Source organism: Acipenser ruthenus, chromosome 8 (assembly GCF_902713425.1).
Source record: "Acipenser ruthenus chromosome 8, fAciRut3.2 maternal haplotype, whole genome shotgun sequence".
Classification (NCBI taxonomy): domain Eukaryota; kingdom Metazoa; phylum Chordata; class Actinopteri; order Acipenseriformes; family Acipenseridae; genus Acipenser; species Acipenser ruthenus.
Genome location: NC_081196.1, coordinates 40,000,401 through 40,121,837, shown reverse-complemented (window position 1 = coordinate 40,121,837; position 121,437 = coordinate 40,000,401). Strand labels below are relative to the sequence as shown.

Below are 121,437 nucleotides of genomic sequence, written 5' to 3'. Positions count from 1 at the left end.
GCCTGTGCAAATCGATGTCAGGCCATCTGCCTAGAATGTACAGTAGCTCAAGAAAACCAACCATGTTGGAAACATTTCAGCAATGGCCAGAATTGGTCAGAGCTGGCTATTATACGTGGTAATTATTATTATTAATTTCTTAGCAAACGACCCTATCCAAGTCGACTTACAATTATTACAAGATATCACATTATTTTTTAGATACAAGTACCCATTTATATAGTTGGGTTTTTACTGGAGCAATCTAGGTAAAGTACCTTGCTCAAGGGTACAGCAGCAGTGTCCCCCACCTGGGACTGAACCCACGACCCCCTGGTCAAGAGCCCAGAGCCCTAACCACTACTCCACACTGCTGCCTAGTTTCAATTGATGTTGTTGTTCAAGAAACTGTAGCCTAAGAAATAACTGGATAGGCTGATTCTAGTGGGAGAGAGTAATACAAATTTAAACAATAACACTAATTTAAACTAATTTTTAAAACAAAAAGGGAAACTGCTAAAAAGGGTTCAATACGGCCGCAGTGTAAAGGAATAACCACTAGAAAGTGTCCTGAGGGCATCACATGATTCTAGGGCATTTGCCAAGCACTCCCACCTTTCACTTCCTGAGCTCGGCACCTCTCAGACATCAACCAACCCTGACACTGACCCTAACCAGCTGTCCTTACAAAGGTACCACCAAATGTTCCTGTCAAGACACTGCACTCTGATTGGTTATCACATTATTGTTAATAAAACAACAAATAATCCTCTCCCAACACCGAAACCCTAAACCCAAGGTCAGTATCCTATACTGCAGCCATTACACATCTAAAGTAGTTCATGTTTGGCAGTGAATAAGCGTTTTTGTTACTTAAAAAAAAAAAAGTGACCGGGCGGAGGTATTGACTTCCTGTTGTCCTGACAGGCACATTTCGTGGTACCTTTGTAGGCACTACCCCTAACCCAACCCCTGCCCTAAAACCTAACCCTAAACCTAACTATTAAAAATAATCTGATGTCCTCAGGACACTTTAGTGGATATTCCTTTGTGCTGCAATACGGACAGAGAGAAGGGACAAACCGCCTCGAGACTGACTTTTAACAAACGCGGAAGTGAATGTAAGAGGTCATACATCTGGTGACGTTTCATGGTTGGAGCTGGCTGTAATCAACAAAAACCTCTCTGTTCTTCAACAAATAAATCCCTGATTTTAAAGACGAAAATGTTTCGGGGTTGGGGAAACTGGCTTAGCTTGGATTCGGAACGTCCAAGCACCAAGGAAGCGGTGAAAGCGCAGAAAGAGGCAGGCGAAGGGAAAGACGTGGAAGAAACCAAAGTAAACAAACAACCAGAGAGTGTAAATGAAGAGATGGCCGACACGGCTCAAGAACTTCTTGAGCAGGCCAAGGGATTGAGCGGTAAGTGTGACATAACGCTGGCCGCAAAATACCAAGCTTCTTCGTAAAAGAACAGCAGTGATACATTACCGTCCTTACGAAATGCATACATTCCTAAAGAACGACAGTATGTGTGTTCTAGAGGCTCGGTCCCAACCTGCCCTCCGCACAAATAATATCCATAACAACGACAACGCTGAAGTTGTTTTGATATTGGACATTCGCACTGCAAGGCACTAGGGAATAACACAATTATTGCGCCATCTTCAACCCTTCTGTAGTGGATTTACTCTCCTCTATCCAAAGAGACTCAGCATTCAGGTTGATTATCCAGATATTTTAATCAATGTATTCAAGGGAAGAGTCTACAAGAGACTGTTAACCTACACAAGGGTTACAGTAGATTTTATACAGTGTTTAACAGGGTAGGGTGTGTCTCTGGGTAGGATGTTACAGAAGTTTGTGATAAGGCCTTTTGTTCATTACATGTCGTTCCAGCTGTGCTGTAGCCTCCCAGAACCAATTGTCCTGGGCAGCTCTTTCCTGGGGCCAGGGTGTAAATCCTTTGATCTGATGGGGTGTCGACTGTGGTGTAACTTCTCTCCTGTCTCAGGCAATCCTTTGTTATCACAGCACAAGATAGAATCAGAACAGAGACAGTCTCAGAGTTATCAAAGTTGGTGTCCTGGGGATGGGGGAACACTGTTGTTCATAAGCCCGAGGACCAACTGCAGCTGATGCAATCACTGCTTGCTACAGTCTCAAAGGCACCTCGCATTCAATTAAATGTATATAGAAATACAAGATACACACATAGCACATAAGATATAAAGTTAGTTAGAATTCAATAATTTTCCTCTTCAAGGTGGTGTAAAATTTTGTGCATATTTGTCTATCAGCTTTTTAAAAAGCTGACTGCAGAACAGGGAAATGAGAAAGTTTCTTTTTTTTTACTAGGGAGTTTATGTTGTTTCTCAGTCAGTATGATTCAAATGGCGTATAGTGTATCAAGAAAGACGCTGACAATAGTTTGGACAATTTTTTCTCCTCACAGGTTATCTCTTCAATTTTGCCAGTAGTGCTACAAAGATGATTTCCGAGTCTGTTGTTGAGACGGCACAGACCTTAAAGAAATCCGTAGAAGATGGAAAGATTGATGGCCTTATTGATAAGGTACGCAAAACATTTCCCTCCACCTAAAAAATATGATAATGATATTATGCTGCTGCATCATGGTATATTCCTATTCACACTAACACAAGAAGACCATTAGTTCAGATTACGCTGACATCTCCCACCCATACCTTCCATGGCTCATCTCTTATAAACCATTTTAGTATTGACTTCCTATTTGCAGGTCTATATAAGCACTGCATGCTGAATTGGTCAGTCACTGTTTATGCTGGCTAGAGACGGGGCACTTTTAGAGTGTGACTTTTATTTTGTACACAGCTGTATTCTAAGATTCTATCGGTCACAGTCCATTACAGATATAGTCCAATACAAAATAACACATTGTTTTAAACTCATATCAATAAAACAGAACACATGCTTTGAAATGTGTCTCAATTGATACAGTTATATTTTGTGATTCTCTTGCACAATAATGTCATCATTGTCCAATTAAAGTGAACCATTTTGCATTTCTCAACCATATCTCAGAAACTGTTGATACATAGACACTACATATTTTTTTCACATACAGTATCAATTCAAAAAACCTTTTTATTCATTTATAATTTTTGTTGTGATGTGTTAATTTTTTGCTGGGTATGTTTTGGGACGTTTCACGACTTGAAAGGCAATGTGTGAGTTGGTTTTGTTGTTCCCCTTTCAATTCTGATGCATAAATGCATGTGTATCGTAAAGGTGAAGAAAGTATTGTGATCAAATGTTAAAGTAATATAATAATTTTAAAGTAATTTAATTTGATAATTTAAGTTTGTTCCTAAAAGGTTTTAAATAATATTTGTTATTTCTTTTACAGACAATATTGGGAGATTTTCAAAAGGAACAAGAGAAATTTGTGTTTGAAAAGAATGCAAAAAAGACAGGTAGGTGAGGCTGCTGTCCAGAGCAAGTGCACAAATAAGGCACCCTGTATGTTTCACAAAATGGTATCTACTTAAATGCAATTAGGACATTTCAGACTACTTCAACTGGATGGAAAATGCAGTGCATAAACAAAGCTTATTCTTCACAATTTTTGTGTACCTACATTACTTTTCTTTTTGATATTATATATATATATATATATATATATATATATATATATATATATATATATATATATATAAACATTTATATATATATATATATATATATATATATATATATATATAAACATTTATTTATTTGAGCTCAAAGAGCCAGCTGCCCAACGTTTCGATATGTTGTACATATCTTTCTCAAGGGAGCATGTGTTTGAATCAAAACATTGGAGGTATTTATAGGTTTTTGACGGCATGACAACTACTTGTTATTGTTTATATTGAAATCCATGATATATAATGTAATATTAATTATTGATAGCTTATCTGTAAGGTTAACTCAGCTTCCCAGACCAAATACAATCCAGATACAATAAACACAGAACACAGAGCATCGCCTTCTCAACTGCTAGCATAATATCTCATAAACCATTTGAAATGCTAACCTTATATTTTCAATGTTATGGAAACTCCTCTGGCTAGACTGGTACCCTTCACTTTGTCCAGTCATCTAATATGGATGCCACATTGTGGCTATTTGATTCCTGGAATATAAAGACCTAACATTTTGAGATGTTGTCTTCATACTCCGTATACAACTATATTCTATAATTCTCTAGGGCAGTGGTTCTCAACCTGTGGTCCGCAAGCAACTCCCAAAATTCAGTTACGGGCATTTAATTTTTAAAGGGCGGAGACATTTTTTTCCTTATTATTGATAATAATGGAATGAATGATCTATTATTTTATTTCTAAATATTTTGACTGTGCACCACCAATCCCATTTAATTTACACATCACAGCTCACCAAAAGTGGTATGTAACATCCTGTACACCCTCCAATCGTTTTTTTTTTTTTTTTTTTTTTTTTAAATTGCTTCCCACCCACCTTGTCGTGTTTTATATATGTACATCAAGCAAAGTTTGGCAACCCAGTGAGTGCAATAAGTTGTGTTGGATTTATACATGCACACATACAAATTAGTTTCAAAATGCTGTTGTGAAAAAATGCGTGGCAAGTGGTCCGAGGGAAAAATCAGGTTGGTCCCTACATTGGAAAAGGTTGGGAACCACTGCTCTGGGGCAATTCCGATTGTGGTTATAGTACAAGAAAATGTAACTCTTTTCTTGCAGCGATTTTATAAAACCACTGCTTTGAGCTGTTACCTGAATTTTTGGTAAAACAGCTGTGTTATATGATTTTTTTCGTTTAATTTCTAACAACTGGTGATGCCCACTGGAAATGAACCTTTTCACTGCCATATCAATTATGCAGACTTTGAAATAGTGTCTTCCCATTTTTTACACAGTTGTATTCTAGTATATGATTCTCTCAGTCAAGCTGCAATGTAGTTGTTGTCCAGTAAAAAATAACCGTGTTACTGCAACGTTGTTTTAAGCTCTGGCCATATCAATACTACAGATCACACGGTTTTTCACACATTAGTTTTTTTCTTCATGCTTAAAACCCATTTGATCAGAGATGCAATTGCTCATACATTATGCCCCGGGGCATGCTTTGTTTTTTTGGTTTTTTTTTTACAAAAAACACAGCATTTCTAGATTGTGGTTTCTAGTCCACTTTAATTATCTCCACAGATGCTGCAGTGCCTCCGTGGGTTGGCTACAGTGAGGAAGAAACAATTCAACAGCAAATTTTGGCTTTATCAGCTGTAAGTAATTAAAACAGCTGTTCCGTCAGCATTTTGCTGATACCATCAGCCTGGATTATGCACTTGACACATGCTCACATTTTCTTGTAATTAATTTACTGGCAGATTTTTAGTCGTCTTTTATGGAATACAAGGTAACAGCAATGCCCAATGCCTACCAAAGACCTCAAAATCCATGGACATCTCTAGCTGGGTTACTCAGCTGGGTTATAGATGTGTTATTATCTAAACCAATCTGTGTTGTAGGTTATGGAGCTTGTCCCTTCCCTGTTTATATTGTTTTATACTGTGTGTTCCAAAGTTTGCTCCTAATTTTTTTTAATGTAATTAAAAACAGCTAACATTTCAATACAATGTTAAGCTTGGAATTCGCAGGGAAATATATTTCAGAAAACATGGCTTCTACTTTGAGATCAGGAGAGATTCTTTGAGCACCTGAGCAAGAATAATATAAAAAGGTTGTGGATTGGCAAAGCCTTTACACTTTTTGAAATTGTACCCTATGCATAACCTTAAAAGAACTGTAATTTGTTTTCCTGTTGAAAAATATGTCCTTGTGTACACTGGACTTAACCTTTTATAGCTACTTCTGAAACCTTAATTCAAGTTACAAAAGAGTGAAGTTGCAGCTGTTGCAAAGACTGGCAAAAAACTTTTCATATCTCTTTCAGACTGAAGCCACTAGCCCTTAGCGGTCCATTTATTCAGTGCGTATCAGGCGTGTCAGGTCCAATTTATTTTCACACGCGCAGTTAATTTTAGACGCGCTGTTTAAAAGTATTTTTTTCACAGTAAAACAGGTTTAAAAGGCACTGCATATCAACAGGACACTCAGTACTATATCTCCAGCCCCGCCCCACCCCTTGTTCGCTGTATTTTTAACATACTTCATCATTGTCGTGCATACCGATAAATCATCCCCTGATCACTCGTTTTATTACCAAACTCCTCAATAATGCGATCCAAGTCATTATTTTATTACTATAACATCTAAAAAAAGCTCTGCAAATGTCTGTGATATTCTTTGAGCACTGGATGCAGAAGCAGCTATCTTGTTTGTTTATGTCCATGTTACCTATGTGGAGCCGGGGCTATGTGTATTCATGAGATAGGCCCCTTTCTTTTTTTTTTTCCCCGGCTTCTCTCGGCTCCTATTGGTCTCACTCGGCCATTGAATGTTTTTTTCAGCTTTTTCTGGTGAAAAAACGACTAGAGACCTGTTTTTTACGTCTTTTTGGAAAGGGAAAATTGCAATGTCGGACCGCAAAGGGCTAGGATAATGGGTACCCTAAACAAATCCCATGTATATGAGAAACATTTACAGATTTTTCCAATATACTGAAGCAAAATCATTACTGCATGTTTTGTTCCAAAGCATAATTATTTTTCATAAATCAGTGATCAGTGAGAATCAAATCTGAAACACAACATTATCTCAGTGCATTAGCTAGCTTTGGTAAATGTCTTCAGTATCCAATATCCAACTTATCTTGCTGTAAATTTAACTGGCAGTATTAAACTGAAGATCATCATGTTAAAACCCCAAACCATTAAAATATGGAAGAGATCATCAAACCTCAAATCAGATTATTAGATTGTCTTGTTTCTATATAGGGATTTTATACCAATTTAATATTTGATTCAAAACTGGTTTATTTTACTGCTTCATTTTACAGCAGTGTTAAAGTAATTGTAGCTAAGAAAATAGTTACACGGATTTTCTCCACCATGCACATCCATTCATTATATAGGTTTCAAATTTGCAGTTTTGAAAGAAACACTTTTTTTTATCAAACATGTATTTTCATTCTAAAACACGGTATCTACACTTGGTTAAAGAAATCTCTGCTTGCAAGCCATGCTTTTAGACTGTTCTGCACTTCCTGGGTCATTCCACCTGGAGGGTGGAATTGTCCCCACCCCTTAATTGGCTTCTTTTCTGTCAATAACCAATCAGCTGTTTCCCCTATTGATTGACATGCTTTCAGCCAGTAACATTCTTTGACCCAGAAGTCACTGCTGGGGTGAAATAACCAAGAAAGTAAAGCAGTAACAGACTTCATGAAAGACAAGGAAAAGAAACGTCCTTTTAACCTAAATGAAAATACATATTTGCAATAACGTCTTTTTTTTTTTTTTTAAACTGCACATTTAACACCTGTGTAGTTAATGGAAGTGCAAAATGGGTACAGTATATACTGTATGCATTTTATCCTATAGTGACCAAATCTCGTGTTTTAGGACAGGAGAAATTTCCTACGAGACCCCCCTGCTGGAGTGCACTTTCACTTTGACTCTGAACAGATGTATCCCATCGCCATGGTGATGCTGCAGGAGGACGAGCTGCTCAACAGAATGCGATTTGACTTGGTCCCAAAGCTGTGAGCTCCTCCTTTTTTATTCCTATAAAGCCCATAGAGCTATTGGGCAGCAGTGTGGAGTAGTGGTTAGGGCTCTGGACTCTTGACCGGAGAGTTGTGGGTTCAATCCCTGGTAGGGGACACTGCTGCTGAACCCTTGAGCAAGGTACTTTACCTAGATTGCTCCAGTAAAAAAAAAAAAAAACCAACTGTATAAATGGGTAATTGTATCTGAAAAACAATGTGATATCTTGTAACAATTGTAAGTCGCCCTGGATAAGGGCGTCTGCTAAGAAATAAATAATAATAATAATAATAATAATAATATTGAAATATGTGTAAGGTATTTCCTTTGCTATGTAGGCACCTGTTAATGACAACTGGTAAAGAGACCATCATAAGGTGTTATATATCTGGAGGTGGCCAGCTGGAATACAGTCCGTTTTGCAGAAAGCGTCCTAGTTGTTTTAGGAAATTAAGGGGTATACTTTATATTCTCTACATTTTCCTAATATTTAATTTCTGTTGTTGTTTCACGTTAGATCATTATTTTCCATGCTTACTTATTATTCAAGTAAAAGATTCTAAAAAAAAAAAAAAAATCATCTGGGCTGATAGTGGGGTAGTGATGTGGATAAACATATTAGTGTTGCACAGGCCTCAGGGCACAATGCTTCGCCTGTGAGCTTCAGAACACACTTAGCCACGAGGAGGCTTTTTGAAGCATATTTCGTTACAATCGTCCGCACAGGAAAAAAACAAGTTTATTAAACGAGTAGGAAATTAACATTTAGGAAAATGTATATAGAAGTATCCCTTCAGGATAATGTGGTATGCAAATATTAATTTTGTAAGGAAAACAGACAACACTGTTTTTAAAATACAAATGTCATACATTTTTAAGGGTGAAGGAGGAGGTGTTCTGGAGGAATTACTTCTACCGTGTGTCTCTGATTAAGCAGTCTGCACAACTCACTGCATTAGCAGCTCAGCAGCAGGCAGCAGAGAAGGAGGAGGAAAAAAACAGTTCCCATACAGATGACAATCACTTAACAGGTACCTGCAAAGGCTGTATCCCACACTATCACAAACTCCTGACTGATGTCTTCCGACCAATCTTTTGTCCCATTTCAATTGACACATTTTAGGTATGTTCACTACTTTCATTTGCTCCAAATCCAGTAGGCTTTCCCTCTTTACTCAATTCCTACTATTTATTACCATCAGCATTGTCACAACACAATCGTAGTGTTCACAATGAAGTGCACTGAAGGTCAATCAAGGTATGAAATGGTCAGCTGAAGGTTTTATTAATCCAGATATTTCTGTTGTATTTTAGAAAACATAAGACCCAAAACTCCACCTACTGCAATCAACGCCAAGCATGAGGTAATGGTTTATCATATATATATTTTTATAATATTTTTGTCATGCAATATGATTTATAAAAGTTATGATAGTCTCTGTTTAGCATGACTAACTCTTATCCTTAAAGTATTTCGAGAATTTTGTGTGTCCACCATGAACACACAAAGCTGGGCACTATATGAGTGTGCGTGAAATGGTTTATTCACAAGGCACACTATTGATATTACACAGTGACCTTGTCAGAGATTTTCATTATATGCTGTTTTTCCATTTAATGCATTTTCCTTCTTTGACTTTTGTGGGTGAAACTAAATATCTGCTTACAAATGAAGCTGATGGTGCCTGATCAAACAGACCATTAAGTGCTGATGGTTTGCTTGTGTACGTTTCCCTGGTAGGATGAAGAGGAGATTTCAACCAGTCCAGGTGTCTCGGAGTTTGTAAGTGATGCTTTTGACTCCTGTAATATCAACCAGGAGGACCTGAGGAAGGAAATGGAGCAGTTGGTGTTGGATAAGAAGGAAGAGGCCATTGAAGGTATGTACAGAACTGAAGTCACCAGCTACTGACTTTACATCTTTAAGGCGCTATTTCTTAGGGGAAGGATGACATAAATATGCAGTCACAGACACAAGTATTGACACCCTATGCTTAGAAATTCAAGATAAGAGATTAAGGACAAGCATTTAGTAGACTTTTAGTCACTTTTTAATTAAACAAAAAGCAAAATACACAATTTCTTGTATTTTATTTTATTTTTACAAATAATGTTTATCAAAAAACAAACAAACTTATTTCATTCATTACAAAAGTATTGGCACCCTGCTTTAGTATTTCATGTGTCCTCCTTTTGCTTTTTTTACATCTCTCAGATGTTTGACAGTTCTTGACCAGTATGTTACATCTTGTTGATGAAATGCTGGGCTTTGCCTGATTAAAAAGACAGTGACACTTTAAAACCTGGGTTATTTCCCTGTTTAATGACTCAGTTCAGTCAAACTTCCAGATATAGAAGGACATCGCCCAAGCACACCACTACATCATGAAGTGTCAAACTGTATTTTTTCATTGAATATACTGCTAGGTGGTAATCCCAGGATAACTAGGGATACATATTGATACAGTCTAGAGGAATTATCTATCTAGTGCATATCCCTGTGTGGTAAAGACTGGTCCAATCAACCCATAAGTTCAGTTACTGATTTTGTCTTATGTTTCCTTAAGAATCTGCAGACTGGGAGAAGGAGCTACAGCAGGAACTTCAGGACTATGAAGTTGTTGCAGAATCAGAAAACAGAGAGGGCAATTGGGATAAAGAGATAGAGGAGATGTTGCAGGCTGATGGTTAGTCCTGGTGGACTGAATGTACTTTCCAAATGGACTTCATGAACTTAATCACTTTCAATGCACAATGTCAAACATGAAAGACCAGCTAACATCAAAACATCATCATCGCCATCAAATTCAGCTTTCATCACAACATGGAGAATTACTCTCCCACCACAGTACTGAACATTCAGTAGATTAAATCCTTGTGCTTCTCTTTTGGAAATACCTTGAGGATAAATTGTACAACTTCAGTTGTTTAAACAACACCAGCATTCAAAAAAACAAACACCCGAGTATCTGTTCTATAAATCTAGGTCCATGAATCTTGTAAGTAGTACTTCATTACAGTTGTTACTACATCAAAAGCAATGTAATTGTAGACCACTGCAGTACAGCTTTTAAGTTTAATATAAAGCTATTACACACACATACAGTATATATATATATATATATATATATATATATATATATATATATATATATATATATATATTATAAAGAACGGTACAGGGTATTTATAATTCTGTGCCAAACGATTACAAACTGACAGACTTCACTACATTTGACTAATAAACCTGTTTTATTACATTTGGAATTTTTTTTTTTTAATGGCATAGTTTTTCATAATTTATAGTTTGGCAATAGTGGTTGTGTATTTGAGTTTTTTGTTGTTTTGCTTAAAACCTTTGGCTAAATTTGAAGTCAAGCTGTAAATACACCACATTTCCAAAATCTTTTTGATTTAAATAGATATGCCTTGACACATGGTTTTGCTTCTTTTGTTGTACCTGAATTGTCTGTATAATGATGTGTTAATGGATGGTTTTATCCCCAAAGGTTGCTGTGCTTCACGCTTGCTCCTTGCAACAACATTTTCTCTTTGTATTTGTCAAGGAGCTAGCATTCATTACCTGTTTTGGTAACATGAAGGAACACTTAAACTGTAAATATTGTATTACTTTTTATTTGTTGAAATGTATAGCTGAGTCATTTCTGTAGATGCCCTATTTCTGGTTTTATGTTATTACCAGATATACTACAGCTAAGATTAAAAAAAAATAAACCTAAATAATTGTACTTCTAGTAGAAAATATTTGATTAGTGCACTTCTGTTATACCGTAAATGTTAGTTTTGACGAGTTTGGTTTAACACAATGCTCCATGCTCATAAAAACAAAACAATTTGGGCTTGGATACCAAAACTGAACCCGTTTTTAAATAAATCAAACATAACAAACCTAGTGGTACTGGTATACAAATGATGTATTGTTGTCACTGCTCTTCAGCTGTTCTGTTCATACAGTTTTATCAAAGTAAAGTTTAGAGGTAGCTTGCTATTTTCTTTTCTTTAAGAGCGTCACACATTGTAAACCAAAACAAAAAGAACCAAGTTAGATCCGTTACAAAATGTTTTATAAGCCATTCCTATTTAGATTAACTAACTTCAGGGGACAAACATAATGGGAGGAAATCTAAAGATGATTTTGTAGAAATACCCAAAAATGGAAACATTGGTTCAAGGCTCAGGACAGTTCATTGAATGGCAGCTAGCTAGACTACAAAACTATTACGGGTGATTTATCATTTACAAAAAAACTAACATAATCTGTTTATGTGTGGATACAAGACTAAAGCATACAAGCATTCATTATTAGATTACTCAATAACAAACAAAAGAAAATATAAAAGTGTTATAACCATAAAGATAATATTTTGATCACAGAATGTTAGACTTAAGGTACTAACTTACTGTTACCATTATCTAGCATTCAATTATGCCATTACTAGCTGTGGCAGGCTTGTTTCTCAATAATGTTTCTGATGGGGAATGTCAACACCATTAAGATGTATATAGAATTTGTACATCAGGTTAAGCTGGGAAGTGTTTATCATGGATTTACCAATATGAAAAGAAAATGTGCCTACATTACTGAATATAAAACTAAACTACCTTATGCATTACTTTGCATTGAAAAATATTAGTTAAAAAAAGCTAACAATATAAATTAAATACATGTTTTTATGTAAAAACAAGCAACAGTATGGCACATAATTGGGCCCTCATTTAAACTATATCATATATATCTTTTTAAATATTAAAGTTTACTTTTTTTTTCTTTAATTTTAATTGAATTTAATTTGTTGAAACAGGCACAACAGTTTTGAAAATGCTTTTATAATGTATAACTTTATGCGGTAGCATTATAGCCATATGAAGGCATAATTTTGAAAAATAATCTGACCAGAAGCAGGATTAGTTTAATATAAAGATGCTGGGGCTCATATGGTTTTCAGTGTCAAGGGTAAAGCACACTGTATTGGAAGAAACACATAGTACTGTCGCACTATTTAAAGAATTTGCCATCAATTAAGGTGTCACACACCGGTCAAACACTGGGTAAATACTAGTGAGGCAATATGCATGATTTACAGCAGACTAGAGCTGTGTAAATAATATGAAACAAGCCCATATATACAGTTGCAGACAAAAGTGTTTGTGCAGTTAAAAAAAAAAAAAAAAAAAAAACATTTAGAAATTCTTTAATTTCTAATTGTTCTATTGAAAGATATAAATGAGAGATTCCGTTTATAATAAAACAACAAAGTATTACATAACATGCATAAAATGAAAAATAACAGGCAAAAACTAATTTCATACTTTGACAAAAGTATTTTAAACACCCTAGGCGTGTGGACATTGGACCATATTTGAACACCCTGTGTGTTACTGAGTTTATAACATAGCACCCCCAACCTACCCCAATCCTACAAAAGTGAACTGTTTGTCAACCGTATCAGTCAGCGTGGTAACCAGCTTGTTTGTGACGTGTAAAGGTTGGAACTCATGAGATCGCTCTCTACGAATAAATATAAAATAGAGCACTTTTTTAGTCCACGTCATGAACCAACCACTTAGCCGTATTTTAATGTAAACGCATAGTTAGACTAATTCTACTTGTCAAACACCCACAGCTTATCTGCTATAAAAAATAACAACCTGGACACAAATGATTGACATGTGACTTAATATTCGTATTCACAATAACATAAGCCAACTAATTAATCCCCTTGTCCTGACGTGCCTATGACGCCCCATTAGCCTCAGTCATAGAAGATCTTGCTGATCATAATCTACTTACTGGAACTGGAAAAAAAAACCACTGTGTTTTTCTTTCTCATTAAGTATAAGCCCCACCCCTATCTGCTCTTGTGTACTTTTTTTTCTCGCTATTTTATTTCGTCACATCATGGCGACGCAGGTTCAGGAATCAGCAACCAGGGTCGATTTAAACACTGAAAACATTCAGGTACTTCTGTTACACCACCACTCTGTATGTTAAATAGTCAGTTGGTATATAAGACGGTATTCAATTAATGGCACATGTATAAAATCCTCACGGTCCTGTTGTTAAACAAGACATTTTAATGTCTTAAAAAAGACATTAAAACCAGGAAATGTGTGTGACTGACCGAAGTACACAGCAGGTTGCTGCTCATGCGTTGGGTTGTGTATTTTTTGGCGTGTTAGGGGTATACTGTCTTTTCAAGGGATGTTAACACTTACATTTAATTTAAAACAAATACTGTTAATACAAGTAGTATAAACAGCATGATGTAATAAGTGTTATGTTTTATTTATTTATTTTTTCCCTGGTGCAGTAGAATGTGTAAACGAAACTGGCGCCTATCACAACGACAGCAGCGAGGCCCGAATTAAATTAAAATGTATTCTGTACTTGTCTGTTATTTTTAGTTCGTATAAAATTTGAATGTTAACGTTATTGTTTAACATTATAGATACAGTATAATTATAATTTTATTTTATTTCCCAAAGTTTCACATTGTGCGTATTTAAAGTTTAACGCATGATTCGGAGACAATCTTAATACAAATGCATTTTTTACGTGATTAATTTATTTAAGGTTGAATCCGGACTGTTTTCAAATCTATGTAGGTTTGTTCTTTGTGTGTAACACGACGTAAATCTTCAGCACGCCATGTTTTCGTTTTATTTGGTTTAATTTAAGAAGTCTGACACCAATGTGGCTGGAAAATGCGCTGCTAGTACTGTTGTTGCTGCTGCAGTGAAACACGTGGTGGTGTGAGTTTAACAAGAAACGTACTGATATTAAAGTCTAGAAAGATAGTTTGCATTTAAGCATCGATTAAAGCTCAGAAAGAAGCAGGGTTTGTTGTCCAAGTAATGCCTTTTTTGTGGTATTTCTGTTCGACCTGGAAACGTCACACCACACAACCAGCGCTCCAGATAGACTTTTGAACCAGTAAGAGTCGGCATTAAAAATAAATAAATAAATAAATAAATAAATAATTATCAGTAACTCAATGACTCAGCGAAACCATCACTCTGCCACAGCTAAGGTTATAAAACCGGTATATCGTGTTTGTAAAAATGTAAGATTCAAACACCCTTAAAAGCTCCTGCCAACCTAGCATCAACTTCTAATTGCTGCTATCAGTCAGTCAGGTCTGCTGTTTTGCCCGTCCCGTCTGAGAGGGATTTGCAACAGATACTCCGTTTTCACGTTATCGAGGATTGCATTTGCAAAACATGTCCTGTGAGGGACAGACAGTTCACACAAAAAACGTGTGCTGCATTTCAGATATTTTGTCCAACCCATGTATAGCTATCATAATTAAGAAACTTTTTATTTTTTAATGAATTTTATTACTTATTTTATTTAAACACATTTTTTCTCCCCCAGTTCACAGACCGATCAATGGCGACCCCAGGAGTGTGTGGGATTGATGTACTGGTAAGCAGCTCCTGTATAGAAGATCTGGGTTCTCCCTGTGATGATGGAGCAGGAAGCCTTCTCCAGCATGAGACAGATTGCTGCACTAAGGAATCCAGAGGAGAAACGCCTGGGAGAGAAGACTCCCGTATAGATCCTCCAGATGGACAGCAAGACCCAGAGGCTGACAAGAGCAAGGAAAAGAAAGGGTTAGGTATGGCTGAAACCCACCTTTCATTATTTCTAACAACTAGTGATGCTGCTCTCGCAGGTGTTTTGGTGCCAGGGAACATAAAATGCATTTAATCAGAAGTCGCAATGTGAATAATCATAAGGCTATGGTGTAGGGACTGAAAAAACATCACAGGTTTCCATATATTAAAGAATGAGTATCATAATTTGGCACTTCTACTCTACTTAAGCATTATGGTACAATATGGTGATATAACACTTGCTGGGAGCATTATCAGCAGTAACACCTTTTCATTATTACTTTTTATCTTTATTTTTCAGTATTCAGTTTTTGTAGCTATCTGACATGGCTCTTTGCAATTGCAGACTGAACAAGGAAAAACTTTTTTCAAAGTTTTATTTCAGCACACATTTTATTAATCTGTCTTTATAAATTGATAACATTGACAAAGGCTTTGGCAGTCTCCCAAAGTAGAGAATGTCTTTCACAGCATAACAAGCTGATGCTTGTTTATTTGTATTTTTTTGTTTGTTTCCCTAATATAGTTCCTGTTTACCAACTTAATCTGTCCTCATAATTGATGTTCTACTCAGTTTAAAGATCCAGTATCATAATTAACCTTTATAATGTTGTGCATTTATTTATTTTTATTATTTTTTTTAAATAAACAGTTACCTGAGAAGGTTTTTGTGCTGTATTTTAGCATTCTGTTGTTTTCCCATTTTGAAGAGACCTGCCTCATATTGGGTTACCTATTTTATATTTAGGCCCTGGAAATAAAATTCCAGCCATCAAAGTACTACAGTAGTTTCTGGCTAAGAGAACACCCCTCAGGAAGCAAGCAAAGTGTTCTCTTAGCCGAATGTTCAGTAAGAATGGTGCCAAGGCCAATCATGATATGTATCAATAAATACAAATGTATTTATTACTAATGTCACAATGCTTGTGTATCAAAATATGAAATTAACAGAATGAGTAAGAGAAAAGCAATAGGCAAGCATATGTTAATAAACTAAGTTAACAAATCACCCCTAAATACTGTAAAAATGCATCAGCAGCTCTAACAGTAATTATGAATACGAGAGCACTATTCAAGACAAGCATGAATTTGAACACAATGATTATTAACACAGCACCCCTACACAAGTTAAAAAATGCAGCAGCAGCTCTAGATTACTCTCGTCATAGTCAGTTTTGAAAACATTCAATAAACCATTTGATGATGAGTTATGTTACAAAACAGTACTGTATCAGTTTTGAATTGGTTAACAGCGAATCGTTATCGGTGTCAAAAAGTTGTTCTTTTATTCAAAGTTACTGTTCCTTTAGGTGGAGCATTTACAATGGGAATATTTTCACCACAAAGTTGTTCCCAAAGCCGAGGTGTTCCCATATAGAGATTGTTCGCGCTAGGCGGCGCCAATGCTCCCGTGAAATAAAAAATGTCCAGCTGAATTTCTGTTAATGTGCCCGTGTGTCCCCCTTCCCAGACCAGACGCAATACCAATACACAGTAAATTTAATGCATTTTGTATTACCATGACATGTCTGACGAGAGGCTAATCTTTTTTACTTGTTTGTTTACACTTGCGTTTTCACAATTAAACTCCCATGCCATTATTCTCCAGTCCAGTAGAATGCGCTCACACCCTCCCTGGTTACAGTCAGTTTCACAGTAAAGACTGGACGACAACATCAGGCTTGTTAACAACATGGCCCGGCGCAAATATAACCTTGTGTCCCTGTTACAACCGACCATTACTTCTGGAACAATAAGTAATCGGCTTCAGCAGTGACTGTTAATGTAGGCTATTATATTTGTGCTTAAAAATAATGTGAAATTCATCCGCTGTAAACTTATCTATTTGCTAGACAAAAAATTGTCTGATGTTTGGAGATATGGAGTGACCTAGCAAGTGAATGGGAGAAATGTGTACTTCTGCGTACTACAGTACAGCTTAGACAAAGTGCAGTAGATTTGTGAAAACGAAAACTGCATCATTGATTTAAAAAAAAAAAAAAAAAAAAGTAGCCTATGGTAATGTTATAAAGTATGTGAAATTTGTCTTTTCTATGACAAAAAATGCTAAAATTCAGGGCCAAAATAATTCAGTATGTGTTAAGCACCAACTGTCTCTTGGCCATTTTGCCAGTAGGCCTATAACAGCATGATAAAAAAAATATATATACAGTGTATGTGATTGTATACAGCACTGTATACAGTGCCTTGCGAAAGTATTCGGCCCCCTTGAACTTTGCGACCTTTTGCCACATTTCAGGCTTCAAACATAAAGATATGAAACTGTAATTTTTTGTGAAGAATCAACAACAAGTGGGACACAATCATGAAGTGGAACGAAATTTATTGGATATTTCAAACTTTTTTAACAAATAAAAAACTGAAAAATTGGGCGTGCAAAATTATTCAGCCCCTTTACTTTCAGTGCAGCAAACTCTCTCCAGAAGTTCAGTGAGGATCTCTGAATGATCCAATGTTGACCTAAATGACTAATGATGATAAATAGAATCCACCTGTGTGTAATCAAGTCTCCGTATAAATGCACCTGCACTGTGATAGTCTCAGAGGTCCGTTTAAAGCGCAGAGAGCATCATGAAGAACAAGGAACACACCAGGCAGGTCCGAGATACTGTTGTGGAGAAGTTTAAAGCCGGATTTGGATACAAAAAGATTTCCCAAGCTTTAAACATCCCAAGGAGCACTGTGCAAGCGATAATATTGAAATGGAAGGAGTATCAGACCACTGCAAATCTACCAAGACCTGGCCGTCCCTCTAAACTTTCAGCTCATACAAGGAGAAGACTGATCAGAGATGCAGCCAAGAGGCCCATGATCACTCTGGATGAACTGCAGAGATCTACAGCTGAGGTGGGAGACTCTGTCCATAGGACAACAATCAGTCGTATACTGCACAAATCTGGCCTTTATGGAAGAGTGGCAAGAAGAAAGCCATTTCTTAAAGATATCCATAAAAAGTGTCATTTACAGTTTGCCACAAGCCACCTGGGAGACACACCAAACATGTGGAAGAAGGTGCTCTGGTCAGATGAAACCAAAATCGAACTTTTTGGCAACAATGCAAAACGTTATGTTTGGCGTAAAAGCAACACAGCTCATCACCCTGAACACACCATCCCCACTGTCAAACATGGTGGTGGCAGCATCATGGTTTGGGCCTGCTTTTCTTCAGCAGGGACAGGGAAGATGGTTAAAATTGATGGGAAGATGGATGGAGCCAAATACAGGACCATTCTGGAAGAAAACCTGATGGAGTCTGCAAAAGACCTGAGACTGGGACGGAGATTTGTCTTCCAACAAGACAATGATCCAAAACATAAAGCAAAATCTACAATGGAATGGTTCACAAATAAACATATCCAGGTGTTAGAATGGCCAAGTCAAAGTCCAGACCTGAATCCAATCGAGAATCTGTGGAAAGAACTGAAAACTGCTGTTCACAAATGCTCTCCATCCAACCTCACTGAGCTCGAGCTGTTTTGCAAGGAGGAATGGGCAAAAATTTCAGTCTCTCGATGTACAAAACTGATAGAGACATACCCCAAGCGACTTACAGCTGTAATCGCAGCAAAAGGTGGCGCTACAAAGTATTAACTTAAGGGGGCTGAATAATTTTGCACGCCCAATCTTTCAGTTTTTTATTTGTTAAAAAAGTTTGAAATATCCAATAAATTTCGTTCCACTTCATGATTGTGTCCCACTTGTTGTTGATTCTTCACAAAAAATTACAGTTTCATATCTTTATGTTTGAAGCCTGAAATGTGGCAAAAGGTCGCAAAGTTCAAGGGGGCCGAATACTTTCGCAAGGCACTGTAACACGGGCCATCATTTAACCTTGAAAAAACCCGATTAAAGTTTATTGTAACTTAAGTACCTTTGGTTCATTTCAAAATACAGAATGTATGGCTAATCAGAAACCGAAAAATGCGATCTAATTTGACAAGCCGTTACGTCTGGTGTGAGTAAGAGTTTTTAGCTTTTAATCCAGTAAAGAAATAGGGAATTTTGGCTCAATTCTAGTACATTAGTAGCAAATGGCGATCAAGACGAAATACCGTCAGAGATTAAGAACGCCAAAAATGTCTTGCGACTGAAGCTCTGTCCAATTTCCCTGCCATTATCAGTGATTTGTGTGGTAACAAACAGGGATGTCCATCACACTGATGCTAGGTAAGTGTTTTATTATTGTTTGTTAATTAGCATCAGTACTGTACGTTTTAGTCACTAAATTTTAAAATGCCAATATGTTTTCGTAAAGCTGTAGAGATGCGTGAACTTTTCTTTGCCGCCTTTTCTGTAATTTTATTATCAATAAAAATACATGATTGCCAATTGCTATCGCGGAATAGTCCTATGTCATTTCTGAGTGATTGAGGCTAGCACAGAGGCTTTGTTGATTTTAATTAATTAGTAATTACAATAAAATGATGTTGATGTTTCCAACAACAAGAAACCTGTTTGAGGGACTTTTTATCCAAAAGTAAATATAATGTATTTTTTTCCGTTATAATACTGTAATGTTTATAACTATCTATCTCACACTCCAAGGCTTGTGCGTTTTGTTGTATCATGTTATTGTACAGACCTTTTTTTCTGTTTTCATTTTATTATGACTCTATCTCAGATGCGGGTACAAGGTGGACAACATTTTTTGGAAAGGGGTGTGCAGCTTAAAAAGATTGAAAACCCCTGAAGTAACCTGTAATTCAAATACTGCCACCTTGTTCAGTGGAGAATTGACACTCGGGTTAGCTTTTTTCTAACATTTCTAAAAATGTCTAAAATTTCAATAATGCCCAAAAAAGTACTGAAAGTTATTGCAGGTAATACAGGAAGATAGGAAACAGCTCAGCAAGGTCCAATACACCTTGCAGATATTGTTGTAACTGGCATGGACGAGATACTAGGTCTTTAAAAAAAAGCTGCTGCTGGTTAACTTATTTTTAATACTTGTTTTATTTATATATATATATATATATATATATATATATATATATATATATATATAATATATATATATATAATATATATATATATATATATATATATAATATATATATATACACATACACATACACATACACTCACTGGTGTTTTATTTTAAGACTCCTTCCGCCTGAGGTTCTAATTTGGATTCAGGCATTCTTGCTGGCCACATATGCCCTTTTCAAAATTGCAGTATTATGGCATTATATCTAGCCATATACAGATTTCCCACGTCATGTTGGAGCTCTCCTAGGTAAAATAACAGATGTGGGCTCCAAACTGACACAACTACGGGGGTCCTTCTCTCCGGAGAAGGATCCTGTACCGCGCTGTCGCGTTATGACACAACAATAGTGGTCCTTCTGGAAAACATTAATTTCATTTTGCCTCTGATTTATTCCATTCCGGACAAGCTTTGACAGTATTTTTTTAGGCTGTACTTTACTTGGCTATAGGAGGTTTTTTTCTCTCTTACATTGAGGCTTTTTTATTTTTTAAACAGTATACCTTACCATTTCTTGTTAACTCATGTAAATGACACATTTTCAGATTTACTTTTTTGTTTCTATGTAAAAAAAAAAAAAAAATTGACAGTTTCCCCTGTGTATTTAAAAAAAAAAAAAAAAAAAAAAAAACAGCTGAAACAACTGTGCAGATCTGTCCATAGAGATGCTTGAAACCTCTATACCCAAATTCTTGGACATTTTTTTTTGCTTTTGAATTCCTTACATTTATCCTTGTAAGAGATACATGGATTGGTCTCTTATGCAGACTTGGTGTGGTAGATGCAGGAATCTTTGTAGATTTATTAAACGTGATTGTTGCTGTCCAATAAAGATTATAATGGGGGTGTTTGACCTCTAAAATTTAGAGACACATGTTGGTTATGTTCTTTTTACTTTACCAACCGCTCTACCTATTTTCTAGCAGAAACTTGCTAAAGTAATGCTCAGAAGAAAGGGGTTACGGCTCTGTGCTGGGCAAAATAACATGTTATGCTTGTTTTTCTTTTGCTTTTTGTACTACAGGTAAAGAAGTACTGTTATTGATGCAGGCACTAAACACACTGGCATCTCCTGAAGAGAAGCTTGCAGCCTTGTGCAAGAAATATGCAGATCTTGTAAGTACTATACTGACTTCGCGGCCCACTCGTAAACTGGAGCAGAAAGGGGGGGGAGTACCAGCAGAAATGGTTTGGTACTCACCTAAATTAGGGGTCATCATCCAAGTTGCTGTCTAGCTCTAGTTTCTCATTGAGTCTGGACTACTCAGATAACCCACCCACATTCATCCACATACACAGGAGGGAAGGTTTGTGTCATGTGAGAAGTTGTAAGAGGGACTTGATTAGGGCGGTATTTAATAATTTAGCACAAGTAGGCGCTCTGGTGCTAAACTTTCAAAACAATTTGGGACCAATTTTCAAAATGATTTGCACCCCTGTCAAGGATGCTGGGTTCAAGATCAAAGGTTTCAGTGGTCATCTTACACATATGAATATGCACCAGAAAGTTGGGATCGAGATTTGTTTTTTTAAATGTTGAGATATGAAAACCCCCTCTCGCAAGCAGCACTGCTTAATGGCAGTGTCAGAGACAACAACAAAAGTTTATGAATGTTTAAAGCCCTGAAGTTAACAAAAGCATGTGACTAACAAAGTAGAAACGCGAAAAGAAAATGAAACTCAAATCCAGAGGATTGCGCTATGGTTGTTGTGTTGTTGTTGTTGCTTAAAAGGACAAAAAAAATCCAGTAAATGGTGTGGTTTTAATCAGACAGTGCGTCAGTAATGCTATCGCAGTATTATGAGGTATGTTTATATTATAATTAAATATACGTTATCCTAACAGACATGATATATGATCATCTCCAAGTGAGGTCAGTATTTTGTAAGGTGTCTCATGTAACATGACTGGCGACACCATGTTACGTGTTGTTTAAGTTGAATTACTGTACCTGCTCTGTCCTCTGGTATTACAGAAAAAAGCATAGATGATTCAAGAATAATTCTTTTTGATAATTATGGGGGGGCAATTATATCTGTGACAGTTTTCCAGCGCCCTACAGAATTAACCAATGTAGCTTCATGAAGTTGAATGAAACCTGCTGAATAATGTTACGTTAACATATTGAATTACATACTGCTTTATAGTTTTCCATATACTTAAACTCACAACTGAAAAATGTGACATCTATCATTAAACACTGTACTGCTATTATGGCTTCCGGTAGACTTTTGAATTTTGTAGATTCTTTGATTAAATTGTGTTAAATTAAATATCAAAATTATGTTTGTAGTTTTGCCTGTTTCCATCGCAGTTGTCAAGCATTTTATATATATATATATATATACACACACGCATGAGTTTTAGCGCATAGAAAAATAAATAAATAAATAAATAAAATAAAGTTGAATGGAAACATAGCTAATGATTGTCAAGTGCAGAGCAGCTGATTGGTCTTAGAGTCCCAGGCGTGCTTTCATCCCTGCGTTACTTCATGTATCCAACTTGCAAATGTCATAAGCCTAAATACCTTTGTAGTACAGCATGCCTGGGCAAAGAATTCATTGTGAAGCCTAATGACATTTTCAAATCCACCCTAATTCATACACAGGCTACACTGCTCCTTTTATTCCCTGATCCTTTGCAATCTTTTTTGTGTTTCTGGCAGAGTTTGCACATCATACCACCCAATGCCTTGCTGTAAAAAAGCCACATAACATCATACCCACTATCACAAAGGAGAATCTCTACATATATATTAGAGAGAGAGGCTATGAGAGATACGGCTGCGCCTGTGTATCATCATTAAATGCAGTGTGTGCTTTGTTACATTGCTTATGTGATCTGATGAGACATTTCCCTTTTATTATCCTTTTAGCTAGAGGCAAGTCGGACTGTACAAAAGGAGATGAAGCTCCTCCAGAAGAAGCAGGCTCAGATTGTGAAAGAGAAGATCCACCTGCAGAGTGAACACAGCAAGTCCATCCTGGCTCGCAGCAAGCTGGAGAGCCTCTGCAGAGAGCTACAGCGACACAACAAGAGCCTGAAGGTGAGTGTGCATGAATGGCAATGACTCTCTTACAGACTGTTTGTTGTGTGTAATCAGAAAATATATAATCCCATATTTGTAAAACCATATCACTAGAAGTCATTTATCAATCTTTTTACTTCAAGACCAGAATTTTCAATGAAGGGAGCTTATAAGTACTATCCACTGCTGCTGTTTCAACAACTAATATATCATAAGCCAAAAATGATTTATGGCAGCAGTTTTAAAAAGGTGCCTCTGACACTCTAGTTACTTCAGATTTGCTGTGTTTAATACACTGTATTGCAAATGTGTTGGTACCTTGACACCGACCTTATGTTTCTAAAATAGTGTTTTTACAGTTTGTACAGAGCTGTTTTGTAAGATGGTATTTTTGATTACTGGTGTTGTAGAGTAAAAACAATACAATTTTACTGCCAATGTTTATACCACAAGCCATATCAATGAGACCGATCTGTATTATATTCTGTCAGAGATTTGATCAGCTTTACATTATGCTCTTGGTTATGCTTAAAAAACCTTGTGATGGAAACATAACCACAGGAGAAAGGCATAAGGCGTATGCGGTGGCATAAATATTCTTCAGGATTTACAAGGTAAAATTAAGAATCACTTGGGTAGTGCAATTCTTCAGATTGAGCTCTTCACAGAAATCAGGAGCTTTGGTGGGTCATTGGTGTTGACTGGGCTAATGTAACTTTTCAAGTGAAGAAATAGCTGCTTGGATTTGCGATGATTGGTTCTTTTCCTAGACTCAGTAGAGAACAGAAATCTGCACAAATCCAAGCAGCAGCAGCTTGTTTCACTTGAAATGGTAAATTAGCTTAAAGTGATCTTCAGCTGTGGAGAGCTTGATCTGAATGTGCAGTTTGTGCAGCTTTAATCTTGCGGTTCAATTCATTTACCTGTATAAGTCTCCTGTGCAGGAGGAAAATATGCAGCGGGCGCGTGAGGATGAGGAAAGGCGCAAAGAGGCAACAGCACACTTCCAGATGACGCTGAACGAAATTCAAGCACAGATGGAACAGCATAACATCCATAACACTAAACTCCGTCAGGAGAACATTGAACTGGCAGAGAAGCTGAAGAAACTCATTGAACAATATGATCTGCGGGAGGAGGTAAGCACTGGCGGATTGGAGATTTCCTTTAACCTGAAATACATAAATACAGTCATGTGTTTTACCTTTTTCTGCTTGATAATAAATCTCTGTTCTAGTATGCGAGGGGTATAGCCATCAAAACAGGAGCTATAAATACAGCAGAGTATAGCTGGAGATACATAGTTATGAATTGTATCAATACCACAGCAAAGTACAATTTGTGGAAAGAGCGTAGATCAGGGGTGGCCAACCAGCATCTCTCCAGCTACATGCAGCTCTTCCATCGTAAATTGTTTTACGTCACGTGTAGCAGCGGTAAATACTGTGCACCAGATGGAGTTGTGAGACAAAAGACTGAATATCCAAATGCCCCCAAAAGTGTCAGTTTGTTTATTTTATTATTTTTTTTTTTTATTTAGTCGTAGCCAATGATTTTTACCCCATTTTTCTCCGCAATTTAGAATTGTTAATTGTGTTATTAATCCTGGTTCACCGCTGCAACCCCCCGGCGACTCTGGGAAATGGCTGTAAACTGTAAATATACAGGCATGTCTGGGCTCACTTTATTGTGAAATACTGTAAATGCACCGGTCAGTCTACATAGTTTTTTTTTGGTGAGCAATTTACTGTAAAAACATTTCTACTTGTGCATGTAATGAAATAAGAAAATAAAACACTAAGGATTTTTTTAACCTTCATAATTAAGACACTAGAACAACATTTCTGCTAATTTATGTAGGGCCTTAATTACTTACAATAAATATTTAGGAACATGTGGATCCCACTTTACATAGACCTTGTCAAGAAACAAATAACATTGAATAATATTCCACTTGTCTTGCTATTATAAGGTCAGCTAGGGCAGGAGAGACAAACTATATATTCTTAGTAGTAGGAACTATGTATCCATACCTTTTTTTAAATACACAATTGTTATTTATTGATTTATTTATTGATGTATCTGTTTATTCTCCTTCCCCCTGCCCTCAGCACATTGACAAGGTGTTCAAGCAAAAGGAGCTCCAGCAGCAGTTGGTCGATGCAAAGCTTCAGAGAACCACTGAACTCATGGTGGAGGCGGAGCAGAAACATCAGCAGGAGAGAGACTTTGTGAGTACCTCAAGGGCAGGGCTGTCACACATATTGACACCACAGTTAGTCCACACTACAACACCCACGATTTCTATCCTCTAAATTAACATCAGGTCATATTACCAAGAATTTAAGTTCTTTTAACCCTTTGCAGTCCATTGTCGGACTGGGTCCGACATTGCAATTATTCCTCACAGGTCCTTTGTCGGACTGGGTCCGACATCATTATAGCAACGCAATAAACGGGTGTTTAGTCGTTTTTTCTCCGGAAAAAGCCGAGAAAACCATTCTATTGCCGAGTGGGAGCGACAGGAGCCGAGACAAGTCGGGAAAAAAAATTTTTAAAAAAAAAAAGTCGTATCTCATGAATAGTCATACATGGTATCAGGTACCAGATAATGGGGCGTTCATAGTAAACAAGCTGGCTGAGTGCGTCAGCGCACAGAGACTATCATGGACATTTGCAGAGCTTTTTTCAGATGTTATAGTAATAAAATAATGACTTGGATCGCATTATTGAGGAGTTTGGTGATAAAACGAGTGATCCAGAGATGATCGATCGGTATGTACGACTATTATTATTATTATTATTATTATTTATTTCTTACATAGCTGAACGCTATAGCAAACGAAAGGGTGGGGCGGGGCTGGAGATGCCTAGTGAGTGCTTTGTTGATATGCAGGGCCATTTAAACCCGTTTGACTGAAAAAAAATACTTTTAAACAGCGCGTATAAAATTAACTGCGCGTGTGAAAATTAATTAGACCTGGCGTGCCTGACGCGCAGTTAATAAATGGACTGCAAAGGGTTAAGTTTCGTTCAGATCCTTTTTTTTTTTTTTTTTTTAAACTAATCCAGTCTCCACCCCTCATTTGCATGTTCTGTTCCCTGTTAAAAATCAAATTCTGTCAAATTACTCCCCTATATGTGCCTATAAAAACTGAACGGCTTTAAATTAGTAATTTGATAATCAATTGTAGCACGCATGCACTTTTAATATCACAATATATGAAATGTGGTGTTATTGAATAAACTATATGCTGTTGTAGTAATAAAAATATAATCAACCATTTGTGGCTTGGCAAATTAACAATTGTAGCAAAACAGGTTAATTTATTTTCTTTTATTTTAATTTTTTTTAGCTTTTAAAAGAAGCAACTGAGTCGAGGCACATGTGTGAGTTGATGAAGGAGCAGGAGTGCCAACTCAAACAGCAGGTAAAAAAACAGCTGGACTGACAGAATTCATTTGTATAAAAACATTGACATTTACAAATGCCTTTTAAAGCTTTCTGGATTTGAGTGATACTGTGACCTTTCAACTTAGTTATTTCAAGGTATAATATTAAGTATTGTATTTTTATTAAAGTACTGTTTTTATGTACTGTAGTAATTTCTTAATTCATTTGCAGCTTTCTCTGTACATGGACAAGTTTGAGGAGTTTCAGACCACTCTTGCAAAGAGCAATGAGGTGTTCACTACCTTCAGGCAAGAAATGGAAAAGGTAAGTTTGGGTAAAAAAGCTAGCAGTCCCAAAAATAGCCAAATATACTTTCTGCTTTCTGTTGCATAGACCAAGAACAGTTAAAAATGATTTGATACATAAAGCAATTACGCTACTTTATAATTCTGCAACAAAACTGTGATAAACAGATTGCATGAGTCTGGTATGAGGTCAAGAAGACCAGCTACAGCTCCTCAATTGAAGTGGCAGGTCCGTCGGTGAACAAAACAAATGCCCAGTGATGAATCAAGGTTTCACCTGTCCACATTACCATTTAGGAGGGGATTGTCTTATGGTATGGGGACGCATCTGCAGTGGAGATTGCATCGGATTTTGCTGTGCTTCCAAGGGGCGGATTTACAGCTCTTTGGTACTTAGACATAGTCTGGGACCCTGTAGTAAGACCATTTGCTGGTGTGTTTGTTCTGATGCAAAATAATGCTCATTGTCATACTGCAAGAAGTCCAGACCTTAATCCCATACACCTTTGGGGCCTTCTAGGACGTTGTTCATCTGTGTTGCAACCCTCCAAGTGACAGCAGAGAGCTTGGTGTTGCACAGACTGACGAATGGGACACGATCCCCAAAGATGTAATCTGACGCCTTATTAGAAGCATGCCCTGTAACTGCAGATTCCATTAACGCCAGAGGAGCCTATACTTGATAGCGAGACATTCATATGGACAAACTGTTGGCATTTTTACTTTCACGTTGCACACATGATACCATTCATTTATCTGTTCATTTAATTTTAAGATTGATGGTCCTTAAATTTGAGCAGTGTACATTGGGAGAATTCAAAATAATGCTGATTGTCTAGTTTTCATATCAAACTGTTTTTAAAAAAAAATAATAAAAAAAATAAATAATAATAATCAAACTGGTATAAACTTTAGTAAGTGATATGCAAATTGATATGATTTATTTTTGTGCACAGATGACAAAGAAAATCAAGAAGCTGGAAAAGGAGACTACTGTTTGGCGTACCAAATGGGAAAACAATAATACCGCTCTCCTGCAGATGGCAGAAGAGGTGAGGCATATGTACATTACGCTTTCCCTTTCCAAACTGTGCTTTTCCCCACCTTGATACCCGTGGGGCATTTGGCACAGACTGGATGTGTCATTTCAGTTATGAGTAGGGGTGTCACGATATTAACTTTAATTATCGCGATATTAATCCAGACATTATCGCGATATATTGAGTATCACGGTATTACCAGTCCAATTTTGAAGTAGTTGCAAACTTTTCCCCCATTTTTTTCTGAAAGAAAAAAATATCAATATTATGAGACTATCAAGAAACACATTTGTTGCAAGTTGGAACAATTAAAGTATTATTTTGAGTTGTTTCTTACTAGTTTTACAATCTTTTAAAATGGTTTTATTCTTTTCAGACAAATGAGGGCAAACTTTGCACTTGCTTCAAAGTGGGTCCCTTGGTGTTCTTAAATGAATATCTCTATAAAAACACCTTTTATGGAAATAAGGCCTGCCTCAAAATAAAAGCAAGCAGTTCTACTGATATTAGGCATACAAAAATAAGAAACAATCATCAGTCTATTTTAATTGTTTAAAAAATATACCCACAATTTTATTTTTAGTTTGTGCTACTGAAATACCCAAACAAATGTTTTATTCAGTTGTTCATACTCAAGCATCATTCTTACAGTAGCTACATAGGACTTAATACCCTTGAAAAATTCACATTTTTCACGAACAATTTGAAAACTTAAAAAGGCATATTTAAAGTTATTGCATTAAAAAAATTAAGATCTTAAAAAAAAAAAAATGTATTAACCTCCCACAAATTAACGAATCAAATATGATATCCAGACGCCTACAGTATTGCTCAGCTGTGCATTATCTGATCCTTGTGCACCTGAATAGTTAAAACATTTATAGCAAAATAAAGTATCCAGTGTTATAAAATCCTAATCCTTTGTAGTACTAGCTATCTGACAGGTTGCTTTGCAAAGCCACATAAAGCTTTAAAATACAAAAAAAAGAAGTTCAATACAAATACAAAAAAGATGCAGTTCCCACTGTCTCTATGTAGAGTGTGGAGTGATGATCACAGAGGTGGACAAACATGTTGGATGTATTTCGATTTTTTGCAGCAATTTTTTTCTTGCAGGTTCAGCACACTGGAAAGCAATCCTCAATTACCACGTCATCTGCATTCTTTTTGTAGCCAAAAAACGTCCACACTGATGATTCTTTTGTTTTTTTTAGTGTAAATAACTGAGTCATCATCTAAATCTCATTGTTTTGCACTGCTTTTCCTGATTGCCGAAGCTACAGGCTGCAATTTTGTTTATTTTTTTTTTTTTTTGCTGCGTTGATTTTAATTATTTTGCAGCACTTCTTTGACTTTGCTTTTTCAGGTGTGCTTTTCCATGTGCATCGCGTTTCATATCTACAGTACGCAGGCGCGCATGCTTCCACAATGTTCACATACTGTAGCTGGTGGCGTGGAGACGCTGCAGACTACTTTAAATAATTATACTGATGCCAGCCATGGCCACGAAGTGAACCGCTAATTTAAAAAAATTACTTTTTTAGTTTAATTTATTTAAACCGTTGTTTGTGTGTGTAAATTACATTAAAGTGATTGTTTCTTTCCCTTATTACTAGTCAAGCCATCTAGCAGTGCAATACGGGTGAATTCTGTGTTAAAATCTGCCTTTCAGACTGACTTATTTACAATATCGTGATCCCACGGTTATCACGATAATATTTTTTGCTACAGTATTACTACTGTGGTGAGTTAATTTCGTGGTTTACCAGCATACCGTGACACCCCTAGTGATGAGCTATGTTTTTCAAACAGTGTGTACAAATATACAAATTGAAATGACTGTTGGATACTGTACAGTATGCAGGGTTGGCTTCAGCAATTTTGGGCGCTGCCCCCCCCCCCCCCAGTGTAGAAGTTCCTCAGGGAAGGGTTGCATCTTTCTAAAAGGGCCAGTGCAGCAATTTTAAACACCAGGTTTTCAATCCGCAATCTAGAACTATACATGATCAGAAAAGCCACATTGCGTAGTTCTGCATATTCAGGGAACATGAATATGGCCACAGACAATGCATATGTGGCACAAATAAGCCTCCCCAATAAACATCTTTTATAAAACAAAAATATTCTGGATTCAAAATAGCTACAAACTGCAAATCCAAAATTGTTTGTGAGCTTTTTATTACACATATTTCACTTCTGGCACTAATATGCTGTTTTCACTCATTGTGTAACATCACACAGTATTAATGTGGGTGTAATATTACCGCTAATATGACTCACAGGACAACTACATTTGCTGTATTTGGTTATAATGTCTTTGTTGTAAATTACTCACAGTCCTGCAGTTTATAAACTGCATTTCATGAAACTAACTCGGGTATATAAGGGGGTTGTGGTCCGAGCTTACCCCCACCCACAATCACATTATTCTCTCAGGAACACGGAGGTCTTTAAAACGCACGAGACAGTGACTTGGCAGTGTACACAGGCATAAATATTTATTGTGGCACTGGATACTGCATACAAATTACAACCCACTAACACAGACTAGTAGGTTATACATTCAATGACTGACATTCACCCAGACAAGATCACGACTGACCTAATAATTCTCTCTCCTAAAGAAAGACACAGCATTGTATAATCCCCAGCCCCACCTACTCCTAACAGGATTAATTATTCAATAAACATTTACACCTGGAATGATTTTATACAAAAATAAACTTATTTAACATTCATACTTTTTATAATAAAACATTCATATATATTTTACGTTAAACGTGTTTCTTCTCATTTATACGTATGTTTAACCTGCATGAATACCGTCGATCTTTGTATCATTGTATTATATTATTTACTCGTAATTACTATCATTGTCATTATTATTCTTTTGTCCTTAACTATTACCAGTAAAGACAGTAGCAGTACCCCTTCTACTAGAAGATTACCAAACATATGGCTATAACAAAACCCTTTGTCCACATGTATAGGGCAGCAGTGTGGAGTAGAGGTTAGGGCTCTGGACTCTTGACTGGAGGGTCGTGGGTTCAAATCCCGATGGGGACACTGCTGCTGTGCCCTTGAGCAAGGTACTTTACCTAGATTGCTCCAGTAAATACCCAGCTGTATAAATGGGTAATTGTATGTTAAAAAAAAAATAAAGTGATATCTTGTAACAATTGTAAGTCGCCCTGGATAAGGGCGTCGGCTAAGAAATAAATAATAATAAATAATAATAAAAACTACGGCAACTTTAAGGGAAGTGTCCTACAGCAATACACTGTCATATCAAACACACTTGATCAACAGCATGCACAATACATAATAAACCACGGCTCTATCACCAGTAGAATAACAATCACAATAACAAGCAATTCAATATTACAGTGAGGGTCTCGCCCCCACAGGGTAGGAAAAAAGAACACATTTCATTGTACTTTCCCACAGACTTTAGATTCTTGATTGCTCATTGTTTTGAAAAATTCTCGAACAAGCACTGTGCATGGGAAGTATTAAAAATACTGCACTGGTGTTTGTTAGTTTTGATTTGGTAAACATATTAAAGTTCAAATCAATAGCTGAAAATAAAATCATTAAAAATGGGTTCATTTGGTATTTCTGTGCTTCAGAGTTCCAGTATACACCCCCTTTTTATTTATACCCCATACTGTTTAGAGTTCCAGTAGCTTGACCTACTGAATCTGCAGTATTTCTAGCAATCCCATACATACAGCAGGGTCTCTAACGAAACTACCGTTTTGAAACTGGGTAATCTTATACACATTTTACAATTCCTTAGACAACAACAACTTAAATTTATCATGCCATGGCACCCAGGCTATAGAGCGCATCCTGCACTCTAGCGAGTGCTTTTACTGGATGCGCCACTCGGGAGCCCAGGTGAGATGCAATTGTAAGTGACTCTGCAGCTGATGCATAGTTCACACACCCTAGTCTCTGTAAGTCGCCTTGGATAAAGGTGTCTGCTAAATAAACAAATAATAATAATAATGTCACAAAATACCAAGAAAATAAATTTGACGGCAGTGGCAGCATCTTTAATTTCTCTTAGCCTGTTCTTATTCTAGTGTCCATAGAGCCATGCCTCCCCATGTGGTTCTATGGAACACCTGTATTCTGAGATGATGTGCTTAGCAGCTAAAATACTGTCCGTACAACAACTATTACTAGAATTAATATATGTATATATTTATTTTAATTGGCCAAATATTTTGGATGTAAATATTTATGGAATTAACCATTTTTACAATTATGTCTTTGAAACAACCCTTCGGTGACACACAACAAGCGAAACTGAAATCTAATTAGTTGATCTCATCGCCATTCATGGCCTATATTTTACACAAAACTCGGTTGTGTTTGCCAGTGTACTGTAAGGTATACATGTACATGTATGAATATGATGTCAGTGCATGAATTGGTTGGCAGGCTGTACTGTACAGCCTTAGCAACAACAATCCTCATCAAGAGAAATATTCTTTGAAATCCTCTGCTTACTTCTACTACTTTTTAATATTTCTTAAATTGGTAACTAATAGAAAAACTTATTTCGCTATTATGTAATTAGAGTCTTTACACTGTCACTGGATAACCTACATAGGCTAGATACTAATCCTACTCTAGCTTTGTGCAATTAACTAATAATGATACACTACTGGCTAGCAAGCAAGAGTAAAAAAATAACTAAAAATAAAACCATGTGTAATTTATTCCTGTAATTAGTCTATTTTAAATATTTATTTTAATACATGAACAACAAAACACATTTCCTACCTCCTACAGGTAAACTCTCCACTGCCGCCTTCGCGCTCTTGAGAGCATAAGACTGAGCCAATCACAGTGGCACCACATTGGTCATGTGACACAACTAGTTGCTGGACTTGCAGGCAGACACCGTGAGCGCTGCCCACATAGATCATGGGGATGATTCATTTTCACTGAACAAATTAAACTTTGATTTCACATCAAGTTTAGGTCCTCCGAGGCCCTCTGCGTGGAGGGGGTTCGCAGGAGCCTTGATCCCTGACAGTATGTGTAGTACATGTTGCTCAGTTTGTGTATTCATATATAATTACATAATGTTCTGTTTGTTTTAAGGACATTTTCACAGTCTTAACACATTTGGTATCAAAGTACTTAAAATAAATGTCCATTTAGCCAGGAAACAATCAGTCAAATTACCACTTTTTTTTTTTGTTTTGTTTTGTTTTACTATTTTTTTTTTTTTATTAAGAAAACGGTACGGGATAAGGATTACAAAGCCCTTCAACTAAAGCTGGAGCGCCTGGAGAAGCTGTGCAGGGCTATGCAGAGGGAGAGGAACGATCTAAACAAGAAGATGGAAGTCCTTCAGGGGCAGCTGTCTGAAGGTACTGGACCAACAGAGCCTGCCATGGAGGCACCTTCCAGCACAGAACAGCCTGGCGAGGAGGAGACTGTGGACTCAGCCAGTGAGGACATGGGCACCCAACTAGACACAGGTGTTGCTGACCAGCCAGGGTGCATTGATGCCGAAGGCTCAGCCACTTCAGTTGATGTGAACTGAGAAAAGGGCTAAATGTATTTTGTGGAGGTATATATTTTTGTGTAATAATAATAATAATATTAATAATAATGATAATAATAACAATAATTAATTTACTCTGTACTCGGTAATTATTGGCTTTGTGTTGAGGATTTCTTACTTCGTTTTTCTACCACATCTGTTTTCTTAAATATTGAATTTCATGTGGTTCAAAATAGCTGTAACTTGCAGCGTTCAAGTCAAATTACTTTATACATTTTTCACAACTTTTGCGCACATCTGCCTCATTTGTATTGCCTTGATTTGAATTCCCTTGTCTGTAATACCAATACCACAGTCTGATATTTGTGGACATCAGCATTTCAGAGGAAACCTAATTTTATAGGGAACTTACACAGGGCTATATTCCTTTTGGTGAATTATCTTAAGAGTTTACTTGGGTCATTAGCAGTTTTCAGTTGAGAAACTGCCAGTGTAAAAATGGTGTTGAACACATGCAAGTTACCTGATTAGCATGTTTTATGTTGCATTCTCCAAAGCCAGTTAGTAATAGTATAATAGTTAAGCTAGAACCCAATCTTTCTTGAAGAAATAAGTGCAACATTCTGGTTAAAGTTTACATATAGCAAGGTAACAGAAAAGGGGTTTAAGACATTTCACACTTTTACCATAAGCCCTAGGCTAAAGGGCAGAAAACATGGTGCTACATGTAGCAGTCTACTTGTATTTTCTATAAAATATTTAAGCTAAATTGGCAAAGAAAATACCCTATTTCTGTGAATCAAATGTTACCTCTGCTTCACAGCTGTCATTCCCATTCTTTATTTCACAAGCCTGTCCTTTTAGTATAGTGAACTTTAATATGCTTTTCAACTTTTTTTTTTTTTTTTTTTTTTTTAAACGCAAACTGCTTTCTAAAATTCCATGGTGTCCTGCTACTGCATAGCAGTGCTGTCCATTTTGCCATGATCACATGGTGCCACCTCATGGAATGAAACCCAACCAATGATTGATTCCAGTCAACTGCAGTAGACTTTTACCAACATGTAGAATACATTATACAAGCAATATCAATGTGCACAGTCTGCAACATTTTCCATGCAGTAGAATTGTGTACAGAAAGCTTTTCTCATTTGAAGCTTTTCTCGGTCTCATTTGAAGTCCTTAAATTGCTTAAACTTTCTTATGTTACCTGACTGAACAAAAATGTATAGGCATTGTAAATGTATACCTTCCCTTTCCTTTTCCATTTTGAAAATTATACCACGTGGTTGGAAAAAACTAATGCCCAATGATAGACATGCACCAAACCAAACACCGTATACCTTCCCAGGCTTTTAATACTGGTATGATGAATGTAAATGTTGTTTACAAGTGGTTCTGTTGCTGTAATTACTCCAGGGCTGACTGTACCTTCGTCCACTTGTTCTTGTTGGAAATACAGGGTTTACTACCATCCACATTCCTCAGGGTTGGTACAAGTTAATCTCTTAGACTGGATTATTGGAATCCAGGGTTTAAACTCTGAAGATATCTTATAAATTGGCAGGACTTTTTACATCTACATTTATGGTACAGAGTACATCAAGTTTGCATTTAAAGTTAAAAACCCAGATATACAAAGCATTTTGATGAATTATGTAATTATTTTTAATTCTACTTTACTTGCAAATCGAATTGGCTTCATCTGGACAACACTATATTGGACTTAACTTTGGGACCAGAGAGAAATCTATATATATATATTTTTGTGCAAATTATAAAGACCTTTATTTAAACCACCATGCTTCTGAGCAGTAGCTTACTCTATGGTACTTAGATTTATTTTTTTGCACTTTTGAGATAATATTTCTAAATCAGTAGCGTTTTTGATAACTTTCTATTTCCTCATTCCTTGTAACAGTACTTGAATGTTGGTATATTTACACTGCCAACAACTGAGTGCAATATAATGTACTGAAAAACCAAGCTTGTAATAAAAACTGTTCCCAAAAGTAGGGAACGCATGGCTGGTAAACTCTCATGTTAATAGTACGTCAGGATGTGAAAAGTTTTGTAATCTACAGAACTTTGGTTTAATTCTCTCACTACATCCATCTCAAACACACAAAATATAATTTTCTTCATTGGGTGTCAATGTTGGTATGTAGGCAGTATTGCCAATTGGTTACTAGTTACTAACGCAATGTCCAAAATGGAATTGGATTTAATAGATGAATTACTTAGATTTTCCAGACTTTGACCATATCAGACCCTCTGAGCCAGACTGACACATTTATATGGAGTGTCGGGTCCTAAGATGGATGGGAGGTGCAGTATGTAGTATATCATTTTGGTAATGCAGCTTTTGTGAGCCAAATTAATTTCTAAACAATGTGAATGTGTACGATTCAAAGTAGTAGGCACATTTTGTCTGTGAGGACAGTGCGATTTGTATTAAAGGTATTGATTGTGTCATTGTTAATTTGGCATACCTTAATTTGTTTGTGTCATTGTTAATTTGACATGCTTTTGGTGTAGTCCTCAATTAAAAAGGTTATTTGACTCTTGTATCCTACCTGTTTGAGACAAAAACCAGGATGTATGCCATGTTTGGGATTTTTTCATTAATATGTACTTTTTCTTCTTTTTATGAAACCCAGGTGGTTGTACTTGTTCAAAGAACTGTTTTAAAAGCTACTGTATTTGTTTTGGTTGCTGTCATTATTGATGTAATGTTTTGACTATTTTTATGTTTTCCACGTGGATGTATTTAACACCCTTTGGTTATGCTAGTTTGATTCTCAGGTTATGCAAAAAAAAAATCTACCTCTACAAGGTTTATACACGAGGCTAACTGAAACAAAATGAGGTAGAAATCTAGTTTATGCCTTTTTTTTTTTTTAAAGCTCATGTTTGCTTTGAAAGATGGTAAAATATACCAATAGTCATGTCTTGCTTTTCAATAAACCATTTTGTAGAAGTTTTTTCACTATTGTGAATCTAAAATTGTGTGTCATGTCTTTACATAATATCTTTCACATTTTTACTTTATCTAGAGAACTGCTTATGCAATTGATGTAATTTGGTAAAGGCATTCTGTAAGTTATTGAAATGATCATAATCTAGGGACATGTAGTATTTAGGAAACTCACCCACATTGTCCACATGATGGATGAAGGTCATGGTGATCTACCCAATGACCTTCTGTGATCAGAAGATCATGTGGTTACCAGAACAATACTAATTGAATGCCAGGTAAATGTAGGCAAGATGACATTTGCCTTTTTGGTAATGATTGATCACATTTTCCTAGGGTTTTACTATATCTGTTGCATTTAATGTTTGTCATACACATTTTGTTTTCCACTTCTCAATGGGACTTAGTAACCCTGGTGTGGCTGTGTTAAAGTCCTGCAGCACTGTAATATATCTGTTCTAAGAACTTTATTCTTTTACTCTGCAGTCCAATGTTTTAAACCTGCCTCTTGCATCCTTCGCATTGGAGCTCATAATGTAAGAATATAAGGAAGTTTACAAACGAGAGGAGGCCATTCAGCCTATCTTGCTCTGGTTGTTACTAGCTTATTGATCCCAGAATCTCATCAAGCAGCTTCTTGAAGGATCCCAGGGTGTCAGCATCAACAACATTACTGCGGAGTTGGTAACTTCTGTCAGTGGGAGTTCTGCCAGCATTCATTCCCAATTGGGACTGAGAATCACAATTAATGTTTTTTATATTTATCTGTTGCTCATAGAAACAAGCAGGACTGATTTCACATTGGTTTCAGTGGCAACTGGAAACATGGCATTAGTTGTATTAATGAACACCTATATATTATTACATTTTTGGTTCTTTTTTCTAGCAATGTGACAAAGCTAGAATGTATTACAAACTTTCACTTTTAACATTGGCTAAAGCAGCTAAAAATGTTTTGCTTTTTGGGGAACTCAACAAAAAAAATTACCTACCTGAAACTGCCAAGTTGAATTCAGGTTGTTCACTGCACACGTAGAGCAGGTAATTGCTTATATTGGTTTCCAAATACAAACAACTGTCTGAATGACAGTGAAGCTGGGGAAATTACCCTGGATCAATAAGGCAAGTATGTACACATACTGTACAGGAGCTCCCATTGCATAGCAACTTGCAGGTGTATAAACAAACCCTAATGTGATTTACATTTAAGTACATAAAATGTTCATCTAATAGTGACAAGCTTGACTGCCAAACATCTCATTTCTAAAGGTAAATTGTAAAGATACCCTTAGCGCTACTTAATATCCCTTGCCAACTGAAACAAACTATATTTAAAACAAAATAATTTAAATGCATCAATTAATTCTGTCTAATTAATTACGAAAATGTTGGTACTGTGTAAAATGGTCAAAGGGTTAAAATATTTAAACAGTAAAACTACAAAATATTACTTTTAAACTACGAGGCAGGACAACTGTAAGCCATTTGTTAAGGTCACAAATAGTTTTTCAGACATCTTGAAAAACAAGCTTCAAATCATGGTCTAACCTGTGTTCCTATACGGCAAAACAAAAATTAATCAATAGAAGATTTTTAAAAGTTGTTACAAAATGTTTTATTGCATCTTTATAATGTATTCTAAACAAAATGAACATGTGTTCAAAGGAAGCAACATAACTTAAATGTCAACATATGCTTATCATGCACACCGACAACTCGCTTTAATATTATAAAACATAATATTTGATAAACATGAAAAAGGGGCAGTTTATAAAATGTTTCGTACTTATGTTTCTTCCGGCAATATTTGTGGGTCTTGTCCACTGCAAAAACAATCTGTCCACACACTTGATTCAGTATGTGAAATTCACTGAAATACCACCTCAAAGGCCTCAACCCCCACGTCCCCAAAAAAGTGGTGCAAGAACCATAAATGGCATAGTTTGCAATAATTGGCAATTTCTACAGTATCAAACTGTTGTGATATAAAAAAAAAAAAAAAACATTAAAACATCATACTACCAGATACAAATAACTATACAAAAATGTTTTGGTGGAGAACGCAAGTATTCTATTTAGCTGAATGCTGAAAAAAACAAAACAAATGCTCAGTGAACAAAATGGAGCCACGGGAAAAGTTAACTACCAAAGGAAGGTCTCAAGGATTGGTTCTGTTTGTTTTCTCCACTTTCTTATACAGCCATGCTGGGGCATCTCCATTAAGATCCTTGTCCTTCCAGTTCAGAAGCCGGAGTGTCTGGCTCTTCATCATTATAAATATTCTCAGCCTAGGTAAAGCAAAATAATTGGTCATTTCAGTTATTACACACACCTTTATCTATACTACTGATGCAAAGGTATTATACCTTTTCCCAAAATGCTGACCCAGGATACAAATGAGTCTTGTTAAAATATGTTGCATTATGATGACAAGTTGGAATTGTTAAATGTGCCTCTTGTGCAGTTTTGGCAAGAGAACTGCAAAGCAAAGTTGTAGAACAAGCACATTTTTTCATGATGGATCAGTGCACACATTTTCTTGAAAACATTAAACTGCATCAGCACTTACCATCTGCCACACTTGCATGATGTTGTCCTCTGATACAGAGCAGATTACCCAGGGTTCATTGGGGTTCCAGGAGAAGTCCGATATCTTGGCAGTGTGTCCTCCGTGAATAAACTAGAAAAGATAAACCAAAAACTGGTAGCTTTAAAAGCACACTTACAATGTCAAAACTGTTAATATATAAATCAAAACTTACCAGGAGCTCGGGAGGGCCATCTTCTGCATCCTCTGCTGATTGTTCCTCTCCAATTTTACTAGAAACAGAACCAGTTGACATAGTTAATGTGTTTTTATACCCACCCCCGAATAACCCCCTACTTATGCCACACTGGAGGAAAAATAGTTTAGTAGCTTTTGTAGGCAAAAACAGATATTATTTATATTGTTAATAATGATAATAATAATAATAATAATAATATTACTATCATGTAGCAGATAGCAGCAAAAGCTAGGATTCTGAATCTTTGCGCAAACATTTTCTGGACTCTTATGAGACACACTAATAGCCGTGTGCACATGACTAATGTCCCCCAATGCCATTTTAATTAGATATACTTCTCAAGTATACCCCTCCGATTGGCTGAACAGACTTGGAATTCAGTAGGTAGAGGTTTATGAGTTTTTAACCTCCGACCAGTACAGCAGACACACCCATTCATATTTTGGATTCTATAGCTCTTGCACCATTCTAAACTTTGTCTACATTACTTGCTGAACTCCACTGTGACTCATGAGGAAAATAATTTCTTCCGACAAATTGATTTATATAAGCTATTTCTGTGCATAGACTAAGTAGTACTTAACATTCACAGATACAAAAGTCACAACTAAATCCTGATTGTGCTGGGAAACAAGTGAACAGGTGCATGTCAGTGGTTCACTAAATACAATAAACCACTGTTGAACAACTATGTGACATTTATTAAAAACACAGCAAAAAAAAACCACAAGCATGTTAGTTACATACTATATAATTAATAAGCTTGGAAAATCCATGCTTTTCAAACAAGCATGTCAGGCAGCCCAGGCACTTTTTCGTCCTACAAAATTGAGGCATTTTATATTTGTATACACACTTCAAGGTTTCTAGTTATGCTGAGATATATGGACATCTCTAAGCATTCTTAAATCTTAGTGTAACAGGACAATATTTTGTATTTATTTTCTCACCTCAAGTCCCACACATTGAGTCTTCTATCAGTGCCACTTGAAGCCAGAATGGTTTCGTTATGAGGCGACCATTGTACCTGCCAAAAAAGTCAGTAGATTCACTGTCAGTGCAATAAAGCAAGGTCCAATTTACACACAGAACTGTAAAAATGGCTCGACTTTATAAATCCTCAGGACAAGTGAAAACTTTATATTGAGATTTACCTGGAAAATTTCATCCTTGTGAGATTCAAAAGAATGAAGTTTCAGTTTAAGGTTTCTAAGATCCCAAAGAGCCACCGTCTGCCAACAGAAATAGACATGTTAGAATCTGCAGAGACCAAGCCAGCCCCTTCATATCGTTCATCTTTGAAGGTAAGACAAGGTTATGTCAGCAGTGTAAAGCTTTGACTGGGCCTCCCCGACAGGAAAGCATCCCAGAAAGAGATCATAACACAGGTTTCGGCAGCAGGATGGTGTTGCACTATTCTACAAATTTCATTAAAGGCTCTACAAGAGACAGAAAAAAGTAAGCATAATTTTAGATTGTTTCAGGATAGTTTTCTTATTTACCACAACTTTCTTGAAGAGCTGTAAGTAAGTTCACCCATTTTTCACAGTATCAGAAACTACAAGAGATATATTTATGTAAAGAATTTGTATGAACCTTATCGGCTGATCCGGTTGCTAGTATAAACTCGCTGTAGGGGTTGAAGGACAAACAGTTGACTTCAGCTGTGTGGGCATCCACAGAGTGACTGGGCTTAGACGTGTTGTTCGACCTGGTGTCCCAGCTGGAAGAGATGCACAACTGTGGTCACTTAATATTCTCTAGATTAAAATGGTTAGTATCTTCAAAACAACATATTTCAGAATGCCAATAACTGCCCTGAACCCATCACTCAACAGACCAGTAAGCTTGTTGGGAAGAAAATGCTTTGTGCTGAACACGAACAGTACATACAATGAAATGCTTCAGAGATAGCAATAATTAAATAGTTGAACTTCCATGCCTCCATCAAAAGATATTAGTAAGATACGTGTTGCTCCCACTCAGCATATATCTATAAACTTACATCATGAGTTTCTGATCATCAGCAACAGAACCAAACAAGGATTCATGAAGCAGGTGCCAAGAGACGTCCTCCACTACAGCAGTGTGGCCAGTGAAGATGGTCTTGGCATCCACGATTTTACCCTCTTTTGGTCCTGCACCTATATCCCACAGGCATATTGTCTGGGGAAGCAAACAAGAGTTGTATTTAATATCAAGGCATTCATACAACCGTTTAAATTAGATTTTCTGCTTTACATTATAACAGAAAAACACAAATTATTGTGAGCAACACGCATCTAACTAAAATTGGTAAAACATTTTTTTTAAAAAAATACAATCAAGAACCCTAAAAATGCCCAAGCCAAGTTTCAGCCAAACAGCTCAATCAGATATCAAATCAAAGCACTGTGCAAGACAAAACACAAAAGTCAATAAAATACATTTGTACAGAGAAATAGAGTAAAAAGAAAGCAAAATAAAAACAGTTTGTTATAAAAATATACATTAAAAGTGAAACGAAATAATTACATTTTTAAAATAGTTTAAATGTTCATTTAAAAAAGCTAAACTATAAAAGTATGTTTTTAATTTTGTGTTAAAACCATTGACTGATATAGAACTTTTGATATGGGGTGGCAATGTGTAACACAATCTCATAGCACAGTAACTAAAAGCTCTCTCTCTCTCCCTTCCTTCTTGTGTAAACTTGTGGGAGTCACAGCAGGCCCTCATCAGCTGACAGTAAATCAAGTGGAGGTATGTATGTGAATAAAAGCTCCTTTATATAAATTTGGTGCCATACTATTAAGCGCTTTGTAAGTAAAAACTATTTAAATAAACTTTAAACTTCTCTGGGAGCCAGTGCATTGAGGCCAACACAGGAGTTATATGGTCACTCTTCAGTTCTGCCGAGAACCCGAGCAGCTGCAGTACTGCAGTAGTGTGACAGAAATACAATGATTCTTGGTTGTAAATCTCCCTCCCGACCTGTGAGGTTGCTAAGCAGCGAGAACAGAGTTCTTTGGATGGGCTGGTCTGACAGTTCTTTCCCAGGGTCGGGAAGTCAGCCAGTCTGGATGAAGGCGAGACTCCGTTGCAAGAACGCATTGACCCCGGAAGGTAAACTATGTGGCAGCCGCAGATTGGATAGGCTGTTGCACTCATTTACCAAGGGGTCGTGTGACAGCATAAAAGGGTACAGAGAATCACAATCTGTTCCTTCGCTTTGGTTTGTGTAAATAAACTAAGGAGGACTGTGAGAGACCCCGTTGCACGTAAAAAGTACCATGAGTGTTTTTCAAAATAATTACGTATTGTCATAATTTGCTTATGTTGTCGTTTTCTTCAAAAGGCCTTGGGCAAAGGTGAAATCTACTTCAAAAGTTTGGTGCATTTTTTTAACATGGCAAAAACCAGCAACATTTCTTACGCCTCCATTGACTCTCCATAGAATTTTTTTTGCCGAACTCTGTATATACCACAATGCTTTGCGTGCAGTGAGACGGAAGTCTCCATTGAAAATCAGCAGTCAAGTAAATTGTTAAATAGAATACCTTTTGAAACTCCCTTCTAATAAACTATATTATTGGCTGAAGCAGTTTTGAGTGAGGCTGGATTTTCATTGGTTAGAAAGGTTGCAGTGTTTTCGGCAGTGCAAGATTATCTGTTTGTTGGGAAGTTTGCAGGGAAGTTCATCTGGTTGACTGGTAATTTGCAGGTCCGTACAGCCTTTCGTATTAATTAATTGACAAATTAATTAGTGAATTATTAGATGAATTAACAAATACGTTTATGAATTACTGTATGAATTGACGAATTTATGGACAAATTGCTGGACAAATTGACCAATTCATGAATTGACAAACAAATTGAAATTTTGACCAGTTTTAGCATAGATTTAGGTTATTGTTTTAAAATCTTTTAAGTCCCATTTGAATTTCCTGAATTAAATCGATGTTTCATGACACTGCCAAGAGATAGTCCCTAATCAGATACTTACATGGTCATCAGAAGCACTGAGAAGATTTCCGCTCAGGTTTGGATTCCAAGAAAGCCCATAGCCTTCTTTCTGGTGGCCTCGCAACCGTAGATCTGGACTGCACTCTCCACTGGGGTCTAGTTTTGGCAAAATGAGGAAACAATGATCAATGGACATGCTTCAGTGTTGTGTTAGCTGTGATTATTCCAAGGCTAACAATTATATTTTATATTTTGAAGGATTGTTATGGAGCACCTACTATTAAAGCTGAACAGAAAATCTACAAAAATAATTTCATTAGCTCTTTCCACTTACCTGGTTTGGAGGGGTGTTTAGTGTAGTCAAAGACAAGCACATCTGACGTTGGCGTCTTTGTTGCAATAATACATGGGTTTTGTGGCATGTATCTGGCCCGATTTACTTCTCCCTCGTGGTTGATTTTAATTTCAATTTCTATTTTTCCACTCACTGATCCAAATCCTCCAAATTCTAAAGAAAAAAAAAAATTCTGAAGGATGGACAGTTCTCGTAAAGTCTACCAAGATACAGCAAAAAAGTGTCTTGTGTACACAGATACATCACTTTAGAATCTACCCAATTTTCATTTACTATAATGTGTCTTTAGCATGATTTGCACATGACTAAAAATCAGGTGTCCTCAGGAATTGGTCAAAAGCAGAAGACATTAAAAACCTCCCAGACGTGGATTAGTTTAACAAGGAAAGTGTGCAAATTCAAAATGAAATGCGAAGTGGCGAGAGAAGGCACTTTTTTTTCTGCATGATTTGTAAACTATGAACCAGGAGTAAATAACTAATTTCGTTGTACCTTCTTTTCCAAAGGCTAGAATAACCATTTTGTCCCTTGAGTGACATGTATTTGCATACATATATTCAAATACACTGTTCTAAGCATCAATTTGTTTTAAGAGTCGACAATTATGTTTTGTATTTTCACACTGCCTCAATTTGGTTATGCCCAATTGTTGCATTTTACTGAACTGTAGAATCTTACAGGAGTAAAAAATAAATAAATAAATAAATAAATAAATACATACATACATACATACAGAGTATCTCTGAGAAAATGATAGGAGAAAATGACCTGTGATAAAAATAAATTAACGGTTCACACAGGAGTACATTTTGCCAATGTCGGTAAAATTTAAAAATCCACCTGTTTATGTGGTGATTTTTCATCTTGTGTGAAATCGGGCTTTTGGAAACTGTGAGACCAAATTAATGGCAGTACATACAGTGCCGTAAAAAAGTATTTACCCCTGTCTGATTTTCTGCATTTTTGCATATTTTTGACACTGAATGTTATCAGATCTTCAACCAAAACCTAATATTAGATAAAAGGGACCCTGAGTAAACAAATAACACAACACATTTGATACATATTTCATTTATTTAAGAAAGTTTTGCAAAACCTAATGCCCCTGTGTGAAAAAGTAAATCGCCCCCTTAGACTCAATAAGTGGTTACGCCACCTTTAGCTGCAATAACTGCAACCAAACGCTTTCTGTAGTTATTGATTAGTCTCTCACAGCGCCGTGGAGGAATTTTGGCCCACTCCTCCATGCAGAACTGCTTCAACTCAGAGAAATTTGTAGGTTTTCGAGCATGGATTGCTCGTTTCAGGTCCTGCCACAATATCTCAATGGGGTTTAGGTCTGGACTTTGACTAGGCCATTCCAAAACTTTAAATTTCTTGTTCTTCAACCATTCTGATGTAGACTTGCTTGTGTGTTTCGGATCATTGTCTTGCTGCATGACCCAGCTGCGCTTCAGCTTCAGCTCACGGACGGATGGCCTGATTCTCCTGTAGAATTCTCTGATACAGAGCAGAATTCATGGTTCCTTCAATGCTGGCAAGGCGTCCAGGTCCTGATGCAGCAAAGCATCCCCAAACCATGACACGACCAACACCATGCTTGACCGTTGGTATAAGGTTCTTACTGTGGAATGCAGTGTTTGGTTTTCGCCAAACATAACGGGGCCCATGTCGGCCAAAAAGTTCCACTTTTGACTCATCTGTCCATAGAATATTGTTCCAGAACTCTTGAGGATCATCCAGGTGCTTTTTGGCAAACTTGAGACGAGCATTCATGTTTTTCTTAGTGAGCAATGGTTTCCGCCTTGCTACTCTGCCATGAATCCCATTTTTGCCCAGTGTCTTTCTGATGGTGGAGTCATGAACACTGACCTTAGCCGAGGCGAGAGAGGCCTGCAGATCCCTGGATGTTGATCTAGGGTTCTTTGTGACTTCCTGGACGATGTTACGCCTTGCTCTTGGAGAGATTTTGGCAGGACGGCCACTCCTGGGAAGATTCACTACTGTCCCAAACTTTCTCCATTTGGACAATATGGCTCTGACTGTGGTTCGGTGGAGCCCCAGAGCCTTAGCAATGGCTTTGTAACCCTTTCCTGACTGATAGGCATCAACAACTTTTTTTCCGGAGGTCTTCAGGAATTTTTTTTGTTCGTGGCATAATGTGCCTCTATAACCTGTGTGCTGACAACTTCACTCTGATGGTAAGAGCCAATGTTAGTCAGATTTATATTGGGCAGAGCTGGCCCAAATCAAGCCTGGTTTTTAACCAAAGTACTCAAACAGCTGACCCTAATTATCCCTTTAATTGGGTTGAGTTAACTAGGGGGGGCAATAACTTTCACACCTGAAGATTGCATGTTTGATTACCTTGCACACCAAACAAATGAAAGCACCAAACTTTGGTGTCATTTTTTCTCTCAGACTACCTCTATATACTACTACAACCCACAAAAAATCTGACCAAATACAATGTGAAAAATGTGCAAAAATGCAGAAAATCAGACAGGGGGCAAATACTTTTTCATGGCACTGTATATTATGTAATATTTATTTAGTTAGCTCTATGTACTTTAAGACAGATACAAATAATTAGTATTATCTTTCAACAAAATGCCCATTGTCCCCATCTTTCAGAACACTTGATCATGTCAGTTCATATCTGTATCCTTAAATCAAACGGGATAATTCATACTACCTCAGAAGAGATGGATTTCATGATACAAGCCTTCTATAACATGAGCTCATTCCAATCTTGTTAGCTGTGTGCCTTCAATGATTGAACCCTGATGGTGCCAAAGCTTTCTCTTAGACCGCATCAGAGTGGAGTAATTCTTACCTGCTGATATTGGAGGGGGATAGAAAACTACATTTTAAAGCGGTACTAAAAAGTAAGAACGTCAGATTTATATTACAGTAATTGATGTCTGTGCTATGAAACTGATAATTCAATGTTTCAGAAACACTACCTGTTACTCCCCTTACAATTAGATTTTCAGAAGCTATCCTCCCTTAAAAGGATGAATTAAAAGGTTATTTCATTTTTTTTACTTAATAGTTAAATGACTTACACCTTGGCTAAAAAAAATAAATAATCTTTTCTTCAAAGCTGCCATTGAATCATCATTTTAAAACTCACCTCCTTTTTCACTGTCGTAGTGGGAAGCGTCAAACTGGGCATCATCGCTGGGGATCTGAACGCTGGCAATTACCAGATGGTTCTGTTCGTCTGAGGTGTGAGTGCCCAACACCAGCCTGTGAACAGCATAGTCCTTTCCCTCCGGTCTGGAAATACATAAATCACCACAAGGCCCAAGTTAGGCTAAAAACAGCAAACACTTTGAATGCATGCCTGTTGAAAACACAGAATACACAATCTTAATATGTATTTCTCCAAATACTAAGCAGCTTTACAGAAAAGATCAATCAAAGGATTTAAAAAACATCAGTGTCTTACAGCAGAAAAATAAATAAAAATGCTGTCCATATATACTGTGTGGTGTGTGTAAAACAATCATACACAGTTATGATATATGTGCACACTACCATGGACATTGGCACAGTTCAATATTACTAGATGAGCGTTTAGTCCACTTCACACATTGAGATGTATACATTAATGATGCAATCTAGTAAAAGGTGTGATAGGGTGTGTCTAGAATTGGGTACCTGGTCACATCTGGAAGCCACTGTACTGTGAGACTTGGCCATTCCAGCGCATGTGTCATCACCAAGTCATAAAGGAAAGGGGTGTTCTTCTTCCAGATCTTGTATTCTTCATTGATAACTCGTTCTTCAACAGCATCGTCATAAACTGGGAAGACAAGCGGAGGTACTTGTCAACCAGCATTGAAACAATGGGTGTCAATAGCTTAAATTTTAAACTATGTCTAAAAGTATAAACTGTATCAATATATACGTAAAAAATAAATATGTTGGTCTCAGTGTGTTTACAGCGCACTGTTATTTGTTTAATATTTAGTATTGAGCAAGAGCCGCTTTTTTCAGATTTATTTATATTTATTTTTTATTTATTTCTTAGCCGACGCCCTTACCCAGGGCGACTTACAATTGTTACAAGATATCACATTATTTTTACATACAATTACCCATTTATACAGTTGGGTTTTTACTGGAGCAATCTAGGTAAAGTACCTTGCTCAAGGGTACAGCAGCAGTGTTCCCCACAAGGGATTGAACCCCTGACCCTCCGGTCAAGAGTCCAGAACCCTAACCACTACTCCACACTGCTGCCCCGGGTCAAATGGGTTTATCCAGCACTGCAGTACATACCTTTTACGCATAGCAAAAGTATACATACCTAAATAAACAAATACATATCAAACTTTCTGATGTTAGGAGTGTCTTCCATACCATAGGTACCAATTATACAAACAGTATTTAAAACTGAGCGAATAGGATATTACAATAAACCAAATCTGAGTTATCAAATGTGGTCTTCCGGTCATTAACCACTTTACAGTATGTAAAGTAATTTCTTGACTTTGTCAAAAGTAAGTCCATGCACAAGTTTGGTACTGTGTGTGTCCCTACCATAGTAAAGATCACCAGACGTACTGGAGATGTTCCAACCATGACCCTTTTTTTTTCTTTCTAGTCGCAGTACAAGTACATAGCATTAAACTAAGAAGCCGGCCTCAGCAGGACCAACTGCGTAAGACCATTCTTGGTGGGTTGGCGAACACTTTTATGCCGGACGGAAACAAAATAACGTAGAAACGTCTCAATAATAATACAAATATTAATATAGTGCACGCGACGGCTTATCTGGACAAAAAAATAGTGTGTCACCGACTCTCATGTCACTCAGAAATACATTTGTCCCGCTCTGTGTGGAACTAAACCAACCTGGCTTCAGTCAACATGCAGTTCCGTTCCTAAGAAACATATATTAGCTGGAGGCGTTTTAATTTTTTATTTTACTACGGCTCCTTACAAAGTGTTTACTTGTACCTCTCTACCTGTGGCCTGCTATAGAGGTGATTATTTTAGCGCCACGGCAGCCACACTGTTATAATGTTGTTTTCTTACACGGAAACAAAACCACCCAGCTATGCTAAAAAAAAAAAAAAAAGGAATGCTTAATGTCGGAAAGCATGCTTTACTTTACCTTCTTTCTCTGCCATTTTACTTCCTTGCAGTAAATTATTATTATTATTTGAAAAGACAAATAAATGCAAATGTTTCGAGTTTTATTTTTTAAGAAGGATGTTAATATATATAACCCCTCTTCTCCTCCGTTACTCTGTTTCAACCCGCGCCTCCAACTCAAGACACAATGCGACTGCGCACGGACACAGCACATGCGTACACGGAAAGAAAGTACCATAGATATCAGATATGCGTACACAGAAAGAAAGTACCATAGATATCAGATACATTAACAATCTTTCTTACATTAAGTTTACATTTCACAAACCCGAATAATAGCTTTAATATTTTTAAATGTATTGTGAATGTGAACACTCTGCAATCTTTCAACCACAGATATTGTTAATACTGAAAATTATACTTTATAAAATATGTAGTAATTTTCTTTTTTTAACTCTACCCTAAAAACTGATCATAACTTTTATTATTATTATTATTATTATTATTATTATTATTATTATTATTATTATTATTGAAATATTCAGTAATAATACAATACAATCAGACAATGACAATATTAAAAGATTACAAATATCACAAATAATTCCAATAGTGAACAAGAGAACAAATATAAGCCTACATACATAAGAACATAAGAAAGTTTACAAACGAGAGGAGGCCATTCGGCCCATCTTGCTCGTTTGGTTGTTAGTAGCTTATTGATCTCAGAATCTCATCAAGCAGCTTCTTGAAAGATCCCAGGGTGTCAGCTTCAACAACATTACTGGGGAGTTGGTTCCAGACCCTTACAATTCTCTGTGTAAAAAAGTGCCTCCTATTTTCTGTTCTGAATGCCCCTTTATCTAATCTCCATTTGTGACCCCTGGTCCTTGTTTCTTTTTTCAGGTTGAAAAAGTCCCCCGGGTCGACATTGTCAATACCTTTTAGAATTTTGAATGCTTGAATCAGATCACCGCATAGTCTTCTTTGTTCAAGACTGAACAGATTAAATTATTTTAGCCTGTATGCATATGACATGCTTTTAAAACCCAGGATAATTCTGGTCACTCTTCTTTGCACTCTTTCTTGAGCAGCAATATCCTTTTTGTAATGAGGTGACCAGAACTGAACACAATATTCTAGATGAGGTCTTACTAATGCATTGTAAAGTTTTAACATTACTTCCCTTGATTTAAATTCACCACTTTTCACAATATATCCGAGCATCTTGTTGGCCTAAAATTATATATTTCTACACAAATAAAAAACTAAAAGTATACTTTATATAATAATCATCATAATATGTATTTTTCAACCTGTTTAATATTCTTAAATAATTTATGTTCGCTAACATTCTCTGTTGTTTTTGCATATCTAAACCAGAGCTTCCTAACCCTGGTCCTCGATGACCCCATGTGTCTTCTGGTTTTCATTCCAACTGAGCTCTCAATTACTTAACTAGACCCTTAATTGAACTAATAATCTGCTTAATTAAACCTTTTAATTGTTCTCAGCTCCTTAAAAGTTGCAGAGTTCAAGTTACTTATAAAATGTTATAGCTAACTTGAAATCTGCAACTGTTGAAGAGCTGAGAACAAGTAAAAAGGTCTTATTAAGCAGATTATTAGTTCAATTAAGGTTTTAGTTAAGTAACTGAGAGCAGTTGGAATGAAACCCAGAAGACACATGGGGTCCCCGAGGACCAGGGTTGGGAAGCCCTGATCTAAACAGCTCTAAATTTCTGAAGAGAGGTGGTTAAAAGATAACTACTAGGACATGCAGGTGAAATTTTTGCCCCTGTGCTAACTTTTTTTTTTTTGTACAGTGATTTCACATTTACTAACTCACAGTTGCAAAGGGGGTAAAAATTACAGTTGAACAACAATAAGAGTTATTTGTAGAAGCTTCAGAAATTCAGCTTTAGCAGACGCAGCGATTAAAAAAAAAAAATCAGTTTCTAAGCCTGTTAAATAATGGTCTATGGCAGTGATCTCCAATATGGTCCTGGAGAGCCCCAGTCCTGAAGGTTTTATAGGTGTCTTTATGTCGTCAGTGGCTAAGGATCTGGAACATTTTAATCCTGACTACTGGTTGAATTAAGTAATTGAGAAATTGGTTGGAATGAAAACTAGAAGACCCTGTGGTTCGCAAGGACCAGGGTTAGAGACCCCTGGTCTAAGGGTAAAGGGATCATTCCGCTCAAGGTTTAACAGGTAGAATTATATAATTAACTATTTCAGGGTTTGGATGGAGGTTTAATTGGTTCAATTAAACAATTTAAAACAGTGTTGGAACAAAGACTGGAAGGGCCAACTTTGGCCACCCCAGGTCTAAGCTGAAACAGCAATACACAATTATACAAAACTCATACTGTAATATAATATAAAAGGCAGGCTATTGCATAAGCAGATGGTAGAGAGTATCCCTTTAACAGTACAAATGTGCATGTGGCTTTATGTGCAAGTGTATCGCGAAGTGAACAATATCCTTTCCACATTTCTGGTATGTAGATGTTTAAATACAAAACAAAAAATACCTATCTGTGGATTTTAAAAATATAACATTATCTTTATTATATAATGTGGTAAATGCAGAGGTTGGTATAGATGCTCTACAGTGCCAAGACACACACAAAACACCATAACACTGGCTTAGTTGAAGCAATGGACATAGCAGTAGAAACATTCAAGATTTTATAGATGAAGAACTTAGCTTTGCATCGTATGTACAGTATTATGTACTAGAGTCGTTTCTAATGTGATGTGCTCTGATTTGGTTGGGACTTGCATCTATAGTGGGGAATAATAAATAAATGCATTAAAAATCCTCTAAAAGCTCTTTGGAACTCCATTAATTTCCACTGGGAGGCAATTAAAAAAATATGCTTTATTGAAATCTGCATACTGTATCTGAATGCTCCTCCCTTTAAAAGGCTTAGTCCCCATACACTACGTTTTACAATATTTGTAATGGTATAATTAAACGTTGACGAGGATCTTGTGAAGACGACAGTATGAACATACTGTATATCCAGACAAGCCGTTGTCAAATTGTGATCAAACTTTCTAAGTACCTTGTTTTGCACAGGTTATTAAGTGAATCATATCTTCTTATCATAAGTGTGTGACACTTAGATTTTTAGATATATCTAAAGAACTGCTGATCCAAGCTTTCTAATATCAGAATCTGGGGGTAAAAAAAGGCTGACAGTCTATGCAGTGAGTGGAAGAAAAAACACATTTGTTTTATGTGGCATTTCTTACTGCTGTATTTCTCATATCCACTAGAGGCAGGGGGACAGGTTACTGGTTACACTCTGTACCAGCTGTACTTGGAGATTATTCTGAGAGCTCTGGTGAGACCACAGGACTGCTTTCAAGAGTTTTAAAAAGTCACCAAGCTGTGTTGACTGAAACAGAAAATGATACAAAGTAAATCTAAATAACAAGAACAATAGATTAGTTAACCCAACTCTAAAGCACAATTCACTTTTGTCTTGGGATTTATTTCCATGTCAGTGGACATCACAGTTTTAAACATTTAAATAGTTTATTATGCTTTTTTATTTTTATTTATTTATTAAGAAACTAAACTTTTCCTCCATTTGTCTCCTTCTATGAGATCCCCACTTATCTTTCCATTCTCTTCTTTCCATTTGTGGCTTCAACCTGTGCTGGCAAAAAAAAAAGATATTTTCTGAGGGTCAGTACTTAAAACACCAACACCACAATTCTAGGATTCTATAATCCCCCCTCACCCCTCCCTTCTCCACCCCCATGAAACTCAGCTGTAATTTTTCCTTGTGACTTAAATCTCAAACTAAAAAATGGTTCAACGAAAACAGCTTTGAAAACCAAATCCTGATCTGAATGACATGTCCTCTTTTGGGGTGAAAGGGTACAAAGCAAAGGAGCTATTTAATCTCATAGACTATAAACCGAGTTTGTGGAGCTAGCTTGGCAGGTTTGACACAGATAATTTGCATGTGATTTAAAACATGTAAAGCAGCAGGTAGCCCTTATGAATATGTTGGCAAGTAACGAATACTAAAGCATATGTCTGTTTGCAAAGTATGTACAAGGGAACTGGCAATTTGATCAGAAATGCTACACAGTACTGTCTTCAAGGCCACATTAAATACCGATTCTATTTTAGTTGTTAAAAAATAAAGAAGCCCCTTTCCCTGCTATGCACAAGATGGCAGTAGTTCTATCAGATCCTTGTGAAACACTGCAGTTCTGCCACTTAAGAGTGGAGTGAAGAAAGACTAATACTACAGCAGCTTCCTATTCCCCAAACAGTTGATGTCTACTGTATTTATTGTGATGTTGTCAATAGATGTACCTGTAAGACATTTTCATTATAACATTTAAATGGAACTGATCTGTGTGAGACAAAGCATTGACTATCCTTGTGTCAAACTCACAATAGCACCAAAATGTGCATGAATTCCTAGGGTATGTGTGCACTCTATTTATAGTGGAGATGCATAATTGTACTTTTAAAAGTTGCTGCGTTAATTCAATGCCTGAGGTGTTTATCCAAGCATCCAACCCCGAGAGTAGGCATTAAATACTCATTTATCTTTTTAATGTTCTGTGTTCCTTGTTGTGGGGGGTTTACTCTACTGTTAGTCTATCTCAGTGAGTTAATATTAGCCAGCGCTGTGGTCGCGCTCTGTTGCACAAAGTATATATATATATATATATATATATATATATATATATATATATATATATATATATATATATATATATATATATATATATACCTGATACCATTTTTTACAGGTGTTGTGCAGTAAGGTCACCGTTTCACCGTTCTCACCTCGGGCGATGTTCTGATCTAGATCACAGGATGTTTGCCTTTTTCACATATCCATTTTACAACAAACAATTCGACTACAGTTGCCATTCCAATTAAATTATGGGGATGCTTTTAGCTTCTTAGTTTTATATTATTGCGCTTGCAAGTACCCTCCCCTCACCAGTCACATCTTTCACAAACAGGTGCACTGCAGATAATAAAGTATGAAACTCAGCAGCAACCCTGTGTGAAGAAAAATGTCATTTCTATCAAACGGCAAAGCAAACGGAATGCGCATTATTACCGGTATTTTAGGATGTTGCGTATATCACTGATTATTGAAAATGTGAAGGCTTTCACCATGTTCTATGATTTTGCAAGCTGACGTCAGTAGAGCCGTTCTAGCTAATGTAATGGCGCCGCTATGCGTTTTCATGTGGTAATTGGTCAGTGCTAGCACAACACTACTGCAGAGACGTATTTGCTCAGGACACACATCGCACTTTACTGATCCGGTAGCGGGACTGCTGTATCGGTGATATTTAGGGTCGAAAAGGGTTTTTCTGAATGTGCCAGGAATGGATCAGGGGCCTGGTACGGTGTCGGGAGGTGGATTTATATCCCTGAGTGAAAATGAACAAAGATGTTACTCAGATCTTTATACTTTGTGCAAAGCTGACAGCTCGGGGAAACTAGCAGCCAGTAAAGTGGGAGAACTATTCAGAGCATCCCAGCTACCTGCAGATACACTTCACCAGGTGAGAGAAACGTCACTCGTTTAATTGTACTATTACATATAGATTTTTTTTTTAGCGCTGTTAAATATTTTATTATCATTATTATTATCTCTGTTTATGTATATAATTGGTATCAATACAGTATTGTAAATAATGGTAGAGTTTATGATGTTTAAAATATTTAAATTCATACTACACTGTGTCAGCTGGATGTGTACTGCGAACTGGAACCTATATATTCCGATAGGTGATTGATATAGCATGATCAGGAAGTGTAGACTACTACAGACGTATAGGTTAGTGTCTGTATTGGTTTCAATTGGTGGTTTGTGTTTTCAGATTTATTTAGACTGATTAAATGGTGTTATGATACATTTTTTGTAAAACAAACATTACACATACTCTATATAATGGTATTTTTGTAATTTGAGTTTGCCGTCATAGCGCATACTTGTAACACGGTGTAGTTTTTTGTACAATGTATAGCTGCAAGTATTTGAGTCGTCCTCGCTTTGCAGGTTGCTCTGTCCTGCTCTGCGTGTGGTAAACAATGGAAACTGCAGGATGTTCTGTAGCATTACCACAGAACTGTAGTTAGTCCATCTATTATTCATGACAGTACAGTTCTGCATAGTTTATTGTGTCAAAGGATCCGTTCTGTGGTTAACTTAACCAAACAAACCAAACATTTTCCTATAATTACACTCAAACATTGAACATGCCATATTAAAAGGAGCCTATATTGGGCTTATGTCTTCGTGTTTGATTACGTCACCTACAACTATATATATATATATATATATATATGGTATGCAAAGAATGTTATGAAACCAGACGACTACTTTGCTTATGTCATCAAAAACAAATACTTGAAACTGGAAGGACTACTAGCTGCAGTAGCAGGTGAAGTTAAGATTTTATTTCTAGGTCAGGCGTTTACAGGTAGGCCTAAGAATGTACTCTCGCTCTGTTATGAAAAATATGTGTTCATGGTCTTAATTACATTTTTTAAGATGGGAACCAAAAAATAGTTGAAAAGGGCATAATAAACCAATTATGTATAATTTTAATTAAAATACATAAATAATGTAGAAACAAATAGACTACATGCATAAATAATGACAACACAACAAAAATAAGATCCTGTTAATCACAATGAGTTAGTGCAGGTGCAAAAGCAGGAGGAGAGGATGAGGAGAGGATGAGGTGTATAAAGGCCATTTCCCAGGCCAAGCAGGGAGAATGGATGAGATGGGAGAGTGTGGAACAACGCAAGATTGGCTGGCAAGACCTATGGTCAATGGAACAGAGCAGGATCAGTTTCCTTATATGATGTTCTCCCATCAAGACAGAACCTAAACCTCTGGGTAGGAGAGGATCCCTCATGTCCTTTGTGTTCATCACCTGCAACATTAAGGCACATTTTGACAGGATGTAAGGTGGCTCTTAGCCAAGGACAGTTTACTTGGCGCCATGACCAGGTGCTGCGATGTTTGGCCTTAGCATTGGAAGACAAGCGTAACATGACCAATAAGTTGCCACCTGTTCCATCAAAACATTACACACAAAAGACAACATTCCTCCGCCCAGGAGAGCAACCACCAAGAAAAGGTGTTAAAACCAATCCTCGCCCAGGACAACTGGAAGCTGCTATAGACTGGAAAATGCTGGCAGATGTTGGTCAATGGCTTATTTTTCCACCTGAGATTGCCACCACTAACCTTCGACCAGATATTGTCTTGTGGTCTGGATCAGCACGCCTTGTTCACCTGGTAGAGTTAACAGTGCCATGGGAGGATTCTGTAGATGAGGCGTCTGAGAGGAAGAAACTGCGGTATGCTCAACTAGCCACTGAAGCGGAACAGCGAGGATGGAGAGTCCAGGTTTACCCAGTGGAAGTGGGTTGTCGAGGATTTGTGGCACACTCTACAACCCGGTTTCTCAGAGACGTCGGATTCAGTGGCCAAGAGTTGCGTCGTACAGTGAAGAATTTATCTGAAGCAGCAGAGAGGAGCAGCAACTGGCTGTGGTTGAGACGGAAAGATTCTGGCTGGGGATCTCAAGCACAATAGAAAGAAAGAAACGCTGATGTACGGGTAAATAAGCTGGGCTGAGTTGAGTGGGGGACGGAGGGGGGTGATGCTGGGACGCCAGAATCACCGTCAAGCCCTCTTGAGGTTTCATGGGCTAGTCGACGAATCACTGAGGATGGAAGGTGCCCACTTGAAGACCCCAGAGATGTACCCTACTTAGCTCAATCCAGAATGTTGTCATGCTGATGTGCTGGGGAGACCGCACTATGGTTGATCCCCGGAGCCAGCATTGCAGCCGTTGTGTGTGCTGATGCGCTAGGGAGGCAATAAGCTGATCCCTGGAGCCAGCATTACACTTCAGCCATCAACACCAGACAGGATATCTACATCATTGTATGGAAGGAAGCGCAAATGGATGGAGACACATACGGATCACATTAGTTTACTGTGAAGCTACGTCTTAGTTGGTGCTCATCTTGGCGAGAGCCAAGTTCAAATCAGCATGAAGTTTTAACATCTACTCTCATATAATGGAAATCGTGTTGATCAATGAGTGTGGAATGTGCCATGAATAGACATTTATATGGAGCAATACCCCATACATTGTTACAAATAGTGGGTTTTACAATAACCATGTTGATATTTTATTATCAGTAGCCTATAACTAAAAAAGACTATCCCCTTCTCAAATTAAAATTTTCTTTTATCCTGAAGATGCTTTTTGTCAGGGTAGGTAAGGGTACTTTTTGGTAATTTATAAATTAATGCAGCAAAAATATATTATGTAAAGAAAACTAATGAATAAATGACTTGAAATGAATAACACACCTCTTACTGTACAGGGGAGTGCTTCTCTGTAACAAATAATTGTAAAGGTAATTCAAAATGAAAGAATATTCAAATATGCATTTGAATTCTGAAAAAAATATTTGAACATGAAAAATCCATGTTCGTCCTAGCCCTAATAAATCAGGTTTTGTTTCAACTTATGATGAAATAACAAAAACAAAAAAAAACAACAACAAAAAAACACAATTGTCTGTTAATAAGGTCTGCTTTCTGAATAAATTATTTAAAAAAATATATTCAAGGATACTGTTGCTTTTGATATGTCATTAAAACCATATTCAGCATATAAACCTCACAAGCACACCCAGTTGTATAAAATAAACTAATTCAGAGTACTTTTGCTTACAGAGTTTGTGTCTGTAAAGCTACTTGGCTTCAACTGTGTGAAAAACAGGCCGGATGGCCCTTAGAGATGCAGCAGGAAGTTAGAAGCGAGCCGCCACAGCTGTTAAAAAGGGTGTGACCTGCAGATATTATGCTGCTTAAAGGGGAGGAAATGGCAATTGTTTTTTGCAGTAAACAGATTAGCAAGTGCAGCACTCCTCTCTCTCTCTCATATTCACACCCATTTGCAAAACTTTTTCAAGACGAGGTCACTTTTTGTAGCAGATCTTTCACTGATGGATTCAGCCATTGTAACTAGACAGAAACAAATTAGATGCAGGAAGGAGCACTTTAATGTTCCACAGTTTCTCTTCCAGTTTTAATCAGTTAAAGTACCTTTTCTTACTCTTGCATTTAAAGAATGTTCAACAATAAAAAATAGAGTACACAGCAAGGTTAAAATGCTTTATAAAGTGTTCTATATCATCATCTTCTTCCTAACACTAGGGGGATGTGCCATTTACAAATTGCCTTCCCTTTCAGTTGTTGTAATTCTGAGTGATGTTTTTAAAGAGATGACACTGGCAGTAGAGCCTGTGTTGACCCACTGCTTGCTACTGTTGAGTGTTTTATTATTTTAAGGGGTTTGAGTCCAACCCTGAAGTTTAGCAGACCATTTCAAGGTTAACACATCCTTAACTTGAAGTATTGAAACGTTACACAGCAACAATGTACCAAAAGCTGATTGGGGACTAGGTTTACAAAATGCAGTGCATGTAGTGTGCTGAGCATTAACTTTTGTTTTTGTAGAACATGTCAAATGTATTCAGTTTCTCAAGCTTTTCACTCTTAAGCAAGTAGCTTGAAGAGTGTCATTTCATTATAAGTAACGGCTGAAAAGATCTTGTCAGAGGCCAAGAAAAAGAATGATTTGTTTGTAGCTGTAATAGTAACCTCTTTGTTGTCTCCCCCGTGGTGTTTGGCAGAGAACACTAATAAGTCAACTGGATCCCTGCCAATGACACAGTGTGTCTAAAAGATCCTGTGTTGAATGTTTATGATTTTCTTTGGCAAAATGTCTTTTATACACAAAAAGAACATAAATACTAAGGCTGCTGTAGACTTGAAAAAAAAAAACAAAGCAGCTTACAGAGTATTTATAAATAACATTCAAAACCGGCAGATCGATAACTCTAATTAGGCAAACTGATCCTGTGAGTCACTTTCAAGCTAAATTACTGCCCTTGCACAATTAATTCTGCAGCACCAGAAAGTTAAATCTGGACACTTAACACTAAAATCTTTGATACATTAAAAACATATGAATGTCAGTGGCAACGGTTACTTCTTGTTTAAAAAGTTTGCTTGTTACTGAAATATCCCCATATCCCCCAACTCTGGTGACAGTTACCCTCCGAAGCGTTTGAAGGTTTTTAGCTCTATACAGTATGGACTTAAATTTGAGAGTAGTTGAATGAGTTTTTTATCTGTATGGAGTCTTGTTTGAGGTGTACCCACAGTACCTGTTCTGGCCCGGGTCTGTGGAAGTGCTACAATCCCACTCTGGATACCATATGTGACAGGACGGTTAGAATGGTGACATAACCAGACCAGGAAGCTGACGCAGAGGCAGGTACTTGTGGTGTTGAAAGCGCTGGCGCGCGTTTTTATTCAAACAAAAATAAATAAAACAAAATAATTTTACAAAAATACACAGCTCACCGAGCAAAATAAAAGGTTTAAACAAAACAAAGTCTCGAACACATAACACAAACCCAAAATCTAGGTCAGGCTGGGCAGTCGCCTCCACTGATCTGTTTATAATCGCATTTTTCGTTTTACTTTCATTTTTTATTCTTTCTCCTGTCTCTCACACACACGTTCCTCCTCTTGAACACCCACCCCGATCAGCAAATGCTGCAGGTTTTTATACATGTGACCATCTCCAGATTAGTAATAAATTAATCAATCTAGAGATGGTCACATTCCGCCCCCTCTAATTACGTGCAGGACACTCCTCTGTCCTGCTGCAAGGTCTAATTAAGCTAATGAATAGTTAAAATAAGGGTTCAATTAAGTAATTGAGAACCTAGTTGGAATGAAAACCAGCAGACACAGGGGTCCCCCAGGACCAGGATTGGGAAACCCTGATATGACATTACCTTTAGATTCTGACATTCAAGTCAGCATTGATTGTGCTGGAAGTGAAGAGTGTCCTCATTCTGGAGCTGTAATTGCACATTGTACAAATATCACAGGGCGTGTCTTGCATACATTGAATTTATTATTTATTTTATTATTTCGAAATTCCTTAGGATAGAACTGAGACACACGCATGTGAAAAGTGCATTATGACTATGAGCACTATGACAGCTTGTCTCTTCCAGATTCAGCTTCTCATATCAGTGTGGTATTGTATCATACGGGGTAGCTTGAATTGGGTTGACAGCTGCAGTGCCAGCCGGGGTAGCGGGGACTATGTGCACTGACCGGTGGAGCTACTGTAGTGCTCTGGCAGAGTGGCTTAAGATCACCCATGTATGTATATTTAGTTGTGAATGGATGGGAACCTCTTATCTTTAGATTGTGTGTTCATTGGGTTGCACTGTGTTACTGTACATTATGTCACCAAGACGCACACATTGTGGAAGGTTGTGCCTGCAAGATAAAATAGGTATAGTTTTACCTATGGAGTTTTAGGAGAAGGGCTTGTTGAAACCGTAGAAACTGTGTGCAGCAGTCTAATGAATTCAAGATGGGTCCTTAGCTACTGCCCCTGTGTTTGTATGCAGGAACAAAACATACTGTAAATTCACTCGCTGCTCTAAGTCTCCTTAACTCCTGTTTCAATATAATTATTTTGATACGGGTACATGAAACCTTTCATTATAAAAAGCTAATCAGACACTTTTACTAGATTCTAGGTCTGAATTATCAGGCTCCATCTATATTCAAGCCAACAAGGAGTTTTCTTCTCTGTGTGATGTCTCAATAAAGTGGCTGTTTAATTTCGAAATGACGTGTACTGGACAAAATATATGCTGCTAGTCTGAGAGTAATGTTCCGTTTGATTGTGGTAGAGGCTGATGTCCGAGATCCAGAACCCTGGGGTTGGAGGTTCAGGCAAAAGTAAATGGAAGTTGCTGCTGGACTGTATTGCTTGCTTGCCAAGAGGAATGACATTCTCTGCATCAAGCTGTACTCTGTGTGTGCTGGACTGAATGGTGAACTGCTGGCCATGTACAGTCTTAAGAGCTTCTGGGACTAGCATCTCCTCCTTTGAAAGTGGATCATTGTTTAATAGCAGAACTAAGTACAATACCATGACTGTCCAAATAAAAAGACTAGCAATCTAGCAGTGCCGTAGTGCCACGTCCATACTGAACCTCTCCAGTGCTTTAAGTTGACATTGTAAAAAAGTTAGAATTTATTTTAGCTTCGGGGTAACTATCCTTGTTAGAGTGCTATTGCTAGACTGTCCCAGTAACGTCCTACTATGATTGGCAGTTGGTGGTCTCAGGTAATTGATTTTGCCTTACGCTGATTTGATTGGACACTGTTCTCCTGCATATATCTGATAGGCTGAACAGACTTTTGAATGTCAGTATGCAGTATGTGAGTAGAGGTTTATGAATTGTCACCATTGGACCCCTAGAGTAGGCTTTTAGAAAGCCTAAACAAGATGTGATTCTTTTAAAGTTAACAGTAGAACACACGTTCCCTGGAAGCACTATATTTCAGAAAATGGATAAGCCGAATGAAATCAAAGCCTATACAAAAAAAAAAATTTAATTGCTGTACTTTTTGGTTTTAAAATTGGTTTTGTATTGATTCCCTGAAGTTCCACGGGAACCCCCCCCCCCAAAAAAAAAAACAACTAGCAGCAGGTTTATTTATTATTAAGATTTCACCACCTGTCTGTATTTTTTTTACATGTCTGTGTTCCCTCCTTATTTAACTATTTGATAATTGACAAATCTGGTTAATTCACGGTTAGACCATTTTGACAGTAAATTGTACAGCACATGTAAAATACTTTACTGTGTAAGGACCCTTCATCATTTCACTACCCTCAATATTTCACATATTCTTTAAATGTCAGATTGTGAAATACAGGAGTACTGTGTTTATTTAACCAGGGTGAACGCTTGAATTCACTGAAGGGCTTTTTATCTCCACTCAAGATTTACTACTCTAGGGTCACATTTCCAGGAATATTTGGTAGGAGGTAATTAAATTGAACAATCAGCACTTGTTTTTAGGAGCAGTTATGTGCCATGCCAAATGCTATCGTTTATAAGTTTGTTTTGGCTTCCTGGTTAGGGTAACCCTGCAGTTAAACATACAGTAGCTGTCGTAAAAGTGCTCATATGTTTTAGTAATTTGCTTTTACTGTGACACTGGAGAGTTCCGATTGACTGTGCACCCTTTGCAGGCAATAACTTATCCTTGGGTCTATTCAGCTGATGCAAACGGTGACGGATCTAAATACCACCATCATTAAAATATTAAATTAGGACCGAATGTGTTGCGTAGTGTTAAAGACAAAAATACACACAGTGTTTGAGTGCATTCTAATCAGGTCCAAACTTAGTTAATTAACCCTTACAGTAGCAGGTTCAATGAACTTATTTAGAACCTGCTTAGTATAAAGACCTGGACTGGATCTCAAGGGCCGGAGTTGTGCACCACTGGTTTGGATCAGACCTCAGTCATTTAATTATTATGAATTAAGAATAAAGATCCATATGGTTTTGGGTTTGCAAGCCTCGTGGGTCAGATTCTAATGAATCTTACTGGCAATGCAGATTATTGCATAGTTTGAATAAGAGAAGTTTGCAGGCTGTATTGAAAGTCTCTGCAGTTTCAGTCTAACAGAGTGAGATTAATAAAATGATTATCTGACCTGGAAGAGTAGCAGAAGACATGCTCTTTCTCCACTTTGTTACAAGTAAAAGGTTCAGTGACCTGCTACTAAGCCTCCCATCGCGGACTGAGTAGAAAGACAGTATCCCTGTAATTTCCTTCCCTGTTCTTCAATGCACCACTTTCCAACATTACCCCTAGCTGAAGCAGTGTGAAGATTATTCAGCAATCTGAAGCTGCCGCAACAGCAACTCATATAAAACTGATTGGCTCTCTGCTGGTCTTAAGGGCTACTGTACCTAGCTAGCAGAGAGTTGGAAACCATCAAAAACATTGCCTGATGCACCGCATAATAGGAGAAAAGATTGGGTCAATATGTTGAGTCATTAAGCTCCCAGTCATTGAATCCTATATACAATATCATGGGCACTGTTTGTTTAGGAGAAGGGTTCCATCGTCAAGATGGTAGTAAAAACCTCAGAATGAGGCCTTTTCACAGGAACACACAGTACCTCCGTGGAGCTGAAAGTAAACGCGAGGTAGGTTTCTAGATCAAGCATTACATGGTTAGTTACCTTCTGTCTTGATTTTTTTTTAAAAGGCCCATAGTCTCAAACATGAGTGCAGGCTTTTCCAACCAGCCTGAATTATGTAACAGACGTCTTGTCTAGTGCCTAATAAAATAATTTCATGTTCAAATTTACTCTGAAATCTACAGTAATTATTAGGGGCTGCTTTAGTGACCCTCTACGGGTCTGGAGTTCACTTATCTGGCGGTTCCACACCTCCAGGGATGCTGTTCTGCAGGTGAAAAGGAGCGATGGGCTGGACACATCGATCCTCATTCCTCCTGTTGGTGGTCCTACGGTGGGGGGAAATTCAAAAATTGTGAAGCTTCCCCTTTAATTGTCAACCTCCTGCTCATTACAGCCCCAGCAATACATTCTTCATTCTAAAAGTCTGATACGTTTGGAAGCAGTGTCGTTGTTGCTTAGTGACCCAGGATGAAAATAAAAATATAGAAAAGATTGTAGGAGGCTGCCACTGTAACGCTGAGAGTGTTGTAAAGAACAGCATGTTCTCTAGCATTTTAATACCATTTTTATATTAGGCATTGGAGGCTTGGTAGTGACTTCAGTCGGCCACAGTGTAGCTGCACTGATGACTGTATATCACCAGTAGGTTGTCAGGGATACAGTAATGGTTAACTAGGTAAGGGGAACTACACAACCTCAACGATACCCTGGTCACACGTAAGAAGATTGTCAAAATAGGCAAATTAGTGATTAGTGTCTAATTTAATTGATTACTTTAATAGGCCACACGTGCAATTAATGAAAAAAAATAATAAGAGAAAAGGTGCACCTAAAATGCATGAGATTTTTTAGAAGTTGTTTAAGATATCTAATTCAAAGCACAAACTGGTCTATCATTTTCACACATGCGTGCCTATTGTTTCTCTATGGTTTTCATGCAGGTAGGTATATAAAGGATATAAATGACAAATCTTGAGGTTTTCTAATACATTTGCACACTGTTGTATTATTCATGTTTGTGTGGCAGGGCAGTACATTTGTAAATATCGTGTGTGGTTGGTTTGGGTGATTTGTAAATATTATTTGTGTTTTAAAGCAGGGGTTTTGCAGTGTATCTAGGTTCCCCTCTAGCATGCAGACAAGCCAGCCATGTGAGAATGTGGCTGGATTGGTCAGTTTCACCTGTTTGGAGATGAATGTGAAAAACACGAGAATGTGGTCAAGCCAGATTGGACAATTCATGTTCAGTTTGACTTGAGCACAAATCAGGAGGAACTGGGAGGCAGCTCCTTGGTTTATTCCAGCTGAGTTTATTTGTATAATACAGACCTGAGCAACCTTGATAGACTATGCTTGGGTGTTTATGTATTTTGTGTTTATTGTAATAAAAATGTAATCTTCTGTCTCCTGCTTCAGCTATTCCTGCCACTAGCCAGCCTTAGCCACAATGCTATCTTTCACAAGCTGTTATGCTGCCATGAAAAAATGAGTCCTTGAATACACCCCAAAATGTCACATATTATGTTGTCATACCTTACAAAAAGAATGGGGAGGTGTGCATGTGATGTCATTTTAATTTTATTATTTCATTTGTAATATACTGTTGATTTTTTTGTTTTTACTTCTGAATATATTCTTTTTGTTATCCCTGCATGGGACACATATCCCTGGTGACAGAGATATAATAGAGGTGGATGTACACATTCAAAAGCTGCTGTAGCCACAGTTTGTTCCATATCTTACATTGACCAGTGGCAGTGTGTTGCAGTGAGACAGGTTAATGGTTACACTAGTATACTGTATGAGTTTATTACACTAGGTTGTAATGGATTCCAACTCATATAAGAGTGTTAATACTACTTAATGTCACTGTGACAGGAATGGCGTTGTGGTGACGTCAGGCCAGATGCAGGAATCAAACACACCGAGGCAGTACTGCAGTTCAAAAGACGCTGCGCGCCGTTTATTTAAATAATACCAAAATAAAATAAAAGGTTGAACAAAAACACTGCTCACAGAGCAAAATAAATAGTCAAACAAAAACAAAGTCTCGAACACAAAAGAACACTAAGGTCAGGCTGAGCAACTGCCTTCACTGATCCTTCTACAGTTTTCTTACTTTTAGTTTTGTTTTGTTTTTTTCCTCTGTCTCACACCCGTTTCTCCTTCCAAACACCCACCCCGAGAGCCGAGAGCTGCAGGCTTTTATATTAGTGACCAAGGGATTAACTAGCTATCAATTATTTATTAATCCCTCGGTCACATTCTGCACGAGTTCTCTAATTACTCCTGGCAGAGGACGAGCTACCGACCTTGCCAGAACACATTTTAAATAAAAACAAAACAATAACAAACCAACACACGGGTACGCCGTCATAACTACAATAAATAAATCATAATACAAACAAATACAAAACAATAAATTGTACAGGGGAGGAGGGGGAGACCCCGTTCTATAAATAAATAAACAATATATTTAAACAGCAGGGCTTTGCCCTGCCCCCTTTTCATGTGCAGGGCTTTCTACCGCCCTGCTACAGTCACAATTTTCTTTTAAAGTGAACTAACCACCTACTGCTGCAAGTAGAAGCAGAAGCAAGCTTGAAGGGTGGGGGTCCAGGATATATTTTTATGAATGTTCATGTCACTGAGGCCCTGCACATGTGTGTACATATAGTTTAATTTGTGCTTTGTTTATTTTTCCTTTCGGGTTTTGTGTTTGTTTTTGTTATTTAGTCAGACTCTCCACCTGAGATGCTACCTGCTGTGTTTGGTTGCAGGGAAAAGCAGCTGGGCATTGGCCATCTGCAGATCCCTTAAGCAGGTGGGCGTGTCCAGGCAGTGTCTTGCTTTAAAAATGAGCTTTTGGCACACCTCCATGTGGAGAGTAGAGAGGTCAATGTGCCAGAGAAGGACGGTAAGGAACAAAGCCTTTCTAAGCACTACCGAAGACGCAGCCACTGTGTGTCTAACCAGGGTCGCTGTTGCAAACAATCATTTCGATCACCTCATGTGGAACTGGGATCTTGGTTTAGTATTTAATTTGCTGAAAGGGTCAGGGATTCGTTTCAGGAAGCCCCATTTAAGTATAAGTAGTGTGTCAGCAGCAGGACCTCCTGTTATAGAAGGAGCAGCGCACCGCCATGTTCACGACAGCCTTTTATTTTATCTATTATCTGCTATCATTGCTGGTACCTGGCAATGGCTTTAACTGTGTATTGCAATACAAATAAATCCTGTACGCCTGAGTGGCGTGACAAAGTCTTTCCTGTGTCTCTCTCGTTTTGTCAGCACATAACCCACACCCCTGTCACAGTCACATAGAAAGAATGTTTTGTTTTGAGCAGAGAACTGCTTATCCAGTTGTGATAAAATCTGTTTACAACATTTTGTGTTACTAAAAATATCAGAACCTGGGGAGTATGTGGAGGAACCTGTTGATCTGTTGATCTTCATATGGCACACTTACATTTTTACAGTTGGATACGGTTGAAGGGTACTGCATGGTGATCTATTATTTGTATTTATAGCATATATTCTGAATTATATACAGTAGCTAATAAAAACATACTTTAAATAACACTACATTTATAGTATTGCATTATGTGCTTTATAAAGCTTTATAAAATACCTTTGTGATGCCAAGTTTGTTTAAATTCCCAAATGTAGCTTTGCTGGGACACCTTCTCTCCGCCCCACTACAGTACCTGAAAAATGAGAGGTTAGAAGCTCCATTTAGCACTGGAAGCATTTTAAAGGGCGGCAGAGTTTTTAATATAATGATAACTTTACCAACAGATCTGATATTAACACCATAATATAAATAGGTAACAAATTATGGAATTTGAAGCAAAAGAACTGTAAGGAGCATCGCCCCTTTTAAATTGGGGACCTGGTTATTTAAAATGTACTGCATGCACTTTTAACTATGCGTAAAAATCTAAATCAAATAAATGACACTCAGAGTTAGCTTCCAGGCTTCAGTGTCCTGACACAAAGCCTGTATTGACAAACCTGTCCAGCTGCATTGTACGTCACCGCTCTCAAAACCATTGGAAACCACACCCGGAACAATAGTGCACTTGATTGCAGTCTTTTGCATTGCTTTCTATACCTCGACATTTATATCTTCCTGTACCAGTGAAAAAAAAATATAGCATACATATTTGCAATTGTTTTTAGTGCAGTTGTGTGTTCATGTTTGAAGTCATTGGCACACATTAGTCATTTTACTGGGTTGTAGTGCAAGCCATATGCTGAAAAGGGGTTTTAGGGTTTAATTCAGTTCTTAACTTGATTGGAGAATATTCAATGTTAAAGAACCACTTTGTATAGGTCTGAAATATCACACTTTTATTCCATTACTTAGAACCTAAGAGACCTTTTAATTATATTACTTACCTGTCTGTTTCAAGTTGTGTAAAATTAACATGTTTATTACAGACTAGTTACGGCTTGAAAAAACTCACTTAATGAGAGATTTTCTGTCAGATTTAAGTACTGTACCAGTATAACAACAATGTTGTGTAACAAGTGTGCTGAATTAGGCACCAAGCAAGCAATCACGTGACCAAACTATATATATTTGTGGCCTTCCTCAGTAATATTTTTTTAGGATATTTTCCTCCAAATCTCTGTCAAACCTTATTACCGCACACACACACACACACACACACACACACACACACACACACACACACACACACACACACACACACACACAGACGCAGAACATTTATTTTAGAGAGCAATATATTTTTTATTATTTAAATGTATTTAATATTCCGCCAAAAAAGTGGATGTGATCAAAAAAATGTCTTCTGTTCTGAAGCCATACTATAATAATCTTTCTTCTGTATGTGGGCCACTAATCTAATCTCGTCAGTAATCCTTTTCACCAGGTGCTTGTGTCTGTGCCCTGCCTCATGTGCAGTGTATTAAATATTTTCTGTGGCAGTGACTGAGATGAATTGCCGCTGGCTGTGATGGATTTCATACAGCAGATTATTTATTTATTTTTTTTATCTCTCGTCAGAATTAATCTTGCTTTAATCCTTTGCTACCGCTGGAAGAAATCAATTTGCTGTGCTTTGTACCAGGGGTTTCAAAGCCTGCACTGTGTGCCTACATTGCTGCAGATTGGAAACGATCTTCCCTCACTGGGGCACTGCTCAATATCAGCTTTTTTGATTGCTTTGTTTCGATATCTTCTACCATATCTATTTTGATATTCAGGAAACAATAGCTCTTGTATTAACGTATAGTAACTAGTGATACTGTACCTTGTTAAAATACTACCATTACTTTTACAATGAAGTAAAGTGGCAGCTGGTGGCCAGAAAAAATGGGGAGGCAGAAAAAAGGCAAAGGCCTGGGGTTAGGGGTTAGGGTTAGCAGCAGTAGAATCGTATTATTGTATTCAGAGTGACAACACTTAACAATTAATATTTAAATGCAATCTAGTTTACATTCAGTGCAAATAATACTACTAAAATACAATATATAATAGGATGTAACAAGTTAGGATTACAACAAGTTATAATATATACATAACAGTAGTGCAATAGTGCAAGTACAGTGCATTAGCTGAGGGGTCCAGTAGTGGTGCTGAGGTGAGGGAAGTCCAGTGCATAGTAGGAGGGGAAGACCAAGATATCTACAAGTGCAGTGTAACAGGTTTTATTCCAATTCGGCTGTTAAACACATTTTCTCCACTAGCCAACAGAAAAAAGAAAACAGTAGCCCATCATAGTTTATTCTAATAGACTTAACTGTTACACACTGTCAGCGTATGTTTAAAAATGCACTGAATACAACATTGCATTTAGATTTCAAAACCACATCACTTTAACATACTTTGTATAAAACAAAATTGTTACGGCAGGAGAAAGGCAGACAAAAATCAAGCACATCATATATTAAGTAAATGGCCAACAAAATAATTAATACCATACAGGTGAAAAGAGAGTGAATGAGTTTTGCCTGCGCTGGGGAAAATAAACAAATACTGCTGGGGAAGGGCTAAAATAATATAAATATGACTTCCAACAAACACTAACAGAAAAAAACAACACTAACAACTAGATTTGTTCCCAGAGAAAGGAAGTGGTATCATAATATGAAACTTTGAAAATATAGTAATGCGTTGTGTATCCGCCATTCACATATCCTCCCTAACCGATCAACCTCTTCAGCAACGTTAGTTTATTATTGAACAGAGAAGATTAGTTCAGAGATTGTAGATCCTACCAAAGTTTTCATACACTGTGTTGTATGCGCTCCGTGTGCAACCATTGCTGGTAGTGTCACGCGAGCTGTTCAGTGTGTTGATATGTAAATAAATCCTGTTCGCCTGTGGGTCGTATCAACTTCAACCTCTGCTTCGATCTCCTGCCTGTCACATGTTGCGTGACATTAATATCCATTATCTATCTATCTATCTATCTATCTATCTATCTATCTATCTATCTATCTATCTATCTATCGACATTTAGCAATGCAAATCAGAAGCCTGTGGTCATAGGCTGCGACAGTATCACCTCTGTAAAAAAGAGAACTGTTTTTGTTTACTTTTGTTTGTAAGCCTGATGGTGACTTTCATTTATTTTTCTTAAAATCTTTGTTTATGCATTGTTGATCTCTGGCCCAATTTAAAGTGACAGTACACCGTTTTTAAACAAGTGAGCTAAAAAGTTGCCTTCTTGGGCCTCTTCAGTTCCTTCCTCCTTACTACTCGGGCACCATCCTGTTAAAGACAAGAGCTGAACAGAGCTGCAATAAGAGGCAGTGAAAAGGGCACTGCTGCTGATTAAGGGTACTGAGAACAAATTAGATAACATTAGTTATAAATTTCAACTTACCAATGAAACCATATTAAGTGATTATTTTCTGCTGATGCAAAAAAATAATACTAATAATATTTTTTTTGTTTTACGAATAGTTTGAAATTACCTTTCTACCAAACGGTCACTTAGAGCTCTACTTAGATCTCTAGAACAGCAAAAGGGAAATTCATCTCTAACTTTACAAAACTACTAGAGCTCATACGTCTGCAACATTTCCATGGCAACATGAACTATCCACTATCCTGACGGATTTATCTCCACAATAAGTGATATTAAAGCTGCAGTGTCCCACAGTAATGTTTCATTTTCAGACTAAAATAGAATGCCCTGGTGTCTTTACTTAGTGTACCTCCATTGTTTAGACTTCAGTGCACTGTACCTCATCAGAAAGAAGACGTTATTTACACCTATAAAAACTGTTCAAACCTTTTTGACCGGGTACACTGTTTTCATAAAAGTCCTAAATCACCACTAACACATTAATGTGTATTTCAATACACCTTAAACATGCAGCTTGATGTTATCACAATGTTGTCCTGTCAAGCACCTGATTGAGCCTTTAAGAGGTTTCAAGATTCTGATTTTAACTTACAAGGCCTTGAATGGACTAGCGCCTATTTATTTACACAGGAACTGCTGACCCCATGCACTCCTAATCGCAATCTTGGATCACACAATGAGGGATTGTTGGTTATTCCCAATGTTAATAAAATAAAAATGGGAGGAAGGGCTTTTTGTTACAAAGCTCCAAAATTAGGGAATGATGTGTCCATTTTTGAGAGGGAAGATTTTAATATTTTAATGTATTATTTATTTATTTTTAAAAAAATGTAAGCTTTTTATCTTGTTTTTTTAAATTTTACATATTTTATTTTTTAATTCCAATTTTATTACGTTTAGACTTTTTTCATTGTTCTATTTTTGCAAACTAATTTTTTTCTGTAGTTTCAAAACCAGATATAGTATGATTTATTATATTGTCTGAATTTCAAAGTTATCTGCTTTTAAATTATGCACTGCCTGGCTGGCCACTTTATTAGGACATTTGCCTACAGTAATATCAGGTCAGGTCACGGTTTTCCCTGACCACAGCCATGGCAAAGACTCCCACAAGGTCAAAGAATATTAATTTAGTAATTCATAGTTGGCGTAGAGAGATACAGTAGGCAGAGTGATGTTGAATGTGTCATTCACCTTTATCCCAAACATACTCAACTGGATTCATATTCAAATGAAATTTAGCACTTAGAAATAAATGCTGTAGTCTTTCTTTTTGTGGAAAACATGTGAGTCACTACACAGTTATACAGGAAAACAGAAATGTGTTAATATTCCCACTGCACTGAAGGGGCGGTCAATTTCCCATCCTTCCTGCACTGTGTTCCCTGTGTCCCTTCTGCCTGTCCTGAAGGCTGGGATGCTTGGGGATGCACTGGAACCCACTGATGCCTCTGATAAGGCATACGCATCACAAAGCGCTGGCCTACAAACTTTGAAAGCATTCTATTTCAATAGTAGCTGGGATTGATAAGGGTTTACAGTAGCATTTTTGTTTAGCTGGGGCTTGCTGTTATAAATGAACTGTCAGCTCACCAGAGTGTTTTAAGCTGAGCAAATTCATTAACTGTGAATAATCAATGGATATTACTTGCTATCTTCGGAAGAAACAGTAAGAATTTTACAGAACTAATTAGACCAGTTGTGGCAGCACCAAACAGAGATTAATAGGGAGTGTGGTTGTACATCGTCACAATTTAGGGTTTATAATGAATACTGTGTAACCATTGGTCAGCTTCTTGCTAGGTTGAAAAACAGTCTAATGAGGTCCTAATATAAGTCCAACTGGTGTTTTGTTTAATAAATGGCACTAGAATAGTGGTGTAATGGCAGTCATGCCCTAAACTCACTCGGGGTTAAAAGTGCTGCTTTATCAAAAAAAACGACATTAATATTCCATCAAACCAGTGTTCCCTCAAACCAGCCAGGTCCCCATGTTTTCCCCCACTGAGCCATTGTTAACATCAGTGCCAACTACTCTAGAGTTCAAACAAGCATCAGATTCTTATTGTCTGTGAGAGTTATACAGTTATATCAGATAGTGAATCGATTTCAAAATACCTACACTCAAAAGAGAAAAAAAGACAAATCAGTATGTGGATACTGCGGATAGATTAACAGATAACCTGTAAAACAGAAAGAGCAGCTCCCTGGAGTGGAGTAAAAGACTGCAGCAAGCGTCCTGCTGCCTTGATGCATGTTGCATTTTACTTGTGTGTTGAGTGCGGCTGTGGTTTTCATTGGACTTACTCTTTAGTGTGCTGCTATAGAGGTTTTTCAGGGTATGTTTATACAAATCTCAGAGCATATGCAGTAAAATATACAATTCTTTTTCAATAAGGATCTACCAGTAACCTGCTTCATCGCAGGCCTCTTCCCACTGTGTTTTCATTGTATGTTAATATGCGGCTAAACAAATCATCCTTCAGGTCTCAGTTTCATCAGAATGATAGACAGTCCCTCTGAAAGTACAGGTCGTGTCAGTTTCATTTAGTGTGTGAAGGCTGAGCTTTGCTGAGGTTTAACTAAAGGCGTTATGATGCTGGGTTTGTTGCAGGATATACCGTACAGTGCTGATTCTGTACTGAGTCGGTATATTATAACATAGATCCCTAATGCAGCAGTGTGGAGTAGTGGTTAGGGCTCTGGACTCTTGACCGGAGGGTTGTGGGTTCAATGCCAGGTGGGGGACACTGCTGCTGTACCCTTGAGCAAGGTACTTTACCTAGATTGCTCCAGTAAAAACCCAATTGTATAAATGGGTAATTGTATGTAAAAATAATGTGATATCTGTATAATGTGAAATAATGTATAATGTGATATCTTGTAACAATTGTAAGTCGCCCTGGATAAGGGCGTCTGCTAAGAAATAAATAATAATAATAATGAAGTAAGATGGGCACTTTCCCTGTGATCTTCACTGTGGACTGGGTAACGGCCACTTGGACGCAAACCTTAAAACACTGGCCTATTACAGGGAAGGGCAGGAAAATATTTTCCTATTTACAAAATACCCTTTCAGCCCTAGCGGGACCGCAAAGTCCTGCCTCATTTTAGCTCCATATGTTATAACGTCAGAAATAATGTTGGAATCTCACCTAGGTCCAAGTCTGTGGTAGTGTATAAATATATGTTAAAAAAAAAACACATTTTGTCCTGTCCTCATGTATACTCAATAAAGAGGTTTATTCTTCAGCTCGACAAAAATAATTCAGGACTGAAAGGGTTCAAATAGAAATGGTATTTTCTAGTTTTATTTCAAACAGAATTTTCAGAGACTATTTCTATTTCAAATAATTTTTTAGAATGGAAAACTAAGTTTTCTTTAATTGAAGTATATATATGTGTGTGTGTGTGTATATATATATATATATATTTATATTTATATACTGTATGGGATAAATAACTAGTTATTAACTGACCTACTTTGATAAAAATGACTGCTATTGCTGGGTCAAACAATAGCAGTACTTATTTGATCATGGCTATAGATAGCAGGTGGGTCATGCTGTAAATAATGCAATTTTCATTGATAATTCCTTTGTGATAACATAACAATATAATTTTTTTTTTTTTTACTGAAAATTCTTTGGGAAAAGGTTAAAAAATCCTAAACAGTAAATACACGTTAATGAAAATATGCAATCTAGAAAGAGTTAAACAAATTACACTGTCACAGATTTGAGGATGACAAGAGGGATTGTGGGATGATAAAATAATTTATATACAGCTGTACATTAGTTGACCATTATGTATACCATCTCAGCCAATCAGAGTGCAATGATTACCCCATTGTGCTCTGCAGTACCTGGGTTATGAAATCCCTGCGAACGTCTGTATGTCACATTTATATTGTTGTGTATATCTGGAGAATCACGAAACTTGGTTTTCACATTATTTATTTATCAGACTCTGGGTACATGGAGGTGTCTAGCTGTCTTCACACATCGGTCTGTATGTCACTGTCATGGATGGTGACATCACAGACCAGGAAGTATAGATAGAGGCACAGGATTGTGGGTGAAGCACTGGGCATGTATTTATTAAATAACTCAAATAAACAGACTTTTACTCCTATTAGCCCTCTCCACTCTCCTGAGTGGCTGATGCACTTTTATACACATGGCCATCTCCAAATTAGTAATCACTTAATCAATTTGGAGACAGCCAAATTCCACACGAGTTCAAAGGGATGGGATTTAACCCCACCACGCTGCCAAACAATAACAACACATCTTTAACAAACGCAAAACAACGCATTTAAATAATAATAATAATAATAATAATAATAATAATACAAAAATCATACAAAAACAATGCAAATAAATATTGGGCCGGGTGTACCCCATCACAGACACACTAGCATTTTTAATAGCCTCTATCTGGAGACCCGCTTATCAAATTGAGATGAAACATTTCTTATTCTATACTATTATGTACATACTGTTAATATATGTCAGGCCATCAACTTTTTCATCATACTGATACAACAGCTTTAATTTTGGCTTTACAGCTGTGGCACAGGATGGATGTTACTGACATGCTTGTTTACTGAGGCTGAAGTGACATTTTCAGTTCATTATTATGGAAAAAAAGGTTGGTGTATTGTATACCACAACCAGTACATGATGTCGACTGTTTAAAAAATGCCATTTGCAAAATTGTATTTATTATTTTCTATTCAAAATACATTACTGGCAGACTATTTTTTGTTTGTATTTTAAATATATTTGTGGACCACTATTTTCTGTTTAAATAGTTTCCTTGACTATTTTGCCCAACCCTGGCCCATTATATCAGTACACCCTCTCACACCGATAACCAGCACGAAGAAGAAGAAGAAGAAGAAGAAGAAGAAGAAGACGAAGAAGAAGAAGAAGAAGAAGAAGAAGAAGACGAAGAAGAAGAAGAAGAAGAAGAAGAAGAAGAAGATGAAGAAGAAGAAGAAGAAGAAGAAGAAGAAGACGAAGAAGAAGAAGAAGAAGATGAAGAAGAAGAAGAAGAAGAAGAAGAAGAAGAAGAAGAAGAAGAAGAAGAAGAAGAAGAAGAAGAAGATGAAGAAGAAGAAGATGAAGATGAAGAAGAAGAAGAAGAAGAAGATGAAGAAGAAGAAGAAGAAGAAGAAGATGAAGAAGAAGAAGAAGAAGAAGAAGAAGAAGACGAAGAAGAAGAAGAAGATGAAGAAGAAGATGAAGAAGATGAAGAAGAAGAAGAAGAAGAAGAAGAAGATGAAGAAGAAGAAGAAGATGAAGAAGAAGAAGAAGAAGAAGAAGAAGAAGATGAAGAAGAAGATGAAGGAATTTAGTCTAAAGGCTCTCAAAGATGAGGAGGAATAATCTCAGGCTGTAACAGGGCAGAAGACAGCTCATTACTCAAGTGCACTGTCGAGCAGTAAATGCATGGTAACGGTATACAATACTGGCCTCTTCAGATTCTCTTCAGTGCGGCAAGCTTGAGTATTGAGCAGCAATCTCCTTCTGAAACATTGATGAGGTGGGATGCAGTGCTGCATAAATCAGTGTGGTTTTACTGTTTGATCCTGCAGTAGAAGAACTTTTGGGTCACAAAAACTGTTATATAATACAAAATTCTCAATTATAGGACAGTGAAATCGACTGCCCCACTTACTTCTATAGGAATTTCAAGCTATATCCTACAGAACACAATGTCATAATGGCTTTACATTTTTATGTTTTCATTTTTATTGAAGATAAATTAATTTATTTGCACTCCAGTTCTACTGTTAACTACATGTTCCAGTAAACAATACCATGTTTATTTGCTTTTACACTTAACAGACCCCAGAGTTATCACTTAAGTAACATTCCTCTTCAAGACCTAAGAGTAAGACCTTACTGACCTTGGCAGTCACGATTGCTTTCTCTATGCATCCTGGATCTTTGATTGATACACTTACACAGTTCTTCAGGTGTAACCTTGATTTTGTTTGTGCTATAGATGTCTTCTCTGTAGTTCCACTTTAATATAGATGCAGTCAGATCTAGGACTACATTTACAACCCAAAACAACTACAGGGAGGCTATGAAAGGCTGCAGTGTTTCATTAAGAAGAACGTCTACAAACGAGAGAAGAAGAAAGAGGAACTGTTCGATTAGCACTGAACCATTTTTCAACAAGTACGATTTTCTCAGGCGCTACCTGTAGCTTACACTGGGGTATATGGCTGAAGATGAGTGCAAATTCAAGTTGTGTTGCCTTAGTTTGCATTCCTATACAACAGCATAGTACAGTAAGTTGTGATTGTACAATTTATAAATGACCATATAGACTGTAGTTTTTCTCTTTTTTTTCTCTTTATCACTCAGGGCACTCATTAGCACAAGGGGGCTTGAGCAAATGCCCTGCAGTATGGTCCCTCATACAAGTACACATACTTATCTGACTTTTAATCACAATTGAATTCTAGTCCTTGACAACGATTTAATGAAGATGTAGCAGGTTTATTAGCTGCATGGTACTTTGTATTTAAGTCCATTTACTAATTAATGTTGGTTGATAGTCAGAAAACAATCAATTGTTATTTGCAGTAGTTCAGTGGTCATTCAGATGTATCAGTATTTTAAGTATATGATATAGTTTACATACATTTTACTGGTAGTAGTAACTAAGTAGTATTTTAGTCATCAGTATTTGTTCCGGCCATGTTTTGTAACTATTAAACATGTAGCACAACAAGATGCTATTGTGCAAGTAAAAGGACTGGAGTTAATGGCTTTACTTGGGAGTGATTTGCAAGCTTTAGTCTGCAGTCTACAATTGCATCTTCTTTGGGTTTCTTTCTATTTCATTGTGAAGCTAATTAAAAAAAAAATAGCGACCAGTGCTACATTACGAAGTGATGTAAAACCTGATTGGGTTTTCTACAAAGAATAAATCAACTCCTAAAACACGAACGTTTCTTGTATTGTCACTGAGTGATGTCAATGAAATGATGTCATTCTTAACATCGTATTTTTGAATCTGGAAGTTCTATGGGGGCAGGATGCTTGAGCTTCCTAAATCTTTTAGAACCACACTGGAAATATCATCTTCGTGATATCTCATTAGTACAAAAAAAAAAGAAAAGGTTATATTTGAAAAAAAAAAAGTTTCATGTATTAATTGCTAAACACAGAGATTGAAATTTGCAGCTAAGAAAATACAGGTGTTCATTTTCCATGTACAGTATTATACCCTAGATTTCTTTCTTTCTGCAAAATTGTACAGTTTTATATTTTATAAGGGTACAAAACATTAAGGCCTGTATTTTGTTAATGGAAATACTGGCCCCAGTGGTCTCCTTTGATTATAAAATATAGTATCACTAACAGTACCTATTGTCTGCAGTGTGACTTATCTTGTTCGCTTTTTGTTTGTTTCCCCATCAGGTCACTGAGCTGTGTGGAGCAAAGCGCCTGGGATACTTCGGTACTGGGCAGTTTTATGTAGCTCTGAAGTTATTAGCTGCAGCACAATCAGGCTTCCCAGTACGGCTTGAAAGCATTAAAAGTGGTAAGTATTAAAGCTGTGGTCTTGTGAGCATGGAACCAGGAGCTTTCAGTGTAGGGACTAATTACTAACGAGGAAAAGCATGCAAGGGCGGCCATTCAGATCTGCAAGATAAGTACGGCCCCAGTTATAAAAAAAAACCAAACAACAACAACAACAACAACAAAAAACAAGTGCCGGTAATTAATGGATCCCAAATAACCCTTGTGTCTTGGAATCTATCAGTTAAACTGTTTGGTTTATTCTTTCCTGTGGTACTTGATCCGCTCTAACCTGAGTTCCCCTTGCATGCGTCATGGTCCTTTTGGCATTAAGCCCCTTAATCTTGTGAGCAGCAGGCGTCCACTCTGGCGCCTGGGTGATTCTGTCAGGCTCTCGACCTGATCTGCTGGGAGTTGTGTTAGGAGGTATGTTCAATGTATGGAACATAGATACATAGATATCAGAGAGGTAAGAAATTAAATATTCTGACAAGTGTAGATGGTATAAAGTATGCCTTTAAAAGAGCACTGGCATTTTTTTTATTCAAGTTTTCATGCATTCATTTGAGGTATTCCATCTTGTTCTCATCTCTTTAAAATGCCTGCATAGTCTGCATTTCAATGTGACCAGTACTGAAATAGTGTGTGCTTTTAAAAGTGTTTTTCCCTGTGAAGTAATTTATGTCAATCATATAAAAGTTGTAATAGCTAAGCGAAATGTTCAACATGTGCAACTGCTTTCCGTCAGTTTTGCGCTTCTTGCTGTTGTAATGTATTGCAGCAGCTTAATCCGAGAGTGTAGTCAACTTGACCTGTGTGAAGAGTCTATCCAGCCAAGTCACTTCAGGAATCATCATTCAGACCTAACAGCCTATCATAACAGACAGCGTGAATGTGTGTCTGATGTTTCCAGAATCTTACATACTGCACATTCAAAAATTCTTTCCAACTTTGGAGGCTGTTTCAGTACATACAGTAATAAACATGCCTGCTCATTTCAACTTAAAGTTTCCCCATACAGTATGTATAATTACTGTTATTATTATTATTATTATTTATTTCTTAGCAGACGCCCTTATCCAGGGCGACTTACAATTGTTACAAGATATCACATTATACATTATATTAAATTCATTACATTATTATTATTATTATTCATTTCTTAGCAGACGCCCTTATCCAGGGCGACTTACAATTGTTACAAGATATCACATTATACATTATTTCACATTATACAGATATCACATTATTTTTACATACAATTACCCATTTACACAGTTGGGTTTTTACTGGAGCAATCTAGGTAAAGTACCTTGCTCAAGGGTACAACAGCAGTGTCCCCCACTGGGGATTGAACCCACGACCCTCCGGTCAAGAGTCCAGAGCCCTAACCACTACTCCACTACTGTTATTTTGACATGTTTGTTTGCTTCTCCCAGAAATGCCACTTCCCAGGTTTGTGGGAATGAAAAATGATGCTGAGGTGCTGAGGTCTCCAAACCATTCCCAAAACATGGAGAGCCAGGGGCATCAGCTCGGGAAGCCGCCAATGAGAATCGCCCGGCCCAGCCTGGACAGGAACTCCCTGAAACGCACAGAGAGTTTAGGAGATAAACAGGTAAGAAAGTGCCTGCTGCAGCTCATGTGGCTGAGGCATTAAGTCTCCTGCATTATAGACAATACAGTCATTTACAACTGGGAGTCCGTTAGTCAGTCAGTTAGTGCTGATGGAAGTGTATAATCTCTAACCCTGGATGAGAGATGATGTTATTAACAGGCAATGCTGGGTCCCATACCATACACAGTGCTGTTCCATAGTTCTCTTCTATTACATACAGTGGTTGGACAAAAATCCTATAACACTGTCATTCACTACAGACAGCCAAAATATGCAGCTAGAGGGATACATGGACATTCATTGCCTTCCGTGCAGTGCAGTGAAACGTTCTACCATTATAGCGATCATGGTACTGACTAGGAAAACAGATTTGAAAACAATCAGAAGTACAACTTTAATTCAGTTTAAATTTGTAATTTGATTTAAATTGTATGTTCTTTTAACAGACGCCCCGATCGCCTCCACCATCACCTCTAAGGTCACCTCCCAATTCTCCTTCAAGCTCAAACTACCAGGACAAGGCTCTGAGCTACTCTTACAGGAAACAATGGAACAGCACAGAACAGCTGACAGGTAGGGAAACCAGACACCCAGCTGCATCTGAGACGTGTTAGTGGACAAGATCCCATGCCACTCAGAGTAGTAAAAAGTGCATTTCTGTCCATCTTCCCTCTCCTATTAGCATCCACGGGACACTGTTAATGACTTCATCTAGGGTGTCTTCCCTTATTGCACATTCTGGTCATGGACCTTAATCAAGTAGTGTGCTCGCTTCTGCCTTGCATTCTTGCTCTTTTTTACATTGTATTTAACTAAACAGATGTTCCCTAGACAAGACTGAAAGAGTCAAATAAAACAGCTTGGATACTGTGCCCTGACTTCCATGTTAGAAAAACCGGGTTGGCCTAATCCTACAATGTTAGCGTTCCTCTGGTGTGGTTAAAGATTGGATTGTGCAGCACCACAGGGTTGCACATCCTCTGCATGTCTTGTTAATTAAAACTGTCTCACTAGCCTTTGGGCTACTAGTATTCAGTCACCTGTGGCAGGAACCTAAATTAACTGTAGGAAATGAAATGTATTTTGGGCCGCATGCTCCTTATCAGATTTTTTTTTTTAATATACATTTTCAAGGTCTTGCCCTCCTTCCATTTTAGATTCCTATGAGATTTTGGAACTTGGTTAACCTGTCAGTATTTCCTTTCAAATGACAGTCTTTATCCAGACTTTCCTGGCTAAGTTTTAAATTCTCCAATTGTGTTAAAACGCTAAATGTCGGGGTCCCTGACTGGCTCACCTGGTAAAGGCACAACCACATGATATGCAGGATGTGTCACACAGTCAGGGAAACAGGTTCGCATCCTGGCTGTGCACTTTCATTGCAGGTGTAGTTCAGTAAAAACGAACCGTTTCCCTGCCATCTCAATATGATGTTTTAACCCCATATTAATGACGGAGACCTTTTCAACTTCGAGAGCCACGCCCCCTTGGATTATTCCCCTGGGGTGTAATGTGTGAATGACCTGCATTTTGCAAGGTGGTGTACTAATTCAATTTTAATGTCTACCGGGGTATCATAATACTTGCTAGAGGACATTGAGCAAAAACAGTCTGTGCTGTTGTTCTTATATAGAGTTATATCCCTGGCTCAAAGAAACAGAAGAGAGGGAGGGTGTTATTAAGTGAGTGTAATTAATTATATGTTGTAGGAGCACACTTTATTGAGTACGGTTCAGCCATATCGGAGACTTTGACAATCTTAAAATACACACAATACGATACTGGTACTGTAATAAAGCATGTGCACATATTCCTAGAAAAACTGCACGTAAATCAAATAATAACAACATTCTCTATCCAGGCTTGTCAGCTGCTTGAAAATCCATTATTGTGTGTAAAGCAGAACGAAACTGATAGTATACAAACTGAAGGCATCTATAAATAATCTCCTCTGCCAACACTATGGACATGAGAGAAATCGATTCTCTAATAACCTCTCAATGTGATATACAGTAGTGTTTCATACGGAGGTACAAATAGGTACCTTATATTGGCCAGTGTTGAAAATGTCAGAAGTATAACAAAAACAAAAGTATACAGAAGGATGAACTATATGTAATGAAATGTAAAAATAAAAACACCAAGGAATTATATTGTAATGTAAAATTGGGATATTAGCCTTTTGACATTGAAAAAAGCTCCTACTGCATAGGTTACAGCATTCAATTTGATGAACCTCTGTTATCGTAGCAGTCCCCTGGTAACCTTCTGTGTTGAGTTGAGTGTTGCTCTGCCCCGTTGCCATGGTTGCACTGACCACCTTTACAGCACAGTCTACAGTCATGAGAGGGTTGGCAGTGAAATGTAGTAATTTAAATAAATGATTATTTAATAATGTAAATACCTATCCAAAATGTTTGCCAAATTTCTCCAGCAAACTAATATTCACTTCTGATAGCTGTGAAAACTAGGCATACGGTAACATCTTCTTTCAAGAAACTTAGATTAAGCCTTCCTGTCTCACCCATAAGCCTTATTGATAGTGCCATAGTAATATCCTAGTGTGTGTCGGATGACACCGGCACACACAGAACAGTTTTGTGAAACCATTTTTATTATGCTGTGCCTCAGGGTTTCCTTGCAGAAGAGAGTTATAGAGATTATGATAAAATAAGCTGGGTGTGCTGCTGAATGCAATGTAGTGCAGACAATCTTCATGGATGCACAGACTAGAAGCTGCATTTTTTCTCTGGGTTCCAGTTATCAGAGTTCCCAGCAATAAAAATCTAATGAGAAAACGCTTGCCATTCAACCCTGGCTTTGACCAGTGGTGTATCTTTGGTTTCTGTAGCTGGGGCACTACAAATTAAAAATTAAATGTTCATTTTATTCAAATTGGTGCCTTTGGGGTCATGAACTTCCTCTTTGGAGGGCAGGAGGGAGTATTTACCAGCCACTCTACGACAATAAGATCCCAATGTTTTGGATCTTATTATAGTTTCCATAAGTTTACATATAATAGAAGTCATGGCTTATTGGTCTGTAGTTACCTGGTTCAGTTTTGTCTCCCTTTTTGTGGATCGGTATTACGTTTGCAATTTTCCAGTCTGTCGGTACAACCCCTGTGTCAAGAGACTGTTGTACTATCTTGGTTAGCGGTTTGTAAATAACTTCTTTCATTTCTTTGAGTACTACTGGGATGATCTCATCCGGCCCTGGGGATTTGTTTATTTTAAGAGCTCCAAGTCCCTTTAACACTTCTGCCTCTGTTATGCTAAAGTTATTTAAAACTGGATAGGAACAGGTCGACATGTGGGGCATGTTGTCCGTGTCCTCCTTTGTAAAAACCTGTGAAAAGTAATCATTTAATATATTTGCTTTTTTTTTCTTTGTCTATGATTTTGCCATTTGTGTCTCTTAGACATTTAACCTCCTTTTGGTTCCGCGAGATTTCGCTTGGAATTTTTCTTGTGTTTTATTACCGCAAATGCTTTTTTCGTCCTCGTTCGCTAAGTGCTAACTTTGATTTGGTCCGGCCCTTTGAGTAGTACACTTCAGCATGCTCCTCATTACTGCAGCCTTACCTTTTACCATTCCAGCTTACCTATGCTTTATGTAGTAGAAGGGGAACTAAAGTCATTATACCCACTGCAACATGCTCTCAATTACAGTTTTTGTGCCATTTGAAACATCTGTATTTTATGGTTTCATTTTACATTTTGGAATGAACTCTTAGTTAAATGTCAGAAGATAAAAATGATCATGCTCACAGCTAGGGGTGTGCTATCAACAGGTAGACCTGACTGTATTTCATTAACACAAACAGAGATCAACCTAATGAAAATGAACGGTTTAAAACAGTAGATATTGCCGAAATGAAAAGTTTCCTTAAAGATAATGGAAACAAATAGAGCTACAGTAAAGAAAACAAGAAAACTCTTTTTAACAGCAATACAAAATGAGACCCAACATGTTAAAAAAATACCTCCGTCTGAATTAAATGAATACATGTGTAAATATAATGTATATAATCTTTATGTTTATGTATATTATACATTATTTATTTTAGGACAGACAGTAAATACATAAATGTCCAGACATCAAAATGCTTACTACTTATTTGTGGAGAACGGCATGAGTATAGAGCCCTGTGTTTCAAACACAAACTGTATCTTTAAACTGAATAGTTTTATAAAGTTTAGTTTTTTATGATTAAGAACTTCAGCCGTAGCCTACATATTAAAAATGTAGCATTTCAGGCAGTTGTCCTCCATTTGTTACCATTCCCTCTTCCTGTGTTTGCCTCCTACAGCTTCCTATGAAAGTAAACACCCGAGTCGGCCTCTGCTCCAGCAGCAAGTATCATCGCCTAGTAACTATGGATCCAAATCTTCACTCACGCATTCCTCAGTCACGCAGGTAAACACGTTTTAAAAACTGTTGTGCTATGTTTCATTTGCTTAATTTGAGAAATATAAGCCATGTATGTCTGGAAGGACCATCCTGGGGATCAGTCCAGTCTGTCTGTCCTTCCCATTCATGCCCACTCTTCTTGAGACTCCGTAAAAAGGAGTCAGTTCTGAATATTTTCAGGCCTGGGTTAAATAAAAATTATGGCAGTATAGCTAATGTGGTGCCATAAACTTTTATTTAAATCAGGCCTCAGTCTGGTCTCGAGCAGAGTGGTGAAAGATTAGCACATTACACACTCTGCCAGTCTTGATTTTAAAGATATTGTCAAAATAAATTACTCTTAATTCACTTGTTGGAGAGGAATTGGTCATGGCATATAATGGTTTACAGGTAATTAAGCACCCTGGAAGTGTTAATAGTTAGTATTAATGTTAGTAAATCTGCCGTCACCACACTTTAAACATTACTACAGGCAAGAGGAAGGGGTACGCTGTCCAGAAAGATAGACACATACATTGTGGACTAAAGGATTCTGTTTTTTTTTCCCTAGTCAGTGTATCATTTTTTATATAAGGATAAAATTGCTGGTGCCTGACCTCTAACCTTATACAGCCTATGGGGTCATGACACATTTTTATTTACCCCTTTCACACAGATGAGTTACGAGGGCTCAGAACCGACACTGATGCTGCATTTTGGTCTGTGTGAATTGCCTATACTGTCACAGAGCCGTCATATTTTATGCCGTCTCTGAACCAGAGACGGCATAAAATGAACCGTCTTAAATGCCTGTGTGAAATGCTATGCCGGTACTGAAGCGCTATAGTGGGTGTGGATTGAAACTCAACATCCCACGTGACTGTATACCGGACGTGTTGTTCAGCCAGGTAAAATGTTTCTCTTCCCATGTGGAAATGTTTTTTCCACTTACTATACAAAGATCTTGGGAGTGTTTGGTTCCAATATATAGCACCATGTTGGCGTTCCATTACCCAAGTCCAGCGTTCACACGAGCATCCTTTATACATAGCAAATACCAGCATCCATCGTATTTTCGCTCTCTGCTTTTGCCTGAAGAGCTGGACTCTCTCTTTTTTTTAAATATATTGTATTGCCTTCTTTGCAGTAATTGTATTGCCTTCATTGTGCCTGAAGCTCCTGCAATTTGACACTTAACATGTTGTTACATTGTATAATATAACTGTAAATTAAAAGCAAACACAATGCAGACAAATTTACATCTTTTGTTTGTTTTGCATTTTGTTTTCTGATTTTTTTCGGTTTCCGTTGCCATGAAAACAATCTGTTGACTGACGGGTTTGAAAGTTGTACTCACATGATCCCTTTGGCTGTGTGAAAGGGTTATGACGGTATTATACCGGCATTGCGCAATTTTGTGCTGTGTGAAAGGGGTATTCAGGCCAACCGCTTTGAGTTATTGACTTTGACTTCCTTAGACACAGCTATATTCTTTGACTGTAGGTTAATGTAATGGACTATTCTGTGCCACAGGAGGAAGGTTTGTTTTTCGCCCATGAATACCATACAGAGCTGCCTCCTTGTCTATTTTGTTTATCAACATGTTCATATGTATCTGTACGTGTGCTGTGTTTCATAATCAAATCTCTTTTTTATCTTCATTTTCATAACCTTTCTTAAACAGCCGTTATTGTTCTCAGTATATGTGTGCGTGTGTGTCTTTGTGTTTTATTTAAACCTCCCAGCTATTAACCATTCCAGACCCGCCTTTGACCATTCTGGAAACCTGTTGTACAGGCTATCAGAAAAATCTTGGTTGTGTGTGAAATTCAAATTCCAATGGTACCATGCTCATGAAGCCAGTTCCATTGTTCACTTTCTCTTGTGTTTGGATACAAGGATCGGATCTTGGCGGTCATGCCCATTGTTAAACAACACATGAGGGAGGCCCAGGAAACCCAGAGAAACACATACAACAAAAATGCAAAAACTAGATTTTTTCAACCAGGGGATCATGTGTTGGTTCTGGTACCCACAGTAGATAGTAAGTTCCTGGCTAAGTGGCATGGGCCGTATGAGGTTATGGAACAAGTAGGACCAGTAAATTACAAAGTTAGTCAGCCAGGTAGAAGGAAACCTGAGCAGATTGACTGGACTGGAGGAAAATTAAATAAAGGTAATAACGACAACTACTGTAGGTTGTGTGTATCGGTTTGAGTTTGTTTTGAAAACCAGCAAGCAGTTTAGCTGCCTGGGTGACAGTTAGGGTAAATGGCTGTTGTATTAGTAAGTTCTCCAAAAAAAGGAGATAGAGTTTTATTTTGTTTTGTAATTTTTGGTTTAAAAAATTGGTGACTCCGTGTCCCTTTGACAGGACACAGTAAAACTAATAAACATACAGGTCCCGCTCTGTTTAGACCTTATTTCTGTTGTCTGAGTGTAATTGCAACACCACACTAGAGGAACGCTGTGAAAGACCTGCTGAGTACTGTGGTAAATAACACCCCACGTTGCTGCAGTTGCTTGATTACTGATATCATTTCAGACTTTTTTTTTTTTTCAATGCCCATATGCACTACATATAATTATCATAAATGATCATTACAGCATATTTCTCTAGGCGGCTTTGAATATCCTGTCTGGAACTGTTCCTTTCAGCTGCCTGTCTGTGTGCGAATGGGATGTGTTAATGAACAGTGACACTGTCTTGATCAGCGCCTGCTTGCCTCCACAGGCTCTTTCAGTGGAGAGAAGCGCAGAGGAGGGCAGTGCTGACTACCACGATGACCCCTGGAGGATTACTGAAGAACAGCAGGAGTACTACACCATGCAGTTCAAATCTCTGCAGCCAGACCTCAGCTTACTCATTTCAGGTAGAAGCAAAATACTAAACCAATGTGGAGGGGCTGCCAATGAGGATAGTTTAGTTATTTTGGGGGAAGGAGGTTCTATTTTAATTATCTAAACCGTGGCAAAATGCAGCGCCCTTTAAATGCACATAGAATAAAATGGTATAGTGGGATGCAAAAATAGTATCCTATAGTATAGAGTAATACATAGTATAGAATAGGAATCTATTGTGTTTTTGGACAGTGCTGTTGTATTTTTACATGGGTCTATATTAATCTTGCTAGGGTTTTCCGCAGGGGTGAAGATTGACAGATTATTATTATTATTATTATTATTATTATTATTATTATTACATACAATAAAAATGCAGTGGAGTGAAAATTCTGGTTAATAGATGTATGTGTAGATCATTAACATTGACCCCTTGGTGTTATACTGTAGTTGTGTCTTGTCTCAGTGGTGTGTCATCATCCTTTTGTACAGTACATCAGAATAACAGCTAGCATTCTTCTAGTGTAACTGAAAATCTTTTCAGTCTTAAAAACCTGTTAGCCTAATTTACACCTGAAACTGTGGCCACCTGGGTATGTTTAATTACGCTCAGCTGTGACTGATTGAGCACACAGAGACTGAAATGGGAGGAACTGCTTTGGGAGCATTTCTGTTACCCTGCTCCGAATGAGCACTGCACTTGTACTTAAGCAATATCTAAAGGGCGCATTGAGGAGGTAAAAGTTTTAGCTAGATGAATACTCCAGTTATAGCTATTATGTATCACATACTGTGGGCTTTCCCTTGTTAGGGACCTGTATTTTAAGAGCATAAGAACATAAGAAAAGTTACAAACGAGAGGATGCAATTTGGCCCATCACTGCTTGTCCAGTTCCTAGTAGCTGATTGATCCCAGAACCTTGTCTAATCTTTTCTTCTAGGATTTTAATAATTCAGCATCAATAACATGGTGCCATTACCCATTCCATACACTCACCGCTCTCTGTGTAAATTACATCTTTATCCTAAACAGTAAACTCCCAATGCACTTTGTAGTTAGCACTTAAACAAACTTCTGATTAACAGAAGATGACAGTAGTGTGCTCTGCTGAGTCCACCCCAGTAGAGCTCTATAAAATAAGCAAGCAAATTTTTCTTCGCAATTGTAGAAACCCATTGATTTTTGTATTACTTTAAAGCTACAAAGTCACACATCATTTTTTCCCCCTAACAATTTATTTTTAAATTAAATCTTTGGTGCAAGCAGAGGTCGCTTTACATAGAATTCTAGATGTCAGAACTAGTCCCATCAGCCTCTAGATACTGCACTGTACACCTGACACGTTCTAGGTAATATCCAAGAAAATCTGTACTTACACTGTTGTGTTTTTTTATTTTCATAGGTTCTGTTGCTAAGAATTTCTTTACAAAATCTAAGCTTTCAATACCTGAACTCTCCCATATATGGTAAGTATAATACATAATACAAAATATTATAATACATAATAATTACTTACTAAAATAAATACATGCTTTGTGATTCCACTTTGACAAAACCTATTAAGAGAGTAATGTTCCCGCTTTTGTTTAATACTGGGCCCCAAACCCCTATTTCACAAAGTGTAAACACAGTGATCCAATCCAGAGTGACACTAGGTACAGTACAGGGGGTCTCCCACATCACCAGACTAGACAGTCCCCTGCTTTGTAGGTACCTGTCTTGGAAGTAATCCTAGTAATTTCCCACTCTTACCAAATCAAAATCAGCAGGCCAGCCAGATTGTTTCAGATTTTCTGCAGGATCAAAATATTTCTCATTTTTTCTAATTGCACAACAGTTCTGCTGGGAGCTGGGATAGCTTTAAAATAGCAGAGTGTTGTGCTTATACTAAGCTTACCACTTTGATAATATACAAACATATTACAATGGATGCTTCCCAGCCCCCAAGGAATTTGGGGCCGGAACAGAGCTCTGGTTGACAGCAGGAACATGTATTAAGTGGCTTAAACAAGAATTAAAGAGGCTTTCTCGTGAGACTTTGTATCCAGTCAGTAGTTTTCGTGGAAGGGCGCATTCTAAAAACAAAGCAAAACTAAATATCTGTGAAAAACAAGGTTGTGCCCTGCAAAAGTGGCTGTGGTATTACAGCTTATATAGCAGTGTTCATAATTCAAGCAACACAAGTAGTAAGCAAGCTGGATGGGTGGGTGAGGGTGGGGGGGTCTTTGAATGTTCAGAGACACCAGAGGGAGCATCACATTGGCTCTGTCACACCCACAGGTTAGGGAGGCAAAATCTTTAGGGACTGTTTCTCCTCACTTCACTATGTGGACCCGCTGTAATGCTCCTGGGTGTAAGAAAGGAAATGGGACTGGTCGTGGGATCGGAGAACAACCACTGACCTTTGGTTCTGGTGAGCTCTTGTTGGGATTGCTGAGGTGAAGGAACTTAATTGGACATTCTAAATTGAGGTAAAATAATTGGGGACAATACATTTATAAAAAAAGAAGTTGGCAAAACCTGAGTAGCTGTTTCACACGTGATTTCTTAATAGTTCCTATCTCTGTGTGATGCAATCATGATATGGATCCACTAAAAACGAAAGCAAATAGATTATTAAAGTTGTTGTAGCTAACAAAATAATTCCATTAAACGTATTTGTCCTGCACTTCCATTGGCTAAATAGGTCTCAAATGTGGCTTTTCAAAGAAACAGATGTCATAGCAAACATGTATTTTAATGTTTTACAGCACTCTGGTATCTGATGTCTGGTACAACACTGGGTAAAAGAAAGTTCTCAGTTTGCATGCCTTATCTCCAGGAAGCGTGTCATTTCATCTTGTTAATGTCTTAGGGATCAAGAATGTTACTGACTGCAGTATTAAATATGTTTTAAAAAAAACATTTGCTGCTGCATGTGTTTGTTTTAAAAATGCACATTTTAGACATTCATTGTTACACTGTACACTACCCTGCTTCGACATGCTTGCAAAAAATGGAGGGGAGGATGGATACACTATTATAATGAAGTATGACTCCAGTATTGTAAGATGGATTCACAAATGAGAACTTATTTGATGACAAAAACATACAGACCAGTTCTGTTCATTGTGTTGATTGGACACACACCTGCTGTAAGTGACAAGATAGCAGTGCAATAGCAGCATTGTCAACTGCAGTGAGAACCGATGTAGACCTTACTCTTAATAGATTGTCATAGAACGGGTGTATACATGTGTAAGTATGCCCATTATTTTGAACTTAGACAGGTTATGTCAAGTTTTAACTGCATTATAAATCAGTAAAATGCAAACTGGTGAAACACCCCAAGGCAGCAGTTGTGTTTATTTCAGTCCATTCCATGTCAAGATGGCCACTCTTCTGTGTTGGTAGGGAACTCAGCGATGTTGACTGCGATGGAGCCCTGACATTGCCCGAGTTCTGCACTGCCTTCCACCTCATTGTTGCCCGTAAAAACGGATACTCTTTACCAGAAAAACTGCCCCAGACACTGCAGCCTGGTTTTCTGCAAATAGATGCAGGTAATTAAATTATGCATGTGCATGGTACAGTAAATTCGTGTATAGAGCTCTTTGTCCTGTATTGCAACAGCAAGGTCATTGTAACAGCAAGGTCATTGCACGGATTAACATGGGCACTGTTTGTCTCACAGAAGGGCTCAATCAGCAAGATAACATCAATCAGCAAGATAAAATCAGCAAGATAAGAGGTAGCAGAATGAAGCATTTTCATAGAGACACCCAAAACCTTTTAGATCTTTTTAATCAGTTAGGAAGCAGTTGTACTGGACCTGTGTAAATACTGGCCACATTCAAATGCAAAATAATAAAAAACGTTACTGTGTTACACAAGCAGTGAGGCACAACAATTATAAAAATTACTTTGAATCATGCCCAAATACGTATTCTTTATACATATAACCTACATTATTATTATTATTATTATTATTATTATTATTATTATTATTATTATTATTATTATTATTATTAATAATAATAATAATAATAATAATAATAATAATAATAATAACAATAATAAAGGATTATAATGACCAGTAATTATCATTTTTACTTATTTTAGTGTCTCCCAAGTCAAAGCGTGATGGTGCATTCTTGGGTTCTTATTCTGAATTGGTGCCATCAAGTCAACAGAAAGAACCAGCTCATTCTGAGGTAAAACAATATTGTGTTTTTTAACCCAAATGTTGCCCTTTAGAAACACAGATATCCACAGCGTTGATGCAGTTTTCGCAAATCAGTAGGCTGTTTGTTTCTGTTCAAATATATGCACTATCCTTTGTCAAAGGAATCTTTAGTGTTTTCACAAGGTACTTCGATGCAGGCAGGAGTGGAGCTGGTACATGCTGCATTTTTTCTTGATTAGTGATGGTGTATTTTCTTACAGAAATAATGGTGCAAACTGTGTTAGCTGCTTTTCCAATCGTGTGCTGAGTTGAATGCTAACTAGACATTTACACTTCCTCCTCTCCAGTGCAAATGCTTTGAAAGCAGATAACTCTAGCCCCATGCCATCTTTTTTTAGTCTTACCAAAACTGAATCTGTGTCACTGTTGGGATGACAGACAAGGTTGTGTCAAGCCAGGCCCGACTCTCAAATTAAATTTGCCACCTCTCAATGCAAAGGCTGCACTAAAGTTATTTATTATTTTATATTTTCCATACATCTTCTGTAGAATGCAGTTCTGGCAGTTTGATAAAATACTGTATGATAAAACAGTACCCAATTTCACTCTATTTGGGTCAGTGCTTGAAATGGGAAAAAAAAAGTGGCGGTACTCCCAGTACACTCAGGCTCCCTGTCCAGCTCTCTCTCTGTCTCCCTTTCCACTTCTATCTCTGTCTCCCTTTCCATCTCTATGTCTGTCTTCCTGTCCAGCTCTCTCTCAGGCATTCTGTCCAGCTGTCTCTCTTTCCTTCTCTCCATGTCCAGCTCATTTCATCTAATCGCGTCAATTTGCGTCTAATTGCGACTTGACCTGCCTGGACCATTCAAAATAAGTTTCCCCGCTCTGTTTTGCAATACACCTGGGAGTTGCTGTTGTTTTGTAATGCACTCTGGGAGTTGCAGTTGTTTTGTAATGCACTCTGGGAGTTGCAGTTGTTTTGTAATGCACACTGGGAGTTGTAGTTGTTTTGTAATGCACTCTGGGAGTTGCAGTTGTTTTGTAATGCACTCTGGGAGTTGTAGTTGTTTTGTAATGCACTCTGGGAGTTGCAGTTGTTTTGTAATGCACTCTGGGAGTTGTAGTTTTGTAATGCAGTCTGGGAGTTGCAGTTGTTTTGTAATGCACTCTGGGAGTTGTAGTTGTTTTGTAATGCACTCTGGGAGTTAGTCTATGCTCTGCTGTGATGTAAATCTTGCAGCTGCTGCTGGGAAAAGAAAACGGGCAGATAGTGATAAGCGCCAAAGTGCTACTCAAATGTTTTAAATTCAGAAGTGGCGGGACTCAAATATTTGAAATTGAGAAGAGTACCGCCCCATTTCAAGCACTGATTTGGGTGAATGTCTAGAAATAAAGGATGATTTAGAAGGGTTTTTTTATTATTATTTATCCCAGTTTTTCTTTCTTTAATAATTAAACCAAAAGCAGTAAAAAAAAAAAAAAAAAACGCAAATGAGAGCCCTGATGTATAGACTGGATATATATTTATTATATGGGGATGTATTGAGAAACCTATCTGTCTGTCCGTTTATTTTGTCCTTACAGTACTGTATGTCACACTTAAACTGTACATTTTTACATGTATGTGGTGGATATAGGTCATGGTGATCTACTTTTTTATGATACTGTCACAAAGACGGCCGGAGTGGGTGGCGTCAGACCAGAGCCAGGAAATAAACAACAGAGACTTGGGGTTTTGGTAAAGCTGAGCGCGTGATCGCGCTCAGCATTTAATAATTAACAAACAGAACAGAAAATAAAAGGGTTGAACACAAAACACAGGACACGGCACTTGAGGCCAAAATAAATAGACGAACAAAACGAACTAAACAGTGCACAGACAGACGAACAAAACACAGTGAGCAGATTTAACTATTATTTACTTTACACAAATACCTCCGTCTCCAATCCCGTTCTCCACTCACCGAACACCCAACCCCGAGTGACAGAAATGTGCATCTATATATACTGTTGTGCTGGGATTCAATTACTAATTAATTACTCACTTGAATCCCAGCACGTGAATTAGTTAAGTGTACTCCCGTGACCACACATTACATTTTACCAGCACGTGAAGTGATTTGTGCCCTCCTCGTGCCTAAATACAAATCTACACTTTTTAAATACACGTGAAACACAGACCCGTTTATATCCCGTGTACCAATGACTATACACCAACATTAACACACGCACGATACAACACATAATACACAAATGCACACAGGGGCGGGGCGCATTGCCACAGATACTAATAGCTTTTTGTGTGTGATTTTTTTACTTTTTGTGTACTACCACGCCTAACAAATTACAAGAGTTTCCAGCAGTTTCCTGTAGCCTCCATAATCTAATACCCACACTAATAATATAGCTCAACTCATGTAGAGGACAGTTCCTACACAACCTGGTGCCATCATCAGCCAGATGTGGATTCTGACACAAGGTCACTAAGCAATTTACAGCAGGTTGGCATTGCATTGTTGGTAAAGGCAAACATGACTGTTTTGCTATTGGGATGCAGGATTCAATTCATTACGACTTTCTGAGCAAAATTTAAAATTGATTGGCTCCTTAAACTGTGTAAACGCAGCCGCCTGAGGTCAGCTTTTTTTTTTTTTTTTTTTTTTAACAACATTTGCATGTGAAGTATTGCCATGAATTGTTGGTGCACTAAAGTGTCCACTGCAGCGTGCAGCACAGACACACTGCTCCTGCTGCTGACGTGCATCTTGAACCCGATGGTTTCAGGGAGATACAAAACCATAACAATTAAAAGTTACTGATATATCACAAGGAACAACCTCTGTGAGCCATTCTAAGGAACTGAGAGCTGACCACATGTATTTGTATTTGAGAACTGAATTTAAAATAAAGTCAGTAATCAAAGAGCAGTTTTGTATTTGTCAGCACCAATTACAATTACACTCTTGGTGTCAACTTTAATTGTTATATCTATTTGTTTAAACTATTCTAGGGGAGTACAGTGCTGCTGGTGGTGTTGTTATGTAACCTTTCTTACTGTGTGTTGTTTCAGCAGTGGGAAGCCATCAATGAACTACCCACTACACCAGCGCCTCTCATTGTATTTGAAGATGAATCCGGAACTGCTCCACAGGTAAGCGGTTCCTGCAAAGCCCATTTAAGATAATCTTTGTTAACATTAAATCCTGGTTTCATCGTTTTGTTGTCCTTTTTTTTTCATCAAACTTCATTATAAGAGATTGCAGTTCTGTTTTTCCACAGTCAAATTATTGATTGATTAATTCTAACTAAATCTTGTAACAAAGTGGCTGAGTGGCTTTGAAGAGAGCGGGGTAGATATATTGTTGATTAATGAATTCACAGTTTGTGCTACGAATCCACAGAAAACTGATTCAGCAACGAAACCACAGTCAATTCAACAGAAAAGCGAATATCATTGTATTACACAACAATCATTTCAACAATTATATTAGTATTACACAGTTTGAAAACCTGCCGACGAGCAAAATCCATCGGTATCATGTCAGGGTCTTATCGGGTCGGTCTAGTGTGCGGTGGCCTTTAGAAAAAGGCTTGCGATTTCAGTTTAGCATTTCACATTCTGTTTAGCCTTTGCATTTATTTTGTTTAACCATTGTTCAAATAAGTTTACAGCCCACTTTACATTTTGCATTTTGAGTACTTCTCGAAAACCAATAGCTGGTAATGATATTTAGGTCTTCATCTGGTTTAGGTTTAACAAAACGATCAATAACTTTAATCTCTGAAACAGTAAATTATTTTTTACAAATTCACCACTTAATGTTGTTTATCCCTTACTTTACAATTGTAAACACCATGGTTTACCAAAATGTACCATACCTCCCTGTGATTTACAATGTGTGTAATACCATGATAACGATGCATTTACTATTCTTTAATACACTTTTACTTTGCTAAAGCACAATTAGCTTTTTTAAGGGTGTAAGCTGCTTTGGGTCAAACAGTTTAGATTGAGTTTTATCATGGATATCTTTAGAGGGCTGGACCATATCTGAATTAGTGCCTCACCTGCAAAGGTCTTAAGTACTTCCAGCAATTCAGATTGGGTCTTAATACCTGCTGCATAGAAAGTGAATGTAGGCTGTGGTGATAGGATAAATTGGTGAATATAAAGTATGGAAAACAAAACAATCTAAAGCCAAATGATAAGAGACTATTGCGCTTAAGAGACTTGAGAATTATTTTTGACCTTCCAAATACAAAACCACTCTAACGTAGATCTACCCCAATTACCTACTTTTAACCTATGTAGGGCCCCTAATGCAAAATATACCAGTATGAAATCATTACATGCATTTCCCAGCATTTAGTTATTTTTGAAATTAGGTGGGAAAAATTCATTGATTGGTCTTAGCTTTTCTTATTTGCCTTTATAGGAAACAAAGACAGTAGAATCCATACACCCGCCTTTATCCGATAAAAGCACGCCGAAGCAAGAGCCCATGATTGACAGCTGCATATCAGGTAGTGGACTTGTTTAATACCTGATCTGTGTTTTATGTTATAATTACAGGTTCTGATTTTCATTTACTTTGCACAGTTTTCAGGTTTAAAAAATCAGTTTTCAATTTTGAACTTTTAAGAACAGACGGAAAAGGGTGAAATCAAATAAAACATCAGATGTTTTGCTTTTTAATACACTTACATTTAATACCTTGTAAAAATGATCCTGATCTTTGTTTAAGAAACATTATTGTTTCTTTAATGCTACACAGCAATAATGAAATGATCTGTCAGGTAATAATTATTTTTATTTTTATTTTGGTTTCCTACAGCCTTTAGCCCGAAGAGAAACCCAGTTTTCAAAGACACGTCAGTTGATGAACACACACCTTTGGAAAATACCCCGGCTGCTAAGACAGGTAATGAGCATGGCTGCAAACCATATAACTACAGAACAGCTTCAGAGACAATGAATTACAATATTAATAAAACTTGTGTTTTTTATTAAATCACTAACTCTATATACAGTATAGTATGTTTCTTGTTTAGCAAGCAAAAATAAATAAATAAATAATTATACACTATTTAACTTTCAACGTTGACCACTCATAAAAACTGGAAAAAAAACAAACATATTCTTGCAGTACAGATTGATTCCAAAGCTGTCAAAGTCGTAATTAACCATTTCAGTGCCCAAGACAAGAAACCTTGTATTGAAGAGAGCAAAGGCAGAGCGAAGGTATCAGTGTGAAACGATCATAGAGTAAGCTTTGAGGCACAGAACACTGCCCTGGTCACTTTTTTACCTTTAGAAAGAAAATGTAGTAATTATTTATTACAATTAAACATATATACGTTCTTCAGAATCAGGAGTTCACGTTGCTTGCTTCTGAAACTAAAGAGGCCACATAAAGTATAGAAAACACTACAATATCTGTTTCTAAAAAAGTAGAATTATTTCCATTTATTATTTGTTTATTTAGCAGACGCCTTTATCCAAGGCGACTTACAGAGACTAGGGTGTGTGAACTATGCATCAGCTGCAGAATCACTTACAATTATGTCTCACCCGAAAGACGGAGCACAAGGAGGTTAAGTAACTTGCTCAGGGTCACACAATGAGTCAGTGGCTGAGGTGGGATTTGAACCGGAGACCTTCTGGTTACAAGCCCTTTTCGTTAACCACTGGACCACACAGCCGCCTTAGATTATAGCAATATATTTAGGTGATGATGCAAAGGCATAAATGAAAACATGCAACTGCAACATTTGTATTGTGACACTGCATTGAGTTTACTGTGGCATTGCACAGGGTCAGGCTTGCTACTTGGCAATGTCAAAAAGTCATGATCCAGGGAGAAGGAGTTACAAATTCCCCAGCTTGACCGATGTGTAATAAGTCACTTCCCACTGGAGATGAATACTAGACGATGATGTCATCCCAGCACGTTTGCCCTTAGAATCAAAATTGGCACCACTGCAGCTTGTTCGAGAAAGAAGCCATCAACAGACTCTGACCTGGCTGATCCATGAAGCATGGTAAAGCATTAATGATGTTCATGATGAAATTCACTGACCTGTGTGCCAATAACCCTGTCTGGTGTTGAAATAGTAATAGAACCAGAGGGGAAACTGGAAAACAGTGTATCCTATATGTATCAATAAAATGGATGAGGGCTGGTGCACACTGTTGCTATTGAACCACAGTGATGTTCAGTTAAACATATGTATTTGGCCACTTATAATAAAGATCAATGAATACATCCAGCACAATAACCTCAAAAGTGAATGTATGTGGTAGGCAAGCTGAATGAGCCAGAACAGCACACAGGGAATTACATGTAATGGATTTTTACAAATCACTAAAAATAATTAGACAGACGTTTTTATGTGTTTTTGTCTTTTGTGTACAGTAGAGAAAGATTTTGGCTAATGCTTCCTTGCTTTTTGGATAATGCATCAGGCTTTGTCTATTTCACTTACCTGTAGTATTAATTTGCAAATTAAATAAGAAAGGATAGCATTGGAGACCATTTGTTAAATGTAAGAAATCTACTAGAAATGTTTTGAACATGCAAAAAGAAACAAAAGGAAAAATACACCATGCCTGCCTAATAGTGTTTAATATGGCCCTTTTAAAAGTTTACCATGATAGATTTGCACAGCAGTGCTTCATTTTACCTTGCTTTTCCAATATTTATATTATGCATTTTCCAAGGTTAACCATGAAACATTTTCCAATCTTCTATGTGCTTTACCATACTTTTACTATGCTTTACTACACTTGGCAGTTTTTGGTATAGCGTAGTAAATATTTATAAGGTTTATTTTAATGTCTTAAAGTGAAATAAAAGGGCTGATGAACAGTGGTTGTTATTAATATTAATGACGCTAAAGAGGGCTGTGTTTTGTTCCCTTGTTTTAAATGCAGTTGGTTTAAATGTAAGTCTTATTGTAATAATTGACGCTTTGGGTTACAGTGTTTAAGGCAACAGGCCCAGGTTAAAAACTGAAAATGAAATACTTGATGTCTCAGCAGAGAAATGGCACACTGGTTGTTAATTGCGCTTTTTTAAGGATTTTAAGGATGGTGTTATTTTAATGCATTCACTATGAATTCTGTTCATTTAATTTTAATTAGAGCACTTCATTGAACTGTATTTACCTAAAAAAGATGGATTGAGATTTGCCTCAGAATGGTTCCTCTCATATGTCATTTTCACTACTGTATTTAATTTACTGTAATAAGGTTTTCAATCTTTCACCTATTTGTGGCAGCTGGGCCCGAGCATTTGTCACAGCACAGTGAAAGAAATAGAATGCAGACGGCTACAGCAGTAGTAAGACATGTAAGGGACACAGCTAGGGTGGTGCTGTGCTTTCTTTTTTGAAAAAGAACAACTTGAGATCAAAACACCATAATTCTGATCAACATTTTCCATTGAAAAAAAATACTTTCAGAGTGGAGGTTAAACAGTACTAAGAAAAACAGACCCGAGAATAATGATGACAGTAAGTAAATAACTTTTTAATTTTTTTCTTTAAACACTCAATCATAAATTAGGAGGCAACACTATAAAAAAACTTAGGCATTGAGACAAACTTGTCAGCTAATGACTTCATCAGTTTTTAACGGCATTACCGGACTTAGGGGTACATTTTTTCCCTGGCTGATTCTATTGAAGTATAGATTGATCAAATCAAGTTACTTTTAACTTGAGTTTACAAAAGAGGTCATTTGAATAATTTTACAAAGTATATGCATAGTTAGTGCAGTATGTTGGAAAAATGTACTGTATATATTGTGTATTTATTAAATAGTAATGTATAAAAGTATAACTTTTCTACACCTTGTATTATATAGCAACAGAAATATTTAGAAACCTATAATAGCATAATGTGTAAATACTGAGATACAAAATAAGGTGGCGATGAACCAGAACATTTGACTTAAGATAACACCGTTTTTATATAAATTACTAAATACAAAAAAAAAAAGCTTCAAATTACATTTCCCATGTTTTTTTTTCAACCCCATTATGTTTTGTATGCAATCATTGTGGGTGTTTCTAATTGCAATCACTCAAAGGTGCTTTGTACTGGGTTTAGCTGCAGCTCTTGTTGCCATAGACCTCTGTAACCCAGGCTTAATCAGCCCAAGTGCCTTATAGTCAGAGCCAGTGCCATTTAATGAACTGGTGCTAAGGATCTGGTTTCTTCTTTTGTGTTCATCAGTACACAGCTGTTCACTGCATGGAGCCTGCTCTTACAGCCTGGGTTACATATGCCTATAGCAGGCAACTAGAACTTTAAAGCTGCTCCTGAAATCAGGTAAAAGTACCATTACACAGAAAATACGTTTCAAAAAATAGATCAATATCCTCTGGCTTAGATGTGTGAATCTCCCAAACCATATGGTTTAAGATTTTCAATTGGCAGTCTGTTGAACTTTATGATCCACCTCAGTCATAAGGGTTAGCCCATTTGGCTCATTTTCAGAACATCAAATATGACTGGACACCTTGCCATACACACAGCAGAAATATCACCTGCAATCAAATTATCTCTCAGACATTAACAGCGGCAAGCTGAAAGCCAAGTGTGCAACATACTGTGAAATAGGCATAGAGAAGATCAGAGTAAATCAGCGTGTCTTGTACAGTATCTCCAGGAATCATTTATTTCAGAGGCTGGTCACTGATCTCTTTAAAACATCTGCAAACATGCTGTTTGGTACTAGACAGACATCTAAACAGACATCCAGACAGACATCTAGAACCAAAATGTTTTGAGGTTAAGTGGTTATTCATGAAAGTGTTTCCTTAACTCCATAAGGAAGCCTTAACTTCATGTCACTGTTTGTTTTCAGATCCTCCACAAGAGTTGGAGCACCAAGTAAAGTCAAGAACAAGACAGAGGTAACATTCTTTTTTAGTCTAGAGCTGTCAAGCAAAATGTACTGCAGCACGTAGCGTCCAGGGTTATGTTTGAGGTAGTGTACGTAAGGCAATACTTCAACTATATAACTGCTCTAGTCAACTGGCCTAGCTCTTTTGGACAGTGGATGAGATTCTGTAAGTACCCAGTCTCCCTGCTGTGCATCAGGTTGCCTCGCCCTCTGAAGCCCCATTTGGTGGCCAGAACACTAGTGCCTTCTAGACTGTATACCCCAAAACATAAACTCATATTAAAACATATATACAGTAGTAAGGCCAGAGATACAAAAGCATTTTGTTTCTTGGCAAATCAGATTGACAATAGCATTTATAAAGTTAAGTGTTTGTGGGATGTTAAAAAAAGATCATGTTGGGAGTTAGCAGCTGTTTCAGAGTTAATGTAGAATAACTGAGGAACATGTGAACTCTGTATTTTGCCAGAGAAGAAATCAGGTATTGGAACATGATAGTTTCTTTTTCCTCCTAACTTGTATGAACAGTAGGCTATGTCTGGTAAACTCTCTGTCCTTTCTTTTATTTAAGCCTTTTTTTGTTGCTTCAGCTGTGTGTTTTAGTCTCTGTATAGTTTAAAATTCATAATGAATATAATATGAAGAAACAAAAAAACATGTTCATGCCAGCTTTAACTGTCACGCAACACTTCCTGCCTAGCTCATAAAAATATACTGCAAATTCCACTTGGATCTGGAGAGAGGATTACTTGAGATTCCATTGCTTAAAGAAAATGTACTATCTACAGTATGGAATTGTTGTGAATATACTCCAGAATGTGCATTGCTGGTATTCTAATGCGTGTGAACTTGTGTGAATAGTGGCTTCTATTCTAACGCTTCTTGCTAATACCCAATCAGATCGTACTCCAGCACCTCATTAGATGATGCCATGAAGAAGGTCGAGGAGCCCCCTACGCCACCCCCCAGGCCACAGAAAACACACTCCAGAGCATCTTCTCTGGACCTCAACACAATCTTCCAGCACAATAGTCAAGGTGGCTTAAAATAGCTTTCTTAATGCAAAACTGGTGGGAAAAAACACATTGTCACAACGATTACATACAGCGCTTCCTTGTTGTTTTTTTTCTATTCGATAATTTGAGAGTTTGGTTTCATGCTTAGGCTGTGTGGTAAGTCAACTGTACTTGTACTGTACTTTACTGGCCTTCAGTAATTCACGGTTTTCAATATTTCACAGATAATGAGGGAGCAGTTTACAGTACACGCACATTCAATCTCCAAAAAAACAATCAATATCTCGGCCTATATCCTCTCAGTTTTGCTTTCCAATAGGATAGCAGCTAAGCTGTCCATGACAAGCTGCTACTTGTCCAGGGGCATACCTGACAGACTTGACAATTTGCATAAAAGTTATGTGTTAAAGTAAGGTTCTGAATGCAGTTTTTCAAGAGCTAACACAAATGGACCAGAATTCAAAAACAGAAGTCACATTTTATTTACTGATTCTATAATAAACTCAACAAATATTTAAAAAGACTTACAAAGAAACAAGACTCATATTTGGTGTGGGTACCAAATAATGCACCTCATTGGGATACATTCTATATTTGATGTTGCCCAGGCTACCCTAGTAACACATTGCAGCTGTTTTTGCATCTTCATTGGATTCAGTTTAAATAGGGAATAAAAAATAATCAGTTTTGGTCTAGTACACTCTTGACTTCCTCTTAATTCATAATAAAAACTTCCCCTTGTCTTTTATTACTTGATGGGCTTGTATTATTTGGCACAAATGAAAGTAGCTCTCCATATTTAACATTGTTCATGACAAAGACTGTGTAAACAGAGTTTAGAATAAGAACTACAGAAAAATCACTGTATTGTATAGATTAGAAAAGGTGACTGCCAACAACATGGAAAGGTCACAGCGTATGTGATTTTTTAAAAAGGAAATCAAAGGCAATGCTTTAGGACTTATCTTTCAACAGCATACGTGATTGTTTCTGAAAGCTTGTCTGCAACAACAGTATGGAAAACCTTACATCATTATTGAAGCAACAGAATCACTCACAATTATTATAAAGAAAACAAATAAATAAACAAATATGGGAGAAGTTAAAAAAAAAAACACACACAGGAATGGTTTTTAATTTAGTTCCTTTTGTGAAGCAAATACAGCGTGTGCTGACCATGATCTCTAATGTCCTGTAAATCTTTTATTTTAGGCTTCAAGCGTGGTTGGCTGCCCCCACCAGCTCTCCCTCCAAGGCCTTTGGCAGGACAGGTATGAACCAAAGCAATGAAGCTCCGTCACACAGTGAATTTGAACCCACTTGGACTGACTCCCCGGGATATTCTTCAGGGGCATCCCTCATGTTTGTTTCCAAGTTGTAGCCAGTGAAAGTACGTTGAGATGAGATGCTATGCAAGTCCCCTTATATAAATAAAGTTGAAACCATTAATACAAGTACATCTTGAGTTATCAATGTATTACAAACTAGTACGGAAATGCCAGTGTCAATGAAGGCATCAATTCCCACCAAGTAGTATTTATGGTGCTTATTTCATGCAGAGCAAGAATCTGTTAGCTCTCATTACCATAACAGCTTCTCAGCAAATCTGAAATCATTTTTCACAGTTTTAAATTAGAGGGCCTTATCAAGTACTTTTCAAATCTCGTTGAGACATACTTGCAATACACAACAGGTCCTGTTCACTTCCATTGGTTTATTGGAGTATTTTTTCTATATACCTTGTCAAACCAAAGTTTGTAAGATAGCTCTCCTTTCTTTTAATTATCATCACGCATGACTGAAGAAGCAGTTACTTCTTTTTTATTTCAGACTAATGGCAAACCCAAGGCCTTTTGTGGTGATGGGTGATCATAATCAACAGAAGTTTTAAAACGTCTTGGGCTTGCCAGTAGTCTAATACTGCTGACTTATCCATTTTTTTTTTTTTTTTTTATGGAATTGCTTCGAACATCAAAAAGTACACCGATACTGTTCTACACTTTTTTTTAAATAACTAGCGTTAAAGTACAAATTTTGTGGTTGTAATTATATAACAAAGTGAATCTGGGGCGAATAAAAGTTAAGTACTTTACCTCACAACAGTGCAGTCATATTTCAAATCAGGCAGGGCTAACAGGAAAAAAAGGAAGCCAATTAATCCTTACTTGCAGGCAATATGGAAGACTTAATTGGAGTGGTGTGGTTTATTTTATATATATATATATATATATATATATATATATAGTGTAACAGAACCGCACCCGCTCGGGTTCTTTGCCCCTTTAAAAATAGACCCAGGAAATTGAGGTTTAAGCGCTAACGTGCTATATTTTTTTAATAAACAAACGCAAAAATAAACAAAACAAACACCTAGCTCTTTTCTTGAGCACTAAACTAAAGCACAAAACAGGAACCTAAACTATATAACAGTAACAGGACAGCTAAGCGGTTTACCTGCAAAAACCAAAATCAAACAAAACAAAACACAGTTTTTAAACAAATAACACAAATCCCAACAAGGCTTCCACACAGTACCTTGCACACCCTAGCAAGCGGGCTCTCCACACAGCAGCCCCAAACAGACTGGCTGCTTTTCTTAAATACCCTGCACCTGGCTCTAATTTACAATGCTAGCCAGGTGCAGGGGATAATTACTAATTAAACAATTAATAAGCGGTTTACCTGCAAAAACTATATATATATATATATATATATATATATATATATATATATATATATATATATATATATATATATATATTATAGTAAAGCTTTAAAAAAAACTACAAAGCTTACATGAGATCTAAACCCTATTTCAAGCGGTATTATGGAATGTTGATACTTTCTAACATTTAGATGACTGTAACCCGGACTTGAACCTGCTAAAGCGTGGCTTGCAGACTAGCTGCTCTGTCATTACCACTTTAAATCATACAGCTTCCTTGCGGGCGGATAGAAAACCGCTTAATAGAATCCCTGGTTAATTGAATCAACCACATATTATAATCAAAATTTGCATTCCCTTCAAAACCTACTGCTTATTGAATCAACCACTTCAGGTGATTAAAAGTTACACAGATGAGGGCTCCCGAGTGGCGCATCCAGTAAAGGCACTCCACATGGAGTACAGGATGCGCCCTATAGTCTGGACGTCGCCGGTTCGAGTCCAGGCTATTCCTTTGCCGACCGAGGATGGGAGCTTCCAGGGGGCGGCGCTCAATTGGCCGAGCGCCACCCAGGGGGAAGGAGGGCTAGGTTGGCCAGGGTGTCCTTGGCTCACCGTGCTCCAGCGACCCCTGTTGTCTGGCCAGGTGCCTGCGGGCCTGCCTGTAAGCTGCCTAGGGCTGCGTTGTCCTCTGACGCTGTAGCTGTGGGTGGCTGCTTGGTGAGTCTGCAGTGTGTAAAGAAGCAGGCGACTGATGGCACACACTTCGGAGGACAGCGTGTGTTCGTCTTCGCCCCTCCCGAGTCAGCACAGGTGGTAGCAGTGGGCTGAGCCTAAAAATAATTGGACATTGCTAAATTGGGGTGAAAATAAATAATTGGCAACCACTAAATTTAAATTAAGTTATACAGATAGTATCACATTAAAAAGGGTTTCAGTGTATTACCAAACAGTCATATTTATATACAGTACATTTACCATACAGCATGAGCATTCGCTATCAGTTGTTATGGTTAAGACTGTACTGGGCTCCCAAGTGGCGCATCCAGTAAAAGCACTCACTAGAGTGCAGGATGCCCTCAATAACCTGGATGTCGCGAGTTCGAATCCAGGCTTTTCCACTGCCGACCGTGGACGGGAGCTCCCAGGGGGCGGCGCTCAATTGGCCAATTGAGCGCCCGGGGGGAGGGAGGGTTAGGTCGGCCAGGGTGTCCTCGGCTCACCGCGCACCAGCGACCCCTGTAGTCTGGCCGGGCGCCTGCGGGCTTGTCTGTAAGCTGCCCAGAGCTGCGTTGTCCTCTGACGCTGTAGCTCTGAGGCGGCTGCACGGTGAGTCTGCAGAGTGTAAAGAATGCCATGTCAAATCATTCTTTATAAACTGTTTCTGTGTTTGACTCTACTTTCAGATCCCACACTTTGTTTCCAGCACAGAAACAACATCACAGCAAAAGCCGGTCCGGAAACTCAACTTCGCAGATTTCAGCAAATTCAGCGAAGAGGTAAAAAGATGCCAGTGAATAGACCTGGGTTTGTCCTGTTTGTACCGATGCAAGGTTTGGCCTTTTTTTCTGCAAGGACAAACTATCTATGTTATAAAACTAGCACAAAAAACTAGTTTCTTACTAGTTTTATAATATTTACAGTTTTATGATGTGTTTTGTCTTTTTTTGTCGAACAATTGAGGCTTTGCACTGGTTGCATACAGAACAAAACGTGCGCCAGATTTTTTCTAAAATGTATAACGCAAAAAGCAAATGCTTGTATAGCTGATAGAGTTGTGTTGATCCGTTTCTTCCGTCTAATGGAATGCTAATTCACAAAGTGCTTTCCAAAGGGGTTCAAACGAACTCATGTGCAAAGAGCAAAAAGCAGGACTGCAAAACAACAAGACAGTAAATTGAAACCTACAAAAGTATTCCTAATGAAAATAAAGAGTTTTATATTGGTCCCCAGCCATTGCTATGGCAACTTTTGATCTCCATGGAGACGCGATTCCTAGTTTTAAAAGCATTACTTGTGCTGTTTTTGAACCTATTTTTATCTATTAGAACAAATTACTGGCCTGTCATATTGACTATCATTTTGTCTGGACGCATTTGTTTCTCTTATTTATATGCTTTTTTTCATGTTGGTATTCAGTCGACACAGGGCGTGGACACTTTATTAGGAACTTTCAGGACATGAAACAGTTGATGACTAGGCTTTAAATTGGGTTCTATAGTAGTCAGTGTCTGAAATTCTGACATGCACAGCAAAGTGGCCTTTCAAACATAGAGTGCGACCCTCTGCCTTTACACTCATGACGCCTCTGAAACCCATACATTCTGCAATATTCTTTTATCAATGATCCCTATTACCCTGTATTAGAAATTTCAGAACCTTCATCCACCAATCATAAATGACTACAGAACATTCTGGTAGAATGTTCTGCATTTAAAAAAAAAAATCATAATCTGAATGGAAGAAAAACAAAGCAACATTTAAAAGGTACATTTAGGCAATATTCTTGATTATAAACCAAGACTTACAAATCATGCCGGGTTCCAAAATAGACAGATTCCGGATTGTAGCGGGTACAGTATCACCTCATAAGGATTTGGTTGGACCCAGAAATTGACACATTGTATAGAATTCCAGTATGTAGAGGGGCTGGATTAGACAGGTTTTACTGTATCAAACAGAAGCAGTGATGTAACGATCCCACTTCTAAATAATGCCCCATGTACAGTGAGTTACAAACCATTCGGGTGCAAGGCCTGCTGTCAGCTGCTTATTGTGCTGCAAAGTGTTTATTTACCTGAACGAGCTTAACACAGTTTTACTTCATTTATTTGTGAAATATGATCAAGTTGTGGATTAGTTATTGATGAGAGATGTTATATCCTCTGGGTTGTTTAAGGCTATTAATAATTCATTGTTCTCTTTTGGCTGTGGAATTGTATGATCTTTTCCTCTTGTAGAATGAATATGATATCCCCACAGAAGCCATTCGATGTTCTCATTAAATCATTGTACAACTCTGATTAGAGACATGAATCACGGTCTGCCCCAGGACTGAATTAATTTGAGGTGTTTGCATTCACCCTTATAGATATTGCCTGTCTTCCCTTTACCATTATTGTGGAAACCTTATGGTACATGCAAACCTCCCCTCGGTAGAGATACAGCAGGTGTTTTACAAAATATTAGAAAACACCTACCATATCGCTGTCAATATGGTATATGTCCTCTACTGGTTTGACCATTGCTCAATGACAACTGCTGTTTGTGGAAGTTAGGGCTGGACTATTCACCAGAATGGTCCATATTGTTTGTTTCCATTTGCACATATGCAACTACAATTGAGTGTGAAACTGATCCAGCTTTTTACAGGGGCAGCAGAGCAATATCCACACAATTGGAAGGCTGGTGAATTTGACCTTTGTGTAACGTCCGGTTGCAGATTAATTTTTGGAACAACATGAGATTGCGTTTTACAGGCTGGTTACATGGAGCAGATGGAAACATGGCATGAATCGGTTTTGAGACTGATATTAGTGAAACATTAATATACAGTACATTCTTGAATACAAAACCACCTGCCAAACAAGCACCTAAACTATGTTCCCTTCTTTATAAAGTGCAGACTTGCAGACTTGAATGCTCTGATTAGTCAGCCAGGTCTCCCTAAAATTAAGCTTCATTCAACCTGTGATAAATCTTTGTTTCTTCCCATTTTTTTAGCATTTTTTAGACAGCTAACAGCTGTAGGTCTTACAGGCTGAACATTCATCATTTCACCTAACCTTTTTGTTCCATGAAAGTGTTTTTATTTGGAGCTATCAGCAGTTATTTTTACTGGTTATTTAAGTTATTCAAGACCCCACACACGTCACAATGGTTTGGGTCCTTTTGAGTTAAGCAGTTTTATCTTTGTTCTGGACCTAAGGGAAGTGCCATTAAGTTTTATATTGTGTTTATTTCAGTTACTGGTATGTTTATGGATAATTACTCACAAAGTCTAATTTTCAGTGAGGCTCTAGAGCAATGTTGTACAACATTACATAATCCCAGGAAAGCGTCTAACATTAAGTTTGTTAAGGGTATCAGTGGCTGTAGTTATGTCGTTATGGGTCTGGAGAAAGCATGAAAATGCCACCACACCAAAATGTTCAGCTTAAGAAGCGGAATTGAATGCGGTGCTGTGAAACATGGAATAAATTGATATAGAGGTATGAAGCTTATTTACGGTAAACATTTTTTTTACTTAACTAAGTTTGAACACATTACCCACCTGGTTTTCATCCATTAATACGCTTGTAAATGTTTAATGAGGTATATTAACATCCATAGCAAAGTGCAGTAAAGCTATAGTATAATCACGGTGATGGTTTAGTTGAGCCCAGGCAAGCATGGTAAATCAGTTAGAATCCGAATTACAAATCACCTCCCTGTTGTAGCATTTAAGTGTTCGGAAGACATCTGAGTTAGCTGAGATGGGCTTCTTGTGCAGCCTGATCAAAACTGTGTAGTTACCATTTTAAAAACATTAAATGACAGAACCATTAGGTCAACATTACTGAGTGGTGAGAGAACACATACTAACACATTCATACTTTGTTACAAAATGAAAAAAAAAAGTTTTTGTGTTGCACAGTACTGTAAAAATGCCTGTTCAGTAAGTTTTTTTTTTTGTTTGTTTAAAGCGGTCATCTTTTTAAGTAGTGTAATTCAGTTTAAGAAGTATCTAACCATGTTCCACATACCTAATTAATAAAGACCACAGTCTAGACAACCTCTTCTCATGGTTCATCAAGCCAGCTGTGTACTTTAATTAAGGAGGATGTTGTTGCTCTATGATCAGGCACTGCAGACTGACTGATACACAGTATGAAGACTTCCATCATTTATCTTGTTTGTCAACAGGCCTATGGAAAATTATTCCTGGGTTGTATTATTATGTCTTTGCCACCAGATGGCACTGCTAGGAGCAAAAGCAGCTAGCAACCTGGAGGGCAAGAACCAGCAGCAAAATGCTGTTTCAGCAACAGGCAATACTGCATACACACCACTGCAGATAATGAAAGTTTCATTATCCCAGATAGATAATGGCTTCAGTCGATCTTCATTAAAGCTTAAACATTTCATCACAAATATTTTAATTAATTGAATCAAGGAAGTTGAACAAGGTTTCATAAGAGACCTGTCTGTGTGGATCAGGAACAGTGTGCTTTGGAACAAATAGAGGATACTCCATGTAATGTAGTTATTCCGTGAATAACCAACGATCATAATGAGTGCAAGTATTCTGTTTATACTGTATAACAAAGGGGAGGGAGAAAGTATGTTTAACTTGAATTAAACAGCTGCACTTGCTTTCCAATTCTAAACATTGTGTCCATAATAAAGTGAAAAGCATAACTTGTCTTTAAAAGCAGCTGTAAAAACATGACAGTTTGACTGATAAGGGATGTGCTCAGGGAAAGCTGAATTGAGTTTCATAAAGACGGACTGGTGATTTACTCGAGCAAAATTAAATCGCATTTCATTTTGTCACGTAAATAACCAACAGCAAAAAAAGACATCCAGAGTAAACCAGGGAATTGGATCATAACTTATGGTAAGACAAGGAGGGAGAAGGGCGCTGAGTGGGAGGAGGGGACCTCAAAGGGTTTATCTTGTTTTTATTGCCCATCATGCGTGCCTCGCTTGTCGTTTTCAGTTTATAAATTGCTGTCTGATTTGCTTTGCAGGAAGAAAACGCTGCGAAGAATGAAGCTCAGGGTCAGCTGGGCAAGGCCGCTGGAAGCTCGGAAGAAAGCAGCCCACTTAAAAAAGTAAGACCTGTAAGTTAAATAAATCTGCACTGTAACAGTGCGCTGTGAGGAGGAGATGTACTGTTGTCTCCAGGCTTCTCTCTGCACTAGCTTCTGACATCACCAGGTATTTGAACCAGAATGACAACCTGTCAGTCAGACCTACAATCAACGTGGCTCTAAAATACAGCCTGGGAAAAAAAGTGTATGTTATTCGTACTTTTGCAGATCTCTCAGGGCGAGTGCTTACATGGCACTTTTCACACTACACTTTAAAGCACTACTATATCACATTTTAAACATCCAGGGTGTGCAGAACTGTCACAGAGCTATTAGTACAGATCAGAGAAGATTAAGTCTGTACTGTACAGTGAACTCACTCTGACCCAAGCTTGGGTAGATATTGGTGGGGGGGGGGTCATTCTTTGGTTAATGCAAGCTCAATCTATGTAAAACAATGTAAGCACACAAGGTTTAAGGCTTCACATGATTTAGGAAGGCCTAATTTGTAATTTGTGACATTTATTTTTTTATATAAATGTTAAAGCACTCTGGAGGAGTCAACCATTATTACATGTGTTGTGTTTAAACTTTATATATCATGTGCTGAGGAGAAATGATTATGGTCTATCAGACGATACAAAATGGACTACATACTGTACAGTAAACCGTTTTTTTCTTTTTTCCTTTTAGGATATATTGCCGGCTCAGCCTCCACTGAAACCAATCCGCAGGAAATACCGTCCGGAGAGTCAGAACCTGGACAGCCAGGAGCCCACCCCACCCCTGCCACCTCCCTCCTCCTCTGCTCCCGGGACCAAACCACATCCTCCTGTCCAAAAGTAATCACCTGGGGAGGGGTGAGGTGGGGCTGCAGGGTTACAACTCTTCTAGGGGCTATAAATATGAACACTTTTGGAATAATATATGCAGTGCTCCCGCGATATTTCAAAATTCGATAATTCATGTGGTTAATTCACTGTTAGGCCATGTTGACAGTAAGATGTCCTAAATGTTATGATATAAGGGCCCTTCATTCACTGGTTTCAATATTTCCCTGTCTTTTATGTGTAGTGGAATAGAGAGGGAGCACGGTATAGTAACATTCTTATAACCTTTTCCAGCAAAACATTTCAGAAGTGCATTGTATTATTTCTAATCATACTCAATAACTGGTAAAAGCGCAATTAATATGTTTATAGATTGTATATAAGCACTTAGAATGGATCCCTAAACCAACGTGGGGCCAACATTGTTACTTAAGGGTTAAGGATAGGAGGTGAGTTCACTAGTCATTTCTAGAAGACTCACTGACATTTGCTAAATATTGCATAACAATCTAAACAAATAGTTTAATTCCTTACAGAACTGTATTTATTTCCAGAACTTTCCAATACCAATAACTGGATAGAATAATACATAGCAATTCTGGAACTTTACCCAGTAATAACAATAGAATGGGGGTAATTCATTAAAATTAAATGAAAGTAATGTAGTGTGCATGTTGGCACTCAAGCCTGAAGCCCTGGAATTATTATCAGAGTATTTGCAATTCCCCCACTCTGCCTTCAGGTCATTGTGCTTCAACACTTCCCTGGTGGCGGCCCTCTAAAAGCAAGCGGATCAAAGAGATGCCAATGTGTGTCTTTGATCCAGTTTTCAAAGGATTTTTTTATTGATACATGGATATGGATTACTGGAAATGTACAGCGAAGAGGAGCCTGTTTGCCCTTTAGCCCTGATATTACATAAACACATTTTTTTAATCTCACACATTCCTGTAGATACCCTTACAAGATGTAGTAAAAGATTCAAAGCACTAACTGTGAAATGCTGTATAAATTCAAACTCTTCTATTAAAAGTAAAGGCACTTACTTTTTTTTTTTTTTAATTTAGTAGTCACCAGTTGTTTTTTTTTATAATTTTATCCCAATTTAGAATAGCCAATTATTTTTAGGCTCAGTTCACCGCTACCACCCCCACGCTGACTCGGGAGCAGTGAAGATGAACACACGCTGTCCTCCGAAACGTGTTCTGTCAGCCGACACTGCAGACCCACCATGCAGCCACCTCAGAGCTACAGCGTCGGAGGACAACGTAGCTCAAGGCAGCTTACAGGCAAGCCCGCAGGCTCCCAGTCAGACTACAGGGATTGCTGGTGCGTGGTGAGCCGAGGACACCCTGGCCTATCTAAGCCCTCCCCCCCACGGGCGGCACTCGGCCAATTGTGCGCCGCCCCCTGGGAGCTCCTGTCCACGGTCGGCAGTGGAATAGCCTAGACTCGAACCAGCGACGTCCAGGCTATGGGGCGCATCCTGCACTCCACGCGGAGCGCCTTTACCGGATGCGCCACTCGGGAACCCCCCTAGGCACTTACATTTATTCAGATGTAAGTGCTGATCATCTTTCTTGTATACTTGGTAAATACCGATACTAGTCCAGGAAATGTGTCCATTCTTCAGTATCTCAATACTTTTTATGTAAGAGTGTCCATGCAACTGATTTCCCTCTTGGCCTTGGTGATAAGCAGACCAACTAATACAAGTGAAGTGAAACGGATTGTTGGTCGGTGTATTTAAAAGTATTGGATGTACTTCAGGTTTATAAATGTAGTTGCCACTCATTCATTCAGTCATTACTTACCTTTTAAAGCATTTTTTTCTTGGAATCAAAATGCAGAAATGTTGGATATTCTGTCAAAAAATGTCAATATGTTGCAATGTATAAAGATATGAGGTCATTATGTGAGAAAGTGCCCATCAATAAAACCGTGGCTGATGGTTATTGATGTTTAAATCAACTACGGCATCTTGTGTTGTCTGCTAACAAACAGTCATCTCTTGTCTTTCCACACTGCTTTGCAGGCAGTCATCCAGGCAGAAGAGGGCCATTCAGACTGCCATCCGCAAGAATAAAGAAGCCAACGCAGTCCTGGCCAGACTGAACAGCGAACTCCAGCAGCAGCTCAAGGTGAGGTCTATCACAAACAATAGCTTTTAAAGCAGTTTTCTCCCAGCAGGATAATAATTCTCCTGATGAGCAGGATATAGAAGCAGACGTATCTGTTGGTACGTAGGGACATTTAGGGTTAGAAAATAGCAGTGGGCCAGGCAGCAGCCAGTCCAAGGTTACAGAACAACCCTGGCTTAGTATTATTTAAATTAGTGCAGGCCAGCAATTGGAGCCATCAGACCTTAATATACAGGCTAACTTCACTGTAACGAACCCCCCAGGGACCTGAAGAAATGTTCGTTATATCAGGGTGTTCACTATAATAGGGTTTGGCATTTTTCTGTATCAGAATAATGACAAAACGGCAAATTTGAATTGCACATCAACATATTGAACATCAATATATAGTACTTTTATGAAGATTCCTTCACATTGATCAACATTTAAATGGTACTGTGACAAGGTACTCGTTTGTGTGAAGATGACTGACAGGCAACGATTGCATTCATCATGCATGATTTGTACTACAATAGGTCATCTTTGAATTAACGTTATCTTTGAATTAGTCAACCATAGTCTTTGTTTTCACTGAGAGAATAACTCACTTGACACTGGAGAAAGTTCAGTGTCAGTCAGTACTAAGATCGTTGTATCCAGGTCGATCCTGTACTTGATCGTTCTAATAGGGCTAATTTGCATTGAAAAAAACGGTTCATGCTGTTGGGATCATTAAAGACGGGTGTTTGTTATAAGAAAGGTTTGTTATAGTGAAGTTAGCTTGTATATATAACCAAAAAACACATATATAAACACAGTACTTTTTCCTAGACACAGGTCTCTCTACAGGCCTTAGCCTTCACGGACACAACAGAGAAACAATTCAGACCTGTTTAAATACCTGCCTGGTAAATCCCTCGTTCCATTAGAGCCAGATGTTTCCCATTTCTGGCTCTAATTCCAACCCGGAGGCATTCTGGGGGATGTAGTCCTGCTACCCATTTTAACCCCAGGACTACATTTTCATTTCCCTCCCCCTACTCTGCCACCATATATATATATATATATATATATATATATATATATATATATATATATATACCCAAATCTTTCTTAATTTCTGCCATTTATTTTCATTACAAGAACCTGAACTCCCAGACGCTCCTCTTCAGCTTCCCTTCCATGTAACCATTCATTACTTTTCTTAAGACTGACATCTTGTTTTCAGCGTCGACAATTTTTAAATGAGATTACCTACCTAGGCATTACCTAAGAAAAGAAAAAAAAGTGGTGTTCGGGAGCACTCACAACTGTAAAAAAAGTCATTTTTCTGTTTCTTTAAATTGCCCTGGTGTAACCTCAACTGTCTTACTGTAGAACAGCTGTGTTTGTGTCGGTGAGTGTTTGAAAAGCAAGATCAGAGAGTGGAGAAATATGAGTAGGATGAGTCTCTGTGACATTCACCAACACCCGTAGAGAGCAGAGAATGTACAATGAGGAACAGCAATGCTACAATAGTGGTGCCAATAAGTATTGAGGCCCTGTGGTTTCAGAGACTCCAATAGTAATTTAGCCGTCTGGATTCACTGTTTCTTGTTAATTATTAAGTAATAAACTCACAAAAATATCACTGCTTAAAAAATATACCGTAAAAATCTGTGTATAAATTGCACCGGTGTATAAGTTGCCCCCACCCCCCCTTTTTGAGACAACAATTTCAGGAAAAAGCCTATAGGTCACACCGGTGTATAAGTCGCTCCCCACTTTTTAGGGCCCCCTAAAAATACAGTATATACATTAAGAATAATACATTTATTAAAATAGCAGTCTGAAATTATAATCTTTGGATTTAGCACAGCTTCTAGACAACTTGATCAGGTCAGTTTCAACTCATCAGCTCTTGAAGAATCTTCTTTCAGAAAATTCTTCATTTTGATCCCTCAGTGTTTTATTGGATTCAGAACTGAAGATGGATTTTGAGCTGATAGCCTTGATGTTTTCACCCCAGTGTTAAAAGATTTGATCAAAAACAACATTTTTTGCCTGCTGGAGAATAACAGAATTAGGGACCACTGTATATTAGCTGTGTCTTGCAGTATGCATGTGTGTTTGAGTGTCAGTTTGTAAATCCATTAAAGTTGCCAACTGTTCCCGTTTCCCACGGGGCTGACCATGATTATATTGATGCTTCCTCAGGTCCCCAGTGAATTGATAATAGTTCTGAAATGTGCATCAACTGCTACAATTGATCCCCCAGCTCTTACACATTAAGCATGAGCGGTGGTGTGCTTTTCATACTCAGAACAGAAAGGCACATTGAGGGTGATAAATAAACCTGCCATATGTCCCTCATCTGTTCTCTGTGTCTGGTAAATGTCAGTTACTTAGCACACACCCACAAGCATGCGTATAGTCCACTCACAGGCATACGTACACATTCATTCAATCACTCCTTCAGAAGGAAACATTATTAACACTATCTGCTGGGGTGACTTAGCGTTTGTTTCAAGCCAAGGTATTAATAATACAGCAAATATTAAGGTACTTAAATCTACAGAGCACAGTCAGTCGATATTGTATTCAGATTCAGCAAGTCTCTATTTCCTGCCTTGACAATTAAACAAAAGCAAATTGCATGTATTCACTAGGTATCTTTATAAATCAGAGAGGTTTCAATTAGTTATCTTTACTTTTGTTAGTTTCATTTAGTATAATCTGTATGTTCCATTAAAGACAAATCTGAATAACTGTGCCACTGTTTAAAATAGAAGTGCTGGGCAACTGATCTTGTGTATGTGTGTGAGAGGGCCTGCAGCTCTTTGAGCAGGAATTTACAATACTGAGAGAGTCAATCTCTTTGTAGGAAATACTGCTAATTTGTAGCACTCAAACGTTTTTAGTATCACAATGTATGTGTAATGTACATGCACTTGAATGTATGAGTCATGTGAAGGACAGGACATTTACATGGCACAGGGGTTTCTCGTTTTTTGTGGTCTAGTCACAGACATGCACAGAGCAAAGTTTAATAGCCTGTGTCACCTAAAAACAAGCAAACAAGATTGTTATTGCAAAGCAGGGTTGTCAGCTTCACCATTTTGTTTTTACTGACATACAGACTTACAGTGGCCTTTGTTTACTGACATTTTTTTTACTGACATCATTTAAAAAAACAGAAACATTATAAAATAGGCTTTTTTTTAGTACTTGCATTTCTTTAGGTCTTATTTACTTCATATGGTCATACATGGACACATTTGCAGATTATTTGCTTCATTGGTCTGAAGCTGGTGCTGTTTTTAACAGCAGTCTTGATAGTCAGAATTCGATCCAGAATGTCTGTAGACCATCACATTGGGGAAGCCAGCCACTTGGTAGAAGCCCACTTTCAAGTCCTATAAACCTGTCCCTCTGTGTGGGAAATCTTATTTAATTACCTATGAGGTTCAGCAGGGCATGCAATACCTGCTGGAAACACCTTGAAAAGGTGGGGTGGAAAAGCCCTGCAACTAAACCCACAGTAGAGTGAAAAGAGCCAGAGGATAAATAGTGTAATAAACACAGAAGCTTCACTAGACCAGACACAGCTTTACTCCTGGCAGTTGTTGGCTCGGGATCAGCTTGTAGCTGATACAAAGCAATATAATCTCTGCTCAATCGACACCTTCCCACCACCACCTCCTCAATGTGGCCTACGCTCCCTTCTCCTCTTAGGCCTTATGCACCTGTTATGCACCTGTCTTTATTGTAATGCACTTTTCTCTGGTATCCCAAAAGCTTATAGCTCATTCAGAACACTCCCGCTAGAATTCTGAATAAAACCAGAAAAAGAGAACATATTACTCTTGTTTTGGCCTCTTTGCACTGGCTCCCTGTGCAGTGTAGAATTGATTTTAAGATTTTGCTTTGAACTTATTATTATTTATTTCTTAGCAGACGCCCTTATCCAGGGCAACTTACAATTGTTACAAGATATCACATTATTTTTACATACAATTACATTATTTTTTACACATTATTTTTACATACAATTACCCATTTTTACAGTGGGGTTTTTACTGGAGCAATCTAGGTAAAGTACCTTGCTCAAGGGTACAGCAGCAGTGTCCCCACCTGGGACTGAACCCACGACCCTCCGGTCAAGAGTCCAGAGCCCTAACCACTGCTCCACACTTCTAAGACCCTGAACGGATTAGCACCCAGTTACAGGAATTATTGAACCCGTTTACTCCTAAACGTACTCTTAGATCACAGTAAGAGCTATTGTTTTTAAGGCAAAATTGAAAATAATTTTATAAAATAGATTTTCTATCTAATACCCCTTTCACACACAAATGGCGCTACTGAGCTGTCACAGAGGTGTGATTTTTTTTTTTTTTTTTTTTTTTTTTTTTTTTAAATACCCATTACACAGTATAATACTGTCATAAGCCTTTCACACAGCCAAAGCGATCATGCGAGTACAACTTCCAAACCTGTCAGTCAACAGATCGTTTTCATGGTAATGGAAACCAAACCAAATCACAAAACAAAATGCAAAACAAAACAAAAGAAGTAAATTTGGCTGCATTTTTGTTTGCTTTTAATTTGCAGTTATATTGTACAATCTGTAACAACATGTTAAGTGTCAAATTGGAGGAGCTTCAGGCACAATGTAGGTTGCATATTTTATTGCAAAGAAGGCAATATAATATATTTAAAAGAAAGTGAGTCCAGCTCTTCAGGCAAAATCAGAGAGCGGAAATACGGTGGATGCTGGCATTTGCTATGTATAAAGGATGCTTGTGTGAACGCTGGACTTAATGGAAAACCAACATGGTGATGTATTTTGGAATCAAACACTCCCAAGATTTTCGGATAGTGAGAAGAGAAACATTTTAGCTGGCTGAACAACTGCGTCCGGTATACAGTCACTTGGGATGTTGACTTTTAATCCACACTCACTATAGCACTTCAGTACCAGCATAGCATTTCACACAGGCAGTTAAGACGGTTCAGTGCCGTCTCTGAAGCACCTCACGAGGTGGTTCAGAGACAGCATAAAATATGACGACTCTGTGAAGGTATAGGCAAATCACACAGACCAAAATGCAGCATCAGTGCCGGTTCTGAGCCCTTGTAACTCGTCTGTGTGAAAGTGGAATGTTCCTATTTTACAATCTAAACTGCTGTTTCTTTTTGTCCTTTTTTTTAAAATTCAAATTTTATGAAATTTTAGTTTTCATCTTTTGTTATTGTTTTTGATACAAACTTTTTATTTTTACAATTAAAATCATTTCTCTTTGTAATATTCTTTATTAGACTGCTTTTAATCTAGTGGTCTGATTGTTGACAGTCTGACGCCTTGGGATCCTTATGCAAATGTATTTCATTGTGATTTTCTTTGCCTTGTATTGTACAGTGCTTTGGGATTTTTGTATGAAAGACACTATATAAATACAATTTAATTTAATTTCCTGCAGCTCTGTGGAGTCTAATCGTAGGACCTCGGTATCCAAGTAATGCCTCCAAGATGCCAAATAGTTTTCAGCCCAGAAAAAGAGCTTTAAATAGTGCACCCATCAGTGCTTAATACCTGGTTTTCATCAGCACTAATTAGTGATCACTTTACAGTGCACACTTAAATTAACACCCTTCACCATGTGAATACAGCTCATCTCATTAGCCTGAGCTGAATGCCTCATTTAAATACATTATCATAAAATTCACCTATTCATTCTGATTACCATAGTGTGAAGAACTAAATTTAGCGTGTGACAATTGTTAATGAATAGCACATGTGCTATTTTCAAAATAGTAAATTGGGTACACATTAAAGTGAGCGCAAATTTTTGGCACGTCTTAGTAAATGAGGCCCTTAGAGTAATTGTTAGCCTTTGTAGCCTATGTTTAGATGGACCAAAAACACAATAACACATTCTGCTGCATCTAATGTGGAATATTTGGTCAGCTATAGTTGTAAAAACCGAAATGTAGCGTGTTAGGAACAATATACTGAACTACGGGTCAGCAGAGTAACTCCTGAGGCTTTTAAAAGGACACATCAGACCTTGAATTTGTTTGTTAACATCCTGCAGAATGATCTTTGCATAGTCCAGCAGTCCATTTGAGAGATCTTATACACTGGGGAAAAAATGGAAGGTGTGTTTGCATTTTGCATCGTGCATATCTTATGAAAATGCCTAACTGCAGGTCAAAAGGCCAGCCCTGTCGTGTTTATTTGACACTAAATTGTAGATCATTTTCCCTGGTTCTATGAAATGTCTAGTTTTAAGTAATCTCGAGAATCCCTAGAAAATCAGTGCAACAAAAATAAAACAAAAAAACAGTTACAAGAACGTTTGTACTGCTGGCTGTGCTTTGTAAGAAACAATAAACAAATCTTAATATAATACAGATGGTGCCTCTGACCATGTGCAGAGCCTTGTGCCCCCCCCCCCCCCCATTTGCATGTCCATGAGATTGGCATGGGTTACTTGAAAATGATGTCCATGGAACAATAATAAAGCATTCTTTCTCAATAGATTGAGTATGTCCTGCAATAATTGTCCCTTGTCTGTTTTAGGAAGCTCATCTGGATAGAATCGCTTTGGAAACCCAGTTGGATCAGCTTCGCCCTGTCTCATACTTATGACCTTCACATTCCCTTCTTCTGAGCGGAAAGCCTTCAAGCAAAAAATAATCCAGTCTTTTGAATTTGTAAAGAAAGGACTTGTGTTGTACTGTACATACAGTACAATATGTGCACAGTGCAAGCAACAAGGGACATCTGAATGTTTTTTTTTTCCTATTGAAAACTTGTACTACAGCGTCCCTTGCCACTTTATTATAGCCAGGGTAGTCCTGTGCACAACTAGTGACGGGCGGAATGTGTTCTGTGTACAACCTTTTTTTTTATTTATTGTCATAGCCAGATAACCCCCTATGAGATTTAAGACATAGCGTTGATATAGATATGACAGCGCTTTGGTGCCATTTAATAACGTCTCTCTTATATGTATTTCCTTACTGACAGTAACATGGCTTTAGCTGTGCTAAAATAGCTTGGGGATATCTGAGCATTCCCCTGTCTGGATGGCAGCTCAGAAAACTGTCTTTATCTTTAAACTGTTGTCAAAAAAGGCTGTTACTGGAGCACCTTGGACATCAAAAGAAAGAAACAAGAAAGCAACCAGCATCCAGTATGTTCACATTCTATTGATTGTCTGAATGTAGATTTACATTAGTTATACACTGGCAGGGCAGTATACAATACATACTGGATATACCTCAATAGAAGCCTCAGAATACAGTTGACTAATGTTAGATCTGAAAGAGCATAGAAGGGTGGTTTAGGGAACACTGGAATAGAAAACCCATAATCTTTTATGGACAGGAAATTTTGGACAAACAGGAACTGAAGGATATTGGTTCTTTCCCCAATACATATAATGGGTACAGTTAAGGAAGCCATCAGCTTGATACTAGAGACCTCTGGATCTCTTAACAGTCTCCTACTACTGCTGACCCTGCTTTAGTCTTTCCCAACCTATGTTACTACTGCCAGCTACACAGCCTGTCTGACTGCAGTACTGCCATTCCAAAGCGTGTTGGCATGACAGTTCATCTTTTGCCAGTGATGAGAGTAGTGATCTGCATGTCATTGGCGCACGTTCGATCACAAACTGTAACTTGACATAGTAGTAAAAACATAAAGTTTTTTTTTGTTCGCACTGTTGGGCTAGATTTACTAAGCTTCTCCCCAGTGTAACGTTTTCACCACCGTGCTTGGCATGCCCAATGTGGAAGTGCTACATGTTGTACTGAGTAGATCAGATTTCTACTTTTTGAACAATCAGCTCAAGCAACTTGTGCATTCCTGTGTTCAAGGTTGTCTGTTATTTTATCTGCACACCACCAGCAAGCAGGCAGCGAATATGTATACACTGTGGTTAATGGCAACTTGACTGTCCTGCAATTTCCTTGTATGTATTTCCTTACTTACCAAGCTTGAATACAAAAATGGTGCAAACAGTACAACAGCAAAAGCGTAGTATATCTGCCTATGTGGGGTATGGGCCTGATTCACAATATTCAAATGCAGTGTTCTGTGATGATGTACAGTGTACCCTGTTTCTAAATAAATAACGGGAGGGGGGTTCATATATAAGTTGACAAATGAAAGCAGTAATCGTCTTCCTTACCTTTCCTGCTTCTTACATTCTGTTAAATGCCTCTCCTCCTCCACGAGTGACCAAATGTATGGCCCTAGTGAAGGGGATATTTTTCTGTTGTTTCACATTGTATTCATATGAGCTGTTTAAGTACTGCAGCTCTATAGCCCATGTGTGGGCTATGCCTAATGACTTCCCCACCCTGGATCACGATGCAGCGTGGTTTCTGAATCACACGCCTCTGTCAGATAGCACAGGGTGTTGCTTTAATTAAGTCTCTGAGCTGCATTAGCGATGGTATTGAATGTTGACAATGGAGTTAAGCTGCAAGACACAGATAGGTGTGTTATATCCAGCACAAAATTTAGATGGAAATAGTATTTTTTATACCAATCACAAAGGGGCCAATATCCAGAATACCTAACCTGTGAGCCATTGCATCTGCTTACACATTGCAGCTGCCGCACACAGCATACATACAAACACTGTGCTCTTGCAATGTGCATTTCATAACAAAAAAGCTTTCATTTGGTAATTACACGTGCCATTTTAGAACACATCTATGCTAACTACATTCTAGAGTTGATTCTTAGCACAGGCCATGGGAAGAAGACAGTTTGATTCCAGATGAACAAGGGGAGGACTCCTGTTCCCCTGTGGTAATTAGGTGGGAGACGACTAGGTATTGCCTTGTTTGCGCAGTGAACTTGGCAGAAGAATGCACTAATTATGGCATTAGTCACTGCATCATTTGTAATACTTCACAAAAACAGATACTGAACACTTAAGGAATGTCAAGTGACTAGATCCGAAACAAAAGCCAACAAAAGCTTGTCGAAAAATATTGTGCAACAATGTACTGCAGTCCGTTCTTTATTCTTTTCTATGCAAAATTGCGGTGCTGGTACTTCATTGTTATTCCCTTTCCTTTTTTTGATACATGTGTTTACATTTGTATTTTGGTATATGTAAATGATATTTAGCTTACAGAGAATGGCTATTGTAATGTGCATTTTAATGGGTGTGGTTTGCATTGTCTGTGAAGGGACACATGCTGTACTGCTTTTAAGAATGTAAATAAAAAAAATGCAAATCAAAGTGAAGTCAAATAATAAAGCTGACATTTATAAACGTTTTTTTTCTGTGATTTTTTTTTTTATACATGAACATGCAGGCATACATCTTCATGTCACAACTGGAATTAAATGCCACCAACATGTGCAACTTAGATATTTTAACAGATGTTCAGAGAGTTAGATGGTATGGTCTTGATCTAGTCCAGGAGTATTGTAGTCAAGATCAATTTTTAAAGCTGAGCAGTTTGTACTCTGTGTAACCCCAAAGGTCTCAAGTGGAAACAGAAGGTGAAGGAAGTCCCTCTTACAGGTCAGTTCAGCTGCTTCCACTTCTCACCTGAAAAAGTGACCTTTGTGGTCTTGAAAGAAGTGGATTTTACAGTATATACATATTTATATGTACGTGGACCAGCACAGCTTATCCTATTCTACTCTCTATATCAAAACACAACTGTATTCCTAAATTAGATCATATTACTTGAATGTCTAAAAAATAAATATATATACAGTATATTAAAAAGAACTATCAGTTTCACCGTGTTCTCACT

At 37.6% G+C, this 121,437-nt stretch overlaps 4 protein-coding genes and 1 long non-coding RNA gene across 9 annotated transcripts; 3 read left to right on the top strand and 2 right to left on the bottom strand.

The window, feature by feature from the left end:
- The first annotated feature begins 961 nt into the window (after nt 1-961).
- On the top strand, nt 962-11,556 carry LOC117406916 (synapse-associated protein 1-like). Its single transcript, XM_034011326.3, has 9 exons — nt 962-1,400; nt 2,434-2,552; nt 3,367-3,433; nt 5,189-5,262; nt 7,504-7,643; nt 8,527-8,678; nt 8,962-9,011; nt 9,389-9,527; nt 10,215-11,556. The coding sequence occupies exons 1-9, from the start codon at nt 1,130-1,132 to the stop codon at nt 10,337-10,339; spliced, it is 1,137 nt and encodes a 378-aa protein (XP_033867217.3). The 5' UTR covers nt 962-1,129; the 3' UTR covers nt 10,340-11,556.
- Nucleotides 11,557-13,529: 1,973 nt separating this feature from the next.
- On the top strand, nt 13,530-36,597 carry LOC117407450 (gamma-taxilin-like). Its single transcript, XM_034012494.3, has 10 exons — nt 13,530-13,627; nt 15,044-15,287; nt 21,318-21,409; nt 23,173-23,343; nt 24,270-24,464; nt 25,437-25,556; nt 26,682-26,756; nt 26,951-27,043; nt 27,981-28,076; nt 33,319-36,597. Exons 1-10 carry the CDS (start codon nt 13,568-13,570, stop codon nt 33,628-33,630), a joined length of 1,458 nt encoding a protein of 485 aa, XP_033868385.2. The 5' UTR covers nt 13,530-13,567; the 3' UTR covers nt 33,631-36,597.
- Nucleotides 36,598-38,158: 1,561 nt separating this feature from the next.
- LOC117406642 (histone-binding protein RBBP7-like) lies at nt 38,159-48,985 on the bottom strand. 2 transcript variants are annotated; one of them, XM_059028960.1, is made up of 12 exons: nt 48,783-48,985; nt 47,321-47,465; nt 46,791-46,936; nt 43,634-43,807; nt 43,340-43,455; nt 41,360-41,520; nt 40,951-41,077; nt 40,510-40,586; nt 40,305-40,385; nt 39,331-39,388; nt 39,138-39,248; nt 38,159-38,856 (listed from the first exon to the last, which is right to left on the bottom strand). In XM_059028960.1, exons 1-12 carry the CDS (start codon nt 48,796-48,798, stop codon nt 38,788-38,790), a joined length of 1,281 nt encoding a protein of 426 aa, XP_058884943.1. In that variant the 5' UTR covers nt 48,799-48,985; the 3' UTR covers nt 38,159-38,787. The 2 variants fall into 2 exon arrangements, with proteins under 2 accessions (XP_058884943.1, XP_033866719.1); XM_034010828.3 differs by having other exon boundaries at nt 40,305-40,381; nt 40,509-40,586; nt 48,783-48,984.
- A 4,989-nt stretch (nt 48,986-53,974) lies between these two features.
- Nucleotides 53,975-120,944, top strand: LOC117406641 (ralBP1-associated Eps domain-containing protein 2-like). 4 transcript variants are annotated; one of them, XM_059028956.1, is made up of 22 exons: nt 53,975-54,327; nt 77,205-77,328; nt 78,746-78,924; nt 79,371-79,497; nt 83,237-83,343; nt 86,051-86,189; nt 87,561-87,624; nt 88,909-88,941; nt 89,552-89,700; nt 90,260-90,351; nt 93,394-93,474; nt 94,760-94,847; nt 95,159-95,245; nt 97,788-97,838; nt 99,196-99,244; nt 100,135-100,271; nt 101,463-101,521; nt 104,322-104,414; nt 108,648-108,740; nt 109,404-109,552; nt 111,576-111,681; nt 118,226-120,944. In XM_059028956.1, exons 1-22 carry the CDS (start codon nt 54,148-54,150, stop codon nt 118,292-118,294), a joined length of 2,256 nt encoding a protein of 751 aa, XP_058884939.1. In that variant the 5' UTR covers nt 53,975-54,147; the 3' UTR covers nt 118,295-120,944. The 4 variants fall into 4 exon arrangements, with proteins under 4 accessions (XP_058884939.1, XP_058884941.1, XP_058884940.1 ...); XM_034010821.3 differs by having other exon boundaries at nt 53,977-54,327; nt 108,648-108,731; XM_059028958.1 differs by lacking the exon at nt 97,788-97,838.
- LOC131737773 (uncharacterized) lies at nt 101,515-102,820 on the bottom strand. The gene is made up of 3 exons (XR_009329377.1): nt 102,786-102,820; nt 102,344-102,380; nt 101,515-101,671 (listed from the first exon to the last, which is right to left on the bottom strand). It is a non-coding gene; the product is annotated as an uncharacterized LOC131737773 (long non-coding RNA).
- Nucleotides 120,945-121,437: the final 493 nt, after the last annotated feature.

What these genes read in the sequence shown, in the direction of transcription:
- LOC117406916 (XM_034011326.3), top strand. Translation starts at nt 1,130, where the DNA reads ATGGTTGGAGCTGGCTGTAATCAACAAAAACCTCTCTGTTCTTCAACA. An exon ending in AAAGAATGCAAAAAAGACAG is followed by an intron (nt 3,434 to 5,188) that starts GTAGGTGAGGCT and finishes TTATCTCCACAG; the next exon opens with ATGCTGCAGTGCCTCCGTGG. An exon ending in TTTGACTTGGTCCCAAAGCT is followed by an intron (nt 7,644 to 8,526) that starts GTGAGCTCCTCC and finishes TACATTTTTAAG; the next exon opens with GGTGAAGGAGGAGGTGTTCT.
- LOC117407450 (XM_034012494.3), top strand. Translation starts at nt 13,568, where the DNA reads ATGGCGACGCAGGTTCAGGAATCAGCAACCAGGGTCGATTTAAACACT. An exon ending in ATCAGCAGGAGAGAGACTTT is followed by an intron (nt 25,557 to 26,681) that starts GTGAGTACCTCA and finishes AATTTTTTTTAG; the next exon opens with CTTTTAAAAGAAGCAACTGA. An exon ending in TCAGGCAAGAAATGGAAAAG is followed by an intron (nt 27,044 to 27,980) that starts GTAAGTTTGGGT and finishes TTTTGTGCACAG; the next exon opens with ATGACAAAGAAAATCAAGAA.
- LOC117406642 (XM_059028960.1), bottom strand. An exon ending in CTACGACAGTGAAAAAGGAG is followed by an intron (nt 43,808 to 46,790) that starts GTGAGTTTTAAA and finishes TTTTTTCTTTAG; the next exon opens with AATTTGGAGGATTTGGATCA. An exon ending in CTCAATGTGTGGGACTTGAG is followed by an intron (nt 39,389 to 40,304) that starts GTGAGAAAATAA and finishes TTCTGTTTCTAG; the next exon opens with TAAAATTGGAGAGGAACAAT.
- LOC117406641 (XM_059028956.1), top strand. Translation starts at nt 54,148, where the DNA reads ATGGATCAGGGGCCTGGTACGGTGTCGGGAGGTGGATTTATATCCCTG. An exon ending in AATCCGGAACTGCTCCACAG is followed by an intron (nt 93,475 to 94,759) that starts GTAAGCGGTTCC and finishes TTGCCTTTATAG; the next exon opens with GAAACAAAGACAGTAGAATC. An exon ending in AAGTCAAGAACAAGACAGAG is followed by an intron (nt 99,245 to 100,134) that starts GTAACATTCTTT and finishes ATACCCAATCAG; the next exon opens with ATCGTACTCCAGCACCTCAT.